Source organism: Cupressus sempervirens, chromosome 3 (assembly GCF_028749045.1).
Source record: "Cupressus sempervirens isolate cs-2001-9-10 chromosome 3, ASM2874904v1, whole genome shotgun sequence".
Classification (NCBI taxonomy): domain Eukaryota; kingdom Viridiplantae; phylum Streptophyta; class Pinopsida; order Cupressales; family Cupressaceae; genus Cupressus; species Cupressus sempervirens.
The window spans coordinates 859,592,283-859,736,461 of record NC_143120.1 but is presented as its reverse complement, the minus strand read 5'-3'; the positions used below and the strand labels follow the sequence as shown (position 1 = coordinate 859,736,461).

At 35.6% G+C, this 144,179-nt stretch overlaps 2 protein-coding genes and 1 pseudogene across 10 annotated transcripts; 1 reads left to right on the top strand and 2 right to left on the bottom strand.

The window, feature by feature from the left end:
* Positions 1-51,399: 51,399 nt before the first annotated feature.
* On the bottom strand, positions 51,400-77,533 carry LOC149569493 (protein NRT1/ PTR FAMILY 8.1 pseudogene; annotated as a pseudogene).
* A 2,567-nt stretch (positions 77,534-80,100) lies between these two features.
* Positions 80,101-127,629, bottom strand: LOC149569491 (uncharacterized). 9 transcript variants are annotated; one of them, XR_016362756.1, is made up of 6 exons: positions 127,229-127,629; positions 127,052-127,148; positions 80,563-80,631; positions 80,406-80,471; positions 80,228-80,335; positions 80,101-80,127 (listed from the first exon to the last, which is right to left on the bottom strand). XR_016362756.1 is itself a non-coding variant. In XM_089822188.1 (4 exons), exons 2-4 carry the CDS (start codon positions 127,135-127,137, stop codon positions 112,581-112,583), a joined length of 228 nt encoding a protein of 75 aa, XP_089678314.1. In that variant the 5' UTR covers positions 127,138-127,148; positions 127,229-127,629; the 3' UTR covers positions 112,095-112,580. The 9 variants fall into 9 exon arrangements, 2 of the variants coding, with proteins under 2 accessions (XP_089678314.1, XP_089678313.1); XR_016362755.1 differs by lacking the exon at positions 80,563-80,631; XR_016362754.1 differs by lacking the exons at positions 80,101-80,127; positions 80,563-80,631 and having other exon boundaries at positions 80,247-80,317.
* LOC149569492 (toll/interleukin-1 receptor-like protein) lies at positions 109,662-111,830 on the top strand. Its single transcript, XM_089822186.1, has 2 exons — positions 109,662-110,882; positions 111,127-111,830. Exons 1-2 carry the CDS (start codon positions 110,164-110,166, stop codon positions 111,191-111,193), a joined length of 786 nt encoding a protein of 261 aa, XP_089678312.1. The 5' UTR covers positions 109,662-110,163; the 3' UTR covers positions 111,194-111,830.
* Positions 127,630-144,179: the final 16,550 nt, after the last annotated feature.

Genomic DNA, 144,179 nt, shown 5'->3' with positions numbered 1-144,179 from the left:
AAACGTGACTTGAATCAATATTTTAATCAATGGATATAAACTATTTAACTTTAAGAATTAAAAAAAAAAACAATAAATATCAAATAACAAGTGGCTTCATGGTATGAATTGTAATGGTTCTGACAAGGGAATATGTAACGGCTAATTGTGCAGTCTAATCATTGCCAACTCTTCCTCTTCTTAGCCCTTTCGTCTTCCACTAAATGTGACTAATATAGAATAAAAAAGATAGGTGATGTTGTTGATTATTGTAACTTGAGATTTATCTGAATAAGAGAAATTCCCCTACTTGAAGAGTGGATGTATTACAAACTAGCTGCATGAACCACTATAAATTATCTGTTTGTTCTTACATCTTTTAATTTAGTTTTAGTTTTTAGTTTTACTTTAAATTTTCTATCTCATACAATGAAGATAATTTCTCAACTAGCTCTCTAGTTATCTTCTCAACTAAAATGTTAAACAACATATTACTTGAGAGGGATAAGAAAATCATTGCCCTTACTTTCAAATTCAATTTTCCCATTCTTCATCTATCAATGATCCTTTGTCCTTTGTCTTACCAAGCAATGTAGGTTGCAAATCTTGTTTGATGAAAAAGGACTCTATTTGTACTTTCCATAGCCCAAATTTTTGCCCAAAAAACTTTTCAAGTTTCCACTTATCCGTCTCATCCATGGTGTCTATAAATCTTTATTGATTTCTAGAAAATCAAACAAGCTTAACCAACTCTGATACCAATTATTCAGCTAAAATAAAAGATACATAATTTATAGTAAAATTGAAAGCTAAAACATAATTAAAAGATACAAGAACAAACATAGAATTTATAATAGTTCATCCAGCTAGTCTGAACTACATCCACTTTCAACATCGAATAATTTTTTTATAATGAAGAAGCTATATAATTTGAAAATGAAAGAAGCGGGAATAATGTCAAATCATCTGAATGAGTTTAATACATTAGTCAATCAACCCATTTCAGTTGGTATATGATGAAATAAAAGAGCTAACTTATTATTATGTTCTTCTGAATAGCTGGGAAGACATAATAATGGTTGTGAGCACTTCAATAGCAACCAAGAACAAGCTAAAATTTGATGAAGACACATCTACATTACTTAGTGAAGACGTGCAAAGGAAGCACCACAAATCCTCTTCTAGTGATGCTTTAACAGTTGTGAGCACAAGCAATAGAGGAAGAATTTTTAAAAGAGGTAGACATAATAAAAATAATAATGGAAGAGGCAAATCGAATCATCACTCAAAATCTAGAGGAAGAAATGGCACTTGCTAGTTTTGTGATAACCCAGGCCACACCAAGAAGCAATGTTGGAATTACAAGAAGGCTCAAAGAAAAGTAATCTAGGATGGCATAAATGTTGCAACTGATGGAATGTTGGTACTTGCAGCTGGTGATATGGATTCAAGTTCGTGGGTTCTCGATTTTGGTGCATCTTTTCATGCTACTCCATGTCAAAGTGCATTCACAAATTACCACGAAGGTATGTTTGGTAAAGATTTTATTGGGGATAACAAAGAATGTGATATTGTCAGCAAAGGGGATATTTTATTGTCGCTAGAAAGTGGTATTCAATGGAATTTAAAAGATGTTAGGCATGTTCCTACACTTGTGTAATATGATTTTTGTTAGTCAGTTCTATACACAAGGCTGTAATGTTAACTTTGATCTTGATTCATGGAAAGTGTCCAAAGGTTAGTTAGTTTTGGCTAAAGGAAATAAATCTAGATGTTTATATGTTTTAGAGTGCAATAGTGAAGTGGGAGTATCCATGGTAGTTACAAAAAGTGATGCTAAACTTTCACATAAGAGGCTCGGTCACATGAGCAAAATGAGTCTTGAAGTCATGCTTCGAAGAGACTAGCTTTTGAGTCTTAAATCACTTCATTTGGAGTTGTGTGAGCATTGCCTTTATGGCAAGCAAAATCACACCAGCTTTGTAAGGATGGGTCATGAGAAGAAATCTTCTCCATTAGAGCTTGTACACTCCAATGTTTTTGGTCCGACATAGGTAACTTCTCTCAGTGATGCTAACTATTTTGTCACATTTCTCTATGATTGCACTCGAAAATTTTGGGTTTATATGTTGAATAAAAAATTTGAAGTATTTTCAGAGTTTAATCTTTTTAAGGCTATCATGGTAAATCAGATTGGGAAAAAGATTAAATGTCTATTAACTGACGATGGTGGTAAGTTTTTCTCTTCAAAGTTTGATAATTTTGGTGCAGATCATGATATTCGAAGGATTAAAATAGTCCCTTATATGTAGTGCCTACCCTCATTCACATCTTTTCTAGACTTATTGTTGCTATTATTATCAAACTATGTAGACTAGTTTTATGTTGATGGTTTAGTGGTGTTGTTTTGACACTATCAGATATTATGATAGGGATTCAGTTGATATATGATGAGATCATTTAGACTTTACATTTCATGTGTGTATGATGATCATTACATTGTTTTCAGTTATTAATGATGATTAGTTAGATGGTTTATTATCTCATGTGTTTTATTATAGTTACTTACCCCATACTTGCATGTGTATGGGGTGCGTGTTTTCTTATTGTATGGTGTTTCTGATGTGGTTAAGGAAGGGAGTCGTAGTCACCTGCTTAGTCGAGATCTACATGATGCACCACTTTCTACCACTATCTGTTTAGCTTAGCATTATATATTGTATGTACATGCATGGTTTTTCTGCAGGTTGCAGGTACTGGGTATCGACTTCCCTGAATTGCCAAGATGAGCGTACCCTATTATACTATCTCAATGATAAGAGAAGGGAGATAAATTTTCAAGTCCAAATCTCAAACCTAAAAACCATTTGTCCTAATGAGTTAGGACAAGTATCAAAGTTGAATACCCATTGAATGTGTCGGATGACATATTTCGTGATTTTTAACCCTTTAGATTTATTTTGTATGATTTGTTCTATGATGGGTTTTCATATTTTATCTTGGAGTTCTATGGTGAATTTTTCATTAATTAAGTCTTAATAAATAGATTTAATTAATAAATTATTTATTTGAGAAACTTAATAAAATATCATGGTCTTTGATATTTTGATTGTAATTAATTAAATGTGAATTATTTGGGAAAAGGAATTAAATAAAAAAAAACTAGAAATTAAAATTAATAATAATTATAAAATAATAATAAAGTAATAAATAAAATAATAATAATAAAAGTTATAAAAATTTAAATGAAAGTTATAAAATTTAAATAGAAATTATTGGAGTTATAAGCTTGCATGGGAATTAATGCACTTTTCTATTTCTCATGTGTCAACAACACGGGGGTTAGTGCATCAATTAAGCACATGGTGTCTACAACTCTATGACTCATCAAAAAGGTTGAAAAAGACTCATGCTTAGTTGGTGACACCTTCCAGCTGTTTCAAGAAGCATTCCAAAGGTTTCTTGAGAGCTCTTTATATTCAGGCATTCATAGAAGTTTAGATATAGCATGGAGAGCAATTGGAGCATTGGAGGACTCAAGAACTCTGAAGAAGGTAGCTTGCTCTGCGAGTTTCTGAAGAAGAGCGAATTAGCATCAGAATCCGAGTAGATTCTTGTGATTTTACTTATTCTATTTTCGCATCATGCATTCATGTCTTCTTCGTGTCTTCCATATGTCTTCTGAGGAATTTCATATTTTTATTGTAAGCATTTTCAATTTGGGCAATTAAATTTATTTGAGAATTTTGTATGCATGGATTTAAAAAAAAGGGAAAATGAGGCTAGGGTTGAGATTCATAGCCAAACCCACTAGATTAATTATTGAAAATTTTGGAGATCAAAGATCTATGGAGGAATTCTGAAAATTTGAGATTGTAATCATAAATTGTCAATTTGCTCATACATACATACATACATACATACATACATACATACATATATATATATATATATATATATATATATATATATATATGTATGCAATTATATATATATATATATATATATATATATATGATATTTTTAATTCTGTATATATTTATATATATTTGTTATAAAAAATGGATTACATACTGTGGGCGAAAACGTTAAAACCAAATCGCAAAGTCTGTATGAAAATCGCGTAAGCGATTGTTATATATATATATATATATATATATATATATATATATATATATATATATATATATATATATATATATATAACGTTGGGCAGGCAGGTACTTCATACCCTACCCACCGCAGGCCTGCGTGATCGCAGGGTACCTGCGACCGCAGTGTACCTGCGGTGCGACACTTTAATAGCTATGCGATTTTAAATTGCATTGTGTTATATGTGTTGGTTTTAAATTATATTTGCAATGATTATTTCATATACGATTTGGATATGAATTTCGATTTCATTTTTTTTATAAGTTGCAATGTTATTAATTATTAAATGTTATTATATATATATATTTATGTATGTATATATATATATATATATATATAAGTATATATGTATATATTATTAATTATAAATGATTATTATAAAGTTCTCAATTAATGGATCAATCTTTTAATGATTAAAATATTGCTATTAAGCTTGTCAATTATGAAGAGATATTAACAATTAATTTAATTAAACTTAGTTTTTAATTAAGATTAATTATTAGAATATATAATCGAAGTTTTTTGATTCATTGAGAATGTCAATTTTCAAACAATGTCATATAAATCAATTAGAAAATTGAGTCTGATGGTGAAACTTTTATCTATCAAATGAATACATGGGTTAGATAAAACGTGAAATTTCTCCACTTGATGTTAATTTGAAAATACGTAAACTGAGACTTTTGAATTCAAATTTGAAAACTTAGCAAAACCAAAACATGTGTTTACATTGTGTATTCTTTATGCTATTGTTTTGGGTTTTGGGTTGACTAGTGTTGACCAGTATAGGATGTCTACCAGAGGCTTGGGGGTTATGTGATTGTGATGCCATGATGATGTTTTAATCTCGATCTTTATAACCCAACCATGGTTATGTGATGGAATGCTCTGTGTATTGGATGTGAATACTAATTGTTATAGTTGAGATTCTTATTTATGAGACACTTGACTTAACCATTATTTTTGGTCATCGATCAGTTATCCTTGGTTATTTTCTAGTCGCCATGATGGGACTGAAATGTGGATTTATTCTTGATGATGTCATATTGTGACATGTTTGACTCAACCATTTTTGGAGTCTTCGATCAGTGTGTTTGAGATATATTTTGCTTATTGAGAACCATTGGATACTTTTGATTATCAGTGATGCTTCAGTTGCCAATAGAGAACTGTTGTGGTCATGATTTTCTATGGATGTTTGTTCATGGAGATTGATGCTTTTATGCATATTTGATGATTTTATTAAATGGATTATTTTTGTGATTTTGAGATTTATGATTCCATGAGCATTAGGGTAGGATATCTGCATGTAGTGACGGGAAGTGGCTTGCAATGGGGGCCGGGGCCCTAAGAGGCTGCCAGGGTAACTCGTTGTAAGTTGGATTAATAAGTGATAACATTCACACCTAATACTAACTGAATGAACCTAAAAAGATAAGATTTTTGGTTCTCGCCCATGCCTTGAGTGCTTGTATAGGCTAGGATGGGAGTAGTGAGAATGCATGGTTGCGACCTTGCATTCCATAGTATGCTTTGTCAGTATGAGAGGATGCTAGTGGCCACATGAGATCAGTATGGACCCGTGGAGTTTAGCTAACTGCCAGGGTAACTTGTACATGATAAATGCGATGACACTTTCTCACTTGCATAGTAGGTTCCTACATGTCATTGTGTGCCTCTGGGAAGTAGATGTCAAATTCATGATTGGAACCTTTGAGTTAGTATACTTTTAGGATTCCTGGACTATAGAGATTTGTGCTATGTGTTATGGATAGCCTGTTTGGATCTTGAGATTATCTCCTCAGCACGGTGGGAGTGGATCACTTACGTACCATGCGGTCGGGTGGTAGTGTATTTTCCACTCTTATCATTTGAGATTCATTGAGACATCATGGCCAATGCGTCCTTCGTGATGGTGGATATGTATCCTTTCATTGATGATTAGCATATGTTAGATGATGTTATCTTATGCTTATATTTGCATGTTAGATTACTTTTTACATATGATGTTGTATATGTTAGGAGTGACATTCCTACTTTGTTAATACCGATGATCTCTTCGGTGATTTGGGATGTTATGCACGGAGGGATGGCTAGGGCCCACGATGGTCTAATGATGCTATTAACGGTTGGGAGGAACCGTGCACTTAGTTAATTATGTTTGATCTTATGATGGATGTATATGTATTCTATGATGATGTATCATGTGTATCATGTGATTGTCTTTGATGTATCATGCATTAGAATATGATGATGTACCTTATTTCACATATGTATATTCTTTTAAGCCTTCATACCCTGTGACATGTACAATGGATGATTGAGCATTTGGAAATGTAATGTATGAACATTGGACTTATCATTATTATTTCATGTAGATGTTGTACTAGATGGATTCATGTATGTTAGTTAATTTAGATGTAACTCAACGTTAAGGGATTCTTAAAGAATGAAATCGGTTATGTATGTTATAAGAGCTATCAGATTTCCACAATCCATCAATGCTGAGATTTGCTATCTGGATTTGATTGTGTGACCAATTTTTTACATCAACGTTTCGGATCACACTCCGTGATCCATCATCAGGATTGCATGCATCCTGATGATGGATCACGGAGTGTGATCCAAAACGTTGATGTAAAAAATTGGTCACACAATCAAATCCAGATAGCAAATCTCAGTATGTATGTTATGTTTACTTTTAGATGGACATTGCTATTGCTTCCGTTATTATGTACAAGATATATGTGGTATTTACTTTCATGTTATTTTTATAAAAAAATGTTACCAAACTTAGTAAAATTCTAGGTTAATTCTTTGGATCCCTTGGCGGGGCATTACATTATACACCTCGAGAAAATGCAGCAACAGAGAGGTTGAATCAAAGTATTTTGGAAAGAGCTTGGTATAAGTTATCAAATGTTAGTTTAGGAAAAGAATTTTAGGTAGAGGCATGCAATATTATTGTTTATTTAATATATTGAGCTCCTTCATCATGTCTTAATTTTGATATTCTAGAAGAAAGGTGGATTGGCAAAAGGATTTCCTTTTCTCATTAATGGGTGTTTGGTTGTGATGCATATGTTCACATTTTCAAAAAATAAAAAATAAAATTGGATTTTAAATCCAAAAAGTGCGTATTTATGGGCTATGGTGAGGACCAATGTGGTTTTCGATTGTAGGATCCAATAATTCAGAAAGTTGTTCGCAGTCCTGATGTTATTTTTAATGAAAAGTATTTCTTAGGTCTGCACAAATTGGTCACTAACTGTGAAAATCATTTTGACTACAATTTATTTGATAATGGCAAATATTCAAATTCCAAAAACCATACTCCAAATACCAAATCTCTTGCTTTTGCTCCAACTGTAACAATTCCTCCACTTCAACAAATCATATACCCCATTGTCAGATGTTTTGTATTTCGTAACACACCACTGGTCGCTGACTGCTCTGAGGGACAATTCCCTTTATTCCCCACACATCCTTACTAATATCCTACGCTATCCACATCGGCTCCCATGTCCCCAATACATCCGCAATACCCTGCGACTATCTCTGACAGGGCCTATGTGAAATACATAGAGCTCGATTCTTTGTCTACTCCCTCTACGCTGGGCGTTCAATGCCCCCATTAATGGCTCTGTGCAACTCCTCGTCTCTGCTAGTTCGCACATTCCCATCTTGCCTGTTGTTTCACACTGCATCAGATTGGGTTCTTCATTGTGGACTCGCATAGTGACCGCATCTCCGCTCTCCAACCAAGCCCGTGCACTACACAGGGCATCAATACCACAAAGGCCAAATTGAATATCAACTTTCATCCACAACCCCAATTCGCTGTTGGAAATCCACACGTCGAACTGGAACATAATTTTGATGATGCTATGGTTAACATGGATTTTGGTGGTCCAATTCAAACACACCAATCACCAGTTTTGCATCAAGCGACCGATAGTGTCCAACTTGATCCTCAAAAGATATATCGAGAAATGTAGAGCCTATTGGTACTAATATTTCAATTCGACAAAGAGGATATAAATCAACTCCCATAGCCAAGGAAATCTATTCGAGAAAGAAAACGCCCTCGTAAGTTTAATGATTATGATTTATTATTTACTTTTTGCTCTGACCAGGTAGAACCTCAAACATATAAATAGGCATGTACTAATGTTAATTCTATGTTATGGATGGATGTCATGAAAGATGAAATTGAGTCTTTATATACAGACCAGACATGGGATTTGGTTTCTCTTTCATTGAAAAATAAATGGGTGTATTACATAAAAGAGGAATTTGGAGAATGGAAGAGGTATAGGGCCAGATTGGTAGTGAAGGTATTTCCTGAACAAAAAGAAGTGAATTTTAATGATTTTTCTCTCTAGTCATTAAAATCCAAACCATTCATCTGGTTTTGAGCATGGCAGCAGCTTGGGATCCTTGAGCATGAGCAACTTGATGTCAAAATGACATTTCTACATGGGGATATTGAGGAGGAATTGTATATGGAGTAGCCAGAAGGATTCATTAAATAAGGGCAAGAGCATTTATATTGCAAATTAAAGAGGAGTCTATATGGGCTGAAGTAGACTCTGCATCAATGGTATTTAAAATTTGATAACTTCATAACTCAACAAGGTTTTACTCACTGTGCATCATACCCATGTGTTTACTACAAAAGGCTTCCTATTAATGAGTTTTTTATTTTACTATTGTATGTTGATGATATGTTGATTGTTGGAAATAGTATGCGAGTCATTCATGAGATGAAGACGTATTTAGCTCTTCATTTTGCCATTAAAGATTTAGGGGAAGCGAAGAGGATTCATGGGATGGATATAATTCGTGATAGACATAAAAGAGAAATCAAATTATCTCAAGAAAAGTATATTCTCAAAAATTTTGAAAAATTCAATATGTCAAATGCCAAATCGGTTGCCACTCCATTGGCTGATCATTTTTCGATTGTCTTCAAAGATGTGTCCTTCCACTTCAGAGAAAAATATGAGATGGATGGTATTCCTTAATCTTTAGAAGTGGGGAGTTTAATGTGTCCAACATTTAGTACGTGTCCAAATCTTGCTTATGCAGTGGGAGTCATAAGTGGTTTTATGAGTAATCTAGGTAAAACTCATTGGCAAGAAATTCAATAGATTTTTTGGTATTTGAGAGTCACTTCCTCTCATGTTTTATGTTTTAACAGTAAGAACCCGTAGATTTATGGATATTTTGATTCTAATATGGCTGTAGATTTAGATAAAAGGAGGCCTACAACAGGCTATGTGTTTACTTTTGTTGAGGCAATGATTAGATGGACTTCTCATAAGCAACAAGTTGTTTCTCTTTTCTCTATTGAGGCCGAATATATTGCTCTTATTGAGAGGTCTAAATAGCTGATATGGTTACAACAATTGTTTGGAGAGTTGGGATTTCAACAATCCAACTCTACTCTATTTTCTGACTGCAAGAGTTCTATTCATTTGGCTAAACATTCAGCTTTCCACAATCACACAAAGCATATAGAAACCAGATTTCACTTTATTTGTCATGCTCTTGAAGAGGGCAGGCTATAGTTAGAGAAGACTGATACAAAGGTTAATCTAGTTGATGTGTTTACAAAAGTTGTACCTTGAGAAAAGTCAAAATTTTGTACAGCTTCTCTCGCCATTTTCATGACATAGCCATAAGCATTCCAATCAGGCAATATCTCTCTGTAGCACTAATTGGACTTCAATATTGATAGTGGCTTATTCTAATTCTTGATTTAAGGTTTTAAATAATATGATAGTAATTATGATTACGAAAAAAATTGATGTGCTACCTTGTGATATTTATTGATAACAACATTCTAATTGGTAATTTCAAATCCTAAATTATATCCAAGCACTAGAATTGAATCCAATTGTTTTAATCGTATAGTCATAGATGTGATCTTCAAGGTTGTTTTTAAGGAATAGTTTCTATTAATTCTAATAATCCTTTTACTGTAGCATCGCAAGAGTTGTCTCTGTGACTTTCAAAAAACTATCAATTGTCTTGTTAATTCCTAGCACACTTGTTCAACCACTTATCACACTATTTTACATGAAAGAAATGAGTGAACCTACTTTAGATGCACATCATCCTTATGATTCCTCAACCAAATACATTACATTGCATCTTTGACTAAAAAAAACATCTATTTCTTAGCACCACCTACTACAATGCAATTGTTTTTTGTTTAAAAGGACTAGTAATTTCATGAGGAGGATTACTGATGTTTTTTAGTGGTAAATAGAATATTTATTAAGAATTGTGAATTGATGTGTAGTGCAGTCCACATGAAATATGACGAGTATGACGAATCTATTTCTCTATAAAATCTGTGTCAAGTCAATCTATTCAATTTAGCAATTTTCATAATTTAACTCAAGTTATGTTTTTTAAGCATGTTCAATGTGACCTCCTGCTAGACCAAGTTGTGTGTTATCTAATATATCTAATTAGATAGATAAAGGTACTTGTTAGATAATGCTTCAATTGATTTAGTGTACCATTCAAGAAATATTTTGATTGATTTTTAATAACTACTTAATTACTTAGAAACTTTATAGTGGAAAAATAATCATGCAATGTGTATCGGAGTTTAATTCAAAGCAGTGCATTTAAGTTGTTTAAGGTACTTATTGTTGTACATATATAATCATATATATTTTTCTCTCCTAAAGGCAAGTACATTCATATTATATATCAAATGAAGCTACACGTAAATCAATTCCTCTTAGAAAAAATAAAAATTAAGAATTTTGAACAGTAGTAAATTGTCATCCAAAACTTTTAGACTCAATTTTCTTCCTTATTTGTACAAATAAATGTCTTTCTTTTTTTGCTCCACAAAATTATTATAATAAGGGAAATGAGCCACATGTAATGAATTTGACAATGAAAACATTCTCATGATTTTTATACTATGCATTTAAAAACGTCACTATTATTTAAAGGGCACTAGAGTTCAATGGAAGAGCACCTGCTTTACAAGTAGGAGGGTGGTGGTTTGATTCTATTGTACCCTAATATAATTAAATAAATTTCCAAATAAACTACCAAATAAATTACCAAATAAAGTACCAAATATATTATCAAATATATACTTCCAAATTAACTACCAAATATACTACTAAATCAACTACCAAATATATATCAAATTAACTACCAAATCAACTACACAATAAACAACCAAATATTATCAAATCAACTACCAAATATACTATCAAATATACTACCAAAAAAATTACTATTTAACAACAATCAACAACCAAATTAATGATCAAACCAATGATAGGATTAATGATTAAAATAGCTTATTCATAAATTTAGTTGCAAGATTACTGACTAACAATAAACTACCGATGGTCACATGATCAAAAATGGCCATATATCTACAATCATTAGTAGTTTATTTAGTTATTCATTGATTTTTTTGTACTAGTGATAACTTAAGAAAAGAAGAAAGTTTAGCATGTGATGGTAAGTTATTATCGAGCTACAATTTATATCGAGTAATTCTATATTGAATAAGCATTGAAGTCACTAAGAAGTGAAGCCACCAAGCATGTGAAAGCATAACCGAGTTCAAAGAACACGAAGTGCCAACATATTTACCTAGTAAAGATAGAGTGTACACTAAGTTGTACAAAGGCTACACAAGTTTGAATTGACACATAATTTAACATGAAACAATCATACTGAGAAAGAAACATAGCTGACATAGATTGAGGCAAATATTTGAAAATATTTTTTGGTAAGTGTAAATTGATTATGCATGATTACAAGACAGAGGAGATTAGTGATAATGCAAAAAGGAAAAGTATGGAATAAAGACTATTCTAGATTGTTGACTTTGATATATGATACATTCTATATGATTCATAAACCCTAATTAGGTCAAATATTGTAAGAGTCAAAAGTAAACTATTTGAGGACCTAGATGGAATAGTTTATTTTTTTTGGTGAGATTAGATTTATTGTTGCAGGTAAGTTATTAGGAGAAGAGTTTGATACAAAAAGAAGAGCAGAGATTCAAAAATCACAAGGATCAATTGTTTTATCAATCGCAAAAGGTGGTCTATTAGTGAAAAGAAGAGGGATCTAAACTAGAATGGCAAGTTGCATTATACAAATCAATTTGATATTATTCTCTAATCATTGTAGAAAAATAAATCCTTTCACGAGGTAGACCTAACAGTGCTATGTAAAATCTCATAAACAAGCACACACTAGTACAATGCTATAAAATCCTTGCAGAAGGTAGACCCTAGAAGATTTTATTATATACTCTTAAAAAAAGTATGTTACCAGAAGTGACACCTCATTGTAGCCCTAACAAGGTACCCTCTTACTATAGTAGTTATGGATTTTTGGGTACCATCCCCATCGTATTTTTCCCTCCTACCAAGGGTTTTTGCATGACCAAATACTTGTGTTATGTGTTATGATCTTATGGTTTCATGTAATATTAGATTAGAAAAAAAAATTTGTTTACAATTATTGAGGTTAATGTTACATATTTACCAAGTTACAAAAAGGGACAAGGGTATTGAAAAATTACCTTGCAAGTTAAAGTTTTAGAGGATGTTGCTTTGACCCCCCCTCCCCCGCACCCTCCCCACTCTCAACATCCTACATTTCCATAATAACCGAACATGCTTATGCCCAAAAATTATGAATCAAGAGAGAAGTTGATTGTAGATATGATTTAAACTCTACCATGAGCAAATAACAATGCATTATTTTAGTGTTAGCAAAAATTCCTTCCCAAGGAAAACAGTTGATAGTAAAGTGGTAGTAGAAGAGTAGTGCTACAATAGATATCACTGAAGGGCCTATTGATTCAATAAATAGGACTATTTTGACACCAACAATATATGGAAGCAAGCGAATTTAATATGGTGGGTTGTGTTAGAGTAAATAATTATTTATTCATTTATTAATTATTTATTCTATTACTTAAGCTTACTTAGGTAAATGCATGTAGTTAATAGTTGTAGAGATGAGTTGTTGACAACATGGGAGTTTGTTCCCTTCTAGCATGTTCCACCTTTTTGTGGAAGTGTTCTTAGTTGTCAACCTTATCTTCTGCCACCTTCCAAGCTTGTTCTACAAGCTTCCTTGAGGCCTTTATAAGAGGTCTCTCTCTCATTGTAAAATCATCCATTCACATACCAATTTCATTTTCTCTATTGTGAAATATTTTCTCTTGTGTTGTTTCCTTCAAACTCTTGCTCCTTTGGTTTCTCTTGGGAAAGTTATTTGCATGTAGGTGATCTTAGCACATTGTGGAGTCAGATTTTATCAACTCCTACATGGTATCAGAGCCTCCTTGTTGCTTTTTGTTCGAAGGATTTTTTGAAGCCGTAATTGGAGACACAAACCCTAGTTTGTTTGTGTATTTTTCTCAAATCTGAGGTAGAGCAAATTTTTGGAGCACTTCCAGCCCAAATGAACATTGCTATTGGATCTAGAAGGTTGTTTATAGTTAGGATTCATATAAAATTTGTTGAATTTGGCTTTCGAGTGTCACGAAAAAAAAAAATTAGCCCCCTGCAGGCTGTCATACAATTGTACAAACAAAAAAAATTTAAAAAAATTAAAAAGGTAGTCGCCGCAGCAGCGCTCGCACACCACCATGGGGCCACCTATGCTCAGTCCATGCTCTGCTAGTGCTCCGCTCACGAGGGAGGTGCTGCCCACAGGACACTTCGGCTCCACTGTGGCACGTGCCCCACCAACCTACCACCTCTGCCAGTGGCACGATCACAATGCCACCGAGTTCCCCTCTTGGGCACCACTGCTGCCAGTGCTCCACCGCCTATCCCCACTCTGGCAGGTGATGTCACTTGCAAATTGTGCCACGTCAGCAAACTTTTGGCTGACATCATTTTTTGGTTGACATGTCATCTTCTCGACTGCTGATGTCATCATTGTCGGACCTCATGCTAACATCATTTTCTAGTGAGGTGACATCATAATTTTGACTACTAACATCAACAATCTAGTAACCAAAAAAAATTCTAGCGACAATCATACGACCGTCAATTTTAACACAATGACTGTAATTTTCTAGCAAGGTGGTTTTCTGGAGTAGCAATCAGTTTTTTGGCTATAACTTGAGCATACGGAGGTCTTTTTCTGATCTGAAAGAAGGGCCAAAAAGCTAACTCAGAGATGGAGAAAATGGTGCTAGTTTTATCAAAATTTGAGTTTATTTGATCTCCCATTTTTGGCATCAAAGTAGAGGCTTTTGTTTCCTCCTCTGCATCAGTCTTTTTTAGTTCTCTTGTTTTCCATAGGGGTATTTTCCTTTCTATAATTTAATTTAGAATAAGACCCTTCTACTACCATCTTCTTCTTTCTCTCAATGGAAAATCCATCTGTGACCCATCTTACACCACACAACTACCACACTTGGAAGGCATAAATGACATGGCTTCTCATGTCAAGGGGCTTATGGTCCTGTCTAGACGAGAATCAACCTATTCCTACATGACCTTTTGAGGTTCTTTAGCAAAGCAACAAAATGGATGAGGCCATGGGATTGATTGCACTGAACATTTCAGACAATCTACTATTTCAATTGGATAGTTTGAATACTCCAGGAGCTTATTGGCTCAAGTTTCAAACTTTGTTTAGTCAAGTGAATGAGTTCTGGGCACTTCAGTTAGATGTAGAGTTGACTTCTTTGTCACCATCCAACTTTCCTACCATTGAGGACTTCTTGATGAAGTTCAAATCTCTACATGCAGTTTTATAGGGATGTGAGAAAAATAAAATAGATGATGAGTGCATTTTCTTGATACTCTCAAAGTTTTAGGGACATTATTAGATTTTTTCTTCTACTTTCAACTCCACTATGGATGCCCTTGATGATAGATATAGGATTCCTACATTTGAGACATTTTGTGATCGGTTGACATGGGAATAGGCAAAGATCCAATAGGTGGATGCATCTGGCTCTTCCAGCCAAGCATTTTTTGCTCAAAATTCTAAGGGGAAATCAAAGAATTAAGGAAAATCAAAGAAAGACACATCAAAATTTGATCCTAAGCCTCCAGCTAATCCTCTAACAAACCCTTCTAAGGGTAAAGATTCTTCGAAGTCTACTAAGTCTACCTCCAAGACCAAGAAGAAATCCAGTGAGACCTATAGTTTTTGTGACAAGGATGGACATCCCATTTCTAGGTGTTGGAAATGTTTGGAGGCTTTGGAGGAAGCAATGAAGGAGCATCATATTTCAGCCCCTCGGTCTTCATCCCCCCTTGTAGGGAAAGTTCATGCTCTTTCTGCTTGAGCTATGACTTCAGGGCCTACATGGATTCTTGATTCTAGTGCCTCTCACCACATGAAAAAAACTCCTAAGTTTCTTACTTCACTTGCTCCTTGTGCTACTAGATAGTTTTTTTTTGGGAACTCTTCATAACCTTTAGTTTTGGGTTCTGGTTCTATTGCACTAGATGGGGGCTCTCTTCGGGATGTGCTTTATATCCTTGATATTTTGATGAACCTATTGTCTATCTATTAGATTTGTCACTCTATCTCTGGGAAGACAATTGAGTTCTCACCACATGATCTGGTTATTCAGGACTTACATGATTTTGAGTTGATTGTGGCTACTGGGAGTGTTGACTTTGCATCTCGCCTCTACAAATTTGATGGATTTGAGTCTTTTGATGACAAAAGTTCATGCTTAGTTGCACATGTAGATTCAGTAAGTAGACTTTGGCATGAACATTTTGGGCATGTCAATTACAGATATCTTCAGTAGATGAGCACACAGGCACTTGTTCCTAGGCTTCCCTAGATTTCCAATCCAGATGGTGTTTGTCAGGGATGTGCACTTAGCAACAACATAGGGATTCTTTTCCACATGGATGAGCCACTCGTGCTTTAGCACCTTTCAAGTTGATTCATAGTGACCTCATGTCATTTCCTACTCCTTTTTTTTTAGGTGCTAGATATGTGCTTACATTCATTGATGACTTCTCCAAACGCACTTGGGTGTACTTTCTCAAGTACAAGTTTGATGTCTTAGATTCATTTCAAGTTTTCAAGGCATTTGTAGAGAAGTAGTCTAGTCTTTCTATTTGGCAGATACGCATGGACAATGGGGGGGAGTATGTGAACCAGGCTTTTAGAGATTTTTGTTCTAAGCATGGTCTTCAGCATCAATTTTTAATACCTTACACTCCTTAACAGAATGGTGTAGCCGAGAGGAAGAACAGAACACTTCGGGAGATGGCTAATTATATGATTCAGCCCAGGTCCATGGATTTGTGTTTTTGGGTAGAGGTAGTCAATTGTGCCAACTATATTCAAAATCGGATGCCTCATAAGGCAGTTCGACATATGACTCCTAAGGAGGCTTGGTCCCATGTCAAGCTTGATGTATCATCATTTTGAGTTTTTAGGAGTATAGCATGGGAATTTATACCTATTGCTCAAAGGAAAGCAATGGAACAGAAGAGCCGACCACTTATTTTTGTTGGCTACTGTGAGGATGTTAAGGCTTACAAGTTGTTTGATCCTAATTCTAGAGAGGTCCTATTTCGATGGGATGTCTAGTTTGATGAGAGCCCTCCTGTAGTCATTCCTCACCTCTTGCACCTACTTCATCTCCCACTCCTCCCTCTTCTTTTCCAGGTTGTTCCATAGATGATGAGGATGATGATCCCCAGTTACCTCCACCATAGGATCCTCCCTAGATGCCTAAATGGGTTCAAGCTACTGTTGAGGCTGCAAGATCTCTAGCTAGTGACCCTTCCACTTCTCGTTGCACTCATTCTCATACAGTGGGTTCTAGTCTTCTCAGTCATGCTATCAGCGATGATCCTCAAACATTTGCATAAGCGATAGGAACATTCTAAATGGGACAGTGCAATGGAGGAGGAATATTCTTCTTTAAGGAAGAATCACACATGGAATATTTGTCCTCTTCCTAAGGGGAGAAAGCTAGTGTGATGCAAATGGATTTATCATACTAAGTATGTTATTGATGGTTCTATTGATAAGAATAAGGCTCATCTTGTTGTGAAGGGGTTTTTGTAGGTTGAGGGTATTGACTACACAAAGATATTTTCCCCTATTTCCAAGATGAATTATATTTGCCTTGTCTTATCCCTCGCGGCTTCACAAGGATGGCCTATTTATCAGATGGATGTGAAGAGTGCCTTCTTGCATGATGATATTACTAAGGAGATTTATATGGAGTAGCCTTCAAGTTTTGTGTAGGATCCCTCCTTGGTTTGTAGACTTTGACACTCATTGTATGGTCTCAAGCAAGCCCCTTAGGCTTGGTATGAGAAGATGGACTCCTTTCTATTTGCTACAAGCTTCACTCGTTGCCATTCTGATCCCACAGTGTACATTCAATGTCTTGGAGATGAGATTTTGATTCGTGTTCTATATGTTGATGATCTTATTCTCATAGGTAGCTCATTATTTATGCTTTAGGATGTTAAGTGTGCATTGATGGACCAGTTTGAGATGAGTGATCTTGGTTTGCTACACTATTTTCTTGATTTTCAGATTAATCAATCTCCTATTGGGATTTTTGTGTATCAACAGAAGTATGCTCTTGACATGCTTTTTCACTTTGACATGCTTGATTGCAAGCATGCTCCCATACCTTTTCAGTTAGGTGTCACTTTATCTACTTCCTACTCTTCACCTTTAGTGGATGCTACTTTGTATCGGTAGATGGTTGGCAGCTTGTTGTACCTGACACACACTTGTCTTGATCTCTCCTTTGTAGTTGGCCTTGTTTCTCAGTTTTCATAGGACCCTCATGAGAGTCATTGGCAAGCTTCTAGGCATATTTTGCACTACATTCAGGGAAAACTCATGTATGGCATTCATTACACCATGGGGACTCCACACATTGTTGGCTACACTGACTCAGATTGGGCTAGTGATGTTGATGATTAGAAGTCTACTTCTAGCTTCGTGGTTTTTCTTGGCTCTGGTCCTATAACATGGTCATGCAAAAAGCAACATGCTTGAGAGCTTTCATCTATAGAGGTTGAGTACTAGGCCACAATACTTTCTAGTCAGGAGGCTTTATGGCTTCATCAGTCAATGACTAAGTTTGGTTTTCCTCCCAATCATCCCACTATCTTATGTTGCGATAATCAGAGTGCCATCCACATTTCATGCAACCTAGTGGAGCATTAGCATACCAAGCACATTGAGTTTCATATACATTTCATCTGTCAATTGATCTAGGATGGTGTTATTGCATTGGAGTACATTTCCATCGATGCACAGGTTACAAACATCTTCACTAAACCTTTTGCATCACCACATTATCTTTAGTTGTGGTCTATGCTTGGGGTTATGGAAGTTGTCCTTGGAGGGAATGGTTGAGGCCTTCCTTCCTTCACTTCATGTTTTTTTCAACATGTTTTTTTACCTCTTTTTGGAGGAGGGTTTTTCCCATGTGGTTTTCCCTCTTTCTCTATTTTCAAAGGTTGCATTTTTTTGCATTGTACATGGGTACCTAACATGGCCTTGTTGTCTGGACCCATTCTGCATTTCATCTTCTTTTTTGTGAGCTTAAGGCATTCCCCTAAGTTGCACTTAAGCCGGGGGGGGGGGGGGGGGGGGGTGTTAGAGTAAATAATTAATTATTTATTCTATTACTTAAGCTTACTTAGGTAAATTCATGTAGCTAATAGTTGTAGAGATGAGTTGTTCACAACATGGGAGTTTGTTCCCTTCTAACATGTTCCACCTTTTTTTGGAAGTGTTCTTAGTTGTCAACCTTATCTTCTACCACCTTCCAAGCTTGTTCTACAAGCTTCCTTGAGGCCTTTATAAGTGCTCTCTCTGTCATTGTAAAATCATTCATTCACATAGAAATTTCATTTTCTCTATTGTGAAATATTTTCTCTTGCATTGTTTCCTTCAAGCTCTTGTTCCTTTGGTTTCTCTTTGGCAAGCTATTTGCATGCAGGTGATCTTGGTACATTGCGGAGTTGGATTTTATGAACTCCTATAGGTTGATGGTGGAGCATAATGTGGTGACATAACATACAAATTATGATGTTTGAATAGGAAAGGGAAGGAAATGAAATTTCATTTAATAGTAGACAATACCAACCACAAACAAGGTGTACATACCCTAATCCCTTGTGGGATTTGAACTTTTGATCTCTCTTCTACAAATAAAAGTTCTCTATCACTAGACCAACTCAAGTTGACCTCTCTTTGAGTGAAATTGTCTATTTATTTTGTGATCTAATGACATAATGTGCACATGCTAAAATGATCACAAATTGTCAAAGATCAGTCTACTTGTATTTAACCATCAATTAACCTTTAACATCATGAAAAAGCTAAGGGTCTTCTTCTCTTATTATTTGAAAATGCTTAACTCAAAGTATTTTTAATTTTTTTTTACATTTTAATATAATTTAGAAACATATTAAAAAGATCAATGTAATGAAAACTCTATTGGATCTTTTATAATACAAAAATGAACTTTGTATAATAACAAAAATAGCCTCCCCCTCCTACTCACTGACCCCCTTCCCCCACCCCCTTCCCCTTGGAATTGTCTATGCAGCAACATGTTTTTGCCTTAACAAAAAATATGTTGCTAACAAAAAATAGTGTGTTAACATATGCATTAGCTAATTGTAATTATTTGCAAATTACTAAAACATATTAATACAATCAGCTAACATATATGCTAAGACACTATTTTTTGTTAGCAACATATTTTTTTGAAGCTACAAATATGTTGTTGCATAGAGAGTGCCCCTTCATCTCCGCCCTGTCCTGCCCTAGGTAAGGTGGCCCACTACGAAGCTCTTGTTATGGAAGTAGAAGCATTAACTAGAAACAATATACTTTACAACACAAGTTAGATGCAAAGAAATAATAAGAGAAATAAATAACAATAACAAGATAAATAATAATACACAGATATACGTGGTAAAGCCTTGAAATATGTCAAGGAAACATCCATGGGGCAAGTATTGGTATTCTTATTGCTCAAAAGAAACTCATTACATCTTCAACTTCGTAGTTGCTACTGCAATATTTCTATTTAGACATTGATTATGTCTTCACAAAGAAGAAATATATATAACCACTTGAAGATAAGAGAAAAACTTCTCAACATAGAATATAACTTGATTTATTCCTCAAAAACTTAAAGTTTCCTTAAAAAGATAAAAAAAAATGTTCTTTTTCTAAAATAGAAAAAAGATTATTTTCATAATCTTGTTTTTTCTACTTTTCTTCAATTGTTGTCATTATCTAACAATCTCCACCTTGACAACAATTTACCTAATACTTGTCCAAGCCCATGTATCACCCCTTTTGCAAACCAAGAGAAGCCACACTCCATTTTAGCTTCTCTACTAGAATTGGTTTAGTAAGCATATATGTACAATTTTTAGGTGTATGGACCTTTTCAAGAGATACTCCACCTTCTTCAATAACTTGTCTTACAAAATGGTACTTAATCTCAATATGCTTAGTTTTACTGTGATAAGCTGAATTTTTAGCCAAATGGATAGCACTTTGACTATCACAAAATATAATCACATTATCCAACACTTTTCCAAACTCACCCAAAAAACCCTTCGACCAAATTGCCTCTTTACATGCATGTGAGACAACCATATATTCTGCCTCAATTGTAGATTGAGAAATTGTTGCTTGGAGTTTTGACATCTAGCTAATTGCTCCACCTACAAGAGTAAATACATAACCTGATGTAGATCTCCTTTTGTCCAAATCACCTGCAAAATCAAAATCAACATAACCACACATTGAACTGCTACAACCGTTATAGGTGATACAATAATTACTTATGCCTCTAAGATATCGAAGCACCCATTTCACTGCTACCCAATGCCCGTTCCCTGGATTTGCCATGTATCTATTGATAGCACCCACTACATGTGAAATATCTAGTCTTGTACATACCATCACATACATTAAACTTCCTACTACATTTGAATAAGGTACACAAGACATATAATCCTTTTCTTCCTTAGTACTAGGACATAAACTTGAAGAAAGCTTAAAATGGGAAGCCAATGAGCTATTAATAGGTTTCACATTTTGCATACCAAATTTAATGAGAATCTTCTCCACATATTTCTTTTGTGATAACCAAAGCTTACCATGTTCCATGTCTCTATGTATCTCTATACCCAAAAAAAAATTTGTTGCTCCTAGATCTTTCATAGCAAACGTCCTAGCCTACTGAGCCTTCAACTTATTAATTTCAGCCATGCTTTACTTGCTACAAGCATATCATCAACACATAATACCAAGATAATGAATAAGCCATCTTCTAAAGTTTTAAAGTGAACACAATGGTCATACTCACTTCTTACAAAGTGTTGACTCACCATGAGGGAATCAAAATTCTTGTACCATTGCCTAGGTGATTGTTTTAGGCCATACAATGATTTCTTGAGTTTGCAAACAAATTTTCTATTGCGATCTTGAACAAACCCTTCTAGTTGTTCCATATATATATCCTCATCTAAATCTCCATGTAGAAATGTTGTTTTAACATCTAGTTGCTCTAACTAAAGATTAAGTAATGCAACTAATGCAAATACAATCTGAATAGAGACAAGCTTAACAACAGGTGAAAAAACTTCACGAAAATCAATACCTTCTTTTTGAAAATATCCTTTTGTTACCAGCCTTGCCTTGTACCTTTCAACTTTATCATCAACACCCTTTTTTAGTTTATAGACCCACTTGTAGCCAACAACCTTTCTACGCTTTGGAAGTTCTACCTAGTCCCATGTCTTATTCTTCTATAAGGCATCCATTTCTTCTTTCATTGTTATTTTCTATTTAGCATTACTCATTGCTTCCTAATAACAACTTGGTTCCCCATCATTAGAAATCAAATCAACTGATAATATGAAAATCATCATACCTTTTAGGAGGATTCTTAACTCATGTAGATCTTCTAAAAGATGGTTGTGGTATTTTCACAATTTCCTGTATATTTTCTAAATCTACACCTTCTTCTTTAGAGAGATCTTCTTGCTCTTTTTCTTTTGTAGAAGGATGAGTTTCCAACTAAACTTGTTGATATTGTGGTACTTCTTTCTGTTTCAAATTATTTTCTACAAAATTTGATTTTGTTAGAGAGGATCTGTCAAATACTACATCTTTGCTAAAGATGATTTCATGGGTAGTAGGATCCCACAATCTATATCCCTTAACTCTATCACCATATCCAACAAAGGAGTATTTCTTGGATTTGGGGTCTAACTTAGAACGTTGATTTTTAGAAACAAGAGAATAAGCATCACAACCAAATATTTTCAGATTTGAAAAATCACATGAATGACCTATCCATACCTCTTCAAGAATCTTGCAATCTATTGCAATTGATGGTGACTAATTTACCAGATAGCATGCTATATTAATTGCTTCTTCCCACAACTCTTGTTGCAATTTGGCATTACTGAGCATACTTCTTGCTCTCTAGAAGAGTCTTATTCATGCATTCAGCAACATCTTTTATCGAGGAGTGTAAACTGTGGTTTTATGCCTTATGATCCCAGCTTCTTTGCAATAGTTAAACTCTAAAGATGTGAACTCACCTCCAATATTTGTTCTTGAATACTTGATTGATCTGCCTATACTCATTTCAACAAAAACTCTAAATTGTTTAAATACACCAAACACATCAGATTTACTTTTAATAAAAAAGACTCATACTTTTCTTGAGTAGTTACCTATAAATGTCACAAAATATGACGCTCCTCCAAAAGAAACTATAGGGGATGGACCCCAAACATCTGAATGAATATAGTCTAGAATACCTTTGCTTGTGTGGCTATCAGATTTAAACTTCTATCTACATTGCTTTCCAAAGACATAATACTTGTAAAAAATCAAATTCAAAGATTTCAACTTTGGAAGCAACTTATGATTTAATAGTACCTTTAGCCCTTTCTCCTTAATATGACCCAATCGTTGGTGCCATAAATGAGTAGATTCATCATTTTCCTTAGATACCACTATCGCATGATTTACATCTATACTTCCTTCCAGCCTATAAAGGTTTCCAACATTTGTAGCCTTTGTCACCACTAAAATTCCCTTAAACACTTTAAGAACTTCACCTTGACAAGAGAATTTATCACCACTATAATCCAAAACACCCAAGGAAATTAAATTATTTTTTATTTTTGGCACATGTCTTACACCTATTAGTGTCTTTACAATACCATCAAACATCTTGATTCTAATAATCCCAATCCCAACAGTCTTACAAGAAGCATTATTTCCCATAAAAACAACACCTCCATCAATAGGTTAGTAAAAAGAAAACCAACTCCTATGTAGACACATGCAATCAGAAGCACCAGAATATAAAATCCATTCATCTTGATTTTGTAAGATATTACAAATAGATAACAATTCACCAACCATACCTGAATTTGCCTCACTTGGACTCGCTTCCTTTTTGGATTCATCATTCCTTTCTTTTCTTTCCAACAATCTTTCTTGAGATGCCCTGCTTTATTGCAATGCCAACATTTTTCCTTACTCTTTTTGCCTCTTGACTTGGATCTAGATTTATTTCTCAAACCATCCCTTTTTGATATGGAATGACCTCTAGCCACCATTGCTTCCGATGTGGAGGTTTCTATATTAGACTTCCTCCAAACCTCTTCAAACAACAAAGCTCCCACAACAGAATCAAATTCAAGGGAGTTAGTTGTACTAAAACTAATAGAAATAACTAAGTGATTCCAGGATTCAAGCAAAGAACATAGTAGTGTAACTGCTTTGTCTTCATCATTGATTTTTACATCCATACTACCCGATTGACAAAGTAGAGTATTGAAAACATTTAAATGATCAACAATTTTTATACCTTCCTTCATTCGCAGGCTATACATTTGCCTCTTCAAGTAGATTCGATTTATCAAGGATTTTGTCATATAAAGACTCTCTATTCCACCCCATAAACTTGTAGTTGTATCTTCTTCAACAATATTAAAAAGAAACTCATCTGCCAAACACAACTGGATCGTGTTTAGGGCTCTCATATCCAAATCTTTCTAATCATCATCTGTCATATTTATTGAATTCTTTGACTTTCCATCTAATGCCTTAAGCAATTAATCCCTGTTGCACTAACAAGTCACATGTCTTGAGCGTCCATTGCTCAAAGTTGTCTTTTCCATTAAATTTCTCCACCTCAAATCTTCCATTTGAAACCTTTGCCATTTGATGCTGCAAAAAACTCAACACCAAATTCTAACACAGCAACTGTAAAAAACAAATTGCTCTGATACCACTTGTTATGGAAGCGGAAGCATTAATTAGAAACAATATACTTTACAACACAAGTTAAATGCAAAGAAATAATAAGAGAAATAAATAACAATAACAAGAGAAACGACAATACACATATATATGTGGTAAAACTTTCATAATATGTCAAGAAAACATCCACGGGGCAATTATTGACATTCTTATTGCTCAGAAGAAACTCATTACATCTTCAACTTCACAGTTGCTGCTACAATATTTTTATTCAAACATTGATTATGCTTTCACAAAGAAGAAAGATATATGACCTCTTGAAAATAAGAGAAAAACTTCTAACATAGAATAAAACTCGATTTATTCCTAAAAACTAAAATTTCCTTTTGAAAATTTTCAAAAAAAACTTTTCTTTTTCTAAAATAGGAAAAAAATTGTTTTCACAATCTTCTTTTTTTCCTGATTTTCTTCAATTGTTGTCATTATCTAACAGCTCTCTCCACGGTGGAGTGACCCTACCTGACACAGAAGACACTGCAGAGTAACACTACGGATTTCATCAATTCAGCTTGCGTTGTGTCAACGCCAGTTTCAGATTTGAAAGTCCCGATTCAACCTGTGTTGACCAACGCGAAGTTGCGTGGCATGCGTTTTATTAATTAGAAATAAGGAATATAACTCATACACAAACCCAATGTGCCTCGACTTTCTCTTATCTTGCTGCCATGGAAACACTGACTCCTCTGTGCATTCTTCAAGTGATTTCAACTGTGCGTTGCCCCTTTCCCTACCCCTCTCTCCATTCTTACACTAGTCCCAAATGCGCTTTGCCCCTGCATTCTCATAGCAATCCCAAATGTCCTTTGTCCTCCTCTGTTTCTGTAGCCACCATTCAAAATACCCAGGGCTGTGTGTTTGCTTACAAGAATTCCAAATGTGTTATGTTCCGCTCTCCATTGATTAAAAGATATGATGTATTTCTGAACCATCGTGGGGCAGATGTGAAAGAATCAGTGGCAAGCCTCATCTTTTATAATCTTAAGAACAAGGGATTCAATGTGTTTCTTGACAAGAATTCAATTGAAGTTGGAGAAAACATACCAGAAGCAATAGAGGAGGCAATTTACTCATCGAATGTGCATCTTGTCATCTTTTCTGCTAATTATGCAGAGTCGGTTTGGTGCTTGAAGGAGCTTGAGATGATACTGAAAACAGGGGCTCCCATAATACCAGTATTTTATGGGGTTGAGCCTTCAGAGCTCCGAATGAAAGATGAGAAGAGTGTGTATTGTCGAGCCTTTCAAGAGCATAAACACACTGGAATTTTTGAGCCACATGTTCTTCAGGAATGGAAGAAGGCGCTTCATCAAGTTTCATACATTAATGGCCATATCTTTACAGGGTAATTCTTTGTTTTTGGGTTTTGTTTATTCGTTGTTTTGGGTTGTGTTTGTTTCAGTTAATGGGACTGAAAATATAAGAATTAGGGTCAAGCAGAAAATGTGTAAATCTACTTACAATTAATTTGAAAAACATAAATGTAGTTACTGATAGCCAGAATAATGTATTTTAAACTTGAATCTTATTAATTTTTAAAATGAATTGTAAACTAGTTTGAAAAGGAAATTTCTTGTGTATATTGCAGAGATCAAGGAGAATTGTTGGAGCGACTTGCAAGCAACGTAGCAGAGCTTATTGATAGAGCCAAATTCCATCTTCCGACATGAAATGAAATTGTCTTTAGAAACTCAGGCTTATGATTATTCTTAACTAGTATTGTGGGTTGTTTTGAAGCCCTTAAAGATGGACACTGTATGCATATTTTTTGTGTACAGTGGTCTTTATTAATATATTCTTGGGTACAAAGGTCTTTACTGATATATACTTTTGTAATGTCTCTGATAAAATTTTCCACTCTTATTAGTTCCTGCCAATGGGCACAATACTTATGTTGTTCATCTTTTTAACTGTCCAATCATAGTTTTGAATTTTTTTTCAACTTTCTAAGTTTCTTATAATTTTAAAATATATATATATATTTAATTAATTCAATCAAAATAATTTGTGTCTTTTGATTTGTTAAGAAGAATAAAAGAAAGAGAAAAATCAAATTTACTTTCTTTTATTCTATACAAATTATTAAATTTTAACCTTGACACATTTAGTCCATGAAATCTCAAAAATCTTTGCATTTTCTAAAAGTTTTCATTAATCACTTGTAGAACTGGATTGGTGTTGCGGCCAGTAACCCCTTTTATGCAACAAACATGAACTTTCCAATAAATAGGGCAAGGTCCAGTAATAAACAAGGCAGAAACAGAGGAAGTGGGTTTTCAACTGGTAAGTGAATGTTCCTTTGGTATCAAGGACAGAGGAAATCTGCAGCATGCCTCTATTCTATTCCACCATGGGCTTTTTGGGCATGGACAAAACAAACTCTTCCTTACGTAACTATTGCTCAAGAAGAACAACAGAACTCCATCTTGCTCAACTAAAAGTTGAGAAGTCCACATTGACTATGCAACTAGACTAAACCTCATAGACTACAAAACTTCCAATGAAGAAGTAAATCCAATATAACCTAAAGAAGCAGTCTAAATTTTTGTCAAGTTGTGTTGACCCAACAAAATTTTGTCACATTACCAATTGTACCATATAGCTTAAACACATCCGTGATTTATTGAGATAGGATGAAATATAAAAAATGTAGCATAAAGGGACTCACCAAGGTGCCTCACCTTCCACCACTCTTACAATAAACTCTATGTGTGAGCTATTCCTTTAGATCTTATCAAAAATCCTTATTCCACCCTGATCTCTTAGAGGAGCACAAATATCTAAGCAAGCATGATGATACACCTTCCCACGTCTATGTTTTCCTTATAGAAACTTCTGATGGTTCTCTCAAGAACTTTTTATGAAATTTGATAAGGTAAAAGATAAAAGAGTATAACATATGTCGTGCTGCCACAATTTTATCAATGAGCATAACCTTCCCAGCAAGAGGAGTAGTGTCTTTTTAATGTTTCTAATATTTAGTATCATTGCTCATTTGTGTTACATCAGGTGCCAAACTGAATACCTAGTTAATGTGTAATATTGCCTGGTTTTATTTCTAGATATATATCAATAATTATTAGTTCCTGCGAAGGGCAAATAACTATTGCTAAATGATCCAAAGTAATTAATGATTAAAACAATTTCCTCTAACCAATCATAATCTCTCTTTTTTTTCTCATATATTTTTATTTCAAAGGAACACTACCTAAAAATGCTCTAATGTTAGCAGCACACAAATTTAGCAAAGTCTTATTGGCTCTGCTGACAACTCTGCAGAATACAAATAAGAACGACGATTCCACACTATAACAACTCACTTTATATCGGTCTCAGAATAGATTCAATCATGTAATTTCTAGTGCTTTTTAGTGGTGGCCGCATGAAAGACCCAATCACAATTTCTTCAGTGTACTCTAATCTAATTCATCATTATTCTATGAGTCCAAAATTCTCGATATGTGTATGGAACTCATCGGTACAATAAAACCCTCCTACAAGTTTCTTGGAATAGTAAATCACTGTCGGATTAGTTTTTCAATTTCTGCCGCTGATAAATCTCCATCGTATTTTCAAGGCTTTTGAGATTAATATGTAATTTTAAAGTCTCAAATTAATGTTTTTTAAAGTCTCTGATTAATATTGTTAAATAGTTTTCCAAATATCAATGCAGGAGAACACTCCAAAACTATGTTCTATGAACAACAAAAAAGTTATGGAGGACAAGATGGCATTCCTTCCACATGTCCCCACTCTTTTCTCACATTTTGCATGGTCTTGTTCACTTGTCCATTGTTGAGGAAATATTTACGCATGATATGATATGATATGATAGATTTTAATGACGTCCACGAGAATAAAGTAGTCTATGGGACCCATGCAATCACCCTCCCGAGTCAGGAGTGGAACTAGTCAGTTGTAAAGTTTTGGTTAATTTGTCTCTCCTTTTTTGAAGTTTGGTAATCAAATCCACTGCTCTCTTCACTTGATCTTCCTCAAATAAATAGTTGAAGTCCTTGTTCTGCAGTATTTTTGTATAACCAGATCTGATGTCATTGTAAGCCAGGCACTCCTCCGACCAGTTTCACATCGTAGCTGATGTGAACTAGTTCTAAGTTGTGCCATCAACATTTTTGCTTTCCAGTTAATAGGTGCTCTTATATAGGCCTTTTCATCATGACTAGAAGTGGGATTAAATTCTTTAATGTAATAAGATTTTTTCCGCCCTATGTGTCTTGTCCATAGAATATTGCAAAATTTTTCATTGACAAATTTCTTTATTTCTGTAATGTTATCCGAGCAAGTTTGGATGTTGATATTCCATTTTCACATTCATTTGTCGTTTTGCTTCATCCATGTGCTTTTCCGCCTCACGAGTTTTTCCTCTATGATCAACTTGGGCCAACGATGTGTTTCCAGACCTTGGGTTTTCTTTAAATAGCTTATCATTTGGACCAAAGCAACAACTTCTAATGGAAAGGAACCCACCTCCACCAAAAGGATCTCATACAGAATTGTGGTCTTGACTTTAAGATTGCATGTGATGAAGTGTTTTTGAATTCTTTCTACTTGCCGCCATTTTTGTTCGAACATACTACCTCCCCACACTCCACATCCGTATAGAATAACCAGAGTGACCAGCAAACCAAAAAGAGTTTTCATGGTCGTCCAATCCCATAATTTTGCATTCCTTCACTTGTTTTGTAAAGATTATAATGCCTTCCAACCCCCTTGGATCCTTTTTGATCTACAAGTATCCCAATTGAGTTTGTTATCAAAATCGATGCCCAAGTATTTGTACTCTTCCACAATCTCAAGTAGGCTATTTTCAAACAGAAACTAGTCTTGTATGCCCCTATTCTTCTTCAACGAGAAGATCATAATTTTGGTTTTGCTAGTGTTAATTTGCATTCCTACTTCATGACAAAAAATTTCTAGTGCTGTCAAGTGCTCTTTCAAACCTTTAGCTATTCTAGCAAGAATTATGAGATCATCTACATATAAGAGCAATCTTATCACAAAGTGGGCCAGCTGCACCCCCTCACCATTGGTCTTGTTTATCCACTCTTCTAACTTGTCAATATAGAGCCCGAATAATGTTGGTGATAGCGGACACCCTTGCTTAACCCCGATGTTGCTGTCAAAATCTTATGATAGCCCTTTTGTCGTTCTGATTTTAGCTTTGACCTACTCATATAATCTGTAAACCGCTAACCTAAGTTCTTTAGGAACTTCCAACTCTTCCATTCTATCCCATAATTTATTACGTGGCACAGTGTGAAATGCTTTTTTAAAGTCCACGAAACAACAAAAAGCCTCGTTCCCTAGAGTGTCCCAAACTTTCTCAATCAAGTGTTTAAGAGTGATGTCGTGATCTATAGTAGAGTGTTTCAATCTAAAGCCTGCTTGCCCTTTTGCATGTTTTCCTTTTGTTTCAGCCTAGTTGCTGATTTTTTGTTCTACCAAGCTGCCAAATAACTTGCCAAATAGTGGATTGATCATGATGGTTCGGTAATTAGAAGGATTGTTTATATCTCCACTTTTGTGGAGTGGGATCACCACACTTGTTGCCCATTTTACAGGGAAACCTTCTCTATTGACACTGTTGAAAGTTTTAGTGATGTGTGGTGTGAGGGTTTCAGCACCCCATTTTAAGTATTCAACTTGAAGTCCATCTATATCTTGCACTTTACCAACAACTAACCTCCTTATGCCTTGAATAATATCATTTTTGCTGAATAACTCCCTTGTAGTCTTTGTTTCCATGGTTCTACGTTCTCCTAGATCACACTCATAAAGCATCTTGGCATATTCCAACCATTTGGTTCCTATTATATTGTTCTCTATCTGAGTCTTTCTCTGCTGAAGCTCTTTTCAAAACTTTCTGGGGTTTTTTTTAACAAGATTAATCAACTCAATTCTTCTTTTGTTTACATACTCTTCTTTCTTCTTTTTAATCAGCTAATCATACTCCTTTCTACTTTCTCTATTTATGTTTTTTTTCCAATTTCTTTTTGTTGTTTTGCATTCCTTATTAAACCACAGATTGGCCTAAAAAGTGTTCTTGGCTTCTCTTGTGGCCCTAGATCTTTTACACTCCTCTAGTGCTTTAATGATAGTAAGAACAAGATTATCCTTGTCCATGAAATGTTGTTTATCAGACTCGAGATGGTTTCCCGAAACCCTAGATAGCCACAAAAGAGAGTTTTGGAAAGCAGCATGGTTTTCTTGTGTCATTAAAACTTTGCCAATTAGAACCATCTTCCTCTTTTGTAAAGGTTTTGGGACAATATGTTGATCTTTAAAGTGAGTGACCACCCTTATCAAGATGGGGTTATGATCAGATTTTAGCTTCATGGGGCAATCCTTTATCTCAAAGTTAATTATCTTTGTGACATATTCTTGCGAGCATATTACATAATCAGCAACACTTTGTCCATTGTATCTTTTGCATGCGATTCCACTTGATTTAGGCCATTTTTCCAAACCATTACATATGACCATGTTATATAAGCAACATAAGCCTAGTAATTCAACACCAAAATGATTAATCTTTCTCATGCTATCTTGTGAAGATCTTTTCCATTTTTGTGTCTCTTCTTCTTCAAGCCAAACTGGGTCTCTGCTTTCATTGTAACTCTCCTTAAGATTGAGAGTTTGGTTGTTTTTTGTTCTAGCATTGAAATCCCCTATTATCATTATTTCCCCTAAAGAGCTAAAGGTTGTTATGTCTTTTTTGAGTGCAGTGAACGAGTCTTCTTGATCCAATCTATGTTTTTTATACATTTTTTTTCCTTTTGGGGCAAAGTAACAGACAACCACCCTTGTAGCCCCTTACCATTATCTATCTTCTCATTCCATAGTGATACCTTCTTATACCCTTCAAAATCTGGAACCCTTCATCCATCATGCTCATGAGTCTCGGTAAGCATAATGATATCATTATCTTTAGCTGTCGGCCCTAACCCAGGTCCTCTTCTCCAAGGATAACCTCTACAATTCTAGCTAACTATAGTTAAATGTTCCTAGGTGGGTCTGAGTTCCTATTTATTGCGTGTGATTTTGTCGCTGATTTGGGCTTTGCCATTTTGTAGCCACGCCCAGTTTCCATTTTCTCTTTTTGTTTTCACTTTTTCCCATTTCTTCCTCCTTTCTTCTTGCTGAGTTACGGTGAGGTCATCATCGAGATATATGTGTGTGCCTCTAAGAAACTTCCTCTTGCTGAAAATGTTGTTTTTATCTCCTGTATTCCTCATTGTCACTCTAACATGTCTTTCTTTGCCTCCACTAATCCATTTTTTGATTCTTTGTACTTGTATGGTTGTTCCATGCCAATCTAATTGGTCTTTAAAGAAGTCTTTAACTAAATCCGTTGTTTTCTCCTGTTCTCCATAGTCTCATAGCCCTTTGATGACAATATTTGTTGCTTTCTCATTTCTTTCTTTTTCCTCTCTAATCTGTCTCCGAACTTGTTTTTCTATGTTGTCAATAGGAGTGTTTGCTGGTCCCTTTACTATGTTAGCCCATGATCTAACTTCTTCGATTTGTTCTCTGAGTTGATTCTCTTTTATTTTCACATTGGCCATGGCATCTTGTATATTTTTCATTTGTAGGTTTTTGTCTCCTTCCGTAGCCTCTCCTTCTCCCGTAGTACTTGTTGTTGTCTTCTTTTCTCCTACTTCTTTCTTTAACAATATTAATTCATACTCTCATTTTTCCATATCAAATTGAAATTTTTGAATTTGTTCTCTAAGTGACTTGACCTTTGCTGCCAATTTCTAGTTATCCTCAGTAACTCTTTTCATTGTGATACTTTCTATTTGGCTCCTCTCTTCAAGTGCCCACACCCTTTCCTTCATAGCTACCAAATCATTCACAGAGATGTCTAGATACCATGCCATAGGTGTCCTTGTGAGGCTGTAATTATTTGGTAGCCCATCTTCCACTATGTCTATTGTATATGAGCAATGTTAGTATGCTAATAGAAACCAAATTTAAATAAAGCTTCTACAAACTAAACAAAATTCATAAACTTCAAGATAGACTAAGATGAGCTCTCAATTGAGAATATGAGCCATTAATGGTTCTCTCAATAAGAAGCTCTCTTGTTGAGTGGCTTTGTCTAAATAGATAGGATGTATGCTCAAGCTTATGCTTCAAAAAGGGCTTCAAATGGAGTTAGAATTTGGGTGTGAGTGTATGGTTTTGATGTAAAATGGCTTCTCAAAATGGCATTATGACTTTAATTCATAGATTGTGTTATTTTGCAAAGGGGAAGGATCCAATTTATAGGCAAGAGGCTTGAGGGATTGAGGGCTAAGATGCAAGGATGGGAAAAAGCTCATGGAGGGCTTAGATTGCATGAGAGGAGAGCACATGGATTGTGCTTCCTTACAACCAATCAAAGAGTGACACATGTCACATGGTGAGAGGATGGAGGAAAGGGGAAGGATGAGTCAACAAAGGAGGCTCAAGGGATAAAATCTTCATATAGACCCTCATAATGACTTGTAAGAGCAATAAAAGGGCTTGTAAGAGTCATTTATGACCTAGTGGACTTCATAAAGTTTTATGGTTGAGATATTTTGAGGGTGATGAGAGCAATTTCGACTTGGGTTTGATTAGGAAGGTTCTAAGCTTGCTTAGGCTTGTGCAAATGATTAGAGGATGGATTAGGATGGTTTAGGATTAGCTTAAGGATAGGCAAGTGGATGGCATTTAATGAGGGTGGGTGAAGGAAGAGATATTTGTTAACTTTGGCTTGGGCTAGTAAGTTTTAACCCATGTTTAGGGAATGTGACAAGGTTAGGAGGGGATTAGGATTAGGTTTAAAGACATCTTCTAGAAGAGTCTAGATTTTGGATGAGGATAAAGACTTTCTAGAATAGTCTAGAATTTCCTAGGATGAGGATGAAGACTTTTTAGAAGAGTCTAGAACTTCTTAGGGGGAGGATAAATTAGATTTTTAGGAAATAAATAAAGTTTTATTTATTTCAAGGGTTTGGGTTGAGGAGATATTTATTAAAACTTTTTTAATAAACATGAGGATTAATATTTAATTTTAATTAAATATTTTGAGTTGGGGTTAGGGGTAGGAAATGATGGGATTAGCCTTTAATCGAAATTAAAGAAGGATTAGAAGATTTTGGAAGAGGTTATTGGTCATAAGGAAATTGGCCAAGTTTTGGGCAAAAAATAAATTTTTTATTTATTTTAAGATTTTTGGTCAATTTATTAATTAAATAATTAGTAAATAAGGAAATAATGTTTAAATAAGATTTAAACATTTTTGGGAGGGATTCCTTAATTAAATATTTTTAATTAAGATAAAGGGATTTAATGGCATAAAAATTAATTAATTAATTAATTAAATAATTAATTAATAAATGATGATGTCATCAAGACTTTTTCAGAAAATAAAAATACTTTATTTTCTAAAGGATTTTAGGTGTCTACATTTTGCCCCTCTTTGATGTGATGTCACAAGTGGCATGGCATCAAAGATAAGAAAATAAGATGCCTAAGGCTAGAGCAGAAGAGGAGAGAATGGACTGCGAGATGCCCCCTCAAGAAGGCGGTGGGGAGAGAAAGCGAGGCTCGACGACTTCTTGAAAAGTACAAGAATCCGAGATGAGCAAGGAGACTCAGATTGGCAAAGAGAAGGGGCTGAATTAGCTCAAACTTTCACTATGGAAGAATGATAAAGGAGAATCAGATGCACAAGAGGAAGCAAGCTTAAGACTTTAGGGAAGGTGGAGGATGAAGGAGCGGAGTGCTATAAAAAGGAATCCAGGATAGGGAGATGGATGAGGGGATGATAAAGCTGATGCAACAGGATTTCAAAGAGTCATATTGGTGGAAGATGGGTTTCGGAGATCCCTAGGACTAGGATTGTGGATCTCGAAAGATGAGGCTTGGTGGATTGATTTGGATTGGTGAATCCCTAAGACTAGGATTGTGGATCCCTAAAGCTAAGAGTGATGAGTGATTCAAAGAGATACTGATGCATAAGCTGGGGTAGGAGAGATGGATGCTGGATATGGATGGGAGATAATGGAGATGAAGGAAAACCATTGAAGCTTTTTGAGTGGGGGGATACTTTAAAGAGAAGTACCACCATGTAGTTGAGCACTAGATTTGCTATAGGATTGTTGGTTAATTGCCAAGGTTACCAAGAACATCAAGGCCTTTTCACCAACCGTCCAAAAGATTGACAAACTAACTCAAAACAAACATGCAAGGATTGCCTCAACATCACACATGAATCCTAGAGGAAGTAGCGTGGAAACGACATTGGAGAACCCTCAAGCAGAAAAGAAAAACAAACGAAAGACCTGATCAAGACCTTACGCTCTAATTGCCCCATTCGCAACATACCATGATATGGAAGATCGTGGCAACCTTGAGGAGGGAACAAGGAGATTGCTTGGAAAAGATACTTCAAGACCCAAAAGGGAAGATCCCAAATCAAAAGAAAGTTAAAATCCAAAAGAGAACCGTTTGCCAATGAGATGGGTAGGACGAGGTACTAACGGACCAAGATCAGACATGAGGAAAGCTATATCCTGCAAGGACCTATCGGAGAGCACCTAAGCTGGTGGATTTGGATGAGTGATGCATCTGGCAAGCTGAACTAAGAAAGATAACACTTTGGTGACAGGAAATCTAGCTAAAGGATGCATTGGAATAGCTAACCAAGATGTGCAATGGGTGCAAGATGCTGATCAAGGACGAACTAACACGAATGCTGGATAGATGCAATGGTACTAAGCTAAAGAGGATGTACAAGCTGACAGACCAAGATATTTACAAGCTGAAGCTGACCAAGATAGTTACAAGCTAACAGACCAATGATAGGTATGATACAGATGGATAAAAAGCTCAGGATGAGAGGATAGCGGGATGGTTTAATGTTTTGCAAGATGCGAAAGCTAAGGGTGGTGTGATAGAAAAAGATATGGATTTGGCAGGATGCATCCAATGATGATGAGAGATTTTGTGACCAAGGATAGCTAGAGGAGTAGGATGAGATGGCTAGATAGGATGGTAGATAGCTAGGATTATGATGGATATAAAGAGATGACATTGGGTTTGCATGAGGATAGCCTAGAGCTAGATACCAATGACAAGGGAGGATGGACAAGACAAGATCTCCAAGGAATATAGTGCCCCCAATTAGAAGATAACATGCGAAAGGAGGTCTTATGATGGATGTGATAGGATTGAAGCTAGGATGGAAAAAGCTGAAGGGGCTAGGGAGATGGATGATAGCTGAGATGATTGGATGAAGCTGCATAAGATTAGTGGATGGTGTGAGATGGAAGCTAGAGGATGGAGGATAGGTGGATAGATTTGGAAGATGGAGTTGGATGTCAAGAGATGACCAAAAGCATGAGGGTGATAGGCTAAGCTGGGGATGGCGGGATTACGCATGATGCTTGTTTGCCAAGTTTTCATCATGGTACTTGTCCAAGGCGCTTGAATTGCCAAGTTTTCACCAGTGGACACTTTATTTTTCTTTTCTTTTTCTTTTTTGACTTTTTGACTTTGGACTTAGCTGGAATGATTTTGGCTTTCTTCAGCTATTTTGTCTTTTTTGGGATTTTTCAGTGGCTGTTGGAATGTTCAATTTTGTTGCTAGATGTTGGTACACCGGATGTGTGATTTATGCAATAGATTGGATTAAATGGGATCGATGGTAGGAGATGGAGGGATGAAAAGGTTGGAAAGGAGCATGATATGGGGATGCTTGCAAGAGCAACATTGGCACATGTTGGGATGGGTGTGAAAAGAGCATATGGGCGATAGATGGTAGATGCAGGCGTGATGGAGGATTTGTGGAAGCATTCTTGGGGATATAGGCACCCAAGATGGAGTTAGGAGATGGGGGACATGAGTCACTAGATGTGGGATTAGCAATGGTGGATGCCATTATGCATTGGGTTTCAACATTTTTCTTGGGGATCCACATGGTTTTGGATTTTCTTTTCATAGGCTGTTGCATTGTTTTGCATTCTTTGATTGGATTTTGCCTTTTTGGAGTATGTCTTTTAGAATAGACATATGATTGCCTAGGATGTGGATTTTTAGCTTTATGCATTTTGAAGTTGGCATTTACATTGTTGTGGTAAGCTTTGGGAAGATGGTTAGGAGAAGCTTTGTGAGATGGAGAGGATATGAAAGAGCATGTAGGGGGATGATGATGGATGATGTGCCCTGATATGTGCCTTTGTTGATCTTGCATAGAAATGGATGGAATAGGATTTTTATGATGGCTGATAGGAGGATGGAGGATGGTATATTTTGGGACATAGGGACCCAAAATGGATTTAGCGGATGAAGGGGGGATATGGTAGGTTGTTTTGGGTTGCAAAGATGGTGGAGGGGGGATGACATAAGATTTCTTGAAGGAGTGATGGGAGGATGGCATGGTGGGCTTGGAGATAGGCTTGGTTTGGGGGTGTGGTGTACCAACACCTTTAGATGGTGAGCCTTTGGATACATATCCAAGACCATGAAATCCTAGATTTTTTTGTGCAATAATAGGCTCTCTGATTCCTTGCTCTTGTGGTCCTAAACCTTGACCTTGATAATGCCATCGATTGAGCATTTGAACAAGCTGAGGAAACTTTTTGCTTGCAGAAAATGGTAGAAGTGATTTATTAGGTGTATTGCAATGGGGAGATACTATTCTTAATTCTTCTGCTGAGAGAGGGCCACCGTGGATGAATGTAAGTGAACCAAGAGGGTAGATTATAGATGGTGGAATAGCTTGGATAGGTGGTAAGATGGAAGCATGGAGCAGGGGAGATGGAAGGATAGGATCTTGATGTAGCTGGTGGGATGACAAGATATCTTGTAGTGGAGGAGATATGGCTTGAGGTTTTGGAGATGGAGGAGATGGTGACTGCACTATGGATGGAAGACACGGTACGATGATATCTTCATTTATGTTTTGGGGGATGTCAACATGCTTTTAGGCAGGATCTTGATAGGATTGGTTTGGAGTGGATGGTGCGATAGGAGGTGAAGGGATGGATTCTTCAAAGGCAGTGGATGGATAAATGGGAGATTCAGTAGTGGAGATGGGTGAGTAGAAGATGGATGCATAAGGGTCATTATGAGAGATTTGGGAAATGCTTGGAGGCAATGTGGATAGGATTTGGAGGGATTTGATAGGTGGTGGGATTTTGATGCTTGCGGAAAGTGGAAGGATTTTAAGCAATTTGATGGATGGTATGGGGATGATAGCTATGAGAGATGGAGGTGATATTATAGATGGGGAAGCTTCATCACTGACTACTTCACATGGCTGGATTAGATGACATGGCTTATCGATTGTTGGAGGTGACTTTTCTTGTATTTCCTCTAGGAGATTCCTTGGAGACTCGTGTGTCGAAGGTGGAGGTGGATTGATAGGAATAGCTAGTGTGATGGGGGTGGAAGATTGGAAGCTTGGTTGATGGGGTGATGGAGGGGAAGCTAGAGTATTAGATGGCATGACTAGATAGTTTGGAATAACTCTTGGATTTTGGGGGATGCTTGGGGGAATGTTTCTAAGGCTTTCAATATACCCGTCATAGTCAACAAGATTTTCATCATCATTGGAATAGGAGGTGGCAGGAGCAAGGACAATGTGACCAAACACATCATGATAGGATTGGTACTTCATGCTTTGATGGTGAGTTTGATGGGGATGGGGTCTTGCATATGGATGAACACGAAACCTCATGGTTGGATTTGGATTAAGCACAGATTTTGGATTGGCTGATGAAAGATTTCCTAGGGAGAGTCAAAGCTGCATGACAGACCTAAGGAGGATTGGCTGGAGATTTTTGGCTTTCCTGTGGATGGGAGACTTCAAGGGCATGCTGTCAAAAGGTGAGAGTTTTGCTTTCCTATGCACTGGATTTGGTGGTGGCTGTGTCAACTTGATGATAGACTAATGATCCTATGGGCATGACATGAGATTGACCACTTGTGGATCCCAACCTTTAGCTCAAGGTGATGAGGGATGCAAGTGACAAAGCTAGATTACCCTAGACAATGCTCTGTCTGAGGGATAACCTTGGTGAGATTGGTTGATTGGTAGGATAGATTGATTGGATAGCAAAATCTAGCAAAGTGACAACAACTCTTTAAAGGCTTGGGTGATTTTGGATTGGGTTGCTAGCTGGCTGGGGGGGGATGATTTGGAGAGACTTTGGATTTGGGATTGTTCTAAAGCAAGGAACTAGATAGATTTGGTTGCAACGGGGGAGCTTGGATGATTTTCTGATGAGGCAGTGACTACGCTAAGTATGCCTTGAGCTGGGAGATTTTTGCTTTTTTGGGATTTTGACCAAAGTTGGCAAACATTCATTCAAAAGCTATGAACAAACAAGAAAACAAAATTTTGGAGCAAGCACGTCAAACAGACCAACATCCTAGGAAGCTTTCTACAAGGATGAAATTTGTTATAGCTAGGGAGTCCTCGATATACACAAGGTATGTGAGGCCCAAATCCGTAGATGAAACCAAAAAGATGTCACACAGCCGAGAGGAGCGGTAACCCACTTCTCTTCTTTCACTTCTCAAGGGTATAAAGTTCCTTGAGGCTTAGCCTGAGTGACAAAATTTTGATCCCAAGAGAGGTGTCTTTGGATTCACCTCTCGATCTTTATACTCCGCCGGAACGCTGGAGTTGAGGTCGTCCCAAGGGGTGATGAAATCCCTAAGTAGGCCTCCTAAAAAGTGTAAAAAAAGAACACATACATGATCTTGGGCTTTAAAAGACACGCGTTTATTCCAATTGATGATTTAAATTTTGTAAGCTATGATTGAAGACACTTGTAATTATGGCATACAATGTTCATTCCAATTTGACAGCGTCATTAGCATAGTGAAAGTCGAGAGATCGTCAACATAAGAAATGCGAGCGCCATTGAAAATGTGTCAAAACCATGCGATGTTCATTGATTTTTAGGCATTCAAGATTGAGTGTGAGTTTATTTTAAGCCCAAAACAAAGATGTGTGAAACTCGATTGCCAAGCGCGCGCCCGGAGGCCCTCCACGTCAATAGTTGTTCAATTTTTATGCCCAAATGAAGTGTGAGCAAGATTAATGCGCATTCATGGAATTTTTTAGAAACACCACTAAAAATCCAAGTGAGTGGAGTTTGATTTTAGCAACATGCATTCAAAGACAAGTGGTTAAACATTCAAGTGTTTTCTTTTGAGCATTCAAGATTGAGATTTTGTGTGTTGTTTTAAGAACTTTGAAGTGCTTTGTTTTAACTTTAGATCATTCAAGATTGTTTTGGACTCAAAAGTGAAAATGACTCTTTGGACTTTGGTTTTCATTCAAGATTTTGTGTTCTAGTTTGCATATTTTAAGCCCAAAAATGATATTCCTAGATTGTCTTGATGCATGAAAAACCTAAGAAACATTCAAGATTTTGCAATAAGACATTTTTTTGGAACAAATAACAAAGCTTTTAGGACAATTTTTGACAACCATTTAGGACTCTTAGTTTTCATGAGATTTTTTAAAAGAACTTTGGTGTGCACTTAGTGTTGATTTTGAACCTTTTGAAATGGAAACTTGAAGTTCTTTTTAAATTCTCAAAAATGAAGTGTTCCTAATTTTGCATGAATGCATCTAAAACTTTGATGTTGCAAGGATGCAAATGATTAGATTGGTTTAGTTTCACTTGTTAAAAGATTTTTTCTTTCTTGCAAATTTTTAATTTTTCAATGGATTTAAGTATGATTTGGGGGTTCATTTTAAGCACTAAAAAGAAGTGTGTATGATTTTGCTTCCTTAAAAAAAAATGGCCAAGATCTCCCACAAGAAGAAGAAGAAGAAGAAGTAGATGGAATAAGAAGAATATAGACAAGAAGAGGAAGAAGAATTTCAAGTTCTTTGTTCACCTATAAGCTTGAAAAATCTGCAAACACTATGAGATAGATTATGAGTTCCTTTGTCTTCTTTATGCTCATGTGGACCTACAAAACCAATTTATACAATCCTACCAATCACAAAAACAAGAAAAATTAGCCAAAATTAGAAAATGACATACAAAACTTGACTAAAAAAGCTAATGAAGATGACCCATGCGGGGTCCCACCGGGCGTGCCAAAATGTATATGAGCAATGTTAGTATGCTAATAGAAACCAAATTTAAATAAAGCTTCTACAAACTAAACAAAATTCATAAACTTCAAGATAGACTAATATGAGCTCTCAATTGAGAATATGAGCCATTAATGGTTCTCTCAATAAGAAGCTCTCTTGTTGAGTGGCTTTGTCTAAATAGATAGGATGTATGCTCAAGCTTATGCTTCAAAAAGGGCTTCAAATGGAGTTAGAATTTGGGTGTGAGTGTATGGTTTTGATGTAAAATGGCTTCTCAAAATGGCATTATGAATTTACTTCATGGATTGTGTTATTTTGCAAAGGGGAAGGATCCAATTTATAGGCAAGAGGCTTGAGGGATTGAGGGCTAAGATGCAAGGATGGGAAAAAGCTCATGGAGGGCTTAGATTGCATGAGAGGAGGGCACATGGATTGTGCTTCCTTACAACCAATCAAGGAGTGACACATGTCACATGGTGAGAGGATGGAGGAAAGGGGAAGGATGAGTCAACAAAGGAGGCTCAAGGGATAAAATCTTCATAAAGACCCTCATAATGACTTGTAAGAGCAATAAAAGGGCTTGTAAGAGTCATTTATGACCTAGTGGACTTCATAAGATTTTATGGTTGAGATATTTTGAGGGTGATGAGAGCAATTTCGACTTGGGCTTGATTAGAAAGGTTCTAAGCTTGCTTAGGCTTGTGCAAATGATTAGAGGATGGATTAGGATGGTTTAGGATTAGCTTAAGGATAGGCAAGTGGATGGCATTTAATGAGGGTGGGTGAAGGAAGAGATATTTGTTAACTTTGGCTTGGGTTAGTAAGTTTTAACCCATGTTTAGGGAATGTGACAAGGTTAGGAGGGGATTAGGATTAGGTTTAAAGACATCTTCTAGAAGAGTCTAGATTTTGGATGAGGATAAAGACTTTCTAGAATAGTCTAGAATTTCCTAGGATGAGGATGAAGACTTTCTAGAAGAGTCTAGAACTTCTTAGGGGGAGGATAAATTAGATTTTTAGGAAATAAATAAAGTTTTATTTATTTCAAGGGTTTGGGTTGAGGAGATATTTATTAAAACTTTTTTAATAAACATGAGGATTAATATTTAATTTTAATTAAATATTTTGAGTTGGGGTTAGGGGTAGGAAATGATGGGATTAGCCTTTAATCGAAATTAAAGAAGGATTAGAAGATTTTGGAAGAGGTTATTGGTCATAAGGAAATTGGCCAAGTTTTGGGCAAAAAATAATTTTTTTATTTATTTTAGGGTTTTTGGTCAATTTATTAATTAAATAATTAATAAATAAGGAAATAATGTTTAAATAAGATTTAAACATTTTTGGGAGGGATTCCTTAATTAAATATTTTTAATTAAGATAAAGGGATTTAATGGCATAAAAATTAATTAATTAATTAATTAATTAATTAATTAAATAATTAATTAATAAATGATGATGTCATCAGGACTTTTTCAGAAAATAAAAATACTTTATTTTCTAAAGGATTTTAGGTGTCTACATCTATCACTTGAGAATTATCTATCTTCCCTTTACTGTTAATATCTCTAATATTATCAAACTGCTTAATTGTTTCAAATATTTTAGTCGGCCTCAGATTTATTTCTTCCTCCCTTGCATTGTTTGAGGTATGTGGAATCAGTTTTGGAAGTAAAGGTGCTAGCTTCCCTCTTTTTGCATTTTTAAACTTTCGTATCTTTCTCCGCCTAATTATTCTTTTATATTTCTTGGCATTCACATAGGTGTAGTTTCCTCCTGCGGGTGGTCCAATGGCTTGTGAGAAACTCAAAGTGTTTGTGGGTAAATTACCATTTGTCCCTCCAAGATTGAATGAACTCCTGTGTTCGATTGAGGGTCCTAGAAGAATGAGGAAGCTCCCTTGATTCCACTTGATGATTTTGTTGTGCATTAAACTATCCCCGTATGTCAGGACCAATCCACTGTCACCAGAGATGTCATTGTGTTTTGTAGCTTATCCCAGATTAGTTTGTTGTTCTGCTATTACAGGTGCCCTGACTATTAGATTCTCTGCCACCCTGTTACTGTCAGATCCTGTGTTTTGCAAGGTGGACCCACCTAGTTTTGGCTGTGCCTTTGTTATCTTTGGTTGATCAATCAATGATACTTGTACACGTATCTTCTCTACAAATGTTTTTGTGATTTCCTCGTTTGTTCCTTCCATGAGGACCATACCGTACCCACTGGTGCCTTGTTATAGATTCTTTATATTGTTTTACCATTGTAAATTTACCAAAGCGAGGAGAAGTAATAAAGGAAGCCTGAACAGGTGCAGACTGAAATGTAAGAGGTAAGAATAAGGGAAAAGGCGTACCCGAGATGGAACCGGACTGGAGCCCACTGAAAGAGAGGAACACCATAGCAGACAAAATCATCATCTGGGAAGCCTGCAAATATGGACCCACTAGTAATAGCATGGCTTTTAGCACTGGATGACTGGTCCCACTGGTTTCCAAGACTGCCGACCAAACCAAATCTGCCTCTGCACTGATTGCCGCTGTTGTCGGCCCTACCTTAGCTGCTGCAGGCCCTACCTTTGCTTTCACCGCTGTAGAGAGTTCGTCATTCACAAGCTTGACTCTACTGTCATGAATACCTCCTCTATTCATGAGTTGCAGACACCTTCTGTTCACGTCGTTCCTCTATTCATGAGCTGCAGACACCTTGTGTTCTTTGATCTTAACCCAATTGTATTTAGGCTATCTTTTATGGCATTAGAACTACTTTTATTTTTGTTCTTGCTCTAGCTATGGCTTCACTTTGGCTAATTACAAACTCTATTAGACATAGAATTAATAAGATGGTAAAGGCAAAGACTTTTCATCCTTTAATCGTTGACAATACTTGGACGTATTCATCTTTTATTTAGAAGCAAACAACCCATTGCCAGATTAGTATCCTCTCTTTCTAAGAAACATTTGGCCCCATCACGCGTCCCCAACTCAGGCTAAACCCTATTCTCATGTAGAAGATGGTAACGTGATATTGAGAAGGTAGAAAGTCAAAGTACTTACATCGATTTGGTGATGAGCTCTAGAACTTATATCAAGTATATTTGAAGTGGTGTTTAATGCTCTATTTGTATGAGATATTCATTTTAGTTACATTCATGAACAACAATGCTTTTGGAAAATTTATGATGTTTCTATATTTGTACAAGAGCATTGCAATTATTCATGTTTTAGACTTAAGTTGAAACTTTTGTTAAGGTAATACTTGCATGGTTTGCCACACAATTTATAGAGACACTTTTAAGATTTCTATGCAGATTATCACTTCCTCAACCGCTACAACTTGCAAAGAAATCATTGTTATTTGTATGTGGTGGTAGCATCTTTCAGAATAAAATGGTTTTTTTTTTTGATAGATTTTAGTGTATGCTTGTGCAGAATGGTACTTTCTTGGGTGTCATTTGTTTCTTGTGGATTTCAAGGCTGGCCAGAATAGGACATAAGGTTAACAAAATAACTCCCTAGAATGATAGCAATGTGCAAAATTATTTTGAGAGTATTACCTATTGCAATATAGATTCACTAGCACCTTTTCTACAATGCATTTGTAGGCAGTTGTAGAGCAATGAAAGAGAAGAATATGTGCACTCCACTCTAAATCTCTAACTCGTATGAGCACCTGATCTTTAAGTAAAAAATTAGGTTGTAAAATGCTTACAAAATATAGTCCACTGTAAGTGATTCTTAGACAGATACTTTGGACAAAATTATGTTGCTCTAAATAAACTTTTTTTAAGGGAATTTTTTTGTTTAAAAGAATACTATTGTCCCAGGGGTTTCTTTTGTTTAAAACAGTACTATGTGTTTGAAGTGTCTGATCCTACTCTACATTAGAAAAAGATCTCTTTACTTACAATCTTGCACATCCTTATCTTTCTTAGATTGTAAATAGATTTACACATTCATATAAAATTTGTTACAAGCTAATATTTTGAATGTGGAGAAGCATTGGCTGTCGGCTGGGCTAGGGTTTTTCCCCTAGCCTGTTCTTGTTGTTTGATCTTTACTATTTTTTCTATTCTGTTTGGATTGCTAGCTACTGGACATAATTTGCATGGGTGTTTTTGGAAATCTTCTGCAGTCAATTTTGGATTGGGGTTTTATTGTTTGCATGGCAGGGCCTGGGATTTCTTTTGTGTTGGTGAGAATAGATGGTTCTTCTCCAACTATGCATGCAATGCCATTTGAATCATTTTATTCAGGGGAGAGCTCCAAGCTGAAAAAAGTTAATGGTTGTTTTCCGCGTAGCCATGATTGCCCTGTTCTGGTTATTCCTCCAACGCATGTAATGGAGGACATTGATTATTGGACCAAGCATGCTTTGATATGCAAATTTCTTGGAATCCAAATTTCCCTATCCGCTCATGAGGCATGGATCTGCCGCTCATGGCAGGTGGAAGGCGATATGGAGATTATGTTGGCAGGGAATAGTTTTTTTTTGTTGTATTCTCTTGCATGTCTGATTGTGATCATGTTTTTAAAGGAGGCCCTTATTTCTACAACCATGAGGGGTTATTTGTCAAACCCTGGCATTCAGGTTTTAATTCTACTAAGGATCTCCCTTCAATAGTGCCAGTTTGGGTTCGCTTGCCTTGCCTTCCCTTGGAATTTTGGCATGAAGACAATTGCTGCTTTGTTGGGGAAGCCGACTGTGATCGCACATCAATCCCTCGATAAAAAGGTTATTTCTTATGCTAGAATTTGTGTTGAAATTAATTTGAATAACCCATTACCAGATTCTTTGAAAATTTTTCTGGGGGATTCCTCTTGGGTGCAACAGTTAGATTATGAATCCCTCCCTTTCCATTGTTGGATTTGTCATGAGTATGGTCATTTACAGTGTCAGTGCCCCCATAACTTGAGTTTCAAAGGAGTGGATGGTTCTATAGCTAACAATGTTGGACGTTTGGCAGATACTACAGGGAAAGGACAATCTCAGATGCTAATACTACCAAGGGGATGAATCTTTAAGATGCTACAGGTAAGGGTAAGGCTCAAATGCAAGATAAGGATGGATTTACCCTTGTTCTCCCTTGAGCTAAGGGACGTTGTCAAAAGAGGCCTTGGAAAGAAAGATTATCTTATTCAGGTTTTAACTTCTTTGAGGTGCTGGATAGTATGGTTCTAGAGGAGGGTATTCCTCCTCCTATCTCTTTTGTTCCTAATGATGCTTGTGGGGCATCCCTAGTTGTAGTATATCAGAACTATGAGGTCCCTGTAGCTCCTGTGATAGAGGCTCTAGTGACTCCTGCAGTGTTGGAGGATAATGATGTTTTTTTGGCTGACTTGGTTAAGGATGTCCTACCATCAGGTAAGGGCAAGGGATCTCCTCTCCCCTTGGGGCTGATGCCTCGACCCTTTAAGTGGGTTTCTTTTACTCCCCCTCTAAGGAGTGGGCGCAAAATAGACCAAGAGAAGATTAAACTCACATGAGATATATTGATTGAGTCTGGTTTAGTGAAACCTTTGGATTCTCATTTTCCCAATTCTACCCAATGATGATTATTCTCTCATGGAACCTAAGGGGGTTCAATAGCACCCCTAAACAAAAGGCTATTCATAACTTGGTGGTTGATCATAGTCTTGATGTTTTTTGTATCCAAGAGACTAAGCTCTCTGTGGAGTCTATGGTCCAACATGCCTCTAGTATTTGGTCTCGTGGCCAATGCCAGTGTGTTGGGGCAACATGTATTGCTGGTGGTTTAGCTATATTTTGGGATCATCAAAAAATTTCTCCCCTTGGCTAGATATCTTCTCGCTCAGCTCTCTCTATGTTAGCTTCTACTCTAGACTCAAGAGAGGTAATCATGGTTACTAATGTGTATGCACCTGTTGATCTTGCGGGAAAGGAGGAACTTTGAGAACATATTCAATATGTTAGAAATTGTCATCCTTATCATCCTTGGGTGTTAGCAGGGGACTTCAATTCAGTTTTAAGTCTAGAGGAGAAGCATGGTGGTTTGGCTAGATTGGGGCCTTCTTTTGCTCTTCTTTGGAAACACATATCTCTTTTGCATCTCTCTAATGTTAAGCCTTCTAATGGTCTCTATAATTGGAATAATCGCAGGACTGGTGTTGCTGCTATCTCAGAACGTCTGGATAGATTTCTTGTTTCTTGCTTCTAGGTTAGTGGCACCCTTACTATCTCTTCAGAAATCCTTGATTGGAGGGGTTCAGATCATTGGCCAATCAAATTTTTTTCTATAGGGGCTTGTGTTCCGAAGCATCCTCCTTTTAAGTTCCAGTTGATGTGGCTTTGTGACTCCTCTCTTTGTGATTTTGTTTTCTGTTGGTGGAAAGATGGTGCTCCTGCATATGGTACTACAATGTTCTCATTTTCTAAAAGGCTTCAATATGTTAAAAGGCAGCTTAGGATATGGAATAGGCAACGCTTTGGGAACCTTAACTTTATGAAGAGGCTTGCTCAAGAAGATCTTGATGTCATCACAAGGGACATTAGAGATCAAGGTTTCTCAAAGGATCTTGGCAAGGATGAATCCCTTGCTTCTAGAGCTCTAGAAGAATGGGAACTTCGAGAGGAAATTTTTTGGAAGCAAAAGGCTAGAGTTGATTGGCTCTAGGAAGGTGATCGAAACACTGCCTTTTTCCATAAAACAGTGCAATCTTGCCAGAATCAGAGCACTGTCTCTTCTTTGGTTAATTCTCAAGGTATCCAACTAAATTCCTTGCCAGCTTTGTTCCAGGAGGATATTTGGTACTTCTCTACCCTCTTCTCTGAGGACTCTCCTCCTGTTGATAATGAAGAAAATATTATTTTGTCCTGTATTCCTTCCCTTATTACTCAGGAAATGAATGATTATCTCATGTGTCCAATCTCTTTGGAAGAGCTGGAGGAGGTGGTCTTTGGCATGCCTAAGGGGAAGGCTCCTGGTCCTGATGGCTTTCCAGTTGAATTCTTTCAGGAATTTTGGGACATCATTAATCATGATTTGTTGGAGGTGGTTAAGGAATCCTATGCTAGCAAGCAGATGCTTCGAGCTTTAAACTCTACATTCTTGACTCTTATTCCTAAGAGAGAGGGTGCTAATCAATTGGAGTTTTTTAGACCAATTGCCTTATGTAATGTGGTTTACAAAGTTATTACTAAGTTGATTGCTGAGAGAATGAAAAGGTGGCTTCCCATTATTATCTCAGAAGAACAAGGTGGTTTTGTTGCTGGCAGACAAATTTTGGATGGGGTGGTTATTGCTACTAAGGCTATTCACTCTATGGCTACTTCAAGGGAGAGAGCAATGTTTGTCAAGCTAGATATGGTTAAGGCCTACGATAGAGTTAAATGGAGCTTCCTAAGGAGTATTTTTCTTTCTTTTGGATTTAGCTCTGACTGGGTGAGTTGGACTATGAGTTGTGTTACTTCTGCCTCTTTTTCTATTCTTATTAACGGTCAACCTTCTCAAATATTTGGTTCTTCTAGAGGCCTCTTCCAGGGTGAACCTCTCTCCCCATATCTATTCATCATCATGGCTAAAGGCTTGGGCAGATTCATTAAGCATCAGGTGTCCCAGAATTCTATTCAAGGCTGGCGGTGGGGTAATGGCTTACCTTCTCGTTCCCATCTTCAATTTGTTGATGATTTTGCTCTTGCTAGGATCAAGGAAGCTGAAGCCTTTTGACATGCTTTGGAAATTTATTTGGTAGCTTCAGGCCAAAAAGTTAATGAGCACAAATCTTCCATTTACTTTTTAAACACTCCTGATTCTATTCAGCACAGGATTGTTGGTATCCTACGGTTTCAGATTGGGTCACTTCCTTTGACTTATCTTGGCATTCCTATTACTATTTCTAGGCAGCCACATCTCTTCTGGAAAAATTTGATTACCAAGCTTCAGGATAAGGTAAATCATTGGACTCATAGATGGCTTTCTACTGCTACCCGGGTTACTCTTCTTCAAGCTGTTATCCAAGCTCTTCCTACTTATAGAAGCATGGTTCAGGCTGCACCTATTTACTTTCTCAAGGAGTTTGATGCTCTTTCTCGACAATTCCTTTGGAGTGGTAATTTGCGTAGTAGTAAATGGAGTTTGGTTAATTGGGAAACTTTTTGTAGGCCTAAAAAGGAGGGTGGTCTTGGTCTTCGATTTTCTCTCTTGAGTAGTCAAGCTTTGGCTGTTAAAATTTATTGGCGATGGTGCTTTGGACAACATCAACTTTGGGCTCATATTATCACTCATAAATATTTTCATGGTGCTGATCCTTTCTCTAGTTCTGCACTTCCTCTTGAAGGTCGTGGCTCAATGGTTTGGCATACTTTGAAGACAGGTGCGATATGGTGAAGAGGGGTTTGTTCTGGATATGTAAAGGAGGTTCTCAGGCTTTGTTTTGGTCTGATGCTTGGGATGGATTCCCTTCCATTTTATCCATGTACCCTCATCTTCAGCCTCTTTGTGACTCTTTTCTTGCCGCTGGATGGGATAAAGTGGCTCATTACAAGACTCCTTATCAATTGGGACCTGTTGTTGGTTACAGATGGAAGCATTCTTCTGATTGGCCTCCTAGAGGTACAGACATGGATCGTCAAGAGCTTTCTCAAATTCTGGCCTCTAGAGAGTTTTCTTCTTTGCTTGGTTCAGATGTTTTGGCTTGGGGCGGTACCTTGTCTGGTAAATATCATGTCTCTGCTGGGTATCAGGAGATAACTAGACAATTATTTGGGGATGCTGAGGTCCCTTGGTGGAAGCAAGTTTGGAATAAAGTTTCTTGGTCCAAGTGCAATTTTTTCATGTGGCTAGTGGCTCACAACCATTGTCTTACTTGGGATAATCTTTGTAAACGTGGATTTCAGGGCCCCTCTTATTGTGTTTTGTGTGGTAATGGAGAGGAGTCTATCTCCCATCTGTTCTTCCATTGCTCCTATTTTACTCAAATATGGCACCTTTGGTGGAGCACTTGGGGTTGCTCTTGTCAGCATGCTTCCTCTTTGCCTGAGTTCTGGGCCCACTTGGGTAGTGCTCCCTCCAAGTCTTCTTCTCTCCATGCTACTTGGATTGTTGGCCCATCTTTCATGCTTTGGCAGATCTGGTTGGAGAGGAATCATCGCATATTCCAAGATGTTCATCTTGGTGTTTTGCATTTTTGGTGGAAAATATCACATTCTCTTCAGGAAACTATTCATGTGAAGTGTGAACTTGATGGGGGTATGGATCTGGTTGATCTTGCTATCTGTAATCGCTTCAATTTTCATCTTCAGGATGGGGCTGCAGCTTATAGGTTTCCTTCTATGTCCAGGCAACTTCACCATCAGAGGAAGGGTTAGGTTAACTGGGATGGGCATTGGACTCCTCCTCCCTGTGAAGTTCTGAAAATTAACACTGATGGTTCTTCCTGTGGGAATCCTAGCCCTGCTGGTATTGGCAGAGTGGCTCGTTGTAGTTCTAGGGATGTTAAATTTTTCTTCTCAGTTCATAAGGGTGATTATACTAACAATCTCATGGAAGCTTAGGCTATTTTATATGTTGTGGAACAGTGTTGCTTGCGAGGATGGAGTAAGATTATCTGTGAGTCTGATTCCCAAGTGGTGGTGAACATGCTTTCTTCGCAAGAGCTTGAGGATGTTAGTTGGCAGCTGGCCACTATTCTTAAGCAGATTATTCTCTTCTCTACCTCTTCTCAGTTCATTAGGTTCATGTATATTCCTCGTGAATGGAACAAAACTGCTGATTGTTTAGCCAAATGGGCTTCTAGTCATGATCCGGGTTGGAATATTAGGGATAGGAGGCAACTGTCCTTTGAGATTGTGCAAGAATTTGATGATCTTGTTGCTCAGGATTGAGCTCCTTGTTGAGCTCTCCTTGTTGTATTCCTTTCTGTCTTAATAAATTTTTACCCCTCTTTTCCAATAACATCTGTTACAAGCTTCAAATAAAATCTATTATAAGCTACTTATTTAATAGTTAAGGAATTACACTCCCAACATTTAGTAAGTGGAGGAGCACATCAACATTGTTAGTTCCAAGACTCACTGAATTCAAATGGCTTCTAAAACTAGCCAAAGTCTAGAAGTCCTGCAATAAAGTGGTTTTTTGAATGACAAATTTGTACTTTGTGTCAAACTAGCCATTTAATGATTTTCTATGTTAAAAGACTAGAAGCAACGCATGGGTTGAATAATTTTTACAACTTAGATTGGCTATAACTTAACCTAGAATTGACTACTTAAATGAAGTCAATCATTTTATACAAAAAAATTCAAATTCAAATATTTAACCAGTGCATAATACAATACTGTCAACATCATCTTGCAGAATTCAAACTCAAATTTTCAATACATGGAAAACAATAACATCATCCAAAATTGAAAAAGAAGCATTATTTTGAATTGAAAAAGCAACATACTCATGCTTGAAACCTTTAATAAATGTGAAAATATAACATCATCCTGATTGGAAAAAAGTACAGTTTCAAATGTACAAGCTCAAGTTTGAAAAGGGATATCTATTATATAGTTCTAATTTGTGACACTTAGTTTTTCATAGTTGATTTCTAGTATGAAGGTGGCTTCTAAATAAGTAAATTTTTTAATTGTGACACTTGAGCTTTCATATAGATAGAAGAAATATTAATCTCATTGTTGCACTTGTACAAACTTATATTAGTTATAAGATTTCTCAAAATAAGTTAGTATTAAAGAACTGTATTGTTTTTACATTAAATGTTAATTTTCTATGAATAGAACATTTATAGATTTATTACCAATACAAAATGAGTGAAAGAGTAGAGCCAAATATGTCAAATACATATATTCTCCATCTCATAGTAGTTATGTTCCTTGACCATGTCATGTCTCTTAATCTCAACAACTGATGTAGTCACCATGGAAAAAATAGAAATGACCAATCCAATCCCCATACATTGTAGTTGGGTAAATCCTCTTTGATGCCCAGTAAATTTATGGACAACTAGAACAGCTAGACAACCATAAACTAGAACCTAGAATATGACACTAAAAGTATCAAATGTAGATAAGAATGGTGGTGGAATTTTGAAACTACCAATGTTGATATCCATGGTATCTCCCTATTCCACAAAAAATGCACTTTTTTGACTGAAGCCAGTGGAAAATATGATCCCATTGGCTCAGATTGGAAGTAAACAAATGATTGCTTTGAACCCCTCAACTTGAGTCACAATGAAAAGTCTCTATGGACTAATGGAACCTACTACACTTGTATCATTTCTCATCTTTTTTGCATATTTTTCCATAAAGAGGAATTCATTTTGTGATTGAGTTTTGACTTCCTTCAATGATAGATTCTTTATCTTGAACTTCATGAGGTAGAGACTGGTCAGCTAGAACCTTAACATTCCATTTATGAAATAATGTAATTATGACTTGGACTATTCAGGTTAAAGCATGACCTCTTGGCCATTGATGTCAATATAATAGAGTACCTACAAAGAAGATAAAAATTAAAAACCATAGCTATAGTGGGAAATCCAAAACCCCATCCGCAATAAACATTATCTTGTAACCAAAAAAGAACACTGCTAGATATAAGAGCGCCAATGTTTATTGAAAAATAAAGCCAACTGAAAAATGAACTATTTTTCTTCATTTCTACATCATCCATCTCATCAAATTGATTTTTTGCAAAATGATGATATCCATGGTTTGATGCCACTAGTTCCTAATGCAATGAGGTAATAGTGACAAGAATACAACACTAGTTTAGGAGGTTGATGCATGATAGTTAACATTTGAATTAATATAGGGAGTCTTTATGGGAGGCACATATGTATATAGAGTTAGCAACACCATTCCAATGAAATATATGGTAGATAAAATGGCAATGATCTTATATTGTCCCAAACATGAATCAGCAAGAAAAGCCCCAATCAGAGGGTAATATAACATGTTCCAGACTAATTGTTAGTAGGTTTGGTTGTACTAGAATTTCCTTCATGGAAAACCTTTATTAAACAGTTCACCATATTTGTGTTGATCCCATAGTATTCCAATCTCTTACACAATTCATTTCCAAAAATAAATGGGCAAGCTGTCTAGTTTCCTTAGTTTTATTGAGTGTTGGGTTTCCATGAAGATCTGCAAAGCCATCCTAAGTATATTTGTCAATTGATTGTGATGTAGTCTCCAAGGAAGCTAAATCTAGGCCATTGATCACTATTTAGAACTATATAGAGAAGGATTATTCAATTGTTAGTATTCACTACAAAAACATGCCAAAAAAAATTATGATACCAAACGCACATTGGCAACATGGACTATGTTGTGTTTCATGGTACAGTAAATATGGCCCCCACTAATTATCAAGTAGGAAATGAGAACATATCAATGTGTTCTTCGACCTTATTTTTTAATCATACTTGATCTATATGCTTATTCAATTAAAAATTAGTTGGTCTATTGTTTTGTTATTTGGGTTTTGGATCCTTGAAATAGCAAACTGCATGTATGTTGTTTAAGCCATACTTATTATGAAACCTAACATAGATTTCTTTTTTAAAGGAATACTACATAAGGCATACATATGGATTTCATGTTAACTCCAAAGCTAAGAGACAGTAAGTGATACAATGTTTGGAGGAAGCTATAGAAAGAAAAGTCTCAGAGGTATTGATCCAAGGGATAAAAGTTGGTGGAAATTGAAATGTTCCCAATGCTCCAAGAATCAAAATCATTACAAAGTGTTCAAAATTATGACTCCAATGCAACTTGAACGGGAAAAATCAGAGTCCAGATGACCAAGTTATGGCCAGTCAAAGTTTGGTCAAATCATGATCAGAGGCCATAGAAAGGTGAAAAATTAATCACCTCAAAAGTGGTCAACAATGGATTTAAAATTAAAGAACATGTCAAAAGCTTTCCAATGAGGTTTGTTTCATTGAAAATGAAGTTTGTGTGTGGAAGTTACGACAATTTGAATTTCAAGTTAAAAAAGGAATTATGATGACATCACCATGATGTCATCATGTTGATGTGGCACATTGGCAATGAGGTGGAAAAATCATTTGGGGGAGATTCAAACTCATAACATATTTTTCAAACCATCCACTTTTGTAGCTAGACAACACATGACACTTGCTAATAATAGGCAACGTGGTTTTATATATCCTTATTTGCACTATCTATGTTGGAAAAGTCTCAATGGGGATTGGACCCTTGACCATCGGCCTCCCAAAAGTATGGCCAACCATTGTGCCATGTGCACTTCAAAGGATTTTGGTGGACTGTACTTTATTTAAACCTTTCTAAGCCTACCAACATTATTAATATGGGTTGTTTGTTTAAACAAACCCCTAAAAATGAAACAAAGCCACATCCCCAAAAATGATAGAGGGGTGAATATGAAGATAAAGTTCGTTAAAAGGGATTATTTTTGTAATGATTTGTTTTAGCCTAAATATGGCTAATTTCATGTATAAAATGGAGGTAGGAGCTCTTTGAAAAAACCATTCAGGTGATGAGAAGGAAATTATGATTTTGAAGGTTTGATGAATATTCTTGCACATTGGAATGTTGTCATTGTGCTTGAAGGGAATATCTTGAACACTTGTAATTGATTTGTTTGGAGCTAATTGGATTAGTCCCTCTACTGGAGTAGGACCTAACGACATAGTCTGACTTGTGGACGAACTCTATTATCAATTGTGTTTTTTCTTCTATCTCTTTATTCCATTTCTTTCAGATCATTACCTTATTATGCTTTGTTCATTTAAGCATTCTAATTATGTTAATTCACTAATTAATGCTTTGGATTAAGTTATTGTAATTATGTTAATCATTCCTCTGTAATAGTTCTAGATCCTAATCAGATCAAATTTGGTATTAGAGCTCTTGTGTGACTAGTATTGTAGATTTGAGTGCTAACAAGATCCAGGATTGAGAAAGGTAAAGGAAATCTCAAGGAATACAATCCTGAGATCAGAAAATGAAGGATTAAACCATCACCACAAATGTAAGGTGTGATATTTATTGATAACAAGATTCTAATTGGTAAATTCAAATCATAAATTGTATCCAAGTACTAGAATTTGAATCAAATTGTTTTAATCGTATAGTCATAGACATGATCTTTAGGGTTGTTTTTAAGGTATAGTTTCTATCAATTATAATAATCCTTTTATTGTAGCATTGCAAGAGTTGTCTATGGGACTTTCAAAAACTATCAATTGTCTTTTTAGTCCCCAACACACTTGTTCAACCACTTATCACACTATTTTACATGAAAGAAATGATTGAACCTACCTTAGATGTCCATCATCCTTATGATTCCTCAAAAAAATACATTACATTGCATCTTTGACTAAAAAAAACATCTACTTCTTAGCACCACCTACTAAAATGCAATTATTTTTTGTTTAAAAGGACTACTAATTTCATGAGGAGGATTACCAATTTTTTTTAGTGGTAAATAGAATATTTATTAAGAATTATGAATTGATGCATAGTGCACTCCACATGAAATATGACCAATCTATTTCTCCATAAAATGTGTGTCAAGTCAATCTATTCAGTTTAGCAATTTGCATAATTTAATTCAAGTTATGATTTCGAAGCACGGGTAAGTGTACCAAGTTGTGGTGCCAAAAGGGGGGTATAAGTGGACACCTTTTTCCTAAGATGAACAATTTTTGAACTTCAACAAGAATTTGAAGATAGTTATGCTAAAAATTTTAAGATATGAAAAAAACAAAAGTCATGGTCCTTTGAATCTAGTTTCTAAACTACTATTTTTTTTTCAAAATGGTTTAGTTTTAGGTCCTCAAAAAAGGGGGCCACAAAAAGTGGTAGTGTTTATTCCAAAAAAACATAACACAGTACAAAGTGTGGCCCCCCTAAAATTTTAACTTTTTTTTTGAAATTCTTTAATCGCTCTGGTCAAAAGTTATTTAACACTATGTAGTTTATCCCTAATTTTTCGGGTAATTTTATGATGTATATTTTTTTTTTAATGAATTTTTTAACTAGACACATCTCAAAAATGTGAAATATCTATGTGCTCCTCCTAGAAATAATTAAAAACTAATCTAAAATCAAAACTATTTTTTTTCAAAGTGTGTAGAATGGAGTCTAGTTTCTAAAAAACTAAGTTGTTGCAAAATTCGATGAATGAGCTAAAATCTATAGCCCAATTAGTACATGGTGGTTTTTGAAAAAAAATGAATATACATTGAAAATAAATTATAGATGAAAGGCTTGAAATAGTTCAAATTAAAAATAAATTATATGGCTATATAGCTAACACAGAGATCTACAATGTCATCTAACTTGATCTTATTGATGCCCAACCATGAGGAATCTTGAAGGAGAGCACACAAGAAAAATAAATCATTTTTTGTATGTTTGCTAGAAAACATGTCTCAGACCTGTTTATAAACTCCAAACCTTTGGGTTGGATCTCCAAGGAAAAACCAAGCCTTAGGCTTGGTTTTAATGCAAATCTTTCAATAGCACATACACCCTATAGTGCACACACGCTATTTAAAGCATTTGAATTTTGGTCTCAATAGCACATGTGCACTATAGTGCACATGCACTATTGAGACGTAAATAGTGCATAAAAGAGATACAAAGAAAGAGCAAGAGCAAGAGAGAGTGGAGGGGGGAATGACTATGTGCGTGTGTGTGTGTGTGTGTGAGAGAGAGAGAGAGAGAGAGAGAGAGAGATAGAGAGAAAGCAGGGGATGGGAGAGGGGAGAGAGTAGGGGATGGGAGAGAAAGGAAATGAGAAAGAGTAGGGGTGGCAGAAAGAGTACAAGATGGGAGAGAGGAAGTGAGAAAGAGTAGGGGTGGCAGAGAGTATGGGATGGGAGAGAGGGTAAGTGTGAGAGAGAGTAGGGGTGGCAGAGAGAGTATAGGATGGGAGAGAGAGGAAGTGTGAGAGAGAGTAGGGGTGGCAGAGAGAGTACAGGGTGGGAGAGAGAGAGATTGAGAGTAGGGGATGGGGAGAGAGAGATTGAGAGTAGGGGATGGGGGAGAGAGAGAGAGAGTAGGCGGTGAGAAATAGAGTGGGAGAGGGAGAGAAAGAGAGAGGAGGATGGGAGTGCATGTGTGTGAAAGAGAGAGAGTAGGGAATGGGAGAGGGGGGAGACAGAGTAGCTCAAGAGAGAGAAGGGGATGGGAGATAGAGTAGGCAATGGGAGAGGAAGTGGGAGAGGGAGAGAGACGGGGGATGGAAATGTGTGTGTGTGTGTGTGTGTGTGTGTGTGTGAGAGAGAGAGAGAGAGAGAGAGTAGGGGATAGGAGAGAGTGTGAAAATGTGAGAGAGAGTGGGGGTAGCAGAGAGAGTAGAAAGGGAGAGAGTGAGAGTGAGAGTGAGAGAGAGAGTAGGTGGTGGGAGAGGGAGTGGGAGAGGGAGAGTGAGTGAGAGACAAAGTAGAGGATGGGTGTGTGTGTGAAAGAGAGAAAGTAGGGAATGGGAGAGGGGAGAGAGATATAGAGAGAGAGTAGGGGATGGGAGAGAAAGAGAGTAGGCAATGGGAGAGGGAGTGGGAGAGGGAGAGAGAAGGGGGATGTGAGTGTGTGTAAGAGAGAGAGTAGATGATGGGAGAGAGTGTGAGAGATGGTAGGGGTGGCAGAGAGAGAGAGTGAGAGTAGGGGATGGGAGACAGAGAGTATAGATGGAGAGAGTGAGAGAGAGATAGTAGGCAGTCAGAGAGGGAGTGGGAGGGAGAGAGAGAGGGGGAATGGGAGTGTGTAAGAGAGACAGAGTAGGGGATGGGAGAGAGTAGATAGTGGGAGAGGGAGTGTGAAAGAGAGAGAGGGGGGGAATGGGAATGTGTGTAAGAGAGACAGAGTAGGGGATGTGAGAGAGTGTGAGAGTTTGAGAGAGAGTAGGGGATGGGAGAGAGTGTGAGAGAGAGTAGGGGATGGAAGAGAGAGAGTAAGAGTAGGGGATGGGAGAGAGAAAGTAGAGAGGGAGAGAGAGGGGGGGATGGGAGTGTGTGTGACAAATCTAGAGAGTAGGGTATAGGAGAGGAGAGAGGGGGGATGGGAATGTGTGTGTCTATGAAAGAGAGAGTAGGGGATGGGAGAGGGGAGAGAGAGAGTAGGGGATGGGGGAGAGAGAATAGGCAGTGGGAGAGGGAGTGGGAGAGGGAGAGAGAGGGGGGAATGGGAATGTGTGTAAGAGAGATAGATTAGGGGATGGAAGAGAGTGTGAGAGTGAGAGAGAGAGAGAGAGTAGGTGGTGGCAGAGAGAGCTTGTATGGGATGGGAGAGAGAGAGAGAGTGAGAGTAGGGGATGAGAGAGTGCGAGAAAGAATAGGGGATGGGAGAGAGAGAGTGAGAGTAAGGGATGGGAGAGAGAGAGAGTAGAGAGGGAGAGAGAGAACGAGAGAGAGAGAGAGAGAGAGAGAGAGAGAGAGAGAGAGAGAGAGAGAGAGAGAGAGAGAGAGAGATAGTAGGCAGTGGGAGAGGGAGTGGCAGAGGGAGAGGGAGAGAGATAGGGGGGATGGGAGTGTGTGTGACAGATCTAGGGAGTAGGGGATGGGAGAGAAGAGAGTGGGGAGATAAAAGTGTCTATGTTTGTGAAAGAGAGAGAGTAGAGGATGGGAGAGGGGAGATAGAGAGTAGGGGATGGAGGATAGAGAGTAGGTAGTGGGAGAGGGAGAGAGTGAGAGTAAAGGATGGGAGAGAGTTTGAGAGAGTAGGGGATGGGAGAGAGTGTGAGAGAGAGTAGGGAGAGGGAGATAGAGAGAGGGGGATGAGAGTGTGGGTGATAGATCTAGAGAGTGTGGGATGGGAGAGAAGAGAGAGGGGGGATGGGAGTGTGTGTGTCTATGAAAGAGAGAAGGTAGGGGATGGGAGAGAGTCTGAGAGTGTACGAGAGAGTAGGGGTAGCAGTGAGAGAGAGTATGAGATGGGAGAGACAAAGTGAAAGGATGGGAGGGTGAGAGAGAGAGAGTGTGTAGGAGGTGGCAGAGAGAGTATGGGATGGGAGAGACAGAGTGAAAGGATGGGAGGGAGTGAGATAGAGAGTAGGGGGTGGCAGAGAGAGAGAGTACGAGATCAGAGAGACAAAGTGAAAGGATGGGAGAGAGTGAGAGAGAGAGTAAGGGATGGGAGAGAGAGAGTAAGAGTAGGGGATGGGAGAGAGAGAGTAGAGAGGGAGAGAGAGAACTTGAGAGAGAGATAGTAGGTGGTGTGAGAGGGAGTGGGAGAGGAGGAGAGAGGGGGGGATGGGAGTGTGTGTGAGAGATCTAAAGAGTAGGGGATGGAAGAGGAGGGAGAGAGGGGGGGATGGGAGAGGGGAGAGAGAGAGTAGCCCAAGAGAGAGAGAGAGTAGAGGATGGGGGAGAGAGACTAGGTGGTGGGAGAGGGAGTGGGAGAGGGATAGAGAGGGGAGGATGGGAGTGTGTGTAAGAGAGAGTAGGGGATGGGAGAGAGTGTGTGAGAGAGTAGGAGGTGGTGGAGAGAGAATAGGATGAGAGAGAGAGAGAGAGTGAGAGTAGGGGATGGGAGAGAGTGTGAGAGAGAGTAGGGAGAGGGAGATAGAGAGAGGGGGATGGGAGTGTGTGTGACAGATCTAGAGAGTAGCCGATGGGAGAGAAGAGAGAGGGGGGATGGGAGTGTGTATGTGTGTCTGTAAAAGAGAGTAAGGGATGGGAGAGAGTGTGAGAGTGTGAGATAGAGTAGGGGATGGTAGAGAGAGAGTATGGGATGGGAGAGATAAAGTAAAAGGATAGTCGAGAGTGTGAGAGAGAGTAGGGGTGGCAGAGAGATAGAGTATGGGATGTGAGAGATAGAGTGAAAGGATGGGAGAGAGTGTGAGAGAGAGTAGGGGATGGGAGAGATAGAGTAGAGAGGGAGAGAGAGAGAACTTGAGAGAGAGACATAGTAGGTGGTGGGAGATGGAGTGGAAGAGGGGGAGAAAGAGGGGGGATGAGAGTGTGTGTGAGAGATCTAGAGAGTAGGGGATGGGAGAGGAGAGAGAGAGAGAGGGATGGGAGTGTGTATCTGTAAAAGAGATATTTTAGAGGATGGGAGAGGGGTGAGAGAGAGAGAGAGAGAGAGAGAGAGAGAGAGAGAGAGAGAGAGAGAGAGAGAGTAGAAAATGAAAGAGAGAAACTAGGTGGTGGGAGAGGGAGAGAGAGAGGGGGGATGGGAGTGTGTGTAAGAGAGAGTAGGGGATGGGAGAGAGTCTGAGAGAGAGTAGGGGGATGGGGAAGAGAGAGAGAGAGAGATAGTAGGTAGTAAGAGAGGGAGGATTGGAGTGTGTATGAGAATTCTAAAGAGTAGGGGATGGGAGAGGAGAGAGGGTGAGAGGGAGAGAGAGAGAGTAGGCAATGGCAGAGGGAGAGTGAGAGAGAGAGAGAGAGAGTAGGGGATGGGAAAGAGTAGGCGATGGGAGAGGGAGAACAAGAGGGAGAGTTGGAGAGAGTAGGCGATGGGAGAGGGAGAGTGTGATAGAGAGAGTAGGGAGAGAGAGAGTAAGGGATGGGAGAGAGTAGGCGATGGGAGGGGGAGTATGGGATAGAGAGGGAGAGTGAGAGAGAGTAGGTGATGGGAGAGGGAGAGTGAGAGAGAGAGAGTATAGGATGAGAGAGGAGAGAGAGACTAAGAGAGAGTAGGGGATGGGAGAGGAGAGAGAGTGGGGAAGAGAGAGAGAGTAGGGAGGATAGAGAGTGATGTGCTGTGACATAGTGCATACATGCTTTATAGTGCGTACACACTATGTGAAATCACCCAAAAATGGTCAAAAAGCAACTTTGGGGCCCATTTCACCATTCTTTGCTTTTGGTCCATTGTGCTTTCTGTTATTCTGACAGAAATCATGGGTTTCAACATAGCAAACACTATTTCAAGACTTTTTGAAGCTAGTGAACACCAAATTCAATCATTGGATACATGATTTGAAGACTTTTTGAATATTCCTTGTATAGAAAAGGTTAGTGGAATCCATTTTAAATATTGTTTGTTGATATATAGATACAAATTTGATTATAATTTGACATGTTGTTTAACATATAGTGAATTCATTGAAATTTGTATGTTTGAATGAAATGTTATTTCAAAATGGTTAGAAATTTGACAAGTTGTTTGATATATATTGTGTATTCATTCAAATAATAATAATTTTTATAGGTATTTGAATAATTTGTAATTTACACATTGTAAGTAATTCAGATGTTTGAATAATTTGACATGTAGAAATCATCATCATGCCAATGAAGAAACCAAAAACTCAAACAAATGAAGATAGGCAAAGAGATTTGGCAATTAAAAGAGATAAAATGAAACTACTACGTGAACAAAGAAAATTGTAAAGCAATAATGAAGAATTGACTTTTGAAGAGGATCAAGAACCACCAGTACAAAGAAACAAAGATGAAGAATTGGAAAGACAAAGAGAATGAATGAGACTATTACACTCAAGAAGAAAATTGAATTGTGAAGCTACACCATCTTCCAATGTTGGAGTCATATTGTCCTCTCATGTTGAAGAGACACTAATTTGTAGATTTGATGATGTACACACTCGATCATTTCATGTTGAAGGCACAACATCAACACATCTAGTAGGTGATATTCCATCTTTTGCATCTTATTACCAAGGCACATCATCTTTGGTTCAAGGTATGCAATACACTCAACCTTATGTTGATGTTCAAAATGTTGAGAGAATTGAAGAGATTATAACACCTTCTAGAATTCATTTTAGAAGACCAAAATATTTGATTGCTATTGATACTAACATTTTGAAATCAATGCCTAACAAGATTAGCAAGCATACTTGTCAAAGAAAATTTAATCATATGTGGAGATTATTTTTTGAAGAATTAAATATTACAAGTCAATGCCAATTATTTGTTGAAATGATGAGGAATTTGAAATTTAGGCCTATCATGAAGATTCTTGGGCTAAGACTGATGGATGATTCAAATGAAAAAAATATTGTAAAGAATCTAATGAGTGCTTATGAAAAAGTGGGTTCTAAATAATGCACCAAATATAGTAATATCACAAGATGAGTAATTACATCAACAATAGTAAGTAGAAAGCTCGACTCATGAGAAAGACAAGAAAAACATTAAAAATTGGTAGAGGTACTCTAAGGAGAGCCATGCTAAGGCATGAGAGATTGGAAGATCCAACAAAAAATGAGTTATAAACATTTAGCGGTAGACTAATGCAAGAGGATAAAAAAATTAGTGAAGCTTTGAAATCATTGATTAAAGATTTTTGGAAAAATAACACACACGTTTCTCCTAATCAAAGAGATGTTGTAAGAAGGAGGATTGGTAGCCAAAATTGCAACCCACATGCGAAACATTTTTTGGACTCAAATAAGACACAATTTTTTGCAAAATTTATTGGTATCTATCCTCAAATTCGAATAAGTCAACATTTTTTTGAGATGGGTAAACCTTTTTTGTCAAGATAAATCACACATGCACAACTTGTTGTCATAGGATACATATTGAATTTTCTAACCATTTTGATTTTTTAAGACATATATGTGTGTTTTTGCATTCTAAGTTTGTTTTGCAGGATTGTGACATGAATGAGCCACCAAGATCTTCAAGGGAATTCATATCCAACATTTTATGTGAAATAGGGGACGACCAACAATTTTACAAGACATCATGCTTGGATGGTACATGCTTATTTTGTGGTTCTTTGCAACTTTTATCAACTTGTCAACATATAGATATACACATGCAATTGGAAATGAAATAATAGATTACGAAAAATTTAAGACAATGAAATATGCTCTAAAAGATGGGAAACATGGAAAATGATGTAATTTTGTCATTGAAAAGATTCCATTGTATGAGTTCATGAAGAATTTTTGTGAAAATATTATCTACGAGTATGCAAGGCATACACATAGAGCTCGATGGCTGGATTTTCAATTCAAGTTGTGCAAGGATACGTTTCAACTGGATACCATTGTTTCGGTTGTAGACTCGCAGAGAACTACACACTACAATCACAAAATGAGGTGCAAGCAAAGTATTATACTTATCATTAGGTTACCATATTTGTTCACATAACATTCATGCATTCACCTACAAGTACAGAGGATGACAGGAAGATTTTGAGGGAGTACCATTTTTACATCAATGATCATGATCACATTCTACGAAGTTTGTACATGGTTTTTTTAACCTATTTTATGGAGATTTGGCTAACAGGGGCATCACATATCATTAGCACATTATTTGGTCAGACAATTGTGCATCTCAATTCAAGAATGTAGGGATGTTCTATTGGTTAAGTAGGATGCATAGGTTGTGTAGAATTCAATATATGTGGAATTTCATAGAGGCTGGTCATGGAAAGGGGGAGCACAATGGTGCCAGCACATGCATCAAAAGAGCCTTGCTCTTGAATAACTAAAGTACAAAGATGGAGCAATATTGACAGATGAAAAATCCATTGTCCAGTGGTGTAACACTACAATGGGTCTAGGTAAGGTAGGTGAGTCTACGGTTCATAGATTTTTTTGGTTGATAGATAATACTAACATTGCACCATATTAGAATTGTTGCACACTAATAGGATCTAGTGAGTTGCATTCTTTTAGAAGCTCTAATGTAGGTTTATGGAGTATCCACATATGAAAAATGGCATGATATTGTCCATCATGTGTAGAGAAAAATTGAGATGATTGTGAGTCAACTGAATGGGTGGACAAATGGGATATACGGGTTTTGGACCCAATTGACACCTATCATCCCCCACAAGCACTAGAAATGGTAGAGATGGATTTGTCTATTGACTTTGATCACTTTTTTGATCTAGTGCAACCTGGTAATATATATATTTATATATCTTTATAGTTTTAATATGTAAATTTATAACTTTTACCTAAGTATTTTCTGAATTAATGATTGCATTTTGTACATTTGTCACTGTAGGTCATGTTTTTGTTGTTATTTCACCTAAAGACAATGAAGAAGGGACAAATTATTATTTGTCATTTTTTCCAAGCCAAACAAAAATTGGATCACTTGATTATAGATGGTGAAGGTTTAGAGTACCATGTCGGTGTGGTGGTTGTAAATGGCACATGGCTTAGATGATATTCTATGAAGAACCCTAACTTGTGGTTATTCAAGGATTGGCAAATAGAGAGGAAGATTCTTCATTATTCAAACCTTGTTGCTGCATCAAATGTCAACTTGATAAAATATGGTGGAAAATCCCATAATAAGATTCTTTGGAAAGTTCGCGAGTCAAACTGTGAGGCAATACTTGAGACATTAAAATGTAGAGTAGATCTAGTTGGCTCATTAAATTGAATAGGGAGAGAGGGAGAGAGAGAAAGAGTGATCAATTCCAAGATCCAAATCCAATGTTCCAAACTCTCGCCCAAGACTATCCACACGACAAGGTGGGTATTGTTATTATGTGTAAGTGATGAGATAAATTTAAATCACAAGTTTTATGTTTTGATTTGTTTAGGATCTAGATACATTATTTGAATTTATATTAGATTCTTTAATAGGACCCATTTTCAGATTAGTCATTTGAATAAATGAAAGTTTAGAATTTGTTGTTTAGATCAAAATGTAATGAAAGAACATGAAAACTATTAGAATGTGAATGCTTTGTGATGTAAAGTTATGATTGTGTGCATGTAACCAGAAACTTCAAACTGGCGAAAGCAAGGATACAATGGGAGAAGTTTTCAATACTCATCAAGCAAGGGTTATCATAAAACTTAGAAAGCAAGGATTTGTACAAATGGATAATTCTTAATGACAAGCTAGATTCAGTTTTTCTCATTCTCTAATTTTAGTGGATTAATCTTATCTTAGATTTTTTACTATTCTAATTCTTCATTTGCAGGTCACCAAAGTAGAGGGCTAATAATGTTGAAGCACTAGTGATAAAGGGTGAGATGCCAAAATCATCTACCAAATAGTATTATCAATTCACATCCTCAATGTTTATTAGTGCTTTTTGTTCAAGTACCATTGTGTGTTAATCATCTTATGCCTAGGATTGTAGAGGATCACAATCATCAAAAAGTAAGAAGGAAAATAGGTCTCGATCTGATGATAATGGGGCAGTTACAGATATAGTTCTCTCTAAGGATAATGTTGATCAACCAATGTATAAGTTGACAGAACCAAAAGACTTTTGATATTTTGATATTTTTGGGATGTTGTTTGCAATACCATCAACACTTGATGAAACCAAATATTATGAGTGGAACTTAGTAGTTTTTTTTAAGCATGTCTAGATCCCTAAAAATAGTCAATGAAAAATACATTTAAAGAGGTTTCTTAGATTGTGCACATTAAATATGTCCATGGTAGATTTTCTAAAATTATTCCATACTATGATTTTGAGCTGACCATTCAATTAAGCAATAAAATGATATTAAAAAAGAGGTGCAAAATAGAGATTTCTCATGTTTTTCTTCTCTTGTGTGTATGTGGGATAGTTTTACTTTTGTTTCTGTTTTGCTAGACCGGTTCTTTCTTATTGATGACATAACCACTTATAATAATGATGCATATAAAATATTGTAGTCATTGGTACCCTTTCACTTAACAATCATGCCATCTTAATGAGGTCGGTCAAGTGCATTTTTATTCACTTTTTACATTTTCCCAATAAGGCACTCAAATCGAGGTTTTTTCATTTTCTTTTTTTGGGTGTGGGGGGGAGTTGGGTGGGGTACATTAAGAGGGGTTGCCAAAAGCTGATGGGTGGCCAACATGATTTTATTATAATTCCTTCCATGCATGGTTTGGCCCATGCAAACCTAATTATGAAAATTACTATATTTAACTTGCCTCATAACTCTGCCCTTCAATATCAATGACAATATTTTCCAACATGTTTGCTATACTCTTCATGTTGCAAACACTAAATAAATTGAAATGGATTAAGTGACACTATATGCATTTGAAGCAAGAGACCCATTTAACCCCAAGTTGTGCATAGAAGGGTTGTTAGGGAATTTCTATAAGCGCAAAGGATGGAAGATATATGAGCTAATTGCACAAATGAATATGAAGTTTAATGAAGTTATTCACACCTCAATGCTCATCAAATGAAGATCGAATGAAATGCAAAAATTTCATATGAAGTGAGATGATGGAAAAGTTCTTGAGCTTGCTTATGGTCAAAACAAAATTTTAAAAAACCAATCCCCAAAATGGATTGGAACATTGAAGCACTCAAGATTACAAAGGATAAAATGAACAAATTAGTTGAGAGGAGAGAAAGATATTTGAAGGAAAAGAAGAAGCAACTTAATCTAGAGATGGGAGAATCTTTAGAGGGTAAGGTGAAGGAAGAAGAGTAGAAGCAAGAACAATAACAAGAAGCACCTCACAAAGAAATAAACACAATGGAATACAAAGAACTTTAAACAACTATTAAAGAAAGGAAGAAGAAGAAGCCAAAAATTGACTTTTTGTATCAAAGGTTGACTCAAAAAAGATGTCCCTCACATGTCCCAATAGTCTCTCTCATCCCAAGGCCCCTTCATACCATACAAACTAAAGATGATGAAAAACCTCCAAATATGTCACCAATTTGGGCCTTGGATGCTTCCAAGTACAAAAGCCCCAAATTGCTCATAAACAAGCTTCAAAACTAGGGCCTCTCAATTAACTACCTTCCACACCTTTCTAGGATAAATTGAGGGTGGATACATCATTCATTTGATATTACTAGACTCCTCAAACCATAAAAAAGTATGCCACCTTCAAGTAGATCTCTCGTTGCTACTCCCAACCATCTAGTTCCATTAACCCTTCCACTACTTTTCTCAGTGATCACCAATTGAATACCTTTCATCTGCATATTAAAACTTAGAAATTATATTTTACATATCAAGGATCAATCACTCCATGAGAATCGGATTTTTATCATTCATGGAGTGATGATCTTTCCATTAAATTAGATAAAAATTGTGAAGAAATCATTGTGTTACTTGGGACAGTTAGCTCTGTTCTTGTAATCCAACTTCAAAACATGAAAAATAGAGATAACATGATATTAAAAAAGAGGTGACCATTTAGTTAATAATTCAAAAAGATATTAAAACCAACTTCTTGAGGCGGCCATTCAGTTAAGTAATAAAATGATATTAAAAAAGAGGTGCAAAATAGAGATTCAAATACCAAATCTTCTCATAGAAAAAACAAGAACTATGAAGTGTAGATATATTGACCATAGTAGACATATATTTCTTCTTTTTTGTGCATGTGGGATAGTTTTACTTTTGTTTCTGGTGTGCTAGACCGGTTCTGATGTAGAGTAAGCACAAGGAAGCAAAAATCAAACAACCTTCTACCACCCAAACCTCCAAACTCCAAAAAGGGTTAAGCAAGGGTTATGATTCACTTACAAAAGGATACTACTATAATATTACAACTCTTCAACAAGTTTGGAAACCCTACTTTCTGCAAAAAGGCAAGAATCCAACTTCTTCCTACTTGGTTCAACAATGGCCCACTACCCCCCAACTTGGAAAAAGTGGGTTTATGGTGTTCCCAACCTTTCTAACACCAATGATGGCTTGAGTTAATCTTAACATGACCAAAACAAGGAAAATAACTAATTTAACCTACTGCTAACAACCCACAAAATAGAATGCCGCATTTGACCTACTAGGCAATTAGGCCTCTTAGTTCAGTTTTTCAGCAATAACTCAAAACTCTTCCAAAGGACCAGGCAAACAAATTATATTTTTAGACACCCTTTTTCAAGTATCATGAGACTCCAAATTCTTAAAGCTCCACTCCACTCTAGCATACCTTAACCCAAACAATGCACTCAGGCCTAATTAGTAAATTTAGGCGTGATCTACAAGGAAATGGCCAAGAGATGGGTTCATGGAATAAAACCACCAATTTTAGAGTGTTCTTCTAACCCAAAAAAAGATGTTTTTCCTTCACACCAAGTCCCCTACTTCCTTTAAACACATTACTTCATCAATTTGCATAAAATTTGGTCTAATACATGAGGGATATTAGACCTAGGGCTTGCTCCTAAAAATATCTACTGAAACCTCTTGCTTTAGGGATTTTGAAGTATGAAAGTACATCACCTTAACTTGCTCCCTACCCATTAGCCATAAATTCCAATGGTGGGATCTCAAGTTAAGGCCATTTCTTTGGCCAAACCCTGATTTTGAGGGTTTCACAAGGTAGTGGTCAAGAAAATTCAATAACTTGAGTTCCTTGATTGCTAGAAACTTGAAACCAATTCCAATGCTTCAAAAATTAGTAGGTCTAGCTATCCAGTACAAAAAAGTTCACTTCCCAATCATGTAAAGTCATATTGTATGGAAAAATTAGTAAAACTCATCCTAAAACAACAGATTTTATTGATTCCAAAGAGCAAGTACATATGTTTCTTCATGTTATCTCCCCCCTTGGGTGTCTAGAGCCTTTATAGGCCATTACAAATGGGTAGAACCACCCCATGGTAGTTTTCGCCATTGGGAGTGGTTTTTTTGAAAAAGTTGTCAACTTTTGGCAAATTTTTGCAATTTTTATCATTTTGACAAACCCTCTTCCTAATTCAATTCTAACCATTTGAAAATGTTGTTATAAGACTCAAAACACCTAAAATACCCTAAAAAACATAAAATAAACCAAAATTCCACCTTTTGGACCAAACGATGCCTAGGTTTATATTGACACCTTGGGGTCTTGAATCCATTACATGGGTGGATGGCCTTAAGGGAGATATCTTAATCAATCCTAAGGTCTTATTACATTGAACAAAACAAACACTTTAATTAGGTGTAATAAAAGACTTGATTGTAAGGCACAATGGCACTTTGGTGTGGTTATAATCCAAGTCACCATTTGTAACCAAGGAGTCATAATAGGTGTGATTTTGAGTATTTTAATGATTTTAGGATGTTTTAGGTGGATTTAAGTTATTAAGATAACTTTGGACTCTAGGTTTGCAAAAATTGCAAAAAAATGCAAGAAAGTTGCAAAATGCAAAAGTTGCTAAAATAGCAATTTTTGCAATAAAAGTTGTCAAACTGAAAAGGAGGTTGTATGGTGTTCCAACAATCCAAATGGAAGTTATAACTATTGGAAGACATGTATTTAAGATCCCCACATGTGGGAAAGGTCATTGTACTGACGGTGGACAACATTGGTGAATAAAAAACTTAGATTTTCTACCTTTTTTACTTTTTTTAAAATTTTGTACAACCTATATGGATTGGTGGTGGTACAAGTATTATATTATTGGATAGAGGGTTGAGTTAGGATTATATTGAAATTAGTTTGAAGTCTTTATCTTATTTACAACAAAATTTATATTAGTTTTAGTGTAGGTAGGTTAGATTTACTAAAAATTTGAGGGTTTCAGCAAGATGGCCTCCTAACTTGCAAATCCACCATGGGATATCAATGCTGATTTGTGGAATGCAAGTTAAGAGAGGGGTATTTGAGATGGAAAATATTTAGGGTTGTAGGAGCATGGCACCTATTTTTACCAACAAGCCCTAGGCTGAACATAATCTTATGTCTAGTCTAGATTTGAAGGAAAAAGAAGGATCAGGCTCTGAAACTGATTAATTTGACCAAGGTGAAGGGTGTAGAAGGAAAATTTGGAAGTGTAGAAGAGATCCAAGTGTTGAACCAAGTCTTTGAACCCATTTTTTTGTGTTTTCCTTGTAACCCAGCCTAAACTGCCCATTTAGGAATGTGACACAAAGTGGCATAACTTGATGCTGGAGCTAAGTTGGTGATTGATCTTTTGGAATCTCTTAGGGGATGCTGAAGAGTGTTTAAAAGTTAAAAAATAGTGGGGGGTTGTTTGCATGATTTGGGAGTTTGACCATGAAAACTAGGATCATCCCTAGTAGGAATGCTGGTAACTATTTTGCAAATTGATTGTTGGGTGTTGGAAAACTTTAAAGTTTGGTGTTTCTTGCTGCATTAAGTCCATAGAAACCATTTCTATCAAAAAATTTGAGTGCTGAAACCATCCAAGAAGATTTTTCCATTGTAGGCCTATTGGTAATAGGGAGTTCCTAAGTGTTATAGTTGATCCAAGTTGTTTTAATACCCTAGGTTTTAGGGTTGGGCCTATAGAGTGGAGTCCACTTGCAGGGTAGAGTCTATCTTGTTGAGAATCCATTGGATTAGTCATTAATCTTGGAAGAAGGCCAGGTTTGTGAACCCATTTTCTCATACTTCCTTTGTAAGCCAGCCTAATCTAGCCAATTAGGTCTGTGACTCAAAGTGGGTGTAAGTTGGTATTGGAACAGAGTTTGAGTTTGATCTTTTGGAATCCCTAAGAGGTGGTTGAAGGGTGTCTAAAGAAGTGAAAAGATAGTGTGGTCCTTTGCAAGGTTTGAGAGTTTGACCGAGAAAGCTAGGATTAGCCCTATTAGGAATACTAGTAACAATAATGCAAATCAGTTGTTGGGTGTTGGAGAACTTCAAAGTTTGGAGTTTCTTGTTGGATTAGGTCCATAGAAACCTTTTCTATTAGGAAAGTTGAGTTCTAAACCCATTTAGGAAGAATTTTCCTTTTAAGCCGATTGGAAAGTGGAAAGAGGGCACAATTTGGGGCTTTGGTACCTAGAAACCTCTTAAAGTAAAATTAACTTCATATTGTGAAAGAAACTTTAGATTTTACTATCAAGAGATCTACTCATGTGAATAGTTTAACATTTATTGAGAGACAAAGGAGGATTGATGAAGGAACTTCATTAAATTCTTCAAAGATTTGGGTCAATAACCCTTACAAGTTATACTTTTATTATTATTTAATGTATTGTGGTTGGTGGGGGGGGGGGGGGGGGGGGGTTGATGCAAAGGTTAGGTAGGAATAAACAAAATTCTGGTTTCAATCCACAAGGATAGACCATACACCCAACTTCTACACTATGATACAATGACAATGTTAATGGATCAGCATTAATTCATACAACTGGACACTTAACAACTTGAACCAACACCCATGGATGATGCATTTTCACAAACTAGGACTCTTAGCATGTTAAGGGGGTTCAACATAACACCAAAACCTAGTAATCAAGGCCCAACAACAACCAAAACTTAATTTTCATAGTTCTATCCAAATAATGCAACACTTAGCATAAATCCATGCAACTTCAAACTTGACTCAACTCCCCAAAAATGGTAGATCCTCACAAACAGATACCAAACCCTAACTAAATAGATATACAAATAGATATCTTCTAAATAAAAATGCAATCCTTAATTAATAAATTCAATTCGGATGATGGATCATCAATGACACTTAATGGATCATCATAAATCCATACACCTTTACACTTGGCAACTTGACTCCACACCCAAGAATGGTGGATTTTCACAAACTAGGATTCTCAACACGATAAGGGGTTCAACATGATAGTAAAACCAAAGGATCAAGGCCAAACAACATACTAAAACACGGGTTTCTTGGCACTATTATGATAGTGCAGCAATTAAGGCTACTAGCACATCCCAAGGCAAAATGTGCAATAAGTATTAAACCTTCCAAAGGACCTCCCAAACCAATTAGCATTCTAAATACCTTTATTGATTTTGTTAAATTCTCAAAAGGACAAGTGCTGAAACAATTTTTAAGCCTCCCAAAACTGGACTGTTCTATAAGCCTAATTCTTTCAATTAGGTCACCTTAATAAAGGAAGTACCAAAAATCTAATGGAAAGGACCAAACCAAAGCATCAATAAGTTATATTAGGACAAAGGAAGGAAAATTCCTGAGTTTCACATATTCGTTCAAACCCCAATGCATGCAAATCACCAAGTTTCATAATGCAACAGAGTTGTCACATGAAGATGCCAACTTATTTGTGCATATTTTATATAGCCACCATTTGTGCACATTTTTCATTTGGAATGTTTTAAAATCATTAGGGGGCAATTGAGTTAAAAATTGTCAAAAGGCAAAAAAGTTGCAAAAAGTGCAAGAAAGTTGCAAAATGCATTTTCGCAATATTGGTTTTCAAACTGAAAAAAAAGGCGTAAAATCTTCCAAGCATTCAAATAGTAGTTGTAACCATTGGAATACATTTATTTAAGGTCTCCACAAGTTGAGAAAGTCATTGTACAGATGGGTGAACAACATTTAGTGAATAAAACTCAGAATTTCTACCATTTTCTCTATTTTTTCAATTCAATATGGCCTATACAGATTGCTAGTGGTAAAAGTTTCATATAGTTGGATAGAAAATTGAGTTAGTGTTCTATTTCAATTGGTTTGAAGACTTTATCTTATTTAGAACAAAAGTTATAGCAGTTTTTGTGAAGGTTACTCAGATTTACCCTAAATCTAAGGGTTTCAACAAGATGGCCTCCCAACTTGCAAATCCATTGTGGGATTTTGATTCCACTTTGTGGAATGCAAGTTAGGATAGGTTTCTTTTAGATGGAAAATTTTTAGGGTTGTAGGAGTAGGGCACCTATTTTTACCAGCAAGCCCTAGACTGAACATAGTCTTATGCCTAGTCTAATTTTGAAGGAAAAAGAAGGATTGGGCTCCCAAGTTGATTGATTTGACCTAGATGAAGAGTGTAGAAGGATAAATTGAAGGTGTAGAAGAGATAAAAAGGATTTAACCAAGTCTATGAACCCATTTACTCACATTTTTCTTGTAACCCAGCCTAATCTAGCCAATTAGGACTGTGACACAAAGTGGGCATAAGTTGGTGCTGGAGTAGAGTTTGTACTTGATATTTTGGAATGTATTAGGATTTATTAAAGGGTGTTTAAAGGTGTAAAAACATTGGGTTTTCCTTTGTATGGTTTGGGAGTTTGACCGAGTAACCTAGTATTTGTCCTAGTAGAAGTGATGGTAACAGTTTTGTAAATTTGATTGTTGGGCATTGGGAAACATCAAATTTTGGAGTTTCTTATTGAGTTGAGTCTACTCTGTTAGCTCCAGGTGGCTGGTTAAACCCTATCCCCAACCTCATCCTATCCCCTTAAGAGCTCAAACATTCTCAGGCATGCTGAACCAGAATGTCCCTAATTGTCACTAAATGCCATAGGGTTGTGATCTTTGATAGAGCATATCTCAGAGTTTGTACGAGGTATGGATGAAATTATAGTTCCTATAGGAAATTTTTAGGGATACCTACAATAGCCTCTCTCACTTTTTGGAGATCACACTTCATTTTGATTTTGCGATGCCATCTTAGGTGATGTTGAAACTTGTGTTGGCCAGTACAAAGTTGCCAACTGCCAAATCTCTCTCACCATTCATCATGGGATAAAACTATCTACTTTGTTAGCTCCAAGTGGCCAAGTAAACCTTATACCCAACCTCATCTTGTCCCCTACAATGCTCAAACAAGCTTGGGCATGCTGAACCAAAACGTCCCTAAGGGTCACTAAATGCCATAGGGCTATGATCTTTGACGAGGCATATCTTAGAGCTCATATGAGCTATGGATGTGATTCTAGTTCCTATAGGACCATGTTGCTAAGAGCTAAAATAACCTCTCTCACTTTTTGGAGATCACACACCGTTTTGATTTTATGATGCCATCTTGGGTGATGCTGAAACTTGTAGTGTTAGCCAGTACAAAGTTGCCAACTACGAAATCTCTCTCACCTTTCATCGTGGGATCAAACTGTCTACTTTATTAGCTCCAGGTGGATAGGTTAACCCTATCCCCAACCTTGTCTCATCCTATTTAGTGCTCAAACATTCTTGGGCACACCCAACCAAAATGTCCCTAAAGGTCACTAAATTCCAGGGCCCTACAATCTTTGAAAGGGCATATCTCAAAGCTCATGCAAGGTATGGATGTGATTCTAGCTTCTATAGGACCATGTTGTGAAGAAATACAATAACCTTTCTCACTTTTTGGAGATCTTACTCCATTTTTATTTTACAATGCCATCTTGAGTGATGCTTAGACTTGTAGTGTTGGCCAGTACAAAGTTGCCAACTGCCAAATCTCTCTCACCTTTTGTTGTGGGATTGAACTATCTACTCTGTTAGCTTTGGGTGGTTGGGTAAACCTTGTCCTCAACCTCATCCTCTCCCCTTCAGTGCTTGAAAATTCTCGGGCATGTCAAACCGGAATGTCCCTAAGGGTTACTAAATGCCATAGGACTGCAATATTTGATGGGGCATATCTTAGAGCTCATGCAAGGTATGGATGGGATTCTAGTTCCGATAGGACCATGTTGGTGAGACCTACAATAACCTCTCACATTTTTTGGAGATCACACTCTATTTTGATTTTGTGATGCCATCTCGGGTGATGCTGAAACTTGTAGTGTTGGCTTGTACAAAGTTGCCAATTGCCAAATCTCTCTCAACTTTCATCGTGGGATTGAACTATCTATTTTTTAGCTCTAGGTGGCCAGGTAAACCCTATCCCCAACCTTTTCCCATCTTGTTTAGTACTTGAACATTCTCAAGCATGCCCAACTAGAACGTCCCTAAGGGTCACTAAATTCCATAGGGTTGCGATCTCTAATGGGGCCTATGTTAGAGCTCATGCGAGGTATGGATGTGATTCTAGTTCCTATAGGACCATATTACGGAGACCTATAGTAACTTCTCTCTATTTTTGGAGATCTTACTTCATTTTTATTTTATGATGCCATCTCAAGTAATGTTGAAACTTGTAGTGTTGGCTAGTACAAAGTTGTCAACTACCAAATCTCTCTCACCTTTCCTCTTGGGATCGAACCGTCTATTTCGTTAGCTCCAGGTGGCTAGGTAAACACTAGCCCCAACCTCTTCCTATCTCGTTGAGCACTCGAACATTATGAAGTACTGAGGATCCCAAGTATCTACTACTATTATTAATTTGGGCATCACTATATGATCTAGAATGTTATGAAGTACTAAAGCACATAGTAACTTCTCCTATGTCTCTAGAAATTTTAGCATAGGTTCAAGGCCCCTTGGCTTCTAGGAATTTATAGTAGCTATTTTTAGTACTATAAGATTAACTTCAATGAAGAGTTGAGTGTAAGGAGTTGAAGAAGCAAGTTTTTCTGTTGTGTAAATGCCAAAATCATGAGGCTCATTCCCTTGCATAATCCTTTGCAACAATTGCATTACCTCTAAACCATGCAAAGGATGTTGAAGTGGTTCTCAACCTTGAAACACTCTTATAAACAATACCAGAGCTAAAAATTATGCATAATAGAGAACATCTTATCTAGTGTACTACAAGATTGAGTAATTCTACCTATAAAATTCTATCTTCTATAAGGTACAACATTGACCAATTGTGCATATAAGGAAATATATGCATTGGAATACATGTGAGTGCCCATTACAATTGGTATTCTATGGTGGAAGATCTAACATATGGAATTAATGAAACCTTGAGAATCCTATTAGGCTCTACATCATAACTAAACCTTAAGAATCCTATTCTGGCTCTACATCATAACTAAACCTTGGAATTAATGTAATGTATCATTTTCAATTTTAGATTTGTTATATGTTTGTAGTAATAATTTATGATAAATTTTTAGATGCATAACATAGAAGGTAGGCTTTAAACATGGACAAGAAGATCATAAATCAATATGACAATGACATAAATTGCAAATGATAAATTTTTGGCTATATGTAATAATTTATGATTTGAATTGAATTTTTTTTTTGAATCTTGAAGTATGGTTATTTTTCTTATATATATATTGATGCAAAGTGGCACATTGGAAGGATACAATTCCTTTACCCTTTAGGCAATTAGGTTTAAATCACCAACAATCTCCATGAGGATGAAGGACACAAGGTCCCTACCAGGACCCAAGGAGGTGACATATGCATACAGAGGAGGAATGAAGACCTAATAAGGATCCATGAAGGCATTTAATGTTTTATCATGGCCTTTGAGCCATTGAAATGTACTTGGAATGTTAAAAAGTACAAATAATGTAATAAATTGCCATAAAGAGGCCTAAATGGCTAAAAAGTTAAAATATGAGATAAGGACGTCATTTCATGTAATGAAATAGTCCATGGGGTGTATTTGGGTCTTAGGAAGGTTTTATGAGGTCATTTATTCATAAGTTGCATAGTAAATGCAAGAAAGTCAATGTAATTGTCAAAATATGTGAAGTTGTCATAATGTTACTAATAAGCCAAACATGGCAATCTAGTGGAGTCTAAGAGGTTAAGTTGAGGTCTCTAAGTCTTTTAGGAATTAGTAAGTCAATTAGTGGTGATCTTAAAGGTATTAAAAATCCTAAGTCATAAAATTTCGAAATGAGAAACAAATTAGTAAAGCTTTGTTAATAAAAAGTTATTAAAACTGTCTAAAACTGTCACAGAATAGTTAGACAGTTTTAGTCAATCCAAGGGAAGTTGTAGTAGTTTTGGGGAAGAGAAAATTTGATAAGAGGAAGTTATTTTTATTTTTTTGGTAGGTGGTAAAATATCTCAAGAGAAGTTTGAAGAATCAATAACATTTCATATGTTTTTTTTGTCATTTCTGACTATCACATAACAGTGACTATTTCATTTTTTGTGGTTTTAAAGTTTAAACAAGTTACTTTGCCTCTTAAGATTTTGTATTAAAATATTAATGATTTAGAAGTTATTTCTTATGTTCTCCTAATATCTGTTTTCCATTATAGACAAGTTAACTTGTAGAGTTCTTTGTAATAGTGCAGAATACATCACTATCTATCTCTGTCACGTGACAATCCTTCACCGTTTTGAGGCTAGATTAATGGATTTACCCCTCCCACTATCTGTGATGTAGATGTAACTTGTGGGAGAGGGTTTTAAAATTTTAATTAATGTATATATGATGATTTTGTTTGCAAAATAAGAGTTTTGATAGAGAGAAAGAACTAAAGACTGACTGGGCAGTGAAGAGCATGGGCATGGGTGACTACCCCAAGTAGAGAAGTAAGAGTGTTATAGAAAAAAGGATAAGTTTTATGTTTGATATCATCTATTGGGATGATTTTAAATATTTTTGATCCATTTACAAGATCTAGAAAGATTGGGAGATGAGTTTTTGGGAAAGCCTTAGGGTAAAGGGCCTAGAAGTGAGGGTTTGGTGAAAGGGGATGTAGAAATGCTAGAGTGACCAAAAAAACTTTGAAATCCTTTCATTTGAGTCATATTAAAAGATTTTTTGAGGTTTTTAAGGTTCTATAAAATAAGGGGGTATGAGTTGCTTTGTAAATGGCCACTAACTAGGCCTAGTTGTGGAACTCAGATAGCAAGATTTGAGAGATACTTTCCAAAACAACTATAGTTGAAATTTTGGTATGTTTTACAAGGGGATAAAGGTTATCTAGAACACCAAATATTTTTTGAAGGTAAATGGAAAAGTTTGGAGAAAACTGAGAATTATTGTCTGGCAAGGGGTAGTTGAGTCAAGCCTAGAATAGGCAAAATTGGGAAAGTGTAAGAGATGAGTTGCTGAGAGGTTGAAAGGGGTTGGAACATGTTAAATGGGATGTTTTGAGATGACCCAAGGTGTTGGGGTCATGGTGTGAAGCCTAGGATGGGTTTTGGTATGTTGGAGGCACCAGGGTACACTAGGTGCATAGGTAGCAACATGGGTGTTTTGAAGACAAATTGAAGAAATGAGTTATAAACTCTTAGATATGGTTGTAGAAAGATATTACCAATTCAAAGACCTCCTCTTGAACCCTAGTAGGGTTAGCTTCCTTGGGTAGATTCCAAGAGTACAAAGGAATCCCAAAGTTGAGTTGTTATTCCTAGGGGAATAGTGGGAGGCTCTGCATCAAGTGCAGGGCTTAGGATCTCTTCTAGGGACTATTTAAACACCAAATCCACCTTTACTTAGTTTATTTCCCTTTCCTACAACTCTAACAACTCAAATTCCTATAATTTAGGACCAAATACATGTAAATATTTGGCCTAGGGCTTGCAAGTAAAATTACCTTCCCTTGGTTTTTCAACTCCAACTTTTTGAATTTGACCCAGGGCTCTCATTTCCATTGGATTTTGTGCCATTTGAACTGTACATTTTAAAGCTATAGGTCCATTTTCACAAAACCTTCCCGAACCTGGGGTTTCTCAACTGATTTTAGAAAAAAATGCTCTAACTTTTCTTAGAAATCACCAATAAACCTCAAATCAAGTGCATAGGATAGATGAATCAATAAAGTTTCTCCTTTGACCATTCAACCTCCGATCCCAATTTGTACAACACGTGTGGAAGTGAGAATGCAGCAATTATGAGCCAAAAAACTAGTAAATTTTATTAAAACTTGCAAAACTCCATACATCAGACCAACCTGTTCTTTTGGGAAGGTTGGGTGTTACATTTATATGCTTGCTTTACTGATTAGCTGCCATATAAATAGTTGAAATTGGTTCAAACTTCTTCTTCCCTAATTAGCAACTTTTGACAAAAAATTGCTTAGCAACTTTTGTTGCATTTTTTTAATTTTAAAACCAAGAAGTCCTAAGACTTTCAAACCTACCTAAGACTTACCTAAACCTATTCTAAGGTATTTTCAAATTTCTTTGGAGTATATTCCTTATTCTAAACCTATTTTTTCCCTTATAGGTCTCTAAGCATTCATCGTTTATATGAACACCAAATGAACCTTGAGACTTTACAAATGGGCTTGTTATGACATGATCTTATTCCTAATACCTAAAAACCTTATCAAATTTTTGAAGAGGCACCTATAAAGGTGGTATGATGTAGAGTCCTTGAAAATGCTTCATGAAGAGTTTGTGTGCCTTGAGTACCCTGCACCATACATACATACATACATACATACATATATATATATATATATAAGTTATTTAAAAAGTAAAATAGACTAGTAATAAATTTAACTATCTTGTAATTTTTTTGGCCAGCCTACACCTAAAGAATAAAAGGCATCACAAGTCTCAATTTCAATAACAACAATATTACAAGAAATCCATCCAATAATCTAAGAAATCTAGTGAGTAATTCTTCCTTGTATCCCCCTGACAAGGAACCTAGGAGATCACATAACTAATAAGGGTAAAAGTGGAATAAATTTTATTCTATTTTTAACACAAAATTGAAGCACGTACATTTCATTTTCAATTCTTCTAACATTAAATATTTTGATATATCTCATTGATTAAATATATGAATATTCTATATTAACTCAACAACCAAGTTCTTATAAGTTCCCAAACATCACTACTAGAAATGGATACATAATTTCCCATAAGTAAAAACCATCATAAATATATGAACAATATTTCATTATAAATAATTGAATCCATTATTACAATTAGATAGCATAATAATCACATAAGCATACCAAGGACAATCATCTTGATATACCCATTCTTCTTTATTGCATCTAAGCATGTGTATGCCTACATATTACAAGGAGCAAGTAATCATTATATATCATGTTTTCATGTACTTCTATAAAATTTCTCCCCCAAAATTATCTCTCTAAAAAATGGATACATAAGTATTATATCATAGTCATGATACAAAAATATGATGTTGCAACATCTAGTCACACATAAAAAAAATGCAAAATTGGAATGTGTGAAGAAAGATCATCCAAGGCTCTTGAAAAAATCTGGAAAAATACTCACCGGATAAAAGACTTTCCACCCAACCATGGAACCTTACTGCCCCACTCCCCTAAGCTAAGAGATAACAGAAGGCCCCACACCAAGTTCAAACATAAGCAAGGGGATAAAATAGCTATTTTAACACTGATAAAGTTTATTGTTGATCAATATTGTATCAAAAATTCAAACTGATTAGGTATTGAATTAAACTTGATAAAAAAATGATAGAGAAGGAAAACTTTAAACATGAACAAGATCATAAATCACATGACAATGACATATTGGAAATGATAAACTTATGGTTAAACAATGATAAAGTTTATCGTTAATCAATATTCTATCAAAGTTTCAAAGTAATTAGGTGTTGAATTTAATTTCATACATGAACATATCTAATTTAATGTCATACATGAACATATATAATTTAATGTCATACATGAACATATATAATTTAATGTCATACATGAACAAACATATAATATAAAATGATAACCAATAATGCCATGTACATTAACAAACACATAATATATTATGATAACCAATAATGTTGTACATGAACAAACATATCATATATTAACCAATAATATCATAAGTCTAATAATGTTATGCATCAAATAAATGTCATGCATCAAATATAAAATGTCATATATACATCAAATGTATATCGAATATGTCCACTGACATAAAATCCAACATATGTCCACTGATTCCTATACATGTACATGTCTATCAAATATATCTTCTCCTTCCCATAAGAAAAATGAAAAAAATCTCTAGAGGCCTTTGATCATTTTGTGGAGGGAGACAGTAGCGATGATGGGGTCCTCCTCACATCTCGCTTGTCCTCTTGTTGAGGCTCTTCTCTAACTCGACCTGATACAAACAAAGTAGAAATGAATCAATAATTATTATACATTGAAATCAAATATATGTACACACAAAATTAATTATTTTCTTACCTCCATCATATAGTCGCTTTGCAAGTCCACCTCAAACACTCATGGATGATCAGGTGTGACAAGACCCTACAACAATTGAATCAATATAATCACTTATAAATAAAATTATAAATTTTGATACTAACTATTATAAACAAAAATTAAAACCAAGAAAATTCTTTCATACCTCAGTCAATGGCTGTGAACTAGCCATAGTTGCAGCCACTCCATGATCGACGGAATATTGGAGATGACGAGGAGTGTTCGATGTCATGAGCTACATGTCATACAATATCTGTTACATGTAACATGAAACATGAAACAAATATAATCAAATGAATTAAATTAACATGAAACAAATGTACCTCTATGAAGCTCGTATGATGTCTATGCTCTGAGTCCATAGTAAATGTCGATGGTCTTGTAGAGAACTGATGCACATGCATAAATTTTTTTGTCAATCCTTAATATGATTACTTAATAAATATATGTATTAATTTAAATGATTAAATTGATACATACCTCTGGACCCGTGGACAGGGAAAAAAATGGGGCTAGGGGATCACTATTAGGCCCGCCAACACTATAACCCTAAATTTTGAACAATGTCAATAGATGTTAATTAATTAATCATTCACTATAAATATGAAGTGTGATTAAATTAGTAAATTATAATTGTAATTTACCTATGTGTCAATGCCAAATGTGTCATTCAAGAACTGATTAGTGACAAGCCCATCATCCGCACCATCTCTAGCATGAGTGCCAAATGTGCATAAGGATCCACATGATGTGTACATGTGACCATGGTGCACTGAAGGCTCCCCCTCAACTAATGGACTCATGCAATGGATGGAGGTCTATGTCAAAGCATTAATGGTCCCTAGAGCACTAGCCTCTACATGTTCCTTCACAACTGAAGGAATAGTCACATGCTCACCCTGTGGCTTGACCATAGGTACCCTAATTACATTAGGGTCATGACATGCCCCCGGCCTCTCAAATGATGACCCCCCACCTCTACCCTAAGAGTCTAATAAATCAAAATAATTGGGGATCTCCCCAAGGACAAACTCACAATACAATTTCTTCAAAAATACATGGGGACCTCGTGATTGTTGCAAGGAGAGGCATCAAAAACCTTCCACTATCTATCCCAAAAAATATTTCTAATAGCATTGTGTATGCACCAATGGATGGGGAACCATTTAGTACCCTCTCTAATAGTATTTTGTTCACCGAATTTTCTAAATAATGCGCATATTCTACCTTTTGGTATTTCTTTTTTTTGAACATCTTGATATAACAATTTATTTGCATAAAATCTTTTTTGTTCATCCCTCTTAACCCACCAAACATCTAACTGACCACTAACTGAAGCTATCTAGGTCTTAATGGATTCGAGGGATGATGCCAATTGAGCCCTCATTGGATTGGTTTGTCTAGATTCTTTCAATCGACCAATGAGTCCTTCTAATTTAGTTTTGCCTCTTTCTATTTCATTTATTATATTTTCTTGTGTGTCAGGTGGAGGTCTTGCAATTGGTTCAGGCTGCAAAATTTGTTGTTCTTCTTGGGGAGGGTTTTGGTTTTGATTTTCTTGAGGCTTTTGAGCTTCTTGGGGATTTTCTGGTTGATTATTGACATTTCCTAATAAAAAATCAATTGAAATCTAAATAAATAAACAAATCTAAAGAAAAATTGTAAAAACCCTACAAAATAATATAAAAAACATATCTAACAATGTAAAATGAAATTTATATCACATACGGCATGCTTGTGATCTCGAATTTCACTAGCAAGGAGGCATATTGGCAAGGCAGGTGGTGAAAAGTTTGATTTTCTCCAATTTGCATATGCGCTACTATAAGGAGAGGTTAAAAAAAGAGTTAAAATGAATGGGCTATAGGTATGTAGCCCATTTATAAAAAAATTCTTTTTTTTAAGTGTGTACATGCTATAGTGTGTATGTGCTATTGAAAAATGAAAAAAAAGGGTGTCACCTTTTTGGCACCACAACTCGGTGTACTTACTCGCACGTTCAATGTGACCTCTTGCTAGATCAAGTTGTGTGTTATCTAATATATCTAGTTAGATAGATAAAGGTAGTTATTAGAGAATGCTTCAATTGATTTAATGAACCATTCAAGAAATTTTTTGATTGATTTTTACTAACTAGTAATTAATTAGAAACTTTTTAGTGGAAAAAAATTATGCAATGTATATAGGAGTTTAATTCAAAGCATTGCATTTAAGTTGTTTAAGGTACTTATTGTTATATATATGATCATACATTTTTTTCTCTCCTAGAGGTAAGTACATTCATATTATATATCAGATGAAGCTACACATAAACCAATTCCTCTCAGAAAAATAAAAAATTAAGAACTTTGAACAATAGTGAATTGTCATCCAAAAATTTTAGACTTAGTTTTCTTCCTTGTTTGTACAAATAAATGTCTTTCTTTTTATTTCTCCACAACATTATTAGAATAAGGGGAATAAGCCACATGTAATGAATTTGACAATGAAAACATTCTCGTGATTTTTATATTATGCATTTAAAAACATCACTATTCTTTAAAGGGCACTAGAGTTCAATGGAAGAGCACCTGCTTAATAAGTAGGAGGATGGTGGTTTGATTCCACCGTACCCTAATATGATTAAATAAATTGCCAAATAAATTACCAAATAAAGTACCAAATATATTATCAAGTATACTTCCAAATTAATTACCAAATATACTACAAAATATACTACAAAATCAACTGCCAAGTCAACTACCAAATATACTACTAAATCAACTACCAAATATATATCAAATTAACTACCAAATCAACTACCAAATATATTACCAAAAAAACTATTTAATAACAATCAACAACCAAATTAATGGTCAAACCAATGACTAGATTAATGATTAAAGTAGTTTATTCATAAATTTAGTTGCAAGATTAATGACCGACAATAAACTACCAATGGTCACATGATCAAAATTGGCCATATATCTACAATCTTTAGTAGTTTATTTAGTTATATATATATATATATATATATATATTACTAGTGATAACTTGAGAAAAGAAGAAAGTTTAGTATGTGATGGTCAATTATTACTGAGCTACAATTTATACTGAGTAATTCTATATTGACTAAGCATTGAAGTCACCAAGAAGTGAAGTCACTAAGCATGTGAACGGATAACCAAGTTCAGGGAACACTGAGTGAAAACATATTTACCTAGCAAAGATAGAGTGTACACTAAGTTGTACAAAGGTTGCATACAAGTTTGAATTGACATATAATTTAATGTAAAACAATCATACTAAGAAAGAAACATAGTTGACATAGATTGAGGCAAAGATTTGAAAATATTTATTGGCAAGTGTGAATTGATTATGCATGATTACAAGACAGAGGAGATCAATGATAATGCAAAAAGGAGAAGTATGGAAATAAAGACTATTCTAGATCGTTGACTTCAATCTATGATACATTGTAGATGATTCCTAAACCCTAATTAGGTCAAATATTGTAAGAGTCAAAAGAAAACTATTTTAGGACCTAAATGGAATATTTTATTATTGTTGGTGAGATTAGATTTCTTTCTGTAGTTAAGTTATGAGGAGAAGAGTTTGATATAGAGGGAAGAGTAGATATTCAAAAATCACAAGGATGAATTGTTTTATCAATCGTAAAAGGTGGTCTATTAGTGAGAAGAAGAGGGATCTAAACTAGAAAAACAAGTTGCATTATACAGATCAATTTGATATTATTCTCTAATTATTGTAGGAAAATAAATCCTTTCACAAGGTAGACCTAATAGTGTTATGTAAAATCTCATAATTGAGTACACACTAGTACAATGTTGTAAATTCCTTGAAGAGGGTAGACCCTAGAAGATATTAGTATAAACTCTTAAACAAAATAAGTTACCAGAAGTGAAACCTCATTGTAGCCCTAACAAAGAACCCTCTTACTGCAATAGTTATGGATTTTTGGGTACCATCCCCACCATGGGTAAATGCACCAAGTTGTGGTGCCAAAAAGGTGACAAATTTTTACTTTTCAATTTTCAATAGTGTGTACATGCTATAATGTGTACGTGCTATGGCTTGGGTAACCTGAGCCATAGCACGTACATACTATAGCATGTACGTGTTATGTAAAAAGCCAAAATATTATAAATGGGTTGCATACCCACAACCCATTCATTTCTTTCCTATTTTCTAGTCTACCCTCCTCAGAGTGCATATGCGGATTGAGAGAATATGAAATTTTTGTCACCCGCCTTACCAATATGCCTCCTCACTATCGAAGTTCAAGATCATGAGCACGCCGTATGTTATCTTTCTTTTCACATTGTTTGATATGTTTTTTATATTTTTTTGTAAGTTTTTTTCATTTATAAAATTTATTTATTTAGATTTCAATTGATTTCTTATCAAGAAATGTCAATAATGAACTGGCAAATCCCCAAGAAGGTCAAAACCAAAACCCTTAACAAGATCAAAATGAAAACCCTCAAGAAGATCAAAACTAAGACCCTCCACAAGAAGAACAACAAATTTTGTAACCTAAACCAATTGCAAGACCTCCTCTTGGCACACAAGAAAATATAATAAATGAAATAGAAAGAGGAAAAACTGAATTAGAAGGAGTCATTGGTCAATTGAAAGAATGTGGACAAACCAATCCAATGAGAGCTCAATTGGCATCATCGCTTGAATCCATTATGACCCACATAGCTTCTGTTAGTGATTAGTTAGATGTTTGGCAGGTTAAGAGGGAAGAGAAAAAAAGATATTATGAAAATAAATTATCATATCAAGATGTTAAAAAATATATATATCAAAAGGTAGAATATGTGCATTATTTAGAAAACCTAGTGAACAAGATACTGTTAGAGAGGGTACTAAACAGTTCCCCATCCATTGGTGCATACACAATGCTATTAGAAATAATTTTTGGGATACATGTTGCATGGTTTTTTATGCCCCTCCTTGCAATAATCACGAGGTCTCCATGTATTTCTTGAGGAAATTGTATTGTGAGCTTTTCCTTGGGGATATCCTCAATTATTTTGATATATTAGACTCTTAGGGTAGAGGTGGGGGGTCATCATTTGAGAGGCCGAGGGCATGTCATGACCCTAATGTAGTTAGGACACCTATGGTCAAGCCACAGGGTGAGCATGTGACTATTCCTTTAGTTGTGAAGGAACATGTAGAGGCTTGTGCTCCAGGGACTATTGGAGCTTTGACATAGACCCTCATTCATTGCATGAGTCCATTAGTTGAGGAGGAGCCTTTTACACATCGTGGTCACATGTGCACATCATGTGGATCCTTATGTACATTTGGCAGTCATGTTGAAGATGGTGCGGATGATGGGCTAGTGACTGATTAGTTCTTGAATGAGACATTTGGCATTGACACATAGGTAAATTACAATTATAATAAACTAATTTGATCACATTTCAATGTATAGTGAATGACTAATTAATTAGCATGTATTGACATTGTTCAAAATTTAGGGTCAAAGTGTTGGCAACCCTAGTAGCAATCCCCTAGCCCCATTTTTTGTCCCCTCAACAAGTCTAGAGGTATGTATCGATTTAATCATTGAAATGAATACATATATTTATTATCCACCAACAACTCTTATGATGTGATCTGATAGCCCTAAAATATGCATTCCAAGGGACTTGAACAAGTTTCAGACTTTCTTCAATGGTTTAGACACCAAAACTTCAATATTCCTCAAACTAGGGCTAATAGCATGCCTTGTAGCCCTACAATAGCACTCACAAGGATTTTTCTTCAAATTTTTCTATAACACTAGGAAAATAAATTATATATTTGAGTACCCTTTATGGATTACCTTAACATACCAAAAGGATGGGGTAGGTTGCTTTGGAAGGTATATGATTGTTTTCACCGTTTCTTATATTTTTAAGGCCTAATTCTCATGCATTTATAAAGGAAGTGCTAATCATTCAAACTCCTACGCTCTAAATCTTTGCATAGTGTCATAAATAGGTTCAAATCATAGAAATATGAAGTCAATTTGACTCCAAGAGGTTTCTAGGTACCAAAGCCCCAAATTGTGCCCTCGTGTAATGAGCCTTGTTCAAATTGATCACAAATTACCCTAATTTTCTACTGGTAATAAATGGTTACAAGATGCACAATGAATATAATCCTTCCTTTCACTTGTTAATGCACTAAGAGAAAAGGATGCATCTACAACCTAGACATCTTTACAAGATCTGAATACAAACTAATATCAAAAAATATATATAAATAAATCCTTAATTCTGATAAAGACTAACACCTACAGTAGTAGCATATAATATGCATGAATAAACAAGAGAAACCTAGTTTTTGAATTTGCTTTGAGTTTCTATTGACAATGCAAACAATGTCTCTAGGTATTATGGTAGTATGCCCTAGTGACAAGATAATACAGTGTTCCTGTAACAAGCTCATGTAGTAAATGCCCTACTTATTCTTCCTGTTCACACCTGACCCATGGCCACAAATTCAGCACAATGAAGTGATTGTAATACCACCTCCAATCAGCAATAATTTAGGTGATGTTTCACACCCTCAAAATTGATATCATTGGGAGTTTTCATTCCCAAAGACAAATTGATTATCTGCAGGCCCTTGGCTCCACAAATACATAGGCAAATGTCAATAACAAATCTAGATGCCTTCCCCTGAGGCTCTCTCCTCTATTTATATTATTTTTGCCCCCTCCCCCCCCCCCCCCTTCTATAAGAATCATAAGTGTTATCTTATCGCAATATTCTGGAATCTTCCTCCTTTCCAATAATAGATGAGCTGTGCTTCTCGATGATTCCCTAATATTAAACTAAATATAAATTCATCTCTTTTAATTTTTAAATTATTTAATGACTTTATAAGAAATCAATTTAATTATTTCCACTTAGCCTTCAAAGAACAAAAGGCTAAGAAATCTATTGAGAGGCTAAAGAGATGGGGACATTACAGTCCACCCCTCTAGAAATTCATTTTCCCCAAGCAATCTCAACTTGGGATGTTGTAGAATCTCTTCACTCTCCCATGTAGCATCCTCAATGGGTAGGTTCTTCCATTTAATCAAATATTCTCTAATGACACGGCTTCTCAATCTCTTCTCTCTAAAATCTGGTATAGCCTTTAGTATCAAAATCAACTTACCCTCATCATCTAAGGGTGGTAGAACTATAGAAGGGGCCACATGATGTCCTAATTCCTTCTTGAGGTATGATACATGGAAAATATTGTGCACTTTGTTGTCCACCAAAAAAATAGCTCGTAAGCCACTTCACCCACATGCCTAATGACCTAGAAGGGTCCATATTATCATGGCTTGAGCTTCTCTGCACCACTCTTCTTGAGAGTAGACTATCTGTAGGGTTGCAACATCAAATACACCATGTCTCCAACCTCAAAAGAGCATTCCACTCTCTTCTGATCTACATATTTTTTTGTTGGTTTGGTGCCTTTTGGATGTTTTCACGAAGATCCCTCATGATATCTTGATTTTCCTATAACATGTCTCCAGCACTAGGTACTCTACTATCACTTATCAACAAATCAAGAAAGCTAGGAGCCTCATAACCATACAAGGCCATGAATGGTGTCATTTGAATAGAAATATGGTAAGTGGTGTTGTAGCAGTACTCACAATGGTATATCCACTTAACCCATCCTTTGTGTTGCCCAACAATATAATTTATGAGGTACCCTTCAACCCATTTGTTGACTATCTCTGTTTGTCCATCTATTTGAGGGTGGTAACTAGTACTCAGAGAAAGCTCAGTCCCACACAATCTAAAAAGCTCCTTCTAGAAATTGCTCATAAACTAACTGTCTCAGTCACTAACAATGTTTCATGGTAATCCATGCAATCTAAACACCTCACAAAAAAATAGTTTATCAACCTATGTGGCTGAAAATAAAATAGTGATTGGGAAAAAATGTGAAAACTTGGTCAAGTGATCAACCATCACATAAACACAATCCTTGCCTTGCACTTTTGGCAACCCTATGATGAAGTCCATAGATATACATTCCCACTTCTTGTTTGGAATTGGAAGTGGCTGTAATAAACCAATAGGATATGTATGGTTGTGTTTGTTCTTCTGACAAACAACACATTCTCTAGCATATCCGAGAACATTAGATTTTAGACCCTTCCAAGTGAACCTCTCCCAAATTTTTTGATAGGTTTTGAAATACCCAGGATGGCCTACCAATGGTGAATCATGAAAGGACCTCAATACTATGTTCTTCACTTTGGATCCTGGAGTCAAGAAAATCCTCCCCTTGTAAATGATAAGATCATTCACCACCATGTACCTATTATCATGTAGTGACTCATCAATAATACTTGAAGCCCAAGAATCCTTAGCATATTCTGCCACAATCAAATGACTCCAATCCTCTGAAACCTTAGCCATTGTGCTCAATTGTGGTCGATGAGACAAGGCATCAACAACTATATTCTATGAACCTTTGACAAAAGAAATATCAAAATCATAAGATTGTAACTTGCCTACCCACTTTTGCTGACAGTCATTAAGATTTTGCTGCCCAAGGAAATGTCTCAAGCTATTATGGTCTGTTTTAACAATGAACTTACTGCCCACTAAGTATTGCCTGAACTTGGCCAATGCATACATAATGGCCAACATTTCCTTGTCATATATACTGTAGTTCCTCTCAGGGCCCCCCAAATTCCTACTTTCATATGCAATTGGATGTTTGTCTTGCATAAGGATAGCTCCAATCCCCTCACCTAAAGCGTCACACTACAACTCAAAGGGTTTAGTAAAATTGGGCAATGCAAGCACTGGGCAAGTAGTCATAATTTTTTTGAACATCTCAAAGCATTCCTATGCCTCATGAGTCCAAAAAAAAGCCCCTTTCTTAGTCAAAATTGTAAGTGGTGCTACATGGTGAGAATACCCATTGACAAATCTATGATAGAATCCACATAAACCCCAAAATACTCTAAGTTGTGTCAAATTTGTCAGAGTAGGCCACTCAATAATTGCCTTGACCTTATCTTGATCCATCCAAACTCCTTCTGCACTAATGATATGACCCAAATACAATAATTCTATCATGCCCAAGTCACATTTAGATTCCTTTGTATATAGAGATTCCTTACCAAGAATACCCAAAACTATGTCAAGGTGTGCAAGATGCTCTTCCCATGTCCAGCTATAAACCAAGATATCATCAAAGAAGACTAACACAAATCACTTCAACTGTGAATGAAATACCCTATTCATAGTAGACTGGAATGTAGCAAGGGCATTGGTTAGCCCAAACAACATAACCATAAATTCAAAATTTCCACAATGGCAACAAAAATTTGTCTTCTCAATATCGTCTTCTCTCACACGAATTTTTTGGTAACCTAATCTTAGATCAATTTTGGACAAGTACTTGGCACCATGCAATTCATCAATCAATTCATCAATCCTTGGAATGGGGTAGCAGTTCTTGATTGTTCTCTTGTTCAAAATTATATAATCAATACATATCCTTCGAGTACCATCCTTCTTTTTAACCAATACTAATGATGAAGCAAAAGGTGACTTACTCGGTCTAATATGCCTCATAGCTAGAAACTCCTTGATAGTTTTCTCTATCTCATCTTTAAGCCACTTAGGGTGCCTGTAAGGAGTGACTATAATAGGCTTAGCACCCTCCTCCAATTCGATGATGTGTTCTATCCCTCTATCTAGAGGTCTACTAGGTGGAATCTCGCTAAAGACCTTGTCATGCTTGATCCTCAACTCTTGTATATCAGGATGGTAAACAGGTTTTTGCTGCTCTTCCTATGTTGGCTTCAAAACACAACCTATTTCCCACTCAATCATGTCATGATGCAAGAGATGTTCCATTTTCCTAAGAGAAATAGTCTTGCAACTAGTGTCTCTGAGTGCTTTCAACACATGATTTTTTCCATCCATCTCAAATCTCATTTCCATCTCACGGAGGTTGAGGGTGAATATTCCTATGTCATGTAACCATGTCATTCCCAAAACCATATCTATGTCTCCCATGTTCACCACATAAAAATCTTCCTTGAACTCATAGTTATTCAAGCACATGGAAAATTTTGAAATCATTTTGTCACACCTAAGAGTGAAACCATCAGCAACCTTAACTCGAATTCCCTCAAACTTCTTAGTTTGTATACCACACCTCTCAACAAGCCTAGTATCAATGAAATTGTGTGTCGTACTTGTATCAAGAAGAGTAATAATATTTTGACCAGCAAGAACCCCTCACATCCTAAAAGACCTTGCTCACTGAATACTTGTGAGATGAGCCTCTTTAAGCTTTACTTCTTCCTCTAATTCTTCATCATGTTCTAATTTTTCTGATTCTAAATCATTAACTTTAGATTGCTAGTCTAAATCAGAATCTTCAATTAGTGACCACATTGCACGATTTGAATTCCCCTTAGGTTTCATAAGGTAGTCATGGTTAATATCATATGGTCCCTTACAATAGAAGCATAGTTTCTTCTTCTGCAAATCATTAAGAGTCTCATGATCAAGTGGAAAAGTAGACTTATCTTTAGCTTTGTCCTCCTTCTTAGGAAACTTCTTGTTGTCATGGCTGGAAAATGTTCCTTTTGATGTAAAAATTTTGGTAGGGGCGGCAAACTCCATGCCTTGTGCCTTCTTCATTGCTTCCTGTAGTGAGGGAGGATCAAAAGCTTTCAACCAACCCTTCAATGCCTTCATCAATCCTTCCATGAATAAGACCACCAATCTTCTTTCATTGATGTTAGGAACCATGACTAATAACTATTGGAAGTCATTCACATAAGCATCGAGGGAACCATGTTGTTTTAGTTGTGCCAGTTCACGGAAAGTCACCTCAGGATCTTTGACATCAAACCTTTCAATCAGCCTATTAGTAAACTCCTCATATGTAGTGATAAGGTTATGTCCAAGAGTGACTAACCCATTATACCACCACTTATGAGCAGCTCCTTCAAGATGTAGTGTGGAAAATCTTATGGTATCCTCTTCAGGCATTGGTCTCAAAGAAAGATAATTATCAAGCTTTTGAACCCAAGACCTAGCTCTCCATTTGTTACTTCCATCATAGCAAGGTATGGAAATCTTACCAAGTGTTTGTTGATAGTCATTTCTTGGAGCATAGTGATCATTCCTTCCTCCTCTCCTATTCCTTTGATTCATGAATTGACCAAATGTCCATATTTCTCTCATATTAGGAGGGAGATTGGTATACTCCAAGTAAGCCTTTCTAGCTTCATCTCCAAAAGAAATAGCTGAAGTAGCATGTGGTTGTTCTTCTCTTGGTATAAAGGTGGGAAAAAGAGGCCTAGAGGCTGATCATCTAGTTTTTTCAGCACGATGTATAGACCTTCCCTCATTATTTCCACTATGTTCAGTTGTGTTTTGATTTTGAGTGGTTGTATTATGATTTTGAGTGACTTGCTGATCCATTTTTGCTAATAAGCATGACAACATATCAAGCATGGTATCAAATTTCTTTTCAGCTCTTGCATCCCTATTTTCTTCTTCTACCATATTTTGAACTATTTTGCTAGTATCTCTTTCTCTTAAAGCTTTTGAGGATGCATCCCCTTCAACTTGTGGATTCTGATATTGTTGTTTCTGTTGTTCCCTATTATAACATCTAATTTCTCTCTCACTCATCTGCTATTTGACTATTCATAGGATGACAGGATGAAAGCCTTTGATACCACTATAATGAGCCTTGCTCAAATTGATCACAAATTACCATAATTTTCTACTGGTAATAAATGGTTACAAGATGCACAATGAATATAATCCTTCCTTTCACCTGTTAATGCACTAAGAGAAAAGGATTCATCTACAACCAAGACATCTTTACAATATCTGAATACAAACTAATATCAAAAAATATATATAAATAAATGCTTAATTCTAATAAAGACTGGCATCTATAGTATTAGCATATAATATGCATGAATAAACAAGAGAAACCTAGTTTTTGAAGTTGCTTTGAGTCTCTATTGACAATGCAATCAATATCTCCAGGTATTACAGTATTATGCCCTAATGACAAGATAATATAGTGTTCCTGCAATAAGCTCCTATAGAAAATGCCCTACTTATTCTTCCTCTTCACATCTAGCCCATGGCCACAAATTTGGCACAATGAAGTGATTATAATACCACCTCTAATCGGCAATAATTCAGGTGATGTTTCACACCCTCAAAATTACTATCATTGAGAGTTTTCATTCCCAAAGACAAATTGATTATCTACAGGCCCTTGGCTCCACAAATACATAGAAATACATAGGCAAATGTCAATAACAAATTTGGATGCCTTCCCATGAGGCTCTTTCCTCTATTTATATTATTTCTTACCCCCACCCCTTCTAGAAGAATCATAAGTGTTATCTTATCGCACAATTTTGGAAGCTTCCTCCTTTCCAACAATAGATGAGATGTGCTTCTCGACAATTCCCTAATATTAAATTAAATATAAAGTCATCTCTTTTAATTTTTAAATTATTTAATGAATTTATAAGAAATTAATATAATTATTTCCCCTTAGCCTTCAAAGGATGAAAGGCTAAGAAATCTATTGAGAGGCTAAAGAGATGGGGACATTACACCTCGAAACCCTTAAATTTAGGGCTTCCTCAATGTCATGCTTCCCAAAGTTTCCTGCAACAAATAAAAGTTGGAACACCTTGTATACAACATTTCTATACATATTCCATCATAAAATAGTGCCCTTGTTTGGCCAAAACTCTTTAACCTTCAGCCTATCCTCCAAATTTACTTAGTTTCTTAGTCTTCTTTATGATGATCACCACATAAATTAATCAAACTTGCATTTCCAAGATTAGTAAGATACTATACATGTTAAATTGATATTATGTATGTCAATATTATTCCATTCTATGAGAATCAAAGTGCTACATTCATAGTGTGAAATCTACACAAAATTGTCCTAAAATCATATTTTCCAAAGACTAACAAGTACCAAAATGATTAATAGTGACTGTAGTAGGGTTTTTAAACATGAAATAATTCAAAGAGATGAAATATGAATAATCAAAACATTGTCCAAGGAAATCCAATCAATAAGAACTTTGAATCATACCAAAAAACCCTTTAACTTTGCAAGAAATTAGATTTTTTTATTCAATTTGCTATAGCAGTTCGTACCATGGATTCTCTGCCCATACAATGGATTTGTGAAACATTTAATAAACTCCTATCAACTACCCCAACCAATCCAAATTGGTTGGATGGTTTAATTTGGCTTAAAACAATAAAGAAACTAATTCCCTCCTAAATGTCCATGACCATTATAATTTGAAAATTCAAATTTATAACTTTGTAACTTTTGAATTTTTTAAATTGATAAGTGATGAAACTTTACCAAATCATTTAAATGGACTTATTAACCTATTAAAAATACTAGTTTATCCTAAGGACCCTAGGACCTAAATTATCCTTATTTAAGGTATTTCTACCTATTTCCCCAGATACTAAATTCCCTATAGGTTTTAAGGACTCAAGGTTTATAGAAACACCAATGAGTCTCAAGCCATTACAAATGAATTGATATCAACCTGAAACCAATCCTAACATTCTAAAACATTATAACCTCCATCATGAGCCCCTTAGGAAGGTAGTGCTACGAAGGATCACTACAATGTCTTGTGAAATTCCTTGTATTGTCTTTGTAGAAACTATTTTTAAAGGTGATGGGTATGTTAAGCAATCTAAGAAGTTTACAATACCTATGCATGTTCATCATATATTTTTGAAGTGAAGCTTGACTCCCAAAGTCTACTAATCAGTGCATGCACATGATCTCCATGCATTCTACATTTTCAGGATAAATAAGTCAAATGCATACTCAAGTTTAGTTTAAAACCAAAAATGGTATTTTGGAGTTTACATACCAAAGGTTTTTCACTTGAATTCCTTGCACCTATATCTAATGATATCCCTATTTGGTCCTAATCTGTTATAGTTTTCACTTCCTTAACTCCCTTAGATTTTCTTCCACTTCTATTTGTAGGTGTGTTCATAGATGCAACTTGTTTACTCTTTTTTGTTTGTCCTCCTTCAATTACAAACCAATATTACAATCACATTAAATGTTGGAACAAAATCAAGAAATATAGTAAAAGTTGTTAACATAGGAACCATTTTATGACAGAGTAAATTGATTGTCTGTATACTTTTAATTCTTGTCAAATCCATCAATAAACATTTAATATCCTAAAATATCAAAAGTTCCATTTTTTTTGAGTAGACCTAAAGAGTCTTTTTGTTTTCTCAACTTATACATCAGCTAAACAACATTATCCTTAGAGAGAACGATATTTGTAACTACCCCATTATCATCAAATCGAGACCTATTTTCTTTCTTACTTTTCGATGATTGTGATCCTCTGCAATCCCAGGCATAAGATGATTAACACACAATGGTACTTGAACAAAAAACACTAATAAACATTGAGGATGTGAATTTATAATACTATTTTGTAGATGATTTTGGCTTCTCACCCTTTATCATTGATGCAAGACCATCCAGAGGTATCAAGGCAATCCTGTGTCAACCAAAAAAAAGGTACTTAGACTTAGTTTCTGTTTCATGTGTTTTCATTTTTGGATACCCATTTGGGTCAAATAAAGGTTCCAACTCTCACAATTCCACTATCAGTGTTCTAAGATAGAGTATTTGAACACATTGGGATACGTGTAAATGCCAAAAAAATAGGAGTATGTAATTGAGCCATCATTTTGGTGAACTAGAAGGTGTAAATTGGTCAGAAGATTATAGTTGTAATTTAGAGCATTCCATAAAAAGAATCAGGTCGAAAGGCCCCACGGTTTGAAAGTTATTACAATTTTTCAGTTTTTGGAGACCTCCTAAGAATGCTTCAAAGTCAGGTTAGGGCCATTAAATGACCTCAAATAGGGCCAAAAAAAGGGGGACAAGAAAAGCTGGTTCATGGGGCTATAGAGAACTTTGAGAGCTTTCCAAAAATGTAAACAGTTCATCAATCAGAGCTACGGTTCAAAAGTTATGCCTCCCAAAAGTTCAGTTACCATTTTTGGATTCTTCTAATTTTTGTGCCAACTTCTACTACGACTTCTAGAGCCTTCTATTTGGTCGGTGGATGCCAACTAGCACTTTCTACAATGTATTCCTAATCCTTAACCCTCTGAGGTCTATTTAAGAACATTTTTGGCATTATAAAAGGCAGTTTGGAGTGGATTTTGAGAGGAGGTACTAAAAGGAGAAATTATCTCTAGACTTATATTGTTGTAAGCCCTTAGGGCATGTTTTGAAGTCTATTTTCTCTGTACTAAATGTAATAGCATATTTACATAGTTAATACAATTTTCCCTTTCCTGTTGTGTCAATTCTGTGCTTGGGTCATGTCCCCATCAAGTGGTATCAGAACAGGTTTTCTTGAGTGTATAGACAGAGCGCCGACTGTGAGGCAATTTGCACCAGGACTATGTGGTTGAGGGTTTGAGTTAAGAAGATGCCTCAATGAAGAGAGCGTGGTGGAAGGGCCAGAACTATTAATCTTGAGGAGGTTAGAGCCCTCCAAAGGCAGGTACAAGCATTACAGGAGGAGCTTCGTAGAGGAACAAATGTTGCCGCAGGCGATGAAAGTGAGGATGACAATGAAGAAGAACAAATTGGACCAAAAGGGGAATTTGATAGAGAAGTTCTAAATTAGGCAAAGGAAAGGCTTTTTAGGGGCATTACTAAGTTTGGGAAATGACCTACAATTAATGTGGGTGTATTTTCAGGAAATCTGAAATCGGATGAGTTGATCAATTGGATCAATGAAATGGAAGAGTACTTTGAGTATGAGGATATCAGAGATCTAGATAGGGTTAAGTTTGCAAAGGCCAAACTGAAAAGCCATGCCAAAATCTGGTGGCAAGAGGTTCAATTGGAAAGAAATAGAAGAGGAAAGAAGAAGATCACAAGGTGGGATCGTATGGTGGACAAATTGAAGAAGCAATTCATTCCTGTTGATTATGAGCTTGATTTGTTTAAGAAGATGCATGGGTTAAAGCAAGCAGGAAAATCAGTCCAAGAATATAAAAAGGAGTTTTACCGACTTCTAATTAGAGTAGGGCATGCAGAAGAAAATAAGGAGAAGGTTGCTCGTTATATCAGTGGGTTGCGACCTAGCATCCAAGGGGAATTAAGTTTGGTAAGAATGACTAGCGTTGAAAACTCATATCAATTTTCCCTACAAGTTGAAGAGAAGCTAAATAAGAGGTTTGAAGGGAGACAAAGAGGGCATGGTCAAGGAGGAAGAGGTAGTGGTAGGTCATCTGGAGGCCAAAATGAAACCCAAAAGAAAAATGAAGATGTGGGTACTAGCAAGAACTAGAGGAACGAGGGTTTCAACCACTCTCGTGATCAAGAATTTGGAAATTAGAGAGGAAGAGGTAGAGGACATGGAAAAGAAAGAGGAGGCTTTTGTGGTACCTATTTCCATTCCAATGAAGAAGGTCATCGTGCCTTTGAATGCCCTCAATGAAAAGGAAGGACAGATAGGAGAGCTAAGGGTCAAGCTAGGATTGTTCATGTGATGAGGATGCACAATCATCACATTCAAAGGATGCAAAAAGAGGAGAGACTTTAGTAAATGAAAGGGTTCTACCAAGTGGTGAGATTGAACCAGAACAAAGGAGGAGTTTGTTTCATACCAAATGCAAGTGTGAGGATAAATATTGTGATGTGATCATTGATGGTGGTAGCATTGATAATTTGGTATCAGAGGAGATGGTCTCTAAGCTGAAGCTCAAGAGGGAGAAACACCCCCAGCCCTATCGGATTGCTTGGGTGAAAGATGATCATAAGGTCCTGGTAAGTGAACAATGTTTAGCGAAATTCAACATTGGGAGTTGCCATGATGAAGTTCTTTGTGATGTTATTCCAATGGATGTTTGCCATCTATTGTTGGGTATACTATGGCAGTTTGATAAGCATGCAGTACATGATGGTCATGCAAACACATACTCTCTAACAAAGGATGGAGTTTGCCACAAGCTGAAGCCCATGAAAAAGGAAGGTGAAAAGGTATTTAGTAGTGCTAGGATTTTTCTTGTTGATGGAAGGAAGTTTTTAGATGGCATGAAACATCAGTGTATGTGATATGCTTTGATCCCTAGGAAAGATAAAGAGGGTAGTAGTGAAATACCACTTGAAGTTTCAGATTTACTTAGGTGAGTTTGGAGATATCATCTCTGATAATGTTCCAGAAGGATTGCCACCAGTAAGGCAAATTAGTCATTAGATAGATTTAATCTTACGAGCTAGTTTGCCTAACAATGCTGCTCATAGGATGATTCCTACTGAAACTAAGGAGCTAAATAGACAAGTTCAAGAGCTATTGAGGAAGGGCTTGATTTGGGAGAGCTTGAGTCCATGTGCAGTACCTATAGTACTGGCACCAAAGAAGGATGGAGAGTGGAGGATGTGTATAGACTCTCGAGCTATAAATAGGATAACCATCAAGTATCAGTTTCCTTTTCCCAGAATGGATGATCTTGTGGACTGCTTGAGTGGAGCTCAGTACTTCACAAAGATAGATCTCAAGAGTGGCTATCATCAGATACAGATACAAGAAGGAGATGAGTGGAAAACATCCTTCAAGACCAAGGAGGGTCTTTATGAGTGGTTATTCATGCCTTTTGGATTGACGAATGCCCCAAGCACCTTCATACGGCTTATGAATGAGGTACTTAAGAAGTTCTTGGGAAAAAATTTTATTGTCTATTTGGATGATATTTTAATTGTTAGCAAGACTTTGGAAGAAAATTTATTGCATATTCGTAGTGTCCTTGAAAGGTTAAGGGAAGAGAAACTATTAATTAATCTGAAGAAGTGTATCTTTGCAAAAAAGGAATTAGTTTACTTGGGGTTTGTTATATCACCTGAAGGTCTCAAAATGGATCCAGAGAAGGTAAAAGCCATCTTGGAATGGCCTACTCCAAGGTCTGCTACTGAGCTAAGATCATTTCATGGTTTGGTTAGTTTTTACAGGAAGTTCATTAAAAATTTCAGTGGCATTTGTGCACCCCTGACTGACACAATAAGAGGGGATAGAAAAGAGTTCAAATGGACTGCGACAGCTACAAATTTTTTTGAATCGCTAAAGAAGAAGGTGACAAAACAACCTGTTTTGGCACTTCCAAATTTTAGAAAGGTGTTCCAAGTGGATTGTGATGCTAGTGGCAGTGCTATTGGGGTTGTATTAAGCCAAGAAGGTAAGCCTATTGCATATTTTAGTGAAAAATTGAATGATGTGAAAAGGAAGTATTCTATTTATGATAAAGAGTTCTATGCAATAGTTCAGGCCTTAAAGAGATGGAGGCATTATTTATTGCTAAAGGAATTTGTTTTGTATACTGATCATTAGGCATTACAATTCTTAAATAGCCAAGCTAAATTGAATCAGAGGCATATGAAGTGGGTAGAGTTCTTGCAGAGCTATACATTTGTGTTGAAGCATAGAAGTGGAAAATCTAACAGGGTTGCAGATGCAATAAGTAGGAGACAGTTGTTGCTTACAATAACGTAGGTTGAAGTAGTTGGGTTTGATGAACTCAAGAATCTGTACCCTGAGGATCCTGATTTTGCTGAAGTGTGGAAAGCTTGTAAGGAGCTTGTTGCTATAGACAGAACTAAGTGGTTAGACTATCTGATTCAGGATGGTATGTTATTCAAGGGCAGTCAATTATGCATTCCAAGGAGTTCCGTGAGGGAAAATCTAATTAAGGAGAAACATAGTGGAGGGATGGCAAGACATTTTGGTCAAGATAAGACCATTGCCATTCTTAGAGAACATTATTTTTTGCCTCAGATTTCATAGGATGTGAAGAAGTTTGTACAAAGTTGTCAGATTTCTCAAGTTGTCAAGGGATTTAGTCACAATACTGGACTATATCAGCCATTTCCTGTTCCATCAAAGCCATGGGAGGACATAAGTATGGATTTTGTTCTTGGATTGCCAAAAAAAGGGGTAATGACTCAGTCTTTGTGGTGGTTGATAGGTTCTCCAAAATGGCACATTTCATTCCATGCCACAAAAATCATGATGTTGTCCATATTGTAGACTTGTTTTTCAGAGAGGTGGTAAGACTACATGGTCTTCCAAGGAGTATAGTTTCTGACAGAGATACTAAATTTTTAGGGTATTTCTAGAGAACATTGTGGAAGAAGTTGAGAATAGACTTGAAATTCAGTTCCACACATCACCTGCAGACTGATGGCCAAACAGAAGTTTGGGCAATTTGTTGAGATGTTTAGTTGGGGATAAACCCAAGGGGTGGGATTTGATTCTACCACAAGCAGAGTTTTCTTACAATAACTCTATAAATAGGAGTACTAGTAGATCACCATTCCAAATTGTATATGGAATTAGCCCAAGGACTGCACCAGAGTTGAGGAAGATAGAGCAAGGGGAGAGGACAAGTGCTGAAGCTGAAGAATTCGCTGAACATATCAAGCATCTACATGAGGAGGTTCAGGCACACATTACCAAGATGAATCAAGAGTATAAAGCAAGGGTTGATCAAAGGAAAAGACATAAGGAATTCCAAGTAGGGGATCTAGTCATGGTACACTTACGGAAAGAAAGATTTCCATCCGGTACTTACAACAAGCTAAAAATGAAGAAATTCGGTCCCTGCAAAATTTTGAAGAAACATGACTCAGGAAATGCATATGAGGTGGACTTGTCAGATGGAATTCACATTTCTCCTATTTTCAACATTGTAGACTTAACAGAGTATCATGATGATGGTGCAGATGAGGAGCTAATGTTAGAGCCATGTCCAATTCCTACTTCTAAGAAGGAGGAGATAGAGGAGATTCTGGATAGTTGTGTGGGTAGGAGTACCAAAAATAGGCAGTATGAAGAGTATTTGGTCAAGTGGAAAGGACGACCGATAGAGGACTCAACTTGGATTTCAGCAACTGAGGTTTCCTATTTGGGATTTTCTCTACCATTCATAAAGTGACAGGGTCACTTTTTAATCTACCCTGGGTGTCTGATGCAGGAGCATCCAAAGCTATAAGGGCAATCCTGTGTCAACCAAAAACAAATGTACTTAGACTTAGTTTCTGTTTCATGTGTTTTCATTTCTAGATACCCATTTGGGTCAAATAAAGGTTTCAACTCTCACAGTTCCATTATCAGTGTTCTAGGATAGAGTATTTTAACACCTTGGGATACGTGTAAATGTCAAAAAAATAGGAGTATGTAATTGAGCCATCATTTTGGTGAATTAGAAGGTGTAAATTGGTCAGAAGATTATAGTTGTAATTTAGAGCATTCTAGAAAAAGAATCAGTTCGAAAGGCCCCACAGTTTGAAAGTTATTGCAATTTTTCAATTTTTGGAGACCTCCTAAGAATACTTCAAAGTTAGGTTAGGGGCATTAAATGACTTCAAACAAGGTCAAAAATGGGGGACGAGAAAATTTGGTCCATAAGGCTATAGAGCGCTTCGAGAGCTTTTCGAAAATGTAAACGGTTTGTCAATCGGAGCTACGGTTCAAAAGTTATGCCTCCCGAAAGTTCGGTTACCACTTCTGAATTCTTCTAATTTTTGTGCTGACTTCTACTACAACTTCTAGAGCCTTCTATTTGGTCGGTGGATGCCAACTAGCACTTTCTAAAATTTATTCCTAATCCTTAACCCTCCGGGGTCTATTTAAGAACATTTCTAGCATTGTAAAAGGCAGTTCGGAATGGAGTTTGAGAGGAGGTACTAAAAGGAGAAATTATCTCCAGACTTATACTATTGTAAGCCCTTAGGGCATGTTTTGAAGTCTATTTTCTCTGTACTGAATGTAATAGCATATTTACACAGTTAATACAATTTTCCCTTTCCTGTTGTGTCCATTCTATGCTTAGGTCATGTCCCCATCAATCACTAGTGCTTCAACTTTATTAGCCCTCTTCTATGGTGACCTGCAAATGAAGAATTAGCACAGTAAAAAATATAAGATAAGATTAATCCACTAAAATTAGAGTGACAAAAATTGTATCTGGCTTGTCATTAAGAATTATCAATTTGGGCAAATCCTTTCTTTCTAAGTTGTATGATAACCCTTGCTTGATGATTATTGGAAACTTCTCCCATTGTATCCTTGTTTTTGCGAGTTTGAATTTTTTGGTTATGTGCACACAATCATGACTTTACATCACAAAGCATTCACATTCTAACAATTTTCTTGTTCTTTCATTACATTTTGATCCAAACAAAAAATTCTAAACTTTCGCTTATTCAAATGGCTAATTTGAAAATGGGTCCTATTAAAGAATATAATATAAATTTAAATAATGTATCTAGATTCTAAACAAGACAAAACATAAAATCTATGATTTAAATTTATCTCATCACTTACACATAACAACAATACCCACCTTGTCATGTGGATAGTCTTGGGGGAGAGGTTGCAACATTGTATTTGGATCCAATTCAATCTAATGAGCCAACTGAATCTGCTCTACATTTTGATGTCTCAAGTATTGCCTCATGGTCTAACTTGTGAACATTCCAAAGAATCTTATCATATGGTTTTCTACCATATTTTATCAAGTGGACATTTGATGTGACAACAAGGTTTGAATAATGAAGAATCTTCCTCTCTATTTGCCAATCTTTGAATAACCACAAGTTATGGTTCTTCATAGAATATCGTCTAACCCATGTGCCAGTTACAACCACCAAACCGACATGGTACTCTAATCCTTCACCATCTATAATTGAGTGATCCAATTTTTTTTTGGCTTGGACACAATGACACAAATAACAATCTGTCCCTTCTTCATTGTCTTCAGGTGCAATAACAACAAAAACATGGCCTGTAGTGGCAAATGTACAAAATGCAGTCATTAATTCAGAAAATACTTAGGTAAAAATTATAAAGTTACATATTGAAATTACAAAGATATATAAAAATATATATTACTAGGTTACACTAGATCAGACAAGTAGTCAAATTCAATAGACGAATCCATCTCTACCATTTCCAGTACTTGTGGGGGACAATAGGTGTCAATTGGGTCCAAAACCCGTATATCCCATTTGTCCACCCATTCAATTGACTCACAATCATTCCAATTTTTCTTTGCACATGATGGATAATAGCATGTCATTTTTCATGTGTGGATACTCCACGAACCTACATCACAACTTCTAAAAGAGTGCAAATCACTAGATCCTATTAGTGTGCAACAATCCTCATATGGTGCAATGTTAGTATTATCTATCAACCAAAAAAATCTACAAATGGTAGACTCACCTTCCTTACCTGGACCCATTATAGCATTACACCACTTGACAATGGATTTCTAATCTATCAATATTGCTCCATCTTTGTAGTTTAGTTCTTTACGAGCTAAGGCTCTTTTGATGCATGTACCTGCACCATCACACTATACCTTTCCATAACCAAACTCTATGAAATTCTACATATATTGAATTCTACACAACCTATGCATCTTGCTCAACCAATAGAACATCTATGCATTCTTGAATTGAGATGCGCAATTGTATGACCAAATAATGTGTTAACGATATGTTATGCCCCTGTTAGCCAAATCTCTATAAAATAGTTGAAAACAACCATGTACAAACTCCGTAGAATGTGATCGATCATCACTGATATAAAAATGGTACTCCCTCAAAATCTTCCTGTCATCCTTTGTACTCGTAGGTGAATGCATGAATGTTGTGTGAACAAATATGGAAACCTATTGAGAAGTATAATAATCTTCTTGCACCTAATTTTGTGGTTGTAGTGTGTAGTGTTTTGTTAAATCTACAACTAAAATAATGGTATCCAGTGGAAACGTATTCTTGCACAACTTGAATTACAAATCCAGCCATCAAGCTCTATGTGTATGCCTTGAATACTCGTAAATAATTTTTTCACAAAAAATCTTCATGAACTCATACACTGGAATCTTTTCAATGACTAAATCACATCTTTACCCAGTTTTCCATCTTTAAGAGCATATGTCAGTATCTTAAATTTTCTGTAATCTACTATTTCATTTTCGATTGCATGTGTACTATCCATATGTTGACAAGTTGATAAAATTTGCAAAGAACCACAAAATAAACAAGTATCATCCAAGGATGATGTCTTGTAAAATTATTGGTCATCCCCTATTTCACATAAAATGTTGGATATGAATTCCCTTGAAGATCTTGGTGGCTCATTCAGGTCACAATCCTGCAAAACAAACTTAGAATGCAAAAATGTACATATATGCCTTAAAACATCAAAATGGTTAGAAAATTCAATATGTATCCTACAACAACAAGTTGTGCATGTGTGATTTATCTTCACATAAAAAGGTTTACCCATCTCAAAAAAATCGTTGACTTTTTCAAATTTGAGGACCAACAAATTTTACAAAAAATTGTGTCTGAGTTGAGTCCAAATTTTTTTTTGCATGTGGGTCATGGTTTTGGCTACCAATCCTCCTTCTTACAACATCTCTTTGATTAGGGGAAACAAGTGTGTTACTTTTTCAAAAACTTTCGATCAATGATTTCAAAGCTTCACTAATTTCTTTACCCTCTCATGGTAGTCTACCGCTAAATGTCCATAACTCATTTTGTTGGATCTCCCAATCTCTCATGCCTTAGCATGGCTCCCCTTAGAGTACCTCTACCAATTTTTAATTTTTTTCTTGTCTTTCTCATGAGTCGATCTTTCTTCATTTGGCTACTTACTATTGTCGATGTAAGTACTCGTCTTGTAATATTACTATCTTTGGTGCATGATTTAGAACCCACTTTGTCATAAGAACTCATTAGATTCTTTACAATATTTTTTTCATTTCAATCGTCCATCATTCTTAGCCCAAGAATCTTCATGATAGGCATAAATTTCAACTTCCTTGTCATTTCAACAAATAATTGGCTTTGGCCTGTAATATTTAATTCTTCAAAAAATAATCTCCACATACGATTAACTTTTCTTTGACAAGTACGCTTGCTAATCTTGTCAAGCATTGATTTCAAAGTGTTAGTATCAATATCAATCAAATATTTTGGTCTTCTAAAACAAATTCTAGAAGGTGTTATAATCTCTTCCATTCCCTCAACATTTTGAACATTAGCATAAGGTTGAGTGTATTGTGTACCTTGAACCGAAGATGATGTGCCTTGGCAATAAGATGCAAAAGATGGAATATCACCTACTTGATGTGTTGATGTTGTGTCTTCAACATGACATGATGGAGTGTGTACATTGTCGAATCTAAAAATTAGTGTCTCTTTATCATGACAGGATGATATGACTCCAACATTGGAAGATGGTGTAGCTTCACAATTCAATTGTCTTCTTGAGCGTAACAGTCTCATTCATTCTCTGTCTTTCCAATTCTTCCTCTTTGTTTCTTTGTATTGGTGGTTCTTGATCCTCTTCAAAAGTCAATTTTTCATTATTTCTTTGCAATTTTTTTTGTTCGCATAGAAGTTTTATTTTATCTCTTTTAATTGCCAAATCTCTCTCCCTATCTTCATTTTTTTGAGTTTTTGGTTTCTTCCTTGGCATGATGATGATTTGTACATGTCAAATTATTCAAACATCTGAATTACTTACAATGTGTAAATTAAAAATCATTCAAATACATATATAAATTACAATTATTTGAATGAATACACAATATATATCAAACAACTTGTCAAATTTCTAACCATTTCGAAATAACATTTCATTCAAACATACAAACTTCAATGATTTCACTATATATTAAACATGTCAAATTATAATCAAATTTGTATCTATATATCAACAAAAAATATTTTAAAAGGATTGCACTAACCTTTTCTATACAATGAATATTCAAAATGTCTTCAAATCATGTATACAATGATTGAATTTGGTGTTTACTAGCTTCCAAAAGTCTTCAAATAGTGTTTGCTATGTTGAAACCCATGTTTTCTATCAAAAAAATAGAATGCACAACATACCAAAAGTAGAGAATGGATGAAATGGGACCCAAACTTGCTTGTTGACCATTTTTGGGTGATTTGACATAGTGCATACACACTATAGCATGTATGCACTATAAAGAGCATACACACTATGTCAAAACACATCTCTCCTTATCCCACCATCCCCCATCCCCTACTCTCTCTCTCTCTCTCTCTCTCTCTCTCTCTCTCTCTCTCTCTCTCTCACTCTCCCTTTCCCACCGCCTACTCTCTCTCTCTCTCTCTCTCTCCCTCTCCCACTACCTACTCTCTTTCACCCTCTCTCCTCACCCATCCCCTACTCTCTAGATCTCTCACACACACTCCCATCCTGCCTCTCTCTCTCCCTCTCCCACTCCCTCTCCCACTGCCTACTATCTCTCTCTCTCTCTCTCTCTCAAGTTCTCTCTCCTTCTCTACTCTCTCTCTCCCACCCCGTACTCTCTCTCTCTCTCTCTCCCCCCCCAATCCCCAACTCTCTCTCACACTCTCTCCCATCCCCTACTCTCTTTCACACTCTCTCCCATATTTTCACTCTATCTTACCCATCCCATACTCTCTCTCTGCCACCCCCTACTCTCTCACACTCTCATACTCTCTCCCATCCCCTACTCTCTCTCTTTCACAAACACACACACACACACACTTATCTCCCCTCTCTCTTCTCTCCCATCCCCTACTCTCTAGATCTATCACACACACTCCCATCCCCCTATCTCTCTCCCTCTCCCTCTCCCTCTCCCACCACCTACTATCTCTCTCTCTCAAGTTCTCTCTCCCTTATTCTCACTCTCTCTCTCATCCCTTATTCTCACTCTCTCTCCCCCATCCCCTACTCTCTCTCACACTCTCTCACATCCCCTACTCTCACTCTCACTCTCCCATCCTATACGAGCTCTCTCTGCCACTGCCTACTCTCTCTCTCACTCTCACACTCTCTCACATCCCCTACTCTCTCTCTCTTACACACATTCCCATTCCCCCCTCTCTCTCTCCCTCTCCCATTCCCTCTCGCACTACCTACTCTCTCTCCCCCACTCGCTACTCTCTCTTTCACAGACACACTTACTCCCATCCCCCCCTCTCTCTCTCCTCTCCCATCCCCTAATCTCTAGATTTGTCACACACACTCCCATCCCCCTTCTCTCTCTCCCTCTCCCACTCCCTCTCTCATTGCCTACTATCTCTCTCTCTAAAGTACTCTCTCTCCCTCTCTATTTTCTCTCTGCCACCCCCTACTCTCTCTCACACTCTCACACTCTCTCCCATCCCCTACTCTATCTCTCTTCCACGCATTCCCATTCCCCCTCTCTCTCTCTCTCCCACTCCCTCTCCCATTGCCTACTCTCTCCCATCCCTTGCTTTGCCTCTCTTACACATACTCCCATTCCCCCCCTCTCTCCCTCCCACTCCCTCTCCCATCACCTATTGTCTCTCTCTCTCACTCTCTCCCTCTCTACTTTCTCTCTCTCCCATCCCCTACTCTTACTCTCTCTTTTCCACCCCTACTCTCTCTCACACTCTCACACTCTCTCCCATCCCCTACTCTCTCTCTTACACACTCCCATCCCCCCCTCCCATAACCTACTCTCTCTCTCTCTCCCCTCTCCCATCTCCTACACTTTCTCTCTTTCACACACACCACACACTCCCATCCCCCCTCTCTCTCTCCTCTCTCATCCCCTACTCTCTAGATCTCTCACACACACTCCCATCCCCTCCTCTCTCTCCCTCTCCCACTCCCTCTTCCACTGCCTACTGTCTATCTCTCACTGTCTCCCTCTCTACTCTCTCTCCCTCATCCCCTGCTCTCTCTCTCTCTCTCTCTCTCTCTCTCTCTCTTTCTCCCCTCTCCCATGCCCTACTTTCTCTCTCTGCCACCCCTACTCTCTCTCACACTCTCACACTCTCTCCCATGCCCTACTCTCTCACACACGCACTCCCATCCTTCTCTCTCTCTCTCTCTCTCTCTCTCTCTCTCTCTCTCTCTCTCTCTCTCTCTCTCTCTCTCTCTCCCTCTCACTCCCTTTCCCACTACCTAATCTCTCTCTACCATCCCCTACTCTCAATCTCTCTCCGCCATCATGTACTCTCTTTGCCACCCCTACTCACTCTCTCACACTTCCTCTCTCTCCCATTCCCTACTCTCAATCTCTCTCCCCCATCCCATACTCTCTCTTTTCCACCCCTACTCTCTCTAACACTTCCTCTCTCTTCCATCTATACTCTCTTTGCCACCCCTACTCTCTCTCACTTCCTCTCTCTCCCATCCCCTACTCTCTCTCTCTCTCTCTCTCTCTCTCTCTCTCTCTCTCTCACACACACACACACACACACACACACACACACACACACAACCATCCCCCCCTCTCTCTCTCACCCTTGCTTTGCATCTCTTCTTCCTTCTCTATGCACTATTTAGGTCTCAATAGTGTGTGTGCACTATAGCTCGCACACGCTATTGAGACCCAAATTCAAAAGCTTTAAATAGCACGTGCATGCTATAGCGCGCATGCACTATTCAAAGTTTTGCATTAAAACCAAGCCTAAGGCTTGGTTTTTCCTTGGAGATCCAACCCAAAGGTTTGAAGTTTATAAACAAGTCTGAGACGTGTTTTGCTACAAACATACAAAAAATGATTGATTTTTCTTGTGTGCTCTCCTTCAAGATTCCTCGTGGTTGGGCATCGATAAGATCAGGTTACATGACATTGTAGGTCTTTGTGTTAGCTATATAACCATATAATTTATTTTTAATTTGAACTATTTCAAGCCTGTCATCTATAATTTCTTTTGAATGTATGTCCATTTTTTGTCAAAAACCACCACGTACTAATTGGGCTATAGATTTTAGCTCGTTCATCAAATTTTGTAACAACTTAATTTTTTGTAAACTAGACTCCATTCTACACACTTTGAAAAAATTATTTGATTTTAGATTAGTTTTCAATTATTTCTAGGGAGAGCACATAGATATTTCATGTTTTTGGAATGTGTCTAGTTAAAAAATTCATAATAAAAAATACACATTATAAAATTACTTGAAAAATCTAGGATAAACTACATAGTGTTAAGTAATGTTTGACCAGAGCAATTAAAGAATCTCAAAAAAAAAGTTAAAATTTTAGGGGGGCCACACTTTGTATTGTGTTATGTTTTTTTTGAATAAACAGTGCCACTTTCTATGGCCCCCTTTTTTGAGGACCTAAAACTAAACCATTTTGAAAAAAAAATAGTAGTTTAGAAACTAGATTCAAAGGACTACGACTTTTGTTTTTGTGATATCTTAAAATTTTGAGTTTAACTATCTTCAAATTCTTGTTGAAGTCCAAAAATTGTTGATTTCAGGAAAAAGGTGTCCACTTATAGCCCCCTTTTGGCACCACAACTTGGTGCACTTACCCCCATAGTTTTCCCTCTTACCAAGGGTTTTTGTGTGATCAAATACTTGTGTTATGTGTTATGATCTTATGGTTTCATGCAACATTAGATTAGATTAGCTTTTTCATTTACAATTATTGAGGTTAATGTTACATATTTACTAAGTTGCAAAATGGGACAAGGGTATTACAGAATTACGTTGTGAGTTAAAGTTTTAGAGGATGTTGATTCAACTCCTCCCCCTCACCTTCCCCACTCTCAACATCCTACTTTTCCATAATAACCAAACACACTTATGCCCAACAATTATGAATCTAGAGAGAAGTTGATTGTAGATACAATTTAAACTCTAGCATGAGTAAATAACAATGCATTATTTTAGTTTCAATAACATAGGTGATTACAACATTTGATTGCTAGCATCTTCCCATGCATAAGAACAAGTCATGAAAACTTACCAAGAGGTCTTAGATAGTAAACTTGCATATGTCTATGTTAATCAAAATCAAAACTAGCATCTTTGTTAAATGTCTTCGTTATTCTATGCTAGTCTAACTAGATGTTTCTGTGTAATGTTGAAAATCGAAGCTTAAACATACATAATTTTTGAACCACAAACAGTCAATTCATAGACATTGGAGTCAAATCAAAGGTAGAGGGGTATGAGAGATACCAAGTCTAATGTTTAGAATTGTATAAGCATGAGAGGAATGAAGTTTTGTACAAATATGAAATTCAAGCCCAAAGAGTAAAATTACAAACCTAGGGGCAAATCAAAATAATTAAAAATTAAGAATAAAGGTAGATGTAAGAAAACCTAATTGAGGTATAAATAATAGACAACACTATTAGACACAAGATATCAAAATAACTAAATGTGTTTAAGAAAAAAAAAAAAGTTATTTCATAGTGTAGTAAAATAATTGAATATCCATTTCCACAAAATGTGTTGATAAATTACATATGGAAATTATTGAGGACATAACTATTCCTTTTCACATCTAATAAAACTTTTGCAACTAATTTCCATAAAATATGGTGGTGTACATTACTAATTGAAGGTATACAATCTATTTAAATTTTGCTTACAAACAATGTTTTGATCACTCATTTCCACAAAATATGTTAATATAAATTACTACTTGAGAGAAATAACATAAATAGGAGTAATAATGATGCTCAAACAATTTAATTTAACTTTTAAAAAAAAATGTGTTAGCTAATTGTAATTGTAATTGTAAGTGTGTTAACATATGCGTTAGCTAATTGTAATTGTTTGCAAATTACTAAAACATATTAATACAATTAGCTAACTTATATGTTAACACACTATTTTTTATTAGTAACATATTTTTCATTTAGGTACAAATATGTTGGTGCATAGAGAGTGTCCCTTCGCCTCCCTCTCCCGGTGCAAGATAAGGTGGCCCAATACGAAGCTCTATCCACGGTGGACTGACCCTACCTATCATAGAACACACTGCAGAGTAACACTACGGATTTCATCAATTCAGCTTGCGTTCTTTCAACGCCATTATCAGATTTGAAAGTCCAATTCAACCTGCGTTGCCTCAACGCGAAGTTGTGTGGCATGCGTTTTCTTAATTATAAATAAGGAATATAACTCATACACAAATCCAATGTGCCCTGCCTTTCTCTTATCTTGCTGCCATGGAAACACTGACTCCTCTGTGCATTCTTCAAGTGATTTCAACTGTGCGTTGCCCCTTTCCCTCCCCGTCTCTCTATTCTTACACTAGTCCCAAATGCGCTTTGCCCTTGCCTGTTTGTGTTGCGACCGTTCAAGATAGCCATGTTTCAGTGCATTCTCATAGCAATCCCAAATGTCCGCTGTCCTCCTCTGTTTCTGTAACCACCATTCAAAATACCCAGGGCTGTGTGTTTGCTTTCAAGAATTCCAAATGTGTTATATTCCGCTCTCCATTGATGAAAAGATATGATGTTTTTCTGAACCATCGTGGGCCAGATGTGAAGGAGAGTGTGGCCAGCCTCATCTTTCACAATCTTCACAAGAAGGGATTCAAAGTGTTTCTTGACAAGAACTCAATTAAAGTTGGAGAATACATACCTGGAGCAATAGAAGAAGCTATTTACTCGTCGAATGTGCATCTTGTCATCTTTTCTGCTAATTATGCAGAGTCGGTTTGGTGCTTGAAGGAGCTTGAGATGATACTGAAAACAGGGGCTCCCATAATACCATTATTTTATGGGGTTCAGCCTTCAGAGCTTCGAATGAAAGATGAGAAGAGTGTGTATTCTCGAGCCTTCCAAAAGCATAAACATACTGGAAATTTTGCGCCACATGTTCTTCAGGAATGGAAGAAGGCGCTTCATCAAGTTTCATACATTAAGGGCCATATTTTTACAGGGTAATTCTTTGTTTTTGGGTTTTGTTTGTTCGTTTGTTTTGGGTTGTGTTTGTTTCAGTCAATGGGACTGAAAATATAAGAATTAGGGTCAAGCAGAAAATGTATAAATCTACTTGCAATTAATTTGAAAAACATAAATGTAGTTACTGATAGCCAGAATAATGTATTTTAAACTTGAATCTTATTAATTTTTAAAATGAATTGTAAACTAGTTTGAAAAGGAAATTTCTTGTGTATATTGCAGAGATCAAGGAGAATTGTTGGAGCGAATTGCAAGCAACGTAGCAGAGCTTATTTCCGACATGAAATGAAATTGTCTTTAGAAAATCAGGCTTATGATTATTCTTAACTAATGTTGTGGGTAGAATGTGTCCTCATATCATATCTTCAGTTTCTGTTTTCTATATACAAGGGTCACCATACTAATAACCTTATGGAAGCCCTAACTATCGTGGTTGCAGTAGAACAGTGTTGTCAACGTGGCTGAAAAAGAATCATCTGTGAGACTGACTCGCAGGTGGTTGTGAACTTATTGCATAATAGGAACCTTGTGCATGTGGATTGGCATTTGGGTCTGGTTATTTAGCAGATCATTCAGTTATGCAATTCTCTGGATTCTATGTCTTTTATGCATATCCCTCGTGAGTGGAACGGTGTGGCTGATTGTCTGGCTAAATGGGACTCGGAGCAGGGGCCGGCTTGGAATATTCTTGATCATAGGATGCTTCCCCTTGATTTATCTTAGATGCTGGTTCAACTTGTGGACCAGGGTAAAGCTATGTAGTTCTCTTTGTTTTTTGTGTTGTTCAGCTCTCTTTGATATTCAATAAAATTTTTACCCATCTTTTAGTTGTTAACTAGTGTTGTGGGTTGTTTTGAAGCCTTAGTAATATATTCTTGGGTACAATATCTTTACTGATATATACTTTTATAATGTCTCTGATAAAATTTTGGGGTCTTATTAGTTCCTCCCGGTGAGCACAATACTTATGTTGTTAATCTTTTTAACTGTTCAATCATAGTTTTGAATTTTTTTTCAACATGCCAAGTTTCTTGTAGTTTTAAAATTTATATATATTTAATTAATTCAACTGAAATAGTTTTTGTGTCTTTTGATTTGTTAAGAAGAATAAAAGGAAAAAAATCAAATTTATTTACTTTTATTCTATACAAATTAATAAATTTTAATCTTGACACATTTAGTCCATGAAATCTCAAAAATCTTTGCATTTTATAAAAGTTTTTGTTAATCACTTGTACAACTGGATTGGTGTTGCTGCCGGTAACCCCTTTTATGCAACAAACATGAACTTTGCAATAAATAGGGCAAGGTCCAGTAATAAACAAGGCAGAAACAGAGGAAGTGGGTTTTCAACTGGTAAGTGAATGTTCCTTTGGTATTAGGAACAGAGGAAATTTGCAGCATGCTTCTATTCTATTCCACCATGGGCTTTGTAGTTTCTGAGCAGTACCCTTCCATATCAGAGAACCAGAGACCAACCATAGGTCACTCCCCTGCCTACTCCTTTAGCAAACCCACTTTTGTGGCCCAATTTAAGACCTGCCCCAAGAGAGCTTCTAAATTGTATGCAAATTCAAGGCAATTAGAATTGTTTGATCTCAGATGCCCTAGACTCATCATATTCTGAAAATTTACCGTAGTTGTCCTAATCTGCCACACGAAAAAATCAATTCCCTTCAACTCACAACAGCACTACTGTACAACCTCCTATTAAAGTATACTTTGTTTGGAGCATTTGCTGCCTCAAGACAACCACGATTCACACATTTTACAGCCGTTGCATTCTGTAAATGATCCCACATGTCAATTTCTTTTAGCTTAGTAGCGATTACAGATTCATAAAAATCCACTTTCAAATTGCAACTCGATATTGATACCATGTAGCAGAGCTCCCATTTTGGTACTTGAACTCTGAGGATAATGCCAATTGTCAAATGGATTGTACTGAAACACACATTTTCCAACTGCCATGTAGACGATGTGTTTAAAAACTCGGAATGATTTTTGGGAACATAAGGTTTAACTTCTGATATGAGTCAAATGAGAAAAATTGATCACAACATAAATAAATTACTTTCCAAAGCTTTAATAAATTGGTAGTATATTGATAAAGAGCTTTTTGAAAAGTATTGAATACAACAACAAGACATGTAAGATTAGTATGATTGTACTAAGTACATAAATATGAATGCATACGAATGCACAATGACCTAATGAATATTAACATTAAACAAAAAATTATATATATATATATATATATATATATATATATATCCTTATGAATACAAAAAGGCACACACACACAAATCTATGTATATCTGTTTGTATATATGTATATATGTATCATGTATGTATATATGTATATATGTGTATATATATACATACATATATCTATGTATGTATATATATTTATATATGTGTATATATATATGTATATGTATCTGTATATGTGTATACATATATACATATATCTATCTGTGTGTGTGTGTGCGTGTGCACGTGCTCATATATCTATGAATGCATATATATACATATATGTATCGAGAGAGAGAGAGAGAGAGGGTGGGGGCAAAATAATAAGCATACATGTGTATTAATGACAAAAATTGTAGAAAAATGTTAGCCTTAATTGAACTGTAACCTTAATTGAATTATAACCTTAACTATATCCTAACCTTAACCTTAACTAAAACCTAAACAAATTATATCATTACACACATTATTTTAAACTAAATTATATTTTAATTGTAACCATGAATACAATATTTCTCTTGTAACTATGATAGAAACCCAATCCTAATTGAACTCGATCCTAACCTTACTTGAATCTTTACACTAAACTTATAGATTAGGATAATTGTAAAGGTTTGGTTATAGTTAAAATTATGGTCAACTTTAGGTCATACTTAATATTTAGTGTTAGGGTTTTAAGGTTTGGATTAGGTTGTGTGTATGAGTTAGGGATAGGATTATTATTAGACTATTGTTTGCACTATAGCTTTTGAGGTTTTAATCATTATTTTAGGCTAAGGGTTAGTATTATGATTAGGTTTTAGTTTTAAATATATTTCTACTCAGAACCCTAATGTTAATAGTACTACTAACCCTAACCTTAAACCAAGTACTTGATTATAATTATAATTATAGTCCAAAATCTAACACTTACCATAAAATTATTCCTATCTAAATCTCTAACCATGACCTTTACCATAACTATTAGTCTAAGCCAACTCATAACTTAACTATAATTATCATTCTACACCAAAAAAACCTAATTGCAACCTTGAGCAAAAACATATGCTTAATTTGAATTTACCCCTTTTATATTATTTCTAATTATAATATTAACCCTTATCCTAATCATTACCTAATAATAAACATAAAGATATTCACTTCTATAACTGAAAATCTAGTTCTAATCCTAAGAGAAACAATAACCCTAAGGTTAACCTTGACCACATCTCTAGTTCTAAGCATGTTGCAAATTTGCTAATCACAATCCACACCCTTGATCCTAAGCATTACGCTAACCTGATATCTCAAGTGTAATTATCATTCTAACATTAGAAAAAACTCAACTACAATCTTGAGAAAGGAACTATGATACTTTTTATTCTATCCCTCTAATACTATTTCTAACTATAATATTAACCTTTATCCTAAGGTTTACCTAAAAATGAACATAAAGATACTCCTAATCCTAAGAGTAACAATAAACCTAATGTTAACCTTTACCCTAGTTTTAGCCTTGAGCATGATGTAAATGCTAAACACAATCTTAATCTTTGATCTTGAGCATAACTCTAACTTGATCTTAACCATAAACCTAATACTAATGCTAATCATGTTGTAAACCCCAACCCTAGGCACAATTCTAATCATAACCATAACTCTAAACCTTGACCCTATCCATAATCCTCCCTCTAGTCCAAACCATAACCCAAATTGACACCATAACCATATCTAAGTTTGGTATTTAGTTTATAAATTGTCCAATTTATATATAACACTACTTAATTTTAAATTGTAAGGTAGCTTGGGTATATGTATTTTTTTCTTACAATTCATTTAGTCAAGGTTATTCTATTTTCCTTTTTACATGTAAATCAATTCAACTTTCAAAATTACATTACATTCTATTTTTTAAATTTAAATTAGTCTATAACCCCATGTTCCTATGGGGCTTCTTAACTCCAATTTGTGCTTAATTTTAAGTACCTATGGTGTTCCCATGAACATTTTAAATGACAAGAAAAGGATAAAATAGAATCTTCTCCTATTTTAGTGGAGCAACCATTGCTTATAAAATGAAAATAAAAATTGAAAATAAGGGTGGGCTAGAAATAAGCAGCCATTACTTATTGAAAAAAAACAAGATGTGGCTACACAATTTGTTTTCCATCCATTTTTTTGTCTCCATTTTTTTTCTCTAAATCACTTTGGCTAGTAGCTATTGTTTTCCCTCCATTGTCTCCACAAGATGATCTAATTTTGACAACTTGGGCTGACAATTTTCTAGAGAGGTTGACAATTTTTTGGTTAGAAATTGTAAAAACTATGAGCAACGCTCCCACATATAAGCCTATCAACTTAATCATAATTTTTTTGGTAATTATTTAAAAGTTTTATTGGTTGTTCTTAAGCTATTTATTAAAATAATATTTTCTATATTACCGATTAAATCATATTAGGCAATTATCATTAAAATAAATAATAAAACATTAACAAATGTAAATATAAATTTCACTAATATTATATTTTTATTTTTATTTTTGAATATGTTACATTTTTTGAAAATTTAAAATTAAAACTTAAAATTATTTATTTATTGAAATCAATTTCTAATAGATTTTACTTATTTATATGTACTATAATATATTAGTTTTTATCTATTATTAGCTCATACTTAATAATTTAATAAGAAAACATAAAATGTAGACAATAAACAATATTTTCTCTTTAGAAAAATAAATTTTCATCAAAGATTTCAATCCAGTAATGTTCTTGATTATTACATTAAATTCCATTGTTTACAAACATCTACAAAAAGTTCAAAATAAAATTATGTAATTTATTTATCAAAATATTTATTCATTTCTATATTAAAATATTAAATGATTTTAATTTCAGTCTATTTCTATACTTAATAGATATGATGAACAAATCTGACATGTTTCCATTTTCCTTATTGATTTAAAATCTACAGTGACATATGATCATTGATGCATTTCTTATTCTTTTTCATATGTTTGAATTTATGTTATGTTGTAATGAACTTAAATTACTATCTATAATTTATTCATTATGGTCCTGTTTTGAGTTTAAACCTATGTTATATTTTAATGAGATTATGTTATAAATTATAGCTTGGGTTGGTTTACTAGTAGACAACTTGTGTTCTTAAAATAAATGTTACAAATTCAAATCTCATAAAAAGTAAGATATGTATACCTTATTTGTAGTCAAATTTTATATTTACTTAAATGTTCCCCCCTCCCATTACTTGATAATTGATAATTTGGGGCATTGAATGCCCATGTATTTGGGTCTAACAATGTGTTGTAAAGTGGAAACTATAATTAAGAAGTCTATTGCATTGAATGCAATTTTCCTTGAAGCTGTCCTAATAGGATCTTGTATTAGGGCCCATTTGGTAGCAGGAATTAGACTAGAATAGACATTTGTAAATTCTTAATTAAATGGATTGTAGTAAAACACACATTTCCCAACTGCCATGTAGAGGATGTGTTTAAGAACTTGGAATGATTTTGGTAAAACATAAGGTTTAACTTCACCAAACACCACATGGAAGATATATTTTCTCTCAAGTTGTTTCTCCATAATTTTCCAGAGATTTGTAGTAAATTTCAATGTTAAATAGGATTGGGACTTGGTATTTTAATGTATAATGTATAATGTATGATGACATTATTGTTGGAATTCTTTAGAATAACTAAGAGGGGGGTGAATTAGTTATCCAAGGTTCAGATGTACAAATAAAACTTTTCATAGATTAGTGAACCCATATCAATAAAACATATTCATGCATGCATCCATTAGATCATACAATCACTTGAACTTGTAGACCCGTTCTAGGTCAAAATAATTTTGCAAAAATGTAAACATGAAACATAACATATTTGATAACAAATTTGACACTAGAATTTTATGTGGAAACCCAATTTGGGAAAAGTCACCAGTAACATGCTACTCATTCTCACTCTTTTGAATTGATGCCCTGTGAAAAGCCAACCCTGTTAAAGGTTACAAGACACACTATTAAATGTGATATGGTTCAATCACCTTGTTAGGAGTGAGCCTTGTCAGAGGACTTTAGTTCATTCACTTGGAATGTCACCTAGTTAAAGGATTTACAAATGACTGTTAGGTCAACCTTAATCCAAAGGATTTACCCTAGACTGGTACAATTATTAGAAAGTAACAGTAACACTTGATTTGATAAAAAATTACAACTCACTTACATATTACAGATCTTTGTTTCAATCATCCATTCTGCTTGGCTTTCACACACTTCAACTCTGATAGCTTGTTCACCTTCAAGCATTTATACTCTTAAGCCTTCTTGCTTTTCTTGCCAATAACAAACTCTTATATTCCATCTCTAAATGAAGCAATACCTTAGACCTCTTGTCTAGCTTAGGTTCTTGAACATTGACCAACCTTACTTCTGACCAACCATCTCTATAAATAGAAAATTAAGATCATTTTTTGTTCATCCTCTATCGTCCATTTTAGGGTTAGGTAGGATTAGGTAGGAATCAATGAATCTACCCATCTTTTCATTTTAGTCCCTTCTAAAAATTTCTTCTTCAATCCTATTAGAATTTGCCTCAAAATGATTTAGCATGAATTCTCTGCCACCAACTCATCATAGTTATCGTCCACACACTTCACAAAATTCAAGGAAAAAAAATAGTTTTCTAAGATTCATCAAATCCATGATTTAACATTAATACTCACACTCAACATTAATATGTTGTCACTTAGCTTCCAAACTATTCTTCGACTCATCTTCAACTAGATCACTTGGCAAACACTAAATTTTATTGGTACTCGACATCAACTAAGCTTTACTTAGGTTATACTGTATCACTCAACATATACTAAACGTTCACTTTACTTGGCTCCAATTGATTTTCTATTTGGCTTGCACTAAATTTTCTCAGTACTTGTCATACACTTGATCAAGCTTGGCAGACTAAATTCTTCTCACTTGTTCTTCTAGACTTAGTCAATGTATCCAACCTTTATAACATTAAGTAGATAATCAATGCACTATAACATCACTATCTTAACTAATCTTTGTACTCCTTTTTCATATCATAACTCAACCTTTTCTTTAGGTTCTTTTGTTATCTCTTTTGATCAAAACATCCTCATTAATCAAACAAATGCTAGTAATCAAATCAACTTAAGCAATTGTCTTACCAACAAATAGTAGGTTTGACATCTATGTAAAAATAATGATTGAAACACATTTTCATACTTGTATCAATCCGTTTTCAACAATCTCCCTCTTTGTCATTTATGGAAAACTAGTACCAACAACAATACCAAAAAAAATAAAATTATGTGTTGAAATCTCTCCCTCTATCAGCAACTTTGATATTTTGCATAGGCTACAAAATTTTGTTGTGATCAAAAGATAGTCAATTCATACTTATGACTCCCTCTTGATCACTTCCTCTAATATTCTGTTATCTGTCTCTGTCTATAATGTTCTTATATCCCTCTCAACACTATCTCCCTCTTACTAGGTAGATGTATGTCTTCTAATGATTTCTCCCTCCATAGTAGATCATCAGGTACACTATCTCCCTCTAAGTAGATATTCCATGTTTCTTTCTTTGATTGGTAGTACACTTTCTCTCTTTCTTTTCATAACTCTACTTCTCCCTCTTTAACAATAATACCAAAGACTTGTCATCTTAATATGTAGATGTAAACATTTCTAGTTTCTCCCTCTATCACCTAGCTTGTGACTGATTTGCAACTCCAATTCCTTGATTAATTTAGGAAGCTCCTAAAGTACGACTGCATCAATCTATAACATATGTCAATAATCTTAGTTGATGTAGGGAACTTCTTATGATTCTTACATAGCCTTGAATAAGGGTATTACCCCTAGTTTATCTCCTAGATACTTGTGAGCATCCTAGGTAATGCTTTTGTGAAGATATTGTCTATCTATTCTTTTGTATTCACATATTTCATCTTCACCTCTTTGTCTTGAACTAACTCTCTCAAGTAATGATACTTGATTGCAATGTTCTTAGTCTTTGTATGTATCACAAGGTTCTTTGATATATTTATAGTAATTGTATTATCACAATAAAGTATCACAGGTTTAGTGATTTCCTCCTTCATACCTTTTAGTAGTTGTTTGATCAGTACGATGTTTATAAAATTTACTACAAAAACATATTTAGCTTCAATAGTATATTGAGATATGCAATTTTGTTTCTTGCTAGTCCATATAACCAACCTTTTTCCTAAGAAAAATTCTCCTCCAATAGTGTTCTTTCTGTCATCAATATCTCTAGCCCAATCAACATCAACATAGGCTCTCAACTCGAACTTCTCATTTTTCTTGTAGTATAGACCATGGTCTTTTGTTCCTTCCAGATATCTCATTATTCTCTTAACAAGCATCAAATGATTCTCTCTGGAATTACCAGAGAATCTTGAAACTATCCCAATAGATAATGCAATATTAGATCTTCTATGTACTACATATTGCAATCTATCAATCAGAGACCTGTATAATGTTCGATTCACCTTAGTTGAATCATCATTGTTTGACAATTTGTGTCCTATCACAATAGGCCTACTTACTGGCTTGGAATCTTCCAATCCAAAAGTTTTTAGTATCTCCATTACATACTTAGACTGAGTGATGTATATACCGTATTTCATCTAATGTACTTGCAAACCTACAAAGAACTTGATCTCTCCAAACATAAAAATCTCAAATTCTTTCTTCATTTCATTTGCAAAGGCTTTATATAAAGTATCTTGACCTTCAAATATGATATCATCAACAAAAATTTTAGATAGTAAAATACCTTTTTTCTTTTTCTATCTTCAAGTACAGATTGTTGTTATTATCAGTCCTCTCAAATCCAATCTTCAAAGATAATTGTGAAGCCTTTCACACCATGCTCTTGGTGCTTGATTCCAACCATATAAAGCTTTGTGTAGTCTACATATCATGTTTTTATTGTTAGCATCAATAAATCCTTCTAATTTTTCTATATAGACCTTTTCTACCAATATGCCATTTAGAAATGTAGAGTTAGCATCCATTTGATAAACTTTGAAACCTTTGTATGTAGAGTAAGCAAGAAAAGTTCTGACTCCTTCCAATCTTGCAACATGGGAAAATTTTTCTCCATAGTCTATCCCTTCTTCTTGTACATACCCCTTTCAAACTAATCTTGACTTATTCCTTGTGACTTTACCATTTTCATCTAACTTGTTTCTATACACCCACTTGGTGCCAATCACATTTCTATCTTTTGGTTTAGGAACTAGAGCACATGTCTTGTTTTATTATTATCTGTTCAATCTCTTCTTTCATGGTTTTACTCTAGTCCACATCTTCTAAGGCATCTTTCACTATTTTAGGTTCATGCATGCTAAGAAAACATGTATCACTTCTTAGCTTGTTTCTTGTCATTGGTCTTGCATCTTTATCTCCAATAATTTGTGTAGTAGGGTGATGTCTTTTGACATACTTTGGCAATCTTGGATCTACCCTATTTTCCTCATTAGCTTTGTCAACTTCTGAATTACTATGTACTTCTCTATCAGGTAATTCAACATCTCTTTCATGTACACTAATCTCAGAATTAGAATGTGCCTCAACTTCATTCTGCAACTTGACACCTAACTGTAGCTTGGTTCTTGAATGTAACTCGACATTCATTCTATGTGACTCGAAAGTCACTGGAACTTGCTGTTGATTTACAACATCATCATCAATATACATACCTTCATAAAAGTATACAAGATATTTGTATTCCTTTGGTTCCTTCATAGGTTCATTCTCATGGACCTATGTATATTCATCAAATTTCACATTTGCACTTTCCACAACTTTGTTAGTGTTAGTATTTAAACACTTATAAGGTTTACTTCTTGTAGAATAGCCAAGGAATATACCTTCTTCATTTTTTGCATCTAATTTTCCATTCTTGAAGTCTTTGAGAATATAACACTTTCTTTGAAATACCTTAAAATATTTTACATTGGGTCAATATCCATACCATAGTTCAAAATGTGTTGAATGAGTACCTTTCTTGAGTTGCACATGGTTCAAGGTATAGACAACTATACTTACAACCTCTCTCAAGTATTTCAAAGAAACATTATTCTCCATCATGAGTGTCCTAGCACAATCCATTATAGATTTGTTCCTCCTTTCAGCAATTCCATTTTGTGGAGGGGTCCTGGGATTAGGGGTCTATCTTTTGATTCCTATTTCATTACAAAACATCTCAAACTCATTTGTTGTAAATTCTCCTCCTTTTTTAGATCTCAAACATTTTAGACTTTTACCTATTTCCTTCTCAACTCTTACTAAGTACCACTGAAACATTTGGAAAGCATCAGATTTCTATTTAAGAAACATAACTATTATCATTCTAGAATAATCGTCAACAAATAACATAATGTACTTATCATCTTTGTATCTTTTCACGTCAATTGGCCCATAGAGGTCAGTATGGATGATCTCCAAATTCCTTTAGAGGTGTGAGTCTTACTGTTAAAACAAGACTTTGTCATTTTGCCTAATAGACATTGTCTGCAAATGATATTGTCAAGTTTCTTCAACTTAGGAAAACCTATGACTTCTCATGTTACTGATACTAATCAAGTTATCAAATTAACATGACATAACCTCTTGTTCCATAACCACACATCATCAAATTCTACAACTAGACAAGTAGCACCATCCATGTCAAGGTAGAATAGATTACCTCTAGTTTGATAACATTTTCCAATTAGTTTTCCATAAGTATCATATGTCTTAACTATCTTGTTTTTCATGTCATCCCTCATAAAAATAGGGCTAGAATAATTATAGCATGTCATCCCTCATAAAAATAGATAGAAAAATAGCCCCATTCTTTTTTCGTAGTTCCTATCAGCCCCAAACCCCTGTTCAGGGCCCAACTCAGCCTTGAACCCTAATGAGGATAGATGGCAAGTGTAGAATACTTACTTGATCAGTTACCACAAGATAACAAGTAGTCCCAGAAATGCTTCTGAATTAAGGAAGTTAGATAGATGATAGATAAGTAGTTTTGAAGTTGAGGATTTTGCATAAAACTTGATGAGCATCCATAAGGATGCGATGAAGAACATCATATAGATTAATATTGAATACGAGGATAAGGCACATGAGAAAAGAAGATATAAGAAATTTTAGGTTGTGGATGAATCCATGGTTTATTTGAGCAAGGAGATATTTCTAGTAGGTACATACAACAAGTTGACAATGAAGAAGTTTGGACCATTCAAGATACTAAAGAAGCATGATTTAGGAAATGTCTATGAAGTAGAGGTACCCACTAAATTTAATATTTCACTAGTATTTAAAATTTTAGATTTTATATAGTATCATTAAGGCTCCATTAAAGATGGGCTCACAAAAGTGCAATTGAGTATCTTGACAATTAAAGGAGATTGAGGATATACTGGACAATCATGTTAGTAGAAGCACAATGAACACAAAAAATGAAGAATGTCTTGTCAAATAGAAATGAAGAGCAATAGGAGATTCATCATGGTTGAAAAGGAGGTTACCAATCTAGATTTTCCTCTAAACATATGAGACATGACAAGCTCACTTCTTAAATTAACCTAAGTGTCTGATGCAGGAGCATATTGGGCATAAGAGAAATCTTGTATCACCCAAAAATATTTATATTTTTCTTTGAATAAGGGTTATTTTAGTGCAGAGTTGTTATTTGTAGAAGCTTACTATATTAATTAAGTTGTTTATATGAGCTTAAACTATTTTAATTTCATAGGTGGAGGTTAATCTTACATATATGATCCCACTAGACAAGTTTCATTGCCATATATCTTATATATTGGTGAAGTTATTGCAGATTTTTTGTATAAAATTTTGTTATAAAAATTTCCAGCTCAATTTTGAAGGGTTTAGAGGATCCAAAACAAGGTCAAACCTCGACTGATGGATGCTTGCACCAGCAATCATTTTTAAACAGGAGTTGTCATTCCTAAAAATGGGTTATTAGAGTCAACTGGGTCAATGATTTGTAAGTTAGGGTCTCCAAAAGTTGGGCTACCTAACAATCCAAAAAATATAATTGTTTTGAGTTAATTCCATGTAATAAAGTAATATAATTTTAGTTTTGGTTAGCCTTAAGAGTTAGAGCTTGATTTCTAGAACGTTCTTGGGTGGTGGAAAATTACATCAGTCTAAATCCCACAAAAGATTTAGTGCTTCTATATTTACTTATTATCCCCCCATATAACACATTTTAGAATTTATACCCATACTGTCATCCTCAATTAGTTGGATAGTCTAGATAAACATTTTTATAACCCTTACATCTGTATTTTATGTAGCCATGACCACCAACTAGAAAAGTTTTTTGACCCAAATTATGAATCAATGATTAAAAAATATTTTCTAGGACACTATCAAGCTTCTATCTTTTCTCTTTACTCATTTGAAACTTCATGTTATAATATTTTTTGATAAAAATTATATCAAAAAACCTAATCAAGCTTCTCTCTATTATAGGGGATCATATCAAGACTTGCATGTAATAAATAAAAGTTAAATATAGAGTTTTCCAAATTTTAATGTAGTTCTTCTCCATAACAACATGCCACTATTTTCATGTGATAAAAAGTGTTAAATAAAACTCTAAACTAGTTATAGAGTTTCTTTCTATCACTTAAGTCTTTGTCCAATAGTATGATTTTTTTAGAGCTTAGGATGCTTCTCCAATGCAAGATAATGCAGTCAAGAGGCCCTTATAGAGTCACCTGTATTCATGAAGGATGCACCCACAATAGTGGGTTACACATTTTTGGAGTAATAAATTCCTTGAAAAAAGTGCGGATGCAAATTGTTAGTCAAGAGATTTCAATAGAAACCTTCCAAAACTTTCTATCAAAAGCACAAACTTCCAATAGAAAGTCTTGATTTCACTTAGTTTCAATAAAAAACTAATAAAAAAAGTACTTTCTATTGAAATTTCTATGTTACTTTCAATCAAAAGAAACTTGGCACTTCCAATAGAAAGTACATTTTTCATTTATGTGCATAGAAACTACCTAACTATTTTCTACCAAAAGTACCTAGGTACTTTCGAGATCATAAGTGTAACAACTTTATATGACACAATTATCACATATGAAAGAGGATATTTTGTCTATGACTAATAAAAAATATTCTAGTTGAAATTAATTTCTTTGTGAATTCTATAAATATTCTTCGGATTTTCTCGATAGTGATCTTTATTGTACTTTATTTGGAAACATATAATTATAAATCCTAAGGTAACATCATATATATTATGAAAGTATATTTTTCATAATTTATTTTGGAGATCTAGGTAATGTTTATAATTAATGACCAACCATTGTACCCTATTACTTTTATTTACGATTGTTGGTAAGGCTCTTGACCTCAAGCTACACCATATTTTTTGCTTGAGAACTTAGAGAAAGTTGAGTAAATTAAAAGCTTGATATATCCTTGATAGCATCAATTTCTATCTAGGAAGGAATGAAGTGGTTTATATAGCCTTGATATAAAGCCATCTTTGTTAAAGTGAAGTTTTGCAAATCTTATGATTACATAGAATGCCCTTTTATTCTTTCCATAATCTAAGCATCAAGATTTAACCTCATTTTATTTAAGTCCATTGAAATACTTTTTATGGATTTTTTTCATACAGCATCATTGATAGCCACAAATCATTCTCATTTGTAATTTACTATTCCATCAAACAAGGATGCCCTCTTTGTCATGTCATGTATGTTCATGCTAATGAAGCTAATCTTTGAGTTCAAGGTGTCTCACAAAACCTATTTGAATGAATCAATCTTTATAAAATTCATCTTGATATAACTTTAATAAATAATTTAGCTAATGATCCATTCCCCACTCTTTTCCACAATGTTGAAAATATCTAGATATAATCTTTGTTTCTTGTAGTTCAAGTATTTAGTAGCTTAAGGGTCAATGTTATAGGAAAAGAAATAATCTATACCTAGGTTGGCTTGATTCATTTAGTTTAAAGTAGATTGATTAGAGAGAATTCCTAAGGTTGCATAGCATTCATGTTGCCTTCTAGGATTCTTCATGTACAATACTTGGGTAAACTATTACTAATTATATAAGGGAAAAGACCCTATTGTAATGATCACTAAGCCATTATTTCTTGATTTTTTTTTCTCTAAAGTAATTGTTGTTATCTGTGTATACTATCGTTTTTATTACATGCCTTGTAAAGTATCTTGTCACAAGCTAAGAAATGTCACATAGGATTTCCTATGGAATTTGTTTGACCAAAGAAATTGATTTTGGATTAAGCATCCTATAAATCTATTTCCTCCCTCATAAGTTAAAGAGGATTGGGTCTTCAATGCTAGGCTTAAACTTAAGTTTGAAAAGGATTATTTAAGCCCATAAGGGCACTAGAGCTTGTAATATACTATCTCATCATCATATTTCTTGTGACATTCCATTTGGGTGTAAGCCTTTCAATGGTCTTGGTTTTCATAGTATTTTCATTATATTTGAGATTGGCTAAGCATAAAGGACCTTTTTGGTGAAGATTATTTGGAAATAATGGTAGCTTATTAAGCTATGATTACAAGGAATGACACTAGATTAAAAACTAGCATATCTATACAGTAATAGTATTTATAGTGTAGATAACACAGTTTCTAGATTCAATTGTGCAAGAGTTTTTTGCATAATGTTTCGAATCACACTCCATGATCCATCATCAAGATGAGAAGAGAGTTGAAAGAACGAAAGTATATATAGTGTTCTTCTTTGATCGTTTTCAGCATAAAAATCTAACTAAATTTCCTTAGATTCATGCTTTAAAATTTCATAATAGAAGTGCCCCATGTCTTTTCTTCATAACATCTAGAAATACTATCTTAAATCAAAGACAAATTGAAATACAAAATCACTAATTAGAACCATGAATCCTTTTATATTGTTGTCTCCACACACAAATACATGTGTGTCAAAATGGAATCAAATTTTAAACATTGGTGGAAAGATAATAAAAAGTATCTCTCAAACCATTACATAGCTATATTCTTTGTTGATGTTATGAGTTGATTTCACCATAAGCCTAATGAAATTGAAATTACTCAAATCCAAACAAGAATGACAATACCATTTTCAAACTATTACTGATTCATGCTTCTCTTATTTTCACTTAGTGCATCCCTTTATTAAGGCATTCTTATTAGCTCTAGATTCCTTCTTTCATGAGTTTCTAATCCATGTTAACCATTTTATGGATGTCAAGGAAAACTCAACCATCTCTTCTAATTATATTATAGATCTTGTGTTGTTTGACATTAGATTGATGATTTATTTATTTATTGATGGTTAATAGTTGAAGCTAAGATTAGTTATTATAATTAGTTAAGTTTGAGTAGGCTCGAACCCAAAACCTCCCATATGAGACGCTGACAAGTTATCATTGTTCTATAATAGCGATCCGAAACATTAATGCTTAAAAACTATTACACAATCAATCCTAGAAATATAAAATAAAATTATTCTATAAGCATTTGTCTGTTAAATTCATAATTTTTATAACATTAAACTTGAAACTTTTTTATTATATATATATATTTTAAAATGAGACCGAAATCTTTATTAAATGATATAACTTGCTTTCAAAAACTAAATCTATTTGATATTTAGAAATAAATGAAATTTACTTTCTCCCAAAAATATAATTAATGAAAGTTTTATGAATTTTACACTTTTCCAAAAATATGATTAATGAAAATTTTGTGTATAATCTAAAGCTATTATATCTCTAATGTGTTGAGGCAAATACAAATGCAAGATAATAAAATTGTACATAAGTAGCCCACTTACATGTTTTCCTTGGTCACTAGCGGAGCAGCTCCTTTGTATGATTGGTAGAGCGACAATGAATCCCCTCTTGAATAGGCGTCCACCATTTCTTCAAGGGCTTCAACAAAGCAATACAAAATCCTCATCTTTCTCAAATGCAATAAGTGGTAGAATTTGCTTGATATGATCATTTGTTACCTTCTCTTTATTCTTCTATACGTCTTCTCTGATATACTTCAAGGAAGTTCCTTGCAAGCCAAAATCCATGTACAGCCAAACACAAGAAGTAGAGAGTGAATGAATGCTCAAAAACCAATCAAACCCTAGGCAAATCTTAAGTGTAATTAAAGGAGCAAAGAGAGTGATTCATAACCTGAAGCTGCATAGATATCAAGGCCTTCCATTGCTCTTGCCCGGAGAAAGCCAACGCTCTTCTCAACATGTTCCTCAGTTTTCCTCATTCTGACATCTATTGCAGGAAGACCAATTAACGTTAATACAGATTTGAACTCTGCACCTAGAAGAAGAAGAAGCCATTTGATGCGTGTTGCTTTACTCTTCTCTCGGAATACTATCCTCTGCTTTTTAGGTGGTATACGTGCTCCACTTTACGTGATTCTTTCTTTTCTCTAAGGCAAGGAATAAATATCTTGTGGCCAACATTTCGAATCTCTTTTCCCCTTATTTGTTATTATTATTTTGTAGTGGTGGAAAGTACATTTATATTCCCTTGCTTTCATTTACTAGAGTTTCCGGTAAAGACCAAGAGACACCCTCTGAGAGGGGCATACTCCGGTATCCGAATACAAATGAGTACATAATTTGAGCAAATTGATTTCAGCTCATCCATAAGGCTTTGCCTAAAGAATGATGTGACTTACTAGTAATAAAATATCATTTGTAAATTGACCACCCTTAAACATCACACACTAAAGGAAGAAATAAAGTTTTGGAAAAATAAGCCAACTTTGACTATTTAATATTTTGAGCTTAGGAATTAATCCCTAGTGTGTGATGTTTAAGTCGTCTCCTGTATACCTACAAATTTATTTATATATTTTTAGGTCAAAAACAACCTCAACCCCCACAACGCACCTATTTCCATTAGGGTTTAAAACAATCTTAATGTACAACATAACTATTCCACCAATTTAACAAACAAAAATTATTTACCAAAGTTTATGGAGAGGGGAGGAAAATTATAATGGTCTCCCCTTCATTATTATTTCAAGAGTAATACTTTTAGTTAAAAGCTTAGAGGAAAAATAAATTATTGATAGCTATCATAAAAGGCATTTGTTACAAACATTCTTTTTATTAAATAAATAAGCATTGATCATCTTTACAACTTTTTAAATATTAATAGGAATAAAATAATGGAAGCATCAGAAAAAAGAAATACCATCAAATATATGGGTATCTTTTCTACTATTTATTGGAGACACACTTGTAATACTTGAAAGCATACAAAAGGTCAATTAAATAGTTGGCATAGACTTTGGTCCAATGTTCAGCATCCTTAATGTCATCACGGATCAAATGAAACCTAGTAATAATCAACATTATTGAAGCCTATCTTAACCTGTGGGCAAAGAAACACATTCCTCCTATTTTTATTCCTATTGTGTGTTTACTTGCAGGGATCAAGCAATACATTTTCCATGTCCAAGTCAATGGCCAGACATAAGTCCTTGTCCATCTCCTTTCAAAATATGTAATGTCCATAGCCTCAAGTTCATAAGTCAAATGTCTTTTTCTATAAAAGAAGTGAAATCATCTAACATCTCCATATTAGACACTCTCTACTTTATTTACTTTCTTTCTTCCTCCCCTTTGATGTCTTCATTTGTGCAACCTCAACATATAATTGCTATACTTTCCTCTCATGTGGAGAATACATCATTGCTATGGAATGGGAGAAGACAATCAATGCTATGGAATACCAACAATAAGAAATGAAGAGAATGTAGGACAAGGATGCAATAGAACTCAATTGAATTATAATGTATTGAGGAAACATACAAATTATCAGTATATATTATTGAAAATAACATATATTGATAATAATTTATCATTTAATTTCTTTTTAAAAGAAAACTCTAATAATGAATTAAAGCACTTTAAAACTATTACAAATACCACGATTTTTTTAAAAATTGGTAAACGACTGAAGCCTTATGAATTATATTAATAAAATAATTAAGGTTATAGGTATCTCCATTTAAACAGGCACTGATAGGAAAGAACAGAGAAGAAAACCTCCAATCCTGCCCAGGACTTTCATCTGATACACTTTTACATATTAATGAAGCGACATACCCCAATTTACATATATGTTAAGTTTTTCCTCATTTTAAATACATAAAGTTGGAAATATTAGCAACCATCCTCTTCAACAGGTAGTGACAAGAATCTAGATGTGTCTACTTTGATATGATTAATGATGGATTGAAGCATTGGTCTTGAAACTTCCATGTTTGAAAGATATGTTATGATCTCTCCCTCCCTGCCCATTGACATGGACATGAAACTTATTTGAAATGTTAGTACTGTTAGAAATCCAAAATATGTAATCTTCTTTAGCAACCAATTTATGCCTAATTTATGTATGTTGTTTTGTTTAGCTAGATATCTCTTTGATTAGAAGTTTTTAGAATCTATGATAAAGGTTTCTTAGAACATCTGATATAAACCAAAAAACTTACCCAGTTAGTTGACACTTTTAATGAAATGGGTATGTGTAGGATCATGGTGTGCCAAAAAGTGGCAATGCGAAAAAATAGAGTTTGAAAACGTCTAAAAGTGTTTCAAAATTCGCTCTGACTTTTTTCCACCCATCATGATACCAAAGGTAAAATATAGGCCCAAGCCTTATTAGGTATTCGATTTCATATCGAATATCCAATCTATAATCGGATATCTGATAAATCCGATAATAATTCAGATATCTGATATGAAATTAGATACTCAATACCTATACTATGATTTAAAAAAGAAAGAAAAACCCGAAGGCTGTTTACAGTTATTTATTCACACTTGTTTTGTGTTTTGAGCTTTGATATTTGATCTGCGAATAGATACCCAATATAGGTTAGTGTTTTTTTAAATTTAAATGTTTTCAATCAATTTAATTATAAATTTGTTAGTTTTAATTGAATTTGTTAAAATTTAGGTTTTTTTTAATAGAAATTGTTGAAATTTAGATTTTTTAAAATAGAAATTATGTTTTGCGAATTAATAGGTATGGCTAACCAAAATGATGATACTGAGCCAAGAAATATTATTCCTCATAACCCCCCCACCAAACAATCTAGTGCCCCCTCAAAATCATCCACCAAATGATCCCTTACCCCCTCAAAACCCTCCTCAAATCGAGGATTTGATATTTGAAAATCTCACTAAATTGAGGGCTTTGCAAACAACATATAATACTATACCCGCATTGGCTCCTATGTTATACACATTAAATACCATAGTTGGTAACACTAAAACACTTACCAACGAACAAAATATTGCTCTTCATTGGCGTGACGAAATGCATGTGATGTTTGATGATGGGTTGGACTATGATGAGGTTGCGGCCCTCAATATAAGTAAAGATGATTTGGTTGCCCTAATTGCAAACTGAAAAACCAGTTTACTAGTTGATCACAAAAAGCCCAAACTATCGACTAAATAGTATACAAATGACACCATATGTGCAAACTTTTGGGGTCATTGGTGGGTGGTTTTTGACATCCATTCACATAGCAATTTAGAGCTGCCATTTTATTTTCTTAGAAAATTGTATGTAGAATTTGTGTTGGGCCTCAAGGTGAACTATTGGAGCATGAAGCCCAACATAGGTGTAGGAGGAGGAGCTCCTCAGGATAGACCCTCTTCCTAGTAGAAGAAAGATGGAACTTTTGTCCCCCCTACTGATGTCTTCCCCCCTCCTTGAGTGCAGCATCCTAATATCATTGCAGAGGCTAGCTCTCAGACTATTAGAGTCATCCATAGATTGAGTAGCCTATTGATATCCCAAGCTAGGTCAGTGCTACCTCCCCATGTTGATGATGCTGGCGCGAGTTCATCATCGATGAGCTCATCACATGTTTGTGTGCCCCATACTTGCATAACGTGCAAGAATATTTGTCTAGGTCCCATAGGTGATCTTTCTAAGTATCACTTTGTATTTGACAAGGATACACTAGATGCGCATGCAGAGGCTATAGACTCTGATGTGAGAGAGAAGGGGCATGTAGAGGCATGGACTCCTTTTGTATCGGTACATGTATACATTATTTTGTTACAACATATGTGATTTGAAGTTAATCTTTATAATAGAGTAATTTTAATTTTTAAGCCATACTAACTTATACATGTATGTGATCTTCATTCATGTTTAGTTGATGATTGAGGAGGAGCTGAGACAGGTTGATGATGCCATGCTCTTAGCTATTTCATTTGGCCTTGAGATGTCTACAGTACATTATGTTGTGTTCTCATTTTTTTTCTATTTGATATTGTAGTATATATGGTTTCTAATCTTTCTTTTTTCTTGTAGATATCACCTATCCCTGGGGGACAAAGTGTGGGGGATGAGCCAGGACCCATTGACAAGGGAAAGGTAATTAGGTGCTTTCTATTTGATTAAATATTGATGCATTCTTGTAAAATAGTTGTGGTAATAAAATTTAATTATACTCTTTATTGTATAGGGTGTGGCTACTGATGATGAGCCCATACAGTCCTCATCGTAGATGCTTTGGCATTTCTATTCGCACTAAGAGCCCCATTGTATATATAAATATCATTTATTTTTTATTTTCCATATTTTCATAAATAAATTCAAAACTAATTTTTGTGATATTAATAGCTACTATTTTGTATCTCATAGGAAACTCCTAGTGCACACGAGATTGGACAGAAAAGTTTTGTATCTTTGATGATGCAACCACTATATCCTAAGGAGGAGCTGACACAAGTAAGTTGTAGTTTGAATTCTTGATTATATGTTATAAATTTAGCATGCTATGAATTATAATGTTATAGTTTAAGTTGTAGATTCATTTTACAAACATATTTGAACATACATAACCCACAATCAGCGAGGTACAAGCATTGCCGAGGATGTATGAGAGGACTCCTGACTGGCATAGGAGGTTGACGAGAGAGGTATTTATGATGAAAGTTTAATAGTATAAATATTCATTAAAACAAATATCATTATTCATTTGAGTAATTCAATGTTAGATACAAAGAATCCTATAAATTTAGTAGTCTGACTTTGGGTTTTCCTTTTTGTTTATGTAAGAGGCATCCGATCCACCTAGTGTAGTGAAAAGGCTGCATTTTGATCATCCACCAGTAGCCTAGGATAGTATAGTTGTCATAGGATGCATCATGAGACATTTTGATATGGCATATGCCACATTGTTTATAGAAACATTGATATTATACACATTCTGATGGCATGATTAGCCACATTTTGTATATGGTTCTATGTATTTTGATATATATTTATGTAATTTGTCTATGGATACATGAACTTTGATATATATTTGTGTAATTTGTCTATGGATACATGTATTTTGATATATATTTTTGTCATTTATGTGCACAATGATATACATATTAAATTAGTATCTAGTATTGTTCAATTTATTGTGGATCATGTGTATTGTTCATGTTTATAGAATATCATTAATTTTGATCATATTTGTTATATTCAATTCAAATGCAATAATTTGTGAATAAAATTTTAACAAACTTTATTATCAAATTTGGATGCAATGTTTAATTTGAAATGCTATCATGAGTTATATCTTTTTTCTATAAAAAATTCTATAGTTAATATATGAAAGTTCACTTTCTATCATGTGATTCAAAGTAAGAAAAATAGGGAAACCTTATTTATAGAGAGGTACCATAGAAACAAGTGACATATAGAAAATCATTGTTTTCCTTGTGGTTTTAGTTTTAGATTGGATTTATTCCTTATCTTGGCAGGATGATGCAGAGCCCTTCAATACACCTTTAATAAATAGTAATTTAAGTAAGGGGATTCACAAAAGGATGGTAGTCTATCAAGGAATTGGGATGAACTCAAAGGTTTCAAAAAAGATCTATGGCATTTTAGAAAATTACATCAACACATTTTTCAACCTCCTACACAAGGTTCACATAACCCCAAATCTGATTTTAAACTCCACTTTCAACCTTGAAACTAACTCTTGGCTTCAAATCTAATCTCAACACACTTAAGGACTGTACTCCTCAACCATGGATTCTATTCCCAACCATGAACTCATTCCTAGACTCATAATCTTTAATAACTAGCCCTTCACTTTGTTACTATCCTCATACTACAACTTTTCAATTTCAACATAACCTCAAAATATCCCAACTTAAGAGACTTGATTGGATCAAACCTTTTTAACTTGGTTCCCCAATACGATATCCATATGAATAACATCTATACATTTCTCACATTGATTAGATTACCCATACTAATCCACTTAACAAAAGTTAGGAACCAAATCATCCAAAACATACCTTCTTGCTATCCTTTGTATAGACCCAAACACAATCATTCATAACTTTTGAACCATACTTCATTTCCTCAATCTAACTATCTAGTAATTAGATAAATTGACCCTCCATAACATATCCAAACATCAGGCCAATCCAACAGTCGAAAATTGATATATGGCCCCCACAAAAGCACTAAAAATTCTGTGACAAAACAATTTTCCTTTGATAATCTCATTAAAAACATGTTACGAACAAAGTGTAACAATGGAAAATGATACAAATTGCAGAAAGCAAATATGTTTTATTACTTCTTATTAATCATACACTATACATTTTTTGCCCATTATTGATCTAATCAACATCTAAAGGCCCTAATAAGACATTTTCCACCCTATATAGTACTACAAACCCTATAATCCCTTACATTCACATGATTAGCCTTCTGGGCCATATTTTGCATAAAATGCAATGTTTATGTAAACTAGCTTCATTAATGCATTATATCATTTCACACCTTATATAGGTGTTTCCAACCTTGTATGGTTATTCTGAAACCCCTAACTCTTTGCACTCATTTTCACTTTGCAAGAAAAAGTTGTAAAAGTTGCAAAATTGCAATTTTGTAACTTTTGTAATTTTGAGCAGTTTTTGCTATAACTTTAAATTCTTAATTAGAAAAGTTCACAAAACTTGGTAAGGGATTATCAATAGCCCTCACAAGCTCCAAGTTATGACCCTTGGATGATTGACCTCGATACGTACTTAGAACACCTTGGAGACTCTTCAGTACAGGGTGGTCGCAAATGATGGAGGCTCTTTGTGACCAGAAAAAGGGTGTCACTAGGGTTCACCCACCCATCTAAAGCTAATGGTTCTGACAATTCAATTCCAAGATCAATTGTTTCAAAGTTACACTGTGGTGCACCTATGAACTGAGACACACTGCGAGTTTTGGTATCAAACAAGATCACTATGCCAAATCCAAATGGAATGTGATCTCTCAAAAATGAGATAGGCTATAATTAGACCTCGGCATGACTATCTTATAGAATTCAAAATTTCATCAATAGCCCTCATGAGCTTTGAGTTATGACCCTCAAAAGATTGACCTCGATACACACTTAGAGCACCTTGGAGACTCTTTGGTATGGGGTGGCCACGGATGATGGAGGCTCTTTGTGTCTAAATTAAGGGTGTCACTAGGGTTCACCCACCCATCCAGAGCTAATGGCACTAACGATTCAATGCCAAGATTAGTGGTTTCAAAGTTACACTATGGTGCACCCGTGAACTGAGGCACACTGCAAGTTTTGGCATCCAGTGAGATTGCTATGCGGAATCCAAATAGAATGTGATCTCTCAAAAATGAGATAGGTTATTTTAAGCCCTGGCATGACCATCCTGTAGCATTTGATGTTTCATCAATAGCCATAATGAGCTCTAAGTTATGACCCTTGGAAGATTGACCTCGATATGCACTTATAGCACCTTAGAGACTCTTCAGTATGGGGTGGCTGCAAAAAATGGAGGATCTCCATGGCTGGAACAAGGGTTTTACTAGGGTTCACTTGCCCATTTGGAGCTAATGGAACTGATGATTCAATGCCAAGATTAGTGGTTTCAAAGTTACACTATGGTGTACCTATGAACTGAGGCACACTACGAGTTTTGGCATCAAGTGAGATCGCTATGCTGAATCCAAATAGAATGTGATCTCTCAAAAATGAGATAGGTTATTTTAGGCCTCGACATGACCATCCTATAGCATTTTACATTTCATCAATAGCTCTCACGAGCTCTAAGTTATGACCCTTGGAAGATCGACCTCGATATGCACTTAGAGCACCTTGGAGACTCTTTAGTACGAGGTCATCGTGGACGATGGAGGCTCTCCATGGCTAAAAAAAGGGTGTCACTAGGGTTCATCTGCCAATTTGGAGTTAATGACACTAATAATTTGATGCCAAGATCAACGGTTTCAAAGTTACACTATGGTGCACCTATGAACTGAGGCACACTACGAGTTTTAGCATCAAGTGAGATCACTGTGTCAAATCCAAATGGAATGTGATCTCTCAAAAATGAGATAGGTTATTTTAGGCCTCGACATTGCCATCTTGTAGCCTTCAATATTTCATTGATAGCCCTCACGAGCTCTGAGTTACAACCCTCAGAAGATCGAACTCGATACACACTTAGAGCACCTTGAAGACTCTTCAGCATGGAGTGGTTGTGGATGATGGAGGCACTACACAACCAGAAAAAGTGTGTCATTGGGGTTCAACCACCCATCTAGAGCTAATGACACTGACTATTTGATGCCAAGATCAACAGTTTCAAAGTTATGTTGTGGTGCACCTATGGATTGAGGCACACCACAAGTTTTGGCATTGAGCAATATCACTGTGCCGAATCCAAACGAAATGTGATTTATCAAAAATGAGATATATTATTTTAGGCCTTGACATGAACATCTTATAGAATTTGATGTTTCATTGATAGCCCTCATGAGCCCTAAGTTATGACCCTCAAAAGATCAACCTCGACACACACTTAGAGCACCTTGGAGACTTTGGTACGAGATGGCCACGGATGATGGAGGCTCTTCATGGCTTGAATAAGGGTGTCACTAGGGTTCAACCACCCATCTAGAGTTAATGGCGTTGATGTTTTGATGCCAAGATCAGCAGTTTCAAAGTTACATTGTGGTGCACCTATGAACTAAGACACACTACGAGTTTTGGCATCAGGCAAAATTGTTGTGCTGAATCCAAACAGAACGTGATCTCTCAAAAATGAGATAGGTTATTTTAGTCCTTGTTATGACCATCCTATAGCATTTGATGTTTCATCAATATCCCTCACCAACTTTGAGTTATGACCCTCAGAAGATCAACCTCGATACGCACTTAGAGTACCTTGGAGACTCTTCGGTACAAGGTAGCCATGGACGATGGAGGCTCTCCATAGCTGGAACAAGGGTGCCACTAAGGTTCACCCACCCATTTGGAGCCAATGATGTTGATGATTTGATGCCAAAATAAGTAGTTTCAAAGTTACGTTGTGGTGCACCTATGAACTGAGCCACACTACAAGTTTTGGCATCGAGCGAGATCGATGTGCCGAATCCAAATGGAATGTGATCTCTCAAAAATGAGATAGATTATTTTAGACCTCGATATGACCATCCTATAGCATTAAACATTTCATCGATAGCCCTTAAGAGCTCTGAGTTATGATCCTCGAAAGATCAACCTCGATACACACTTAGAGCACCTTGGAGACTCTTTGGTACGGGGTGGCCGTGGATGATGAAGACTCTTTGCGGCCAAAAAAAGGGTGTCACTAGGGTTCACCTACCCATCTAGAGCTAATGATACTGACAATTCAATGCCAAGATCAGTGGTTTCAAAGTTACGCTGTGGTGCACCTATGAACTGAGGCACATTGTGATTTTTGGCATTGAGTGAAATCGTTGTACTGAATCCAAATGGAATGTGATCTCTCAAAAATGAGATAGGTTATTTTAGGCCTCAACATGACTATCTTGTAGCATTCAACATTTCATCGATACCCCTCATGAGCTCTGAGTTACAACTCTTGCAAGATCAACCTTGATACGTACTTAGAGCACCTTGGAGACTCTTTGGTATGGGGTGGCCGTAGACAATGGAGGCTCTCTGCGATCGGAACAATGTTGTCACTAGGATTAGTATTAAAACCAAAAATATTATTTTTTACCTCTCTCAAGTTTTTGGCATTGGGCATAGTGCAAGTTTGGTGTTAGTATGTATTAAAATCATCCTTTTTTAGGTCCATCCACATAAATTACATTAAGTAAAATCATTTTTATTTCTTACATTAAATCAAAAAGTTTACATTTACAATATATCAAGGGTTTCATCATTATTACATCAATACACAACCACCAAAAATTGTAGTGTCAAAAATAGAATAGATTTTTCTTCAATTTGCTCCTTATTTAGTTTTTTCTCTTCATGCATGACTACTCTTGATGATATACCTACATTCCAATATCATAAAAAATATTAGTAACTTATTGTATTCAACAAGATAATCATTGGTTCACTGAATCATCATGAAAAAAATAACATAAGAAGTAAATATACCTAGTCGAGTGTTCCATTAGGGTCCTCTCTCTATTTTAGGGTCTCCAACAGGGCTCCATGATTAACATTTGTAATAGTAAAAAGTTCTTTTACTTTTGGTCTTCCTTGATGCTTCAACAACTTTACATTTGTTTCTATAATAAGATGCGAATATATGAGAATTATTTTGTGCTTCTAATAGTCTTCAAATGTAGGATTTCCATTCCTTCTAAGCATGTTCCAACAACAACTACTAAACTAGTAGCCATGTTCCAACGAAAACCACTAAACCAGTAGGATATGTGAATCCATCATCATTTGTGATTGATTGTGGAAGCTTTTATTTACCTCTTACACAACATGCCAACCAATAATTTGATTTCTCATCATTCCCCTATGGTGTAACCAATGCAAAGACATGTCCTAGCTAAAGAAGATCTGATAGATGGTTATGCTCAAGTGAACTTTCCATGTCATCATTTCTAATAGAGGGTATGATAGAAAATGGAGTAAGATAATGTAGATCCCATGTGTCCACCCTCACTTGATTCATAGTGATTCCAATCACACTAAAAATAGCTAAGACAAAAGCAAGCTAGTTGTCATGTCCAAATGGTCCATGTACTATAATCAGAGCTTTGAAATGAATGCATTTTTTATGAGTCTCTCGCTGTAGCACAATCTAATCTATCACCTGTGGAACCTTCCTTAACCAACCAAAAGAACCTATGTACTAATCAAGAGTCCCCCCTGTAATAATGTTGAACTACACCAATCAATAATGCTATGAGCATCAAGAAGCTCTACTCCTAAAATCTTCAATTGCACCTTAACTAGAGCTCTCTCCACACATGCCCCTGCTCCATCATATTCCCCTTTCCCATGGCTAGACTCTAAAAAACTTCAAATATGAGGCACTCCCCTCTCTATGTGCATCCTACACAACCAATAATACATGAGAGCAATCTTGAATTGACTTGTATAATTATCTAACCAAATGATATGTCTATCTATGTAGCAATTGCATGCTCCTATAAGAAATTAAAATAATTCTCAAAACAATGTTGCACAAACTTGTGAGAGTGAGATCTATCATCACTCATCTAAAAATGATACTCTCTAATAATCTTCTAATTGTCTTCTGCACTATCAGGGGAATGTCTATATGATATGTGGATGAAAAATAGTAATCTGAATGGAGTTGTAATACTGAGATTGTATCTCATTTTGAGGCTGCAATGATATAATAGTGCCAATGGTAAAAGTCTCCTTACACATTCTAAATTGTTGATCCAACCACTGAGACCTATGACAATGTCTTGCATACTTGTAAAAAATATTTGTCTTCAAATATGAAATAAAACTAGCCACATTGATTTCTTTTGCAACCAATTCACATCTAGAGCCCTCACCCCCACTCTTCAATGTGTATTTCACAGTTTGATATACCTTTTTTTTACTATTGTCTTCCCAAGATCTTGTTCACACCCCTCATGGAAACATGTGTCAAACTTGGATAAGCCACCACATTCTAAACACTTTTTATTTAAGAAAACATTTCTATAAAAGAAACAACCATCAACTCTACGACATAAAAATTGATCTAGCAAGTCTCTTGATGATTTTGGAAGATCACCAGCACCACAATTCTCCAACATTTCTTTACCATGCAAAAAAAATAGATGGAGTGTAATAGTTCATGGTGCATAGAAAACTTGACATGATATTTTCAACAACATGTATTTGAAATTTTAAGTGGGGTATGTGCAGGATCATGGTGTGCCAAAAAGTGGCGATCTGTAAAATATGTAGTTCGAAAATGCCTCAACAAATTTCAAAATCTATTCCAACTTTTTTCCCACCCATCCTGATACTAAATGAAAACAATTAATACCTTAATAATTCCTACTATATCTTTCGATACCAACCTTATATGGTCATCTTTAAAACATCTCGAAAATATGTTTTTTGCATGTTCTTATGTGTTTTTTACTTCAAGCAAGTAGCTGACGACTTTTTTTAAACCAAAATTTGATATAATGAAAATGGTTTCTTAAGAATGTTCTTAGCTTTTCATAAATGTAAGGTTTGTCAAATTACGAGTTCAGTAAGTAATTATTACTTATTTTCTAATGGAGTTAGTTGCAAAGTGTTGATTGACATACTGGTTGAAAAATAGCTATAACTTTCAAACCATATAAGATTTGTGAAATCCAAAAGATGCATCACATTCTATGCTTCAACTAGTATAAGAAAAAAAAAAAAAACTTAATTTTGATTTTTTTTGAACTAGTTAAGTTGGTTAGACATGGGAGTTTTTTTAATTCTGAAAATAGTATAGTAGATAATTCATAATTAATTATTTATTTGGAATAAAAATTTCCAAAAATATGCGTCACATCTAGGCATGAGTCTACTTTTCATATCTAAAATTATATTTAAAAATATTATCATTTCATTATGATTAAGGTGGTCAGACATACACCTACTTTTTATTTTCGCCCTGAAATTTTTGTAGTACTGCAATAAAATCCAAACTTTTGACCAATCAAATATTTTTTTCTCCAAATAAGGCCTTGTATTTTAGAAACTAGATTCAATTTTCTATAGATTATTTTCTTAGTACTTTTTGATATAAAGTCTAGAACCACTTTAAAATTATGTGTCAAGTTGACATAACCTTGATTTGTTGGTTTTTCACTGCCACTTAATGCCATAGTTTGGTACACCATGATCCTGCACATACCTAGTGGCATACAATAAAATGGCTTCAAAGATCCAAAAGACCTTTGTGCTATATGAAGACTTGGATGACTCTCTATAAAAACATAGTTTGACTTACCTCCAAATAATTTTTAGGATGTGGCATGTGGTCTCTGATGCCAATTCTCAACTTTAATATGTCTTTAGCATTGGGTGATACTCTTGAGCTAGAGTGCCAAAATTGTGTAATTTTTTTCTTCACATCATCAAATAGCTTCTTATCAAAATGTGGAAGTCTCCCACCAAAAGCCCATGTTTCATTTTGAAGAGGATCACTAATTCTCTCTTGTCTACTAAGTGCTCTTCTCAAAGTAGTACGATTTAGGTTCAAATCAATACAAGCTTGACTCATATATCTACCCTTTCTCAAATGATGACTTACCAAAGAGGTTGTAATAACCCTTTGAGCAGCTCTCTTATCTTTCTCCCTACTATTTTTTCCAATGCTATTGAGAGCACTAAAAAGATTCTTCACAATAATGTCATTTCTTTCAAATTTTTTATTGACATGAATCTTCAATTTGGAAAGCAAAGGTCTTATCTTTTGCATCTTTAATAAGTGCATAAAAAGCTAACATTTCTCCACCACTATCTTGTTGCCAAAAAAAATCTTATATAGTCTTGAAGCCCATAACCAAATGGTTCTTTATGATTTTTTGCCTTCCCAATTGGTAATAATCATTTCATCAATTTCAATTATCCATTTTGGTGTTCTAGAACCTTCATGTTGATTATAATTAGGAGATATGTAAGGTTCTTATGCATTGTTATGTTCGGCATGGTCAATCATGCAATTTACATTATGACCTAGTAGCATTTCATTCTCCAAATTTGCATTTTGTAAATTTTTAATACTAACATTATCATTATCAAATGGTAGATTTTCATTCCCCAATTGCACATATTCATTATCTGACTCTAGATTTCACCTTCAACCAATACATTGTCAACTTGACTCATATTTAACATACATTGTCTTTTCCTTCAGTGATTTACCTTGTCCCTTTCTCTATATGTTGCAATGTCTTCATTCGATATCTTCCTTTTGCGTTTAGCCTTTTGACAACTACTGCTCCCCATTCAGATGACAATATCAAATAGTTTGGGCCCCAAAAAGCCAGTTTTCCCAAAACCCATGAAAATGGCCCACAAAAAGCGATGTTGTCAAGTTTTTAGTGATAGGGAATATGTTGGGAAAATTATGCCAGTTTAATCAGGTATCCGATCCTAAATTAGATACCTGATATCAGATCGGATATTCGATATCAGATTGGATATCTGATATTGATTCCAAAATTTTGGAGAGAATTATGGGCAATGTAAACAAATTTCATTAACTTATGTTTCATTAATATATATATATGATTTATTTACAATTTTTATTATATATGATTATTATATTATATTATTATTAAATATAATAATGTAATATATGTTATTATTGTTGTTATTATTATTATGACCTATACATAAAATATATTAATATATATGATTATTATATTATATTATTATGATTTTTACTATAATTATTAAATATAGTATAGACAACATATATTATTATTATTATTATTATGATTATGACCTATGATACATTTGGTTGGTTCTAATGCATCGACAGGAGTCATAGGTTAACCTATGACATCTCTTGATGTATTTCATGACAACATATGTCCCAAGGGGCCTTAGGGCCCTTAGAGATGCATTTGGTTGGTTCCAATATGTCAAGAGGGGTCATAGGTTAACTAATGACCCCTAACCTATGACCCATCTCAAAGCATTTCATGACAACATATGTCCCTAGGGGCCCCAGGACCCCTAAGAACCCATTTGGTTGGTTCCAATGGATCAAGAGGGGTCATAGGTTCTCTCTTGACACATTGGAACCAACCAAATACATCTAGGGCCCCTAAGAATATTTGTTGTCATGAAATGCGTCAAGAGGGGTCATACATTAACTTGTGACCCCTAGGGGCCCTAGGACCCCTAGGGACCCATTTGGTTGTTTCTAATGCATCGAGAGGGGTCATAGATTTTATCTCAATGCATTTCATGACAACATATGTCCCTAGGGGCCCTAAGACCCCTAGGGACCCATTTGGTAGGTTCTACTGCTTGATGCATTTCATGATAATGAATGTCCCAATGCCTAGGGACACATTTGGTCATTTCTAATACATCAAGAAGGATCATAGGTTAACCTATGACCCCTCTTGATGCATTTTATGACAACATATGTCCCTAGGTACCCCTAGTGACACATTTGGTTGGTTCAAATGTGTCGAGAGGGGTCATAGGTTAACTTATGACTCCTCTCGACATATGTTGTCATGAAATGCATCAAGAGGGGTCATAGGCTATCGATGCATTTTATGACAACGTATGTCCCTAGGGACCCTAGGAATGCATTTGGTTGGTTCTAACACATCGAGAGGGGTCATAGGTTAACCTATGACCCCTCTCAATTCATTTCATGACAAAATATGTCCCTAGGGGCCCTAAGACCCCTAGGGACACGTTTGGTTGGTTCTAATGCCTTGGAAGGGGTTATAGGTTACATTTCATGACAACATATGTCCTTAGGGGCCCTAGGACCCCTAGGGATGCATTTGGTTGGTTCCAATGCATAAAGAGCGGTCATAGGTTAATCTATGACCCCAATTGACACATTTCATGACAACATATGTCCCTAGGGGCCCTAGGGCCCCTAGGGATGCATTTGGTTGGTTCGAATGCCTTGAGAGGGGTCATTAGTTAACTTATGACCCCTCTCGATGCATTGCATTTGGATGGTTCTAATGCACTGAGAGGGGTCATAGGTTAATCTATGACCACTCTCAATGTATTTCATGACAGCAAATGTCCCTAGGTGCAATAGGGACCCTAGGGATGCATTTGGTTTATTCCAATGGGTCGAGAGTGGTCATAGGTTCCCTCTCGATGCATTTCATGACAACATATGTCCCTTAGGCCCTAGGACCCTTAGGGATGCACTTGCTTGATTCTAATGAATCAAGAGGGATCATAGGTTAACCTATGACCCCTCTTGGCACATTTCATGACAACATATGTTCCTAGGGGTCCTAAGACCCCTATTTACGCATTTGGTTGGTTCGAATGCATTAAGAGGCATCATAGGTTCCCTCTTGATGCATTTTATGACAACATATTTCCCTAGGGGCTTGAGGACCCCTGGGGACTCATTTGGTTAGTTCTAACGTGTCTCAACACATTTCATGACAAAATATGTCCTTAGGGGCCCTAGGACCCCTAGGAATCCATTTGATTAGTTCTAATCTTAGCAAATTTCATGACAAAAAATGTCTGGGATGCATTTGGTTGTTTACAATGTGTCGATAGGGGTCATAGGTTCCCTCTTGAGGCATTTCATGACAACATATGTCCCTAGGAGCCTTAGGACCGCTAGGGACACATTTGGTTTGTTCTAATGTTTCAAGAGGGGTCATAAGTTAACCTATGACTCCTCTTGATGTATTTTATGACAATATATGTCCTTAGGGCCCCTAAGACTCATAGGGATGCATTTGGTTGGTTTGAATGCATCGAGAGGGGTCATAGCTTCCTTGTCGATGTATTTCATGACAATATATGTCCCTAGGGGCCCTAAGACCCCTAGGGATGCATTTGGTTGGTTCTAATGTGTCAAGAGGGGTCATAGTTTAACCTACAACCCCTCTCGACACATTTCATGACAACATATGTCCCTAGGGGCCTTAAGACCCCTAGGGACCCATTTGGTTGGT

What these genes read in the sequence shown, in the direction of transcription:
- LOC149569492 (XM_089822186.1), top strand. Translation starts at nt 110,164, where the DNA reads ATGGAAACACTGACTCCTCTGTGCATTCTTCAAGTGATTTCAACTGTG. An exon ending in AAGGGCCATATTTTTACAGG is followed by an intron (nt 110,883 to 111,126) that starts GTAATTCTTTGT and finishes TGTATATTGCAG; the next exon opens with AGATCAAGGAGAATTGTTGG.
- LOC149569491 (XM_089822187.1), bottom strand. Translation starts at nt 127,137, where the DNA reads ATGGTGGACGCCTATTCAAGAGGGGATTCATTGTCGCTCTACCAATCA. An exon ending in CTAGTGACCAAGGAAAACAT is followed by an intron (nt 112,816 to 127,051) that starts GTAAGTGGGCTA and finishes CATTATCCTCAG; the next exon opens with AGTTCAAGTACCAAAATGGG.